This window comes from Henckelia pumila, chromosome 2 (genome assembly GCF_033568475.1).
Source record: "Henckelia pumila isolate YLH828 chromosome 2, ASM3356847v2, whole genome shotgun sequence".
Taxonomy (NCBI): domain Eukaryota; kingdom Viridiplantae; phylum Streptophyta; class Magnoliopsida; order Lamiales; family Gesneriaceae; genus Henckelia; species Henckelia pumila.
The window spans coordinates 97420392-97563916 of record NC_133121.1 but is presented as its reverse complement, the minus strand read 5'-3'; the positions used below and the strand labels follow the sequence as shown (position 1 = coordinate 97563916).

At 34.7% G+C, this 143525-nt stretch overlaps 16 protein-coding genes, 1 non-coding gene and 1 pseudogene across 26 annotated transcripts; 10 read left to right on the top strand and 8 right to left on the bottom strand.

Moving 5' to 3' along the window:
• The first annotated feature begins 6033 nt into the window (after window positions 1-6033).
• Window positions 6034-6997, top strand: LOC140884474 (uncharacterized). Its single transcript, XM_073291248.1, has one exon. The coding sequence runs from the start codon at window positions 6055-6057 to the stop codon at window positions 6907-6909; it is 855 nt and encodes a 284-aa protein (XP_073147349.1). The 5' UTR covers window positions 6034-6054; the 3' UTR covers window positions 6910-6997.
• A 17340-nt stretch (window positions 6998-24337) lies between these two features.
• On the bottom strand, window positions 24338-25223 carry LOC140885330 (uncharacterized). The gene has a single exon (XM_073292299.1). It carries the CDS (start codon window positions 25129-25131, stop codon window positions 24403-24405), a length of 729 nt encoding a protein of 242 aa, XP_073148400.1. The 5' UTR covers window positions 25132-25223; the 3' UTR covers window positions 24338-24402.
• Window positions 25224-28545: 3322 nt separating this feature from the next.
• LOC140877986 (uncharacterized) lies at window positions 28546-29400 on the top strand. Its single transcript, XM_073281592.1, has 3 exons — window positions 28546-28698; window positions 28822-29007; window positions 29170-29400. The coding sequence occupies exons 1-3, from the start codon at window positions 28546-28548 to the stop codon at window positions 29398-29400; spliced, it is 570 nt and encodes a 189-aa protein (XP_073137693.1).
• A 3984-nt stretch (window positions 29401-33384) lies between these two features.
• LOC140883580 (protein NUCLEAR FUSION DEFECTIVE 6, mitochondrial-like) lies at window positions 33385-35934 on the top strand. Of its 5 annotated transcripts, XM_073290113.1 has the most exons (4): window positions 33385-33630; window positions 33735-33859; window positions 35417-35456; window positions 35659-35934. In XM_073290113.1, the coding sequence occupies exons 1-3, from the start codon at window positions 33479-33481 to the stop codon at window positions 35422-35424; spliced, it is 285 nt and encodes a 94-aa protein (XP_073146214.1). In that variant the 5' UTR covers window positions 33385-33478; the 3' UTR covers window positions 35425-35456; window positions 35659-35934. The 5 variants fall into 5 exon arrangements, with proteins under 5 accessions (XP_073146214.1, XP_073146212.1, XP_073146213.1 ...); XM_073290111.1 differs by lacking the exon at window positions 35417-35456 and having other exon boundaries at window positions 35659-35933; XM_073290112.1 differs by lacking the exon at window positions 35659-35934 and having other exon boundaries at window positions 35417-35652.
• A 437-nt stretch (window positions 35935-36371) lies between these two features.
• Window positions 36372-38947, bottom strand: LOC140883776 (uncharacterized protein At4g28440-like). Its single transcript, XM_073290358.1, has 2 exons — window positions 38521-38947; window positions 36372-36726 (listed from the first exon to the last, which is right to left on the bottom strand). Exons 1-2 carry the CDS (start codon window positions 38795-38797, stop codon window positions 36530-36532), a joined length of 474 nt encoding a protein of 157 aa, XP_073146459.1. The 5' UTR covers window positions 38798-38947; the 3' UTR covers window positions 36372-36529.
• A 541-nt stretch (window positions 38948-39488) lies between these two features.
• LOC140877985 (uncharacterized) lies at window positions 39489-42225 on the top strand. Its single transcript, XM_073281590.1, has 3 exons — window positions 39489-40506; window positions 40616-41263; window positions 41690-42225. The coding sequence occupies exons 1-3, from the start codon at window positions 39489-39491 to the stop codon at window positions 42223-42225; spliced, it is 2202 nt and encodes a 733-aa protein (XP_073137691.1).
• Window positions 42226-52348: 10123 nt separating this feature from the next.
• On the top strand, window positions 52349-52738 carry LOC140877984 (ethylene-responsive transcription factor 8-like). The gene has a single exon (XM_073281589.1). The coding sequence runs from the start codon at window positions 52349-52351 to the stop codon at window positions 52736-52738; it is 390 nt and encodes a 129-aa protein (XP_073137690.1).
• Window positions 52739-57355: 4617 nt separating this feature from the next.
• LOC140877983 (uncharacterized mitochondrial protein AtMg00310-like) lies at window positions 57356-59082 on the bottom strand. The gene is made up of 4 exons (XM_073281588.1): window positions 58837-59082; window positions 58702-58770; window positions 57678-57787; window positions 57356-57359 (listed from the first exon to the last, which is right to left on the bottom strand). The coding sequence occupies exons 1-4, from the start codon at window positions 59080-59082 to the stop codon at window positions 57356-57358; spliced, it is 429 nt and encodes a 142-aa protein (XP_073137689.1).
• Window positions 59083-68619: 9537 nt separating this feature from the next.
• On the top strand, window positions 68620-69006 carry LOC140877982 (ethylene-responsive transcription factor 4-like). The gene has a single exon (XM_073281586.1). It carries the CDS (start codon window positions 68620-68622, stop codon window positions 69004-69006), a length of 387 nt encoding a protein of 128 aa, XP_073137687.1.
• Window positions 69007-73184: 4178 nt separating this feature from the next.
• On the top strand, window positions 73185-79200 carry LOC140880326 (protein FRIGIDA-ESSENTIAL 1-like). 2 transcript variants are annotated; one of them, XM_073284672.1, is made up of 7 exons: window positions 73185-73516; window positions 76648-76827; window positions 76988-77204; window positions 77343-77536; window positions 77633-77894; window positions 77985-78792; window positions 78893-79200. In XM_073284672.1, the coding sequence occupies exons 1-7, from the start codon at window positions 73267-73269 to the stop codon at window positions 78920-78922; spliced, it is 1941 nt and encodes a 646-aa protein (XP_073140773.1). In that variant the 5' UTR covers window positions 73185-73266; the 3' UTR covers window positions 78923-79200. The 2 variants fall into 2 exon arrangements, with proteins under 2 accessions (XP_073140773.1, XP_073140772.1); XM_073284671.1 differs by having other exon boundaries at window positions 77633-78792.
• Window positions 79201-82437: 3237 nt separating this feature from the next.
• LOC140885628 (5S ribosomal RNA) lies at window positions 82438-82559 on the top strand (annotated as a pseudogene).
• A 1566-nt stretch (window positions 82560-84125) lies between these two features.
• On the top strand, window positions 84126-85114 carry LOC140880327 (auxin-repressed 12.5 kDa protein). The gene is made up of 3 exons (XM_073284673.1): window positions 84126-84308; window positions 84388-84616; window positions 84866-85114. Exons 1-3 carry the CDS (start codon window positions 84200-84202, stop codon window positions 84900-84902), a joined length of 375 nt encoding a protein of 124 aa, XP_073140774.1. The 5' UTR covers window positions 84126-84199; the 3' UTR covers window positions 84903-85114.
• Window positions 85115-87826: 2712 nt separating this feature from the next.
• On the bottom strand, window positions 87827-95408 carry LOC140885307 (uncharacterized). 3 transcript variants are annotated; one of them, XM_073292272.1, is made up of 9 exons: window positions 95276-95408; window positions 95116-95156; window positions 94845-94942; window positions 94062-94171; window positions 93492-93991; window positions 93216-93264; window positions 93041-93143; window positions 92312-92569; window positions 87827-87991 (listed from the first exon to the last, which is right to left on the bottom strand). In XM_073292272.1, exons 2-8 carry the CDS (start codon window positions 95139-95141, stop codon window positions 92454-92456), a joined length of 1002 nt encoding a protein of 333 aa, XP_073148373.1. In that variant the 5' UTR covers window positions 95142-95156; window positions 95276-95408; the 3' UTR covers window positions 87827-87991; window positions 92312-92453. The 3 variants fall into 3 exon arrangements, with proteins under 3 accessions (XP_073148373.1, XP_073148375.1, XP_073148374.1); XM_073292274.1 differs by having other exon boundaries at window positions 93492-93958; XM_073292273.1 differs by lacking the exon at window positions 87827-87991 and adding an exon at window positions 90689-90739.
• A 23781-nt stretch (window positions 95409-119189) lies between these two features.
• On the bottom strand, window positions 119190-119262 carry TRNAF-GAA (transfer RNA phenylalanine (anticodon GAA)). Its single transcript has one exon. It is a non-coding gene; the product is annotated as a tRNA-Phe (tRNA).
• Window positions 119263-119443: 181 nt separating this feature from the next.
• LOC140882335 (uncharacterized) lies at window positions 119444-122427 on the top strand. Its single transcript, XM_073288281.1, has one exon. The coding sequence runs from the start codon at window positions 119446-119448 to the stop codon at window positions 122185-122187; it is 2742 nt and encodes a 913-aa protein (XP_073144382.1). The 5' UTR covers window positions 119444-119445; the 3' UTR covers window positions 122188-122427.
• Window positions 122428-122866: 439 nt separating this feature from the next.
• On the bottom strand, window positions 122867-124866 carry LOC140883800 (pentatricopeptide repeat-containing protein At2g20710, mitochondrial-like). The gene is made up of 2 exons (XM_073290387.1): window positions 124566-124866; window positions 122867-124293 (listed from the first exon to the last, which is right to left on the bottom strand). Exons 1-2 carry the CDS (start codon window positions 124827-124829, stop codon window positions 123130-123132), a joined length of 1428 nt encoding a protein of 475 aa, XP_073146488.1. The 5' UTR covers window positions 124830-124866; the 3' UTR covers window positions 122867-123129.
• A 444-nt stretch (window positions 124867-125310) lies between these two features.
• On the bottom strand, window positions 125311-129120 carry LOC140881690 (monothiol glutaredoxin-S17). Its single transcript, XM_073287197.1, has 3 exons — window positions 128837-129120; window positions 127108-127182; window positions 125311-126717 (listed from the first exon to the last, which is right to left on the bottom strand). Exons 1-3 carry the CDS (start codon window positions 129017-129019, stop codon window positions 125491-125493), a joined length of 1485 nt encoding a protein of 494 aa, XP_073143298.1. The 5' UTR covers window positions 129020-129120; the 3' UTR covers window positions 125311-125490.
• Window positions 129121-130168: 1048 nt separating this feature from the next.
• On the bottom strand, window positions 130169-135450 carry LOC140883591 (uncharacterized). 3 transcript variants are annotated; one of them, XM_073290130.1, is made up of 5 exons: window positions 134911-135450; window positions 133691-134606; window positions 132788-133312; window positions 131773-132255; window positions 130169-131138 (listed from the first exon to the last, which is right to left on the bottom strand). In XM_073290130.1, exons 1-5 carry the CDS (start codon window positions 135354-135356, stop codon window positions 130881-130883), a joined length of 2628 nt encoding a protein of 875 aa, XP_073146231.1. In that variant the 5' UTR covers window positions 135357-135450; the 3' UTR covers window positions 130169-130880. The 3 variants fall into 3 exon arrangements, with proteins under 3 accessions (XP_073146231.1, XP_073146229.1, XP_073146230.1); XM_073290128.1 differs by having other exon boundaries at window positions 130169-131198; window positions 131806-132255; XM_073290129.1 differs by lacking the exon at window positions 132788-133312 and having other exon boundaries at window positions 130169-131198; window positions 131806-132255.
• Between the last annotated feature and the right edge of the window lie 8075 nt (window positions 135451-143525).

The following is a 143525-nucleotide window of genomic DNA, read 5'->3' as shown; positions in this document are numbered from 1 at the left end:
AATGGGTGCAATTAATTTTGATATCTTATAGGTATATGATACATGCGACTTATTTTATTTTAATTCTTGTGATTTGCAATTGATTAGTTATGCAGATATTTTATTGACAAACTGGATGCTTGTTACTTATGACGGAACACTTATATCTCGAAGATCTATGAAGGATATGAGGCATGCACTTCTTAACTAAATTCAACAAATTTGCTCAAGTGATAATCCGACCGAGTTTTCACCGAAATCATTGCTCACATCAACTTTTGAGAAATTGGTGTACAAGATCGTAATGCAACGACTTAGAGATTTCAAGTGATGTTCGCAACAGGGAGAGTTAATCCAAACTACACTCTTTTTCCCTTGTCCATGATTTTTTCCAAGTGGTTTTTCATGACAAGGTTTTTAACGAGGCAGTTGAGCAACGAGGGATGTTGTACTCTTTTTCCTTTGCTAGGCTTTTATCCCATTGGGTTTTTTCTAGTAAGGTTTTAACGAGGCACATCCGTCGAATGACATCCAAGGGGGAGTGTTACAATATTATGGATGTCAAAGATTTGAGTGATCGAAGAAAATCATAATCAAATCTTCGGAAGATGGTAATGAATCAAGATAACATCACTTCCTTGTAATATCATAGTTACCATACCCGAGAATTTCTTGTACATATAAATAGGTCACTCATGTAATACTTTTGATATATTGAATTACTTGTTTCTTTGCCTTATTGGTTAGTTTATTGCTTTCTTTTATAACATATATAAATATATATAGACATTTATAAATATATAGTGAGAGCTACAGTTGAGTTCAACCTACTAGAAGATAATGAGGAGGGAATGACATCAACATACATTAGAATAGAAATTTATATTTTCATAGCTGTACTGATAATCGAATCAGCAAACTTTTATAAACGGTTCAATCGTTCAAATCGATTTAACAAGACAATGGACCGGAATACTGTTATATTATATAAATAAAAATATAATATAGTAGTTGATATATTTTGATTTTAAAAACCTTAAAGTTGTGTATATATGGTATATATATTTATCAAAGTTTAAAATGTAAATATCAATATATAGATAATCAAAATATCAAATATAATTTGTTATATTTCGTGATTAAAAAATAAATCAAAGTAATATCAAAACAAAGTTCAAAATAAAATAATCATATATATATATATATATAAACAAAAATAAAATTATTAAATTTTAAATTTAGAAAATAGAAAAGGATATAAGAAATAATCAAAAATTTTATATATATTTTTAAAAAACATGTGAACCAATGGTTTGGAATCAATTTCGGCTGGTTTAATCGTAAAATGGTTTTGGATTTTGTCCAGACCACACATCCGGTTCGCGGTCGAACCAACTGAGCCAATCTGATTTTAAAAACATGGATTGAAACATCCACAGTTCATTACAACAATAATTTTTAAAATTCACATATTCGTGTTAATTGGTATATACCATTGGATGGAACATTGGGATAATAATTTAAGTCAGGCTTAATTCATACTAGTACCGAATTACACGCGTTGCATGCTTATACAGTGCATTTTTACATACACATTTGAGTTCATGTACAATATGTTTTTTATTAAATAATTTTAGAAAATAAAAAAATAAATCATTGCAAACAAAAATTTGTATAAAAAAATTAAAAACAAAGAGGCAACTTCAACGTACCAGCTTAGTGTGGCCTTACATTTAATATAATACAAGAGATTATGATATTATTGGATGATTAGTAAATAATAAGTGATAAATAACGATAGACGATAAGATCAAAATATAATATATAATCATAAATAGTATTATGTTTGATATGATTTTTGTGGATGTAGATGAGATAAATTAAATTTCTTTCCACCTTATGCACAAACTACACTTTCCAACATAGTACAATAACAAAATCCTACCCAACATTTATTAGAGCTGGATTTGTTTGTTAACTTTTGGGAAGGGCAAATAACATTTTTGGAAACAAAATGAGGGTTTAAAATATTAATAATGGTCAATGGATTTTCACAACCCTACTCAATAATTTAACAAAATAACATTTGTTTGACAATGAATTTGACACATGCGTGCAAAGTGAAAACGTCGCTCTAAAAAAATATAATTGAAAGAAGAAAAAGTATTAATTGATGGTTATCTCTATATCTTGAAAAATAGAGAAAAAATTTTGTAATTTGAAAGTGGCCAGTCACACCAAATAAACCAATCGACCATTCAGTTTATAGGATGATCTCTAGCTTAATAAAATAGAGTGGGTCTTTATCTGCTGATATATATGCACATCATCTAATTGATAATGACGTCACAAATAATTAAAGATATGCTGTGAAATTATATATGCACATCATCTAATTAATAATAACGTCAAATAATTAAAGTAATGCTGTGAAATTATGAATGTTTTGAGGATTAACGTTATTCGATGGCAACAAGATTTTTGCTAATTCCATTCAAAAATAATATATATACCTCCAAATTGCTTCAAGGATTTCATATGTTTAAAACATTTTTGGGTTCTTCAAAAAAAAAAAAACATTTTTGGGAGAATAAACCTTCAAGTTTTCCCATTTCTTCAAATAATGACGTAACTAGGATTTTAGAAATAGAACAACAAAAATGGTTTGCAATATTTTCCAATGATGGCTTCAATTTTTTTCCCCCAATGCTCAAAATATAATATTATATTACTAAAAAAAATCCAACGCGCGGTAAATATAGCATGTTTGTTTATTAAAACAATACTAATAAAGAACCTACAAACTTAAACATAATCATAAGTTACATTTTTGCCATTTTCTCCCCGCATGGCTATTCGTTCTTTATGACCTTTAAACGATTTTAGTATATTAAAATTGAAGATTATTTCCATTCCGAAAAAACCAAATTAATTTTTGAAATTTACTTCTATTCTTAAATTGTACTCAAAAGGAAAAGAAAAAACATGCCCTATTCGAATAAAGATGTCTGTTTGAGTCATTGAGCGAGTTAGTCAAATAAAAAACAAAACTTATAAAATATGGACTGATTGGACTCTTTCTGGACACACTTTTAAAACATTTGTAACGTTTTATAGGTGAAAACAAATTTGAAGACTGTGTTTGGACAATATTTTTGTAAGAAGTTGAAGTATTTTTTTTAAAAAAACATTCTCCCAATATAATTTTTAAAGAATAATTGAGAAGTTTTATTTTGATATTTCAAATAAAAAAACGTGGCTGGAATGATTAATAAATTGCAAACAATAAAAATCTGAGAAACAAGAAATTGCAATTAAAATATTTTTATAAAATAGTTGTCCAAACATCTTCTTAATTATTTTTAATTATAAAATCAAGAATCAAGACTACAAATCTTACCCTTTTATACACACAAGGGTGATTGTGTGAGTCTATATATATATATATATGTATATATATATATACATATATATAGATATTTATAAATATATAGTGAGAAGCTAGAGTTGAGTTCAACCTACTAGGAGATAATGAGGAGGGAATGACATCAACATACATTAGAATAGAAATTTATATTTTTATAGATGTACTTAGGGGTGCAAACGAACCGAACTTGTTCGTGAGCTTTACGAGCCCGCTCGATAAATATTTGATTCGTATTCGAACTTATCGAACTCGAGTCGAATTTGAACATGTTCGAACTTTTTTTCGAGCCGAGCTCGAGCCGAAATTACTCTGTTCGATAGTTCACGAATAGTTCGCGAGCCTTAATATTTAATTAATATAATATAATTATATAATAATATATATACATTTCAAACTTTCGAACCATAATATCCGAATAGTTCACGAATAGGTTCGAATATTTCGAACCGAACTCGAACTCGAACTTCATTTCGAGCCGAACTCGAGCCAAAATATTTGAAATTATCGAACTTCGAATCGAGCTCGAACTTGAATATACTCTTATCGAGCCGAATTCGAACCTTAAAATTTTACCATTATTCGGCTCGATTCGGTTCGTTTGCACCCCTAGGCCTGTACTGATAATCGAATCAGCAAACTTTTATAAACGGTTCAATCATTCAAATCGGTTTAACAAAACGGTGGACCGGAATACTGTTATATTATATAAATAAAAATATTATATAGTAGTTGATATATTTTGATTTTAAAAACCTTAAAGTTGTGTATATATAAGTTATATATATTTATCAAAGTTTAAAATGTAAATATCAATATATAGATAATCAAAATATCAAATATAATTAATTATATTTCATGATTAAAATATAAATCAAAGTAATCTCAATTATTATGAAAACAAAGTTCAAAATCAAATAATCATATATACTAGTCGCGTCTGCACATGTGTTGCGCATGTGATTAAAATATAAATATTATTTATTGTGTGTGTGTGTGTGTATATATATATATATATATATATATATATATATATATATACACATTGTATTTTTGTTTCAAATCAATTTAAATTTAAAAATAAAATCAAGGCACACAAATAGAGAAAATCATGAACAAATGAAGTTTAAAATATAGATAAAGATTGAGATTGAGATTGAGATATAGATAGAGATAGAAATAGATATGTAGATTTTGTTCCTTTTTTAAGGATATTTTAGATATTTTGTCTTGGGTTTCACCCAATTAATTTTAATTCGGTTAGTAAGTAGTAAGATAGTAAGATAGTAAGATATAAACAAAAATACAATTATTAAATTTTAAATTTAGGAAATAAATTTTTTTGGAAAGGGATGTAAGAAATAATCAAAATTTATATATATATATATATATATATATTTTTAAAAAACATGTGAACCACCGGTTTGGAATCGATTTCGGCCGGTTTAACCGTAAAATGGTTTTGGATTTTGTCCAGACCACACATCTGGCCGGTTCGCGGTCGAACCAACTAAGCCAATCCGATTTTAAAAACATGGATTGAAACATCCATAGTTCATTACAATAATAATTTTTAAAATTCACATATTCGTGTTAATTGGTATATAACATTGGATGGAATGCTTATACAGTGCGTTTTTGCATACACGTTTGAGGTCATGTACAATATGTTTTTTATTAAATAATTTTAGAAAATAAAAAAATAAATTATTGCAAACAAAAATTTGTATAAAAAAATTAAAAACAAAGAGGCAACTTCAACGTACCAGTTTGGTGTGGCCTCACACTTAATATAATAAAAGAGATTATGATATTATTGGATGATTAGTAAATAATAAGTGATAAATAACTATAAACGATAAGATCAAAATATAATATATAATGATAAATAGTATTATGTTTGATATGCTTTTTGTGGATGCGGATGAGATAAATTAAAATTCTTTCCACCTTATATATGCACAAACTACACCTTCCAACATAGTACAATAACAAAATCCTACCCAACATTTATTAGAGCTGGATTTGTTTGTCAACTTTTGGGAAGGGCAAATAACATTTTTGGGAACAAAATGAGTGTTTAAAATATTAATAATGGTCAATGGATTTTCACAACCCTACACAATTATTTAACAAAATAACATTTGTTTGACCATGAATTTGAATCTAATAAACCTTCTTAATTCTATCTTTTACCACACCCAAACAAAACATAATGCTAGCATCCAATTAAACGAGATCGAAACCATATGTGTGAAAATGGATTAATTTGTAATATAATCTTGATTGTAAATGGCCATAATATATTTTCCTATAAAATGTTGTACTAGTAATCACCTTTAATTATAGTCGGTCGGTTCATCTACATAAATCAAACATTATATGAGAAACGCAAATTTAGGCAATAATCATTTATTCACATGAGCTGGATTATACATATATTATATACATTCAAATCTATAATAATGATCCAACGGAAGTCTATGGGCCAAAATTAAAATCGTCATTTAAAAGCCATAAATCTCGAATTATTTAATTGTTTTCGGAAAATGCCAATTATTTGAATTTTCGTAATCTCGTAATAATAATGGTCTCTATAAAAACACACACCGGTTCGCAAAATTAACACACGACTCCAAAATAATCCTTCAATGGCTTCTTCCTCTCCGGCCATGAAATTCTCACTCCTCCTCCTCTTCTCTCTGTTATCCTACCCACAAACTCAGGCGAGAGACAGCCAATTATTCAACAAAGTCTACCCCTCCTCCGCCTCCGCCTCCGCATCCGCCACAACCGCTGTTCCCAACCAAGATCCACCTCTGAATAACAACGTCCAACAAGAACAAGAATCCGAATCCGAACCCGAACCCGAACCCAGTTTCTTCCCCCAGGAAAAAGAAAATGGCTACGGCCTTTACGGCCGTGAGTCCCGCCAACAACTCCCTCGTCCCTCCACCGGCGCCGCCGCAGAATCCGGAGACCGCCCCAATTACAGGCAACTCCCAAGAAACTACAACCCCGTGGCATATCTCACAGAAACAGAAGAAGACGACGACGACAAAGACGACGAGGTTTCCTACACCACCACCCTTGAAAACTATTACAACGACGCCCGGAAGAAAAGCAAGCAAAACCAGCTAGAAGATGAAGAGACAAGCGAACCAGAACAGGACAGGTCAATATATAACAACTATCAGTACAGCGGCGGAAGCAGCTTCAACAGCGAGCCACAAGGAGACGCCGGTCGTAACAGCCGTGGGAACGACGGCGGCGAGGAAAGCGGATTCCGGCCACAAGGAATGAGCGACACGAGATACCTGGAAAATGGAAAGTATTTCTACGATATCAAAACCGAAAAGTACAGCAGAAACCATCCCTATGCAGTGTTGAACAATGATGAGAGGAAGTATTATAATTATGGTGCAAATAATGAGAACTCCATGAGTGATGAATCATATGATCAGAACCAGTATGAGTTCCAAAACGAAGGCAATAATATGCCTTGAATTGAATTCCCTCTGAACAAAATTAATTAAACTTTGATTCTATATATGTTTGATTAATATATAACAGTATATCGTGCATGATTACAGATTTCTTTATGTTTATTTGGCCTTCTCTTTTTCTTTTTCTTTTTCTTTTTCTTCTGTTTTTTTTTTGTTCATTGCAGTTTCTCGTGGTCAAGTGAATATTCGGAAAATGTGGTTTTGCTCTTGTAATATCAGTGAAGAATATTATTATATATATGTTGAATAAACTGTCTATAAATAATATATATCCGTTGATATATTGCTTAAATGAGTTCTTTTATGGTGCCCAACTCATATGCCCAACTCCATGCCCACCATGTACAATATGTGAGTTGACCAACACAATTGATGAGTTGACTTATCACATATTGTACATGGTGGGCATGGAGTTGGGCATATAGAGTTGGGCACCATAAAAGAACTCTTGCTTAAATAACACAAAATAATTTCGTGAGATGGTTTCTAATTTTGGAAGGGTCGAGCATCCCAAAGTGATCTGGACGGATCAGATCATATCAGCAGATCAAATCATTTAATTTGCAGTGCGATCTAGTTAATCCAGATCATGTTGGGACAGCTATCCTCAAGGTAGCATGTACTGGTCCCTAATTTTGTGATATGAGTGATCTGGACGGATCAGATCATATCAGCAGATCAAATCATTTAATCTGCAGTGCGATCTAGTCAATCCAGATCATGTTGGGGCAACTATCCTCAAGGTAGCATGTACTAGTCCCTAATTTTGTGATATGAATTTTTTTTACTTGACTGATCAATTTTTTTTTTTTAAAGTAACATTAAAATTAAAACATTACAAATACACTAGCATTAGTTTTCAAAAAAAGATAATTTTATCAATATCATTTATTAAAATATTTCTAGATGGATCCGTGAGATCGTTTGACACCATACCAATATGTTAAATAAAGGTGTTAGCAATTATAGAAATAGAAATTACGTTTCACGCATTATAATGTAAGATAAGATGGTGTTTGGCTGAGCTCAAAAACTCTTAAATTTTGTTTTTTGTAGAAAAAAATTCAAATAATTTATAAGCTGACAAAATAAGATTTTGACTTCTTTTAAAAATTGTAGATACTCGAATGTTCTAATCTCTTGCATCCTTTTTAGTATTAATTTAGCCCAAATTTATTTTTATGAAAATACATTTGAGATGTGAAGTTTAGGGATGACAATGGGTCGGGTTTAACATCAAACCCGTCTCGACGGGGCGGGTCTCGGGTTTGGCCAAACCCGCCCTGCCATAATATATATATGTATATATACATTTATATATATAAATATAAAATATATATTTAATATTAATAATATATAATTATATTTTTATACTAAATAATTAATATTTTATCAATAATTTGAGTGTGTAATATTATTGGATTGAAATGAATTTATTTATTATGTTATGTTTAGTATAAAAATATATAATTATAATATTTTTTGCTAATAATTATTAATTAATTACAAGTTGATAAATTTTAACTTGTGAGAATATTTTTTTGTCTTAAATATTATCAATATATATTTGAAATCTAATTTAATGAATTTTTTTTAAGTTTTAAACTTTTTAATTTAAAAATATTTAATTTTAGCGGGTCCAATGGGTCTAACCCGTATTGGACCCGCCGGGTTCGCGGGGCGGGGCGGGTCCAAAGGGAGGCGTGGCGATTCCGAGTTTAGCCAAACCCGCCTCGTTGCCATCCCTAGTGAAGTTACTTTGTTCCAGATGAATATATATTCCTAGTTTATCATAATTAGAATATATATCTTTCTATATTATAAAAGTTGAGGCTTCTTAGTAGTTCGACTTAATGACACCAAATAATTTTTACAAAAATACACATGTCATAAGTCATAACTATCACATCTTATCCACTTTCAAAAGTTCGAAAGTTCATATATTATCTTTCACAAATCAAAGATTCATCTATTATTTAAGAAAATTATATCTTTACTTTTTTTATTATTTTACATGCAACGCGTGTGCTCCGTCGCTAGTATATATAAACAGTCAAGACATGGAAGCACCATTGCATGCCTAAAATAAGTCGACAGAAACGCGATATACTGAACGATGTTTGGAATGACAAGGGCAGAAGCGTGTTAAGGGAGACCACGACTCTTACTTTAAAGATCGCTTCCCATCGTGAGTTATTGGCCAGCTGCGCACACTACTGTAAAATTACTATTCGAGGGTAAAAGTTTTCCCTGAAGTTGGACTGTTGTTTAGTGTTTTTCATCTCTATCGAGATTCAAGATTCTTGAAAATCACCTATTTTTTGTGCTAAGCAACTTCGAAAGTTGACGAGTAAATTTAGGTGTTGCGGGCCGAATTGATATTTTATCGTATGCGCACGGATAAATCATAAATGACCTAAGAAGAAGATCCATCTTTTGGTTTTTATCCCACGGATGAACAAATGGAATTACTTTTTAATTTTGTCATGTATTCCACACATCGCATTAGATAGATATCATATTTATTAAATAGAATGCACTTTTAAGACAATGTTAGTCCATTCTTTTCTGGGGTAGTTAATAAGCAAAATAACCATGGTGAGTTCACCTCAATATCCAAAAAAATAAGCCGACTACATATATAAAAACATATGAGATGAGATAAGGGTTTTCTTAAAAAAAATCACAAGATTATTCCTCAAAATTTCCCTTCTCCTCCACCTCATGTGATGTATTTTTAATATAGTAGATAATATTATGATTACTGTTATTCCATTAAAATGGCTATATGAGAACCGAGGCCCAAAGCACGAGTATCACATGGTCCGAAACTAAACAAGAGGATATTCCACCATTTTAGGCCATTCCTTTTAACTAAACCTAAACTCGATGATGATGATGATGATGATGATGATGATGATGATGATGATGATGATGAATTAAATTAAATTAAATTAAATTAAATTAAATTAAATTAAATTAAATTAAAATTTACAAGAAATTAAAGTGAGGGGCATGATTTAAATAAACAACCAAATATATAAAATTTAATCAATTGATGTACACAAAAAAAGTTTCATTTTTTAAAAAGGAGTCTGATCCAAAAGTATTTTGTTCTTTTTTTGTGAAATTTTGTTTTTAAAGTAAATAACTAGATACCGCTTTTGGTGTATTAGTTCATTATAGTATATGGGCAAGTCTCATATGAGTGGGGGTGAGAAAAAATACCGAATTTTCGGTATAACGAGGTTTTCGTACCGAAAAAATACCGAATTTTCAGTATAGTATCGAAAATTTCGATACGGTATGGTAACCATACCGAATTTTTCGGTTAACGGTATGAAATTTACAAATTTCCGTATATACTGATATACCGATATACCAAAATATTAATTATAATTTTTTTTAAAATGTTAGAATAATATGATAGTAGTTAGGATAATGGGGATAGTGGACCAAAATGACCAAATAAAAAATTTATTTTTTTGGGCCAACATTACTAAACATGTTATAAGAATGATAAATGATAAATTTAGAAATTCATTAAAATGATCAAATATATTTTTTCTATGGTGTTTATATATTATAATATAGTAAAGATATCCGTGAAACGGGTAATTCCGATCCATACATGCAATACCAACTAATAATTTTGAAATAAAAAGATAATATTTTTTATAAGTCAAATCAGGTCGAAAATACATTTTAGAAAATTGATCCGTTAAACAATATTATACAAGTTTTTGTGTAATTAGATGTTGCAAACACTATCTAAGACTTCGATACGGAGTTAATTTATCTTGCTAGAGGTTACTAACCTTTACTTAAGGGTTCGTTTGAAGTTGGTGATAAGATAAATAATATATTGTAATAAAAAATAAATAAGAAATGATATTAATATAAGATTTGATTTGATTGATAGATTATAATTTGTTTGATTTGATTGATTATATTTTATATAAAAATAATAAATTACTATTTTATCCATTTAATAATTAATAAAAATATGAATAATATTATTTATAAAGGATAATATAGTAATTTAAATTCAATGATTTGGTTGATGTAAGATAAATAATTAATGATTTGATTGATTTGAGATAAATAATTGAAAAATGAATAAATAATATGACAAAAAAACGTGAGACTAGATAAGATAATTTATACCTAGATTACTAATATGCAACTTCAAACGGACCCTTAGGGAAATACATAATCTGACCCGTTTAAAGTCGAATTTTTAACAATAGCCTTTCTTACTAGATATTTTTAAAAATTTTCTTGCATATTTTAAAATCACAATATACCTTTTCTTTCTTTCTTTTTTTTTTTTTTTTTATCATTTTTTTCCTCTCAATTTCTACGAGATTACTCCATTTATTTGTTTTTTTTTTTGTCAATTTCAATTTATTGTTCTAAGAAATAAATTAACTCAATTATTTATAATTTATTTGATACACGGACTTTTTTCCCTCAGTCATAAACAATACGCTAGTTTGCTAAACACAAAAATTTTCGCTTAAGATCGAGTAGACCTATATCCCGAATATAGGACTATGAGACCGTCTCATAAAAAACTCATTCTCTGATAAATTAGTTAATTCAAGGCCAAAATTAATGATAGCGGTATTCTCCTAAAAATCATTTAGGAAAATCCCTTTATCTCAACACTCAATAGTAAAAAATGGCTTTAATTTATTTTCTATTTAAAAGGAACAATTATATGATCGAATCAAATATTTTGTTGTAAAACAACAAAATATTATGAAAGTTTGTGGTAGTAGAAGAAAGAAGCGAGAGAATACAAGAATTTTTTGCACAATTCGTTCATCAGAAAAGTCCTTATTAAGCAACCTTACCTTATTTACTGTATCGAGCAATTTTTTTTTTTTTTTTTTTGAAAAACAAACTGATAAATTAAATAACATAGGTTACAAACTGAATAATCGACGACGTCGAAATAACACGACTGACTAGATCAGTCAAAGAACCGGTACTCCTAGCCAAAGTATGAGCAGCCTAGTTCGAAGATCTTTTAGCAAAAATAAAAGAAACCGATTGAATATCCTTAGCTAGGACCTTACAATCTTCAATAATCAATCCAACTGGCGAAGAATCCGGAGCTCTAGACTTTAAGGCTTTAACTATCAAAAGAGCATCCAACAACTTGTTAGAGTATTCTTTGATGGTTTCTCTCTCTTTCATTTTCAGCATTTCAAACTCTCTAATCAAATTGAGTACTTGCAACCCACATTTGGTGGGACAGGATGGGCCGGCCCACTTTTTAGACGGGTTGGAAAAATACTAACCCAACCCACCTATTTTAGGTGGCGGGACGGACCAATTCGACGGACTCACGTGTAAATTAGCGGGTTTTGACGGATCAACCAACAATCCACCATTAGGCGGGACGGGCTGACCCATCTTTTAGACGGGTTGAGAAATTGTCAACCCAACCCAAGCCAACCCAAGCCATCAATTTTGTATGACGGGACGGGTCAACCCGATGAACTTAGCTCATTTTGACACATCACGAGACGACATATTGCTGAAAGAAAAAATAAATAAATAGACGATAGATTAATAAACCTCGATAAGAACTTCTTTGGGGGGAAAGGGAAATATTAGTGCTCCACTGCATTTAATTTTTCCCCCGAAAACCAAAATCCCCCGTTAAAAAGTTGCGATTTTCTCGCAAAATGTGTAAATTTGAAAAAAAAAAAAATTTGTCACAAAAAGAACCGAAAAACTGATCACTACTATATCTTAATTTGTCGATCCTATCTTTACTTAAATCGTAGTACTAACCTTATCTTTAATTTTGATATTCATATAATTATCAGGACTCCTAATCCTACTACGCATCAAATTGCTTCTAGAATCCAAATGAACAACCGACTACGCGCCATACGTACACAATTGTATAAATACTTCTCCAATACAATTAATTTACAAGCAAAAGCAAAATCTATTTTTCTCCAAAAACCAAAAAAAATTCTTGTTCTAATAATTTCATCTTCTTGGTCGAATAATGGATATCGACACTGCCCGATTAGAGATAGTCTTGGTCGACCCAAAAGTCGTCGTCTCCGACGTGGTGACCACACGTGAAGCCCAATTTCATGTGGACATTGAATTTTCTTGCGACCTGGTGATGTGCGAGTGCTACGACAATGTCTCCCTGGGACATATCGTGCGACCAAGATTCATGACAAAATCAGTCCGTATGGATATCAAGCAACTCATGGACCCCGAATACTCGCACCGAATGATCGCCCGGGAGTTGGGAGAATGGCCTCTGGACGATCGCAACCGTTGCAAGTTGAGCAAATTCGCATTCAAAATCGCTAAAGATCTGATGAGGTTTATGCCTCCGCAACACAATGTTTTGGTGATTCCTTTCTGTGTGTCGGTGGAATGCAACAGACACGTCGACGAGAATATTGCAATGGAATGGATGGATGTCAATCCAATGTTAGAGGAAGAACCTGCTGATTTTGATGAGGTGTTTCCAGCTTCAGATTCCGCCGATTTTCAGATGGTTCCGGCTTCAGATTCTTCCGTTGATGAATATTTGAATTGTAGATGTTGGCTCACCAATGTGTTGATATGCATGGACCAAGAGGATACACCAGAATGTCTAGGGAATTGCTGCAGGTGATCAAGACTCATTGGTTTGTTGGTAACTGCTTATAACCGACGGATAAGCAGTGTACCAGCTGGAATAATGTAGCAACTTCGGTTGGCTCAAGATATATAGCTATTTTTGAGACATATATATAGATAGACTCGGTTGTATTGATACACTCTACTTTTCTGGAATTGAGTTGTAAAACTGCATTCTCTGTATCTCTGTAAACTTGTTCTTGGTTATAGAAGAAAGATCTCTATGAAGGTCAAGGAGTGGATGTAGGATTTATCCGAACCACTATAAACTCTTGGTGTTGATTGTGTTATTCTCTTGGTGTTTATTATTCTTGCATGTGTGATCAAATATCGAGTGTGATTCTTGTAAACAAAGAGTGATTGTGTGCCGTGATTCACAACAAACTGGTATCAGAGCCTCGGTTACGATCATCAATGGGTTCAACAAAGTTTGATATAGAGAAATTCACCGGAAAAAACGATTTCGGATTGTGGCGCTTGAAAATGAGAGCCCTACTGGTTCAACAAGGCACGGATGAGGCACTTCTTGGGGAAGAAAGGATGGCAGATTCTCTAAAAGAACCAGAGAAGAAAACCATTTTGGCGAAAGTCCACAGTGCACTTATCTTGAGTCTTGGAGATAGAGTTCTGAGGGAAGTTTCGAAGGAGACAAGTGCTGCTGCGATTTGGATCAAACTGGAGAGTTTGTACATGACAAAGTCCTTGGCAAATCGTCTCTTCTTGAAACAGAAACTATATACCTTCAAGATGCCAATCGGAAAGGAAATCGAAGATCATGTAGATGACTTTAACAAGATCATCTTAGATCTGGAGAATATTGATATCAAAATCGAGGATGAAGATCAGGCACTTCTCTTGTTACGATCTCTTCCAGACTCTTATGAACAATTAAGGGATACAATGATATATGGAAGAGAGGCTCTAACACTTGAAGAGGTACATGCTGCGCTAATGTCGAAAGAACTCAATAAGAAATCAGAGTTGGTGAATGGAAATTCAACAGAGGGCCTATTTGTAAGGGGCCGCACTGAAAAGAGAGATTACAAGAACAAGGATAGGCCTCGGTTCAGGTCTAAGTCAAGAACCAAAAGGAAGTGTTTTCTTTGTCACAAAGAGGGACACTTCAAGAGGGAATGTCCAGAACTCAAGAGAAAGAACAAGGACAAAGAAGTAGAATCTGGAGATGTTGCACTTGCAACAGATGGTTATGAAAGTGCAGATGTTCTTTCAGTTACAACAGAGAAATCTGAGAAAGAATGGATTCTAGATTCAGGATGTTCTTTCCATATGAGCCCAAATAAACACTGGTTTTGTGATCTCATTAAAGGAGATGGTGGACAGGTTCTCATGGGAAACAATGTGGCTTGCAAAGTAGAAGGTGTAGGGTCAATCAAGCTCAAACTTGTAGATGGTACAGTGAAAGTCCTTACTAATGTAAGGTTTGTTCCAGGACTAAAGAGAAATTTAATCTCTTTAGGGATGCTTGATCAACAAGGATACACTTTCAAAGCCAAAGATGGACTGCTCACTATATCGAAAGGCGCTTTGGTGTTCATGAAAGGATTAAGGCATAATGGATTATACACTTTGCAAGGCACAACTCACCAAAATTCTAATGCTCTCTCAGTTTCACCTACTGATGACAGAACTAGACTCTGGCACTTGAGGCTAGGACATATAAGTGAAAGAGGATTGAGTATGTAAGCAAGGAATTTTTGGAAATGATCAAATCAGTAAACTTGAGTTTTGCGAGCACTGTGTACTGGGAAAACAAACAAGACTCAAGTTTAATAAAGCAATCCATAGAACTAAGGGAACACTTGATTATATCCACTCAGATGTTTGGGGACCATCAAGAACTGCCACACATGGTGGATCTAGATATTTCATAATATTCATAGACGATTACTCTCGAAGGGTGTGGCTATACTTGATGAAACACAAGAATGAGGCCCTAAGTAAATTCATAGAATGGAAATCCTTGGTTGAGAATCAAACCAGCAGGAGAATCAAGCGTCTTAGAACTGATAATGGACTGGAATTCTTGGATCATGAGTTTACTGATCTGTGCAAGAAGAATGGGATTGCCAGGCAACTCACGGTGAGGCATACTCCTCAACAGAATGGTCTTGCAGAGCGAATGAATCGAACCTTACTAGAGAGAGTAAGATGCATGCTATCATGTGCTAAACTTCCTGCATCTTTCTGGGGAGAAGCTGTAAACACCGCATGCTATCTAGTTAATAGATCCCCCTCAACAGCACTCAACTTTAGAACTCCTATGGAAGCATGGTCAGGAGAATTGGCTAGATATGAACACCTAAGGATATTTGGATGCACTGCATACATGCATGTTTCGAGTGGAAAGTTGGAACCAAGAGCTAAGAAGGGAATCTTCTTAGGTTATCCTGAAGGAACCAAAGGTTATAGGATTTGGATCCAAGAGAATGGTGCTGGAAAATGCATCATCAGCAGGGATGTTACATTCAATGAGGACAGTATCTTACAAACTGTGGAGACTTCAGATGTAAATGAAACTAAAGCTGAACAGAGTCATGAAGTTCAAGTTGAGGTGGAGCCTAGTGAGCAAACCACTGACACATCAGATAACTTGGAAAGTTATAAATTGGCTCGAGACAGAGCTAGAAGGGAAATAAAACCACCAAACAGGTTTGGTTATGCAGATTTAATTTCCTATGCTTTAAGTGCAGCAGAAATGTTAAATGATGAAGAACCCCAGTCCTATAAAGAAGCAATATCTTGTAAGGAAAGGGATTATTGGCAATCTGCTATGCATGATGAGTTGGATTCATTGTATAAGAATGAAACATGGGATCTGGTGGAGCTTCCTAAAGGTAAAAGGACAGTGGGGTGCAAGTGGATTTACAAGAAAAAGGAAGGTATTCCAGGAGTAGAAAAAGCAAGGTACAAGGCAAGGTTGGTAGCAAAGGGGTTTACTCAAAAGGAAGGAGTGGATTTTAATGAAATATTCTCCCCAGTTGTGAAACATACCTCCATAAGAATATTGTTGTCCATAACAACTAATCAAGACTTAGAACTTGAGCAAATGGATGTAAAAACAGCTTTTTTACATGGCCATCTTAAGGAAACAATATTCATGAAACAACCGGAAGGATTTGTCATTGCTGGGAAAGAACACATGGTGTGTCAACTTAAGAAATCTCTTTATGGCCTCAAGCAATCTCCGAGGCAGTGGTATAAAAGATTTGATAGCTTCATGTTAGAGAATGAATTCAACAGGAGCAGCTTTGACACATGTGTTTACTTCAAAAAAATATCAGAAAATTGCATGATCTACTTGTTATTATATGTAGATGACATGCTTATTGCTTGTAAAGAAAGGGATAAAATCATGGAGCTTAAGGGTCTGTTGCAAAGAGAATTTGACATGAAGGATCTTGGCCCTGCTAAAAGAGTTCTGGGAATGGACATACTCAGGGACAGACACAAAGGAATAATGTATATCTCACAGCAAGATTACATTAGAAAAGTTATTAAGAAGTTTAGAATGGAGGATTCCAAACCAGTAAGGACTCCACTGGCTCCTCATTTTAGATTGTCTACTGAACAATGCCCAAAGAAAGAGCAGGGATACATGAACAAGGTCCCATACTCTAGTGCAACTGGCAGCCTTATGTATGCCATGGTGTGTACTCGTCCTGATTTAGCTCATGCTACCAGCTTGGTTAGTAGATTTATGGCAAAGCCAGGAGCAGAACATTGGAATGATGTGAAGTGGATTCTAAGGTATATGAAAGGAGCAGCATCATTAGGATTGGTGTTTGGAACTGATAGAGAAATGGGTGATACACTGGTGGGGTTCGTGGATGCAGACTTTGCAGGTGATCTTGATAAAAGGAGATCAACCACTGGATACATCTTCACTTATGGTGGAAATACAATCAGTTGGAAAGCAACATTAGAACCTATTGTTGCTCTATCAACCACAGAATCAGAGTATGTTGCTGCAACTGAGGCAGTAAAAGAAGCCATTTGGCTGCAAGGGATCCTAAGTGAACTGCTAAATAAAAATGTGGAAGCCACTGTATTTAGTGACAGCCAAAGTGCTTTGCATCTAACCAAAAACCCGATGCACCACGAGAGGACTAAACACATTGATATAAGGATGCATTTTATTAGAAATATGGTGGAGCAGGGGAAAGTGAGGATGGAAAAGATCTCAACTTTGGACAATCCCGCAGACATGCTGACAAAAGCACTTCCTGGTGTCAAGTTTAAGTACTGTTTAGACTTGGTTAACATTGGGAATTTGGATGCTTTCACAAAGTAAAGGGCTTTGATGGACCTGAGAGATCATCGGTGAACCAAGGTGGAGATTTGTAGATGTTGGCTCACCAATGTGTTGATATGCATGGACCAAGAGGATACACCAGAATGTCTAGGGAATTGCTGCAGGTGATCAAGACTCATTGGTTTGTTGGTAACTGCTTATAACCGACGGATAAGCAGTGTACCAGCTGGAATAATGTAGCAACTTCGGTTGGCTCAAGATATATAGGGTGACAGACTATTTTTGAGACATATATATAGATAGACTCGGTTGTATTGATACACTCTACTTTTCTGGAATTGAGTTGTAAAACTGCATTCTCTGTATCTCTGTAAACTTGTTCTTGGTTATAGAAGAAAGATCTCTATGAAGGTCAAGGAGTGGATGTAGGATTTATCCGAACCACTATAAACTCTTGGTGTTGATTGTGTTCTTCTCTTGGTGTTTATTATTCTTGCATGTGTGATCAAATATCGAGTGTGATTCTTGTAAACAAAGAGTGATTGTGTGCCGTGATTCACAACATGAATATCAAGACTACTACCTGCGAAGACGAAGAGGAGAGTTGTTCCATTTGTCTCGATGATTTCTACGCGGGATGTCAAGTTTTATCGATGCCATGTTCGCATATTTTTCACCAAGATTGCATCAAGAAGTGGCTCAAATCTAGCCATTACTGTCCTATGTGCCGTTTCCAGATGCCTTGTTAATTAATAGTAGTTTCTAGCAAGTTCAGATATAAAGGAGTACCCAATCTTTGTACAATATAAACATTAATGTTTTTTCATATCTGCATTTTTTTTAATGGAAATTAACTTGCAGAAAATTTTCGTTTATTTTTTTTATGTTGTATAATTCGTGTATGAGTCAGTCGTGTAGAAGATTGAAATTGCAAATTCATGTGATAAACTTTGGCTATAATTGTTTGAATGAATATTGGCAATTAATTATGTGGAACAATAGCACTTATCTAAAATATTGCCATCTTTGTAAATACGTACTACTAAATACTATAGTTTCCCTTTAAGAGTCTCAATCTTATACCATATTATTTATTATATAATTGCCAATAAGAATTTACTCTGCTTTGAATTGTCAAGTAAAGTCTAATTAAATTTACCATATTATTTATTATATAATGAGTAATTCTAGATGTACACCTCGGTGTACACCTTGGTTTACACCCTTTCTTATTAATTATAAAATTTTTCTTGATCAACTAGATATTTATTTCTTATCATGGGTAATTAATGAGGGAAATTAGGAAAATTTTAAATAAGGGTATAAACCAAGGTGTACACTACAAGGTGTACGTCTAGTATTTTTCTTATATAATTGCCAATAAGAATTTACTCTGCTTTGAATTGTCAAAAGTCTAATAAAATTTACCATCAAAAGAATCTCATGAATTGATAAACCAGATCTACATCGTCTCGATATGAGTTTGAACTCTTCATTAATAGAAGAACATCACAATTCACATATATATTAATTAAGAACACAAATATATATGAAAGACAATGATCAAATCTTACTTCATAATATTATTATTGCAAAAGGGCACATCAAACTAATGCCTATATGGCTTAAACGCATCTCCATTATTTTTTGGGTTTTAGTAAATTAAGTTTCCAAAATATTAATTTTTAATTTTAGATAATTTTAATATAATTGCTGATGTAATATATAATGTAACATTGGATTACGAATTGTGAGAAAAAACATAAAATTATCCATACTCATATTTATCGATGACATGTTCGCATATTTTTCACCAAGATTGCATCACGAAGTGGCTCAAATCTAGCCATTACTGTCCTATGTGCCGTTTCCAGATGCCAACCGATTATTAGTTATAGCAAGTTCAAATATTAAGGAGAGGAGTACCTGATCCAATCTGCTCAGTATGATCTTTGTACAATATAAACAATGTTTTTTCATATATAATTTTTTTTAATAATGGAAATTAATAGCCATAATACTGATATTTTTTATTTATTTTTAATTTCTCATGCTGAAATTTTTATTATATATATATATATATATGAAAAACTGCAATTTTGGTATATGTTTTTCAATTTGCGATTTCGGTCCTTTATGTTTTCATATTTCAGTTTTAGTCTTGAATGTTCTGAATTTTGGCAATTTTAGTCATTTTTCTTCGAAAATGCTTACGTGACACTGAACACGTAAGCTCCACATCACCACTGCATTGGTGCCACATCAGCGTCACGTCGGAAAAAAGACTAAAATTTCCAAAAAAAAAATTAAAGATAGCGGAATAAAATTGAAATCTGAAAATATAGAGGACCAAAATAGCAAACTGACAAACATACATGACCAAAAATCAATTTTCCCTATATATATTCAAAATATAAAACAAAAACATATTTTTTTTGAAGAGAAATATAAGTATATAACCATAACACACACCAGGGAATTAAGTTGTAGAAAATGCATGCATCTAATTGGCCAAAAAAATTGAGGTTAATATATATATATTCAATACCTAGATAAAAATACACATGATAATGTAGCTTCAAGCATCTTTATATATACTATGTAAGGAGAGACAATTTGTAAGTCATGAAAAAACGTCTCGTTAATTAACAAGAATCATTCTGAAAAAATTTAGAAGCAAATGTATATATTGAAAATAGTATTGCAAAGTCATCCTACAAGTTATTTTGAGACAAGAAAAGGAACCAAGAGGATAACGTCATCGGTCTTCTTCAGCAGAAGCAAATTGAAATAACAGTGATAGAAAAGGTGATACCTGTAACACATGCATATTGTAATCTTCAGCCTTTTTACCACAACCGTAAGCAATTTGATCTTAAAATCAACTTGCTAATGACAAACTTCACATGATGTTGAACAAGTACTACTACACACCTAAATCTTAGAAAACTCACACAAGTATTTCTTTGATATCAACAATACTGTAAAATTTATGAGCAAAACTGCAATTTTGGTCTTGTATGTTTGTCACTTTGCGATTTTGGTCATATATGTTTTCATATTTCAGTTTTAGTCCTGCATGTTCCTAATTTTGGCAATTTCAATCATTTTTTTTCGAAAATGTTTACGTGGCAATATACACGTCAGCTTCACATAAGCACTGCAATTGTGCCACATCAGCGTCACATCGGAAAAAAGACTAAAATTGCCACAAAAATAAAAATAGCAGACTAAAACTGAAACATGAAAACCTAGATGACTAAAATCTCAAAGTGACAAACTTAAAAGACCGAAAAAGCAATTTTTCCTAAAATTTATGAGCAAAACTTTATACTTGCCATATAAACAACATCAGACTACTGTCATGAGTTCAAATATACCTTAAAAATCATTAGTTCAAAAAAACTGAAGTAGCCATTACTTTAAGAGACGGTGATTTAAGACATTTCAGTACTCATATTTTACACATCAAAATCACAAATTTAGTGTTTGCTTTAGTTAAAATATAAATAATCATAACAGAGTCCTCATTCAATGGACAAAACTATTGTTGTAAAATAAATTAAAGAACAAATGAATCACATGGGGAGAACGATAAATAAATATATAACATAAGAAATTCTCATTTTATTTTTTTCTTGGTCTGCAAGAAGAACTGAAGAAGGGAAATAAACCCAAGGTATTTGGGCAGCGGATGATTATCTATATTGATCATGCATGACTTTAAGGTTTGTTCTCAAATACGGTATTTACTTTGATGTTTGATATATGGAATATTAATCTTAGTTGAAGCTAATTAAGTATACTTGTGGTATTTGGGCAGCGGATGATTATCCATATTGAGAGCGATATTGCTTCAATTATTGACTCAAATTTTTATGATTGATAAATATTATAATTTGAGGAATAGGAGTATGTCTATTATGGTCATTTTTGTACGTTTTAGATGCGAAATGTTTAATTTGATCATCATCATTTATAAGGATTGGTTTAGAGATATTTATTTTATTTAAACTTCATTAATTAATTTCTTTCAAATATTACATTGTCAAAGTTTTTGCGAATCTAATGAATTTCATAGCCAAAATATCGAAAATCTTGTTAATAAAAGTGTTTTGAGATTACAATAAATAAGTATCTTATTAATTGATATGTATGTTTTTGGTTCGTGTTAAAAAAAATTCTAGCCTAGGCAGAGTTAAAATCGTGACTCGGCCATTGGTTACCTTGCTAGTACGTTCGTATATATATCTTCCTTCTCTAGGGTTAATGTATCTTCCTCCGCTGGCGCAAGTGCTCGAAAATTCATCCACTAAAGCGTGTTAATTAATCGGGATCCATCAGATTCAGAAACAACACACAAATCAGAAGACAGAGATCGATACTGATGAGCTAGCAAAGAACCCTACAAAGAAGAAGGGATCGGAAGCCGCCTCTCACTGGGAAATCATAGGAGATAAATTCTTTAACAGAATCTTAAATACATAGAGGATTGCTAATCTTAGAAACACAACTAGTTATAGTGTATGTTCTTGCACGCACCGCACCGAGCAAATCGCAGAATCTTCGTTGCTCTCATGAATATTTTTAGGAACACAAAAACTCAATGAACAGAAATCAAAAGCCAATCTATTATCCATTGAATGCGTGACGTAAAACGAAAAATATAATGAAATTCTATTTAGACTGGTATAGATAAACTATACAAGTGGAAGAAAATAAATAAAACTGTACATGATCAAGAATTTTCTCAGTAATTATTATATAACACATCCATATATATATTTTCCGTTTGATCAATCCGAATTCGATTAAGTATAATCATATAAACCGATACAATATTGTGAAAAATTATTATATGGTTCAAATCCATCTGCCGAACAATTTTTGATGTCATTATAGTTATTCTACTCAATACATATACAATGTTCCAGAAGCCTAGCAAAACTTAACACATGAATTCACATCATCATTGTCTTGAAAAATATGTTCGTGCACAACATCAAAAGGGATTTGGAGATGCACAACACGATGGCCGCCAGAGGAGAGGATTATATCCTTGGCGGTGTCGACAGCGAACCTCGTCAATTCATCACGCACCTCGTAAGAGGTGGGGAAATCTTCCAACATTCCGTCCAGTTCTTCACGCGCTTCTTCCCAGTTGTGGAGATCTCGCAACTCCACACGAATCGGTACGTCGACGGTCGGCTCGACGTGGTGGTCCAGGAACTCGGAATGGCCAGAACGAACGTCTCTGTACATATAAACGTACACGAGATTGCAAGAGAAAGTGAAGTTGATGGTGTGAAACTTGTGATCCAGTGCCTCCTCTGTTCTTGAAACCGGAGATTCGTGAAATTCTAATCCCTGGTGACATTCTTCTTCCATCTTCATCATCGTTTGGAAACTTGAAAGGGTTTTTGCACAGGAATATTGAAACATGGTTTTCTTCAAAGAATTGGGTTTCTGCTTAATGTGTTATATATATATATATATATATATATATATATATTCCTTGTATAGATTCTTTCAGATTTTATAGATTTTCTTGATGGAGAAATATCCGAAATAACTGAAGATTATATTTGTATATGTCGCTGAGGGATTCTTGAATTTCATTGTTATCTTGCGTTTCAAGTCTCGAAAATATTCTTTTGATAAAATATATTTAATTTATTTATTATTTTGTTTCATATGTTATCCAATGAAATTTTTTAAAATCGTTTTAGTATGGGAAATCAAAAGGAAATACAAAAATATGAGTATGGATAATTTTATGTTTTTTCTCACGATTCGTAATCCAATGTTACATTATATATTACATCAGCAATTATATTAAAATTATCTAAAATTAAAAATTAATATTTTGGAAACTTAATTTACTAAAACCCAAAAAATAATGGAGATGCGTTTAAGCCATATAGGCATTAGTTTGATGTGCCCTTTTGCAATAATAATATTATGAAGTAAGATTTGATCATTGTCTTTCATATATTTGTACGTGTTCTGCACGTTAATATATATGTGAATTGTGATGTTCTTCTATTAATAAAGAGTTCAGACTCATATCGAGACGATGTAGATAGTTCAGACTCATATCGAGACGATGTAGATCTGGTTTGTCAATTCATGAGATTCTTTTGATGGTAAATTTAATTAGACTTTACTTGACAATTCAAAGCAGAGTAAATTCTTATTGACAATTATATAATAAATAATATGTTAAGATTGAGACTCTTAAAGGGAAACTATAGTATTTAGTAGTACGTATTTACAAAGATGGCAATATTTTAGATAAGTGCTATTGTTCCACATAATTAATTGCCAATATTCATTCAAACAATTATAGCCAAAGTTTATCACATGAATTTGCAATGTCAATCTTCTACACGACTGACTCATACACGAATTATACAACATAAAAAAAATAAACGAAAATTTTCTGCAAGTTAATTTCCATTAAAAAAAATGCAGATATGAAAAAACATTAATGTTTATATTGTACAAAGATTGGGTACTCCTTAATATCTGAACTTGCTAGAAACTACTATTAATTAACAAGGCATCTGGAAACGGCACATAGGACAGTAATGGCTAGATTTGAGCCACTTCTTGATGCAATCTTGGTGAAAAATATGCGAACATGGCATCGATAAAACTTGACATCCAGCGTAGAAATCTTCTAGACAGATGGAACAACTCTCCTCTTCGTCTTCGCAGGTAGTAGTCTTGATATTCAAATATTCATCAACGGAAGAATCTGAAGCCGGAACCATCTGAAAATCGGCGGAATCTGAAGCTGGAAACACCTCATCAAAATCAGCAGGTTCTTCCTCTAACATTGGATTGACATCCATCCATTCCATTGCAATATTCTCGTCGACGTGTCTGTTGCATTCCACCGACACACAGAAAGGAATCACCAAAACATTGTGTTGCGGAGGCATAAACCTCATCAGATCTTTAGCGATTTTGAATGCGAATTTGCTCAACTTGCAACGGTTGCGATCGTCCAGAGGCCATTCTCCCAACTCCCGGGCGATCATTCGGTGCGAGTATTCGGGGTCCATGAGTTGCTTGATATCCATACGGACTGATTTTGTCATGAATCTTGGTCGCACGATATGTCCCAGGGAGACATTGTCGTAGCACTCGCACATCACCAGGTCGCAAGAAAATTCGATGTCCACATGAAATTGGGCTTCACGTGTGGTCACCACGTCGGAGACGACGACTTTTGGGTCGACCAAGACTATCTCTAATCGGGCAGTGTCGATATCCATTATTCGACCAAGAAGATGAAATTATTAGAACAAGAATTTTTTTTGGTTTTTGGAGAAAAATAGATTTTGCTTTTGCTTGTAAATTAATTGTATTGGAGAAGTATTTATACAATTGTGTATGTATGGCGCGTAGTCGGTTGTTCATTTGGATTATATATAGAAGCAATTTGATGCGTAGTAGGATTAGGAGTCCTGATATGAATATCAAATTTAAAGATAAGGTTAGTACGACAATTAAAAGATATGGTAGCGAGTTTTTCGGTTCTTTTTGTGACAAAATAATTTTAAAATTAATACATTTGGCGAGAAAATCGTAACTTTTTAACGGGGATTTTGGTTTTCGGGGGAAAAATTAAATAGCCCATGTGGTTTTTTTATTTTATTTATTTCATCTTGTCGATAAAATACAAAATGGAAACTTTTTTGAATTTATAATAAGTGATATCTTATCTATGATTTTAACCGTTAAATATTATTTTCTGTTAAAAAAATTATAAGTCAAATAGAATCCTACCACTGATTGTGATCGGTTCGAAGAATATGTGATGGGATTGCGATTAATTTAAATTTTATGATGACTGGACAATGCACGAATTGGGAAAGCCATTGTTTGGAGGCGGGAGGGGATAATTCGGTATCCGCTGGGTAGGTGGAAACATATGATTGATTCAAATTATGTGGACCTCACATATGTGAGACCCACATAATTGGACCAATGAAAAACTTCTACTTATCTCATTGAAGTAAAACCTATGGAATAAGATCGAAGCTTCTGATAGTGTGATTGGACCCATTTTTCGAATTTCCAATTATATCCCTCGTTCCACAGGCCACCACGCATATCCTCCGCCTAATCCATTTTTTATTCACTAATTTACAAAATACAAACAATTATTATTTGAATGTACATTAATCATCGCATTTTTCTTGTCCCATCACTTTGTTATTCGATTGATTGATGCATTGGAGCATTAATTTTTATTTATTTTTTTCTTTCAGCAAATCTATTAGGGGTGGAATAGGGTCGGGACACGTTCCGTAAATCCTATACTCAACTTCCGTCCCGAAAAAAATGGGAAAACTTTTTTTCTCCCGATCTCGTATCCGATACATTTCGGGACCCGACTATTCGGGATACCGAATGTTCAAGATCCCGTCGGGTAGGGAGAGAAAATCCCGAATTTTTTTTCATGTTCAAGATTTCGTTCAAAAAATAAAAAAAAATGTGATAATTTTATTAAATATACTATTTAGAAACTTATAGTTATAAATAAAAATAAATATTCAACTTAAAACATATAATATTAAAATATTTCGGATAATGTTTCAATGTTTTGTTAAGAGAAAAAATGTGTCGGATAATTATTAATAAAATATTCGGATACAATTACTAAATAAATTTTGTTAAATAGATTGTCAAATTAATCTCTTGAATCTTGTTCTACATATTTTTTATAATTATATAATTATAAATATGAATTAATTAAATTATTAATTTAATTTTTTTAAAAAAAATACTCAAAAATAAAATGGCATTCCGTGATTTTATAATTTTATCGTTCCAACAATAAAAATTATGCGAATTAAGTCCACAATTAAGTGTTATATGAGTTGAAACCTAATAATATTTAGCTTATTATATTAATAAAGTTATTAATAAAATATATTATTATATTATTTCGGGACTGGTCGGGAATCCCGTCGGGATAAAGTTTTAATCCTGATCCCGCTTTCGATATTAATCGGAATGGGAAAAATCCCGAAAGTTCGGGTCGGGGAAATTTCGGGTTGAGATTTTTTCGGGACGAGAATGAGATGTGATTCGGGAAGGGTCGGGATTTCGAGAATTTTTGCCACCCCTAAAATCTATAGTTTATTTTCACTTTGATTCCATCATATAATTGTTCCTTTTAAATAGAAAATAAATTCAAGCGAATTTACTATTGAGATCAAGGGATTTTCGTAAATGACGTTTAGGAAAATACCATTATCATTCATTTTGGCCTGGAGTTAACTATAATTTTTTGAAGGATGAATTTCTTGTGAGTCGTGATATATATAGGTCGAACTAAGTGAACATTTTTTGTGTTTATCAAACTAACATAATATTGTTTATGTTAATTTCTAAATATATCTTTAGATCATTTTCTTTATCTTTTTATGACTGATAAGAAAAATAGTTAATTCTAAAACTTTTATTGTGATGCTGGCTCTGGTTAGCATGAACCGACAGCGTCCTCCAAATAATTTAGGACATAGTACGTAGTTCAACTACCACTGTCGCGCCAATGAGTTCTTAGCCCAACGGCTAAGGGTGAGGACCTGAGACCAATTAGTCTTAGGTTCGATTTTCGCTGATTGTAGGTAGTTTTTTAATTTATTTAGGTAGATTTAAGTAGTTTTTTTGCCCGAAAAAAGCAAATCTCGAGTCAATGCTCAAATCTCGTCGGTTGTGCGGACAGTTTATTACATTTTTGTAATTGATTACTTGTACTCTAAAAAAAACTACCACTGTCTCTGAACGTAACATTAGATTTGTTTTTCTTTTTCCTTTTCGAGAATGTATCTTAATTTACATATTTTGTTAATACTAAGTTTTAAATTTTAAAAGCGTTATGACTTATGTGCGAATTCACCTCGTGTACATTTGCATATGACACTCACCTCATCAAGTGTAAAAATTATATTATAAATCTAAAAAAAGTGAGTGTCAAATACATAAAATGTAAGAGAGGTAGATGCAAATTAGCTCATTTTAAAATACAAATTTTTGTAACACAATAAATATATATTAAATATTTTGATCTTAGAAATAAATTTTGGCATCTTTATATGCACACCGGCAATAAAATTGATCAAAAAAATTTCTTTATTATTATTATTTTTGGCATTATCTAAATATTAATAAGTTAGATTTTAAAAGTCATCAGTTCACTAGATAATTTTTTTTAAAAAAAATAACGAAACAATTAATTACTAAAAAATTTTCCTGCTTATTTTTTTTTAACAATTTAAACCGTGATATGTCATGGCTAATTAAATTAGAGTAAGTTTCTGTAAAGATGTGAAATTGGTCAATCAGACCCATATTTTCATTGAAAAATAATATTTTTGAGAGTCATTAATCACATCAAAGAAGAGAAATTTCTCAAAGATTTTCTATTGTGATTTACTGACGGAGTTTTTATGGGGAAATTCTATGTCACTGGAGTGGCGTGTAAACCCATCATTGGTTAAAATCAGTGGGCTCCACATGCTCTGCCACGCTACCCCAGGGCATTGCCCTTTTGGGATGGCATAGAACTTCCCGTTTTTATAATCGAATAATTCACCGATATTAAAAGTCACTAGACAACGTATTCAAGAATGTACGTGTAGTAGGCCCCCAACCCTTTACTATGTCATCAATAGGTGATGAATGAACGAAGAACACATAAAGTAAAATATAAGGATACCACAAAATTCCAATATTTGCCAATTAGTCTACTAAAAAAGCCATGGGATATCTCCGATGGCTTTCTTGATCATTCTATGATTTCCCCCATTGAAGCCTGTCTCATGGAGGAGGTACGCTGTTACATGTCTCTGTAACATATATTTTGACTCCATGCTTTTTTTCATTCTCTCGAAACAGATCAAATTTTGGTGTGGTTTTCGTATATATATTTGCAATTGGCTCTTACTTTACAGAGGGATGGGATACCAAACGGGTGGCCCCTTGGTCTTGGAAACATCATGAACTCTACAATAAGAGTGGCACATACTGCCCGGCCACCGCCACCGCCACGAGATCCGCCGCCGCCTTATGCCTCTGCCGTTCAGTACCGCTCCTCCAGTTTCTCTTCGTTGTCAACGACCTCTAATCTTGACACTGAGGTATATCTCATAGATATACTTGCCTAGTGATCTTTGTTACTCTTGTTACATGTACAATGAACAAACGCGATTACAAAAATGACGCGTAACTATGTACGTGTGACTTTCATTATACGTACATAGCATTACTTATGGTACTCCTCGATCTGTTTGTAATTGCAGTCCACGGCATCTTTTTTTCCGGACCAAAGTGTGTCTCTTGGCTGGCTATTCGGGATTAGGGACAAAGGAGGAGACGAACGACGACGTTGTGTTACTGTTATCGACATGTCAAATGTTAGAGGGTCCGATTTGGGCACACACGACGGCCATGAAAATTCTCGAGGACTCTGTGTTCCTCTTCTACTTCTAGTTGGGAGATTGAGTCGAAGAGGAAGCATTTCTGGAAATTAATTATATATATATATATATATATATAAATATTGCACAAAATTCTGTACTGATGATTCTTTTTTCAATCATAATAATTGTGCATGTGGCGGAGAATTTTCCAAGTGCTGTCGTGTTTTTTGTTGCATAGTTATGAAATTATTTGCTGAATTTCATTTCCATATGAAAATTTGAGTGAAATTATAAATATGTCATCGACTATCTAATGGAAATTGAAATGGCACAAAATATATTTCATTCGTGTAGATTTAGCTGGCATGCAGTAGCTAGTATATATTCCATTGGATAAAAATATATGGAAAAATTGCAAATTTAGTCCAGTATGTTTGTCATTTTGATTTTGGTCCTTTATGTTTTCACATTTCAGTTTTAGTCCTGTATGTTTCGATTTTTGGCAATTTCGGTCCTTTTTCTTTGAAAATGCTGACGTGGCACCGTACACGTCAGCTCCACATCAGCATTGAATTGGTGTCACGCCAGCGCCACATCGAAAAAAAGACTAAAATTGCCAAACAAATAAAGATAGCAGACTAAAACTGAAATGTGTAAATATAGAGGATCGAAATCGCAAAATGACAAACATACAGAACAAAAAAAGCAATTTTCCCAAAATATATATCAATTTTAGTCTTTATAGATAGTTAACAGTTTCACCACACCGTAGGTAATTAATGTTGGATAATGTGTGATTATTTAATTTAAGAGAAATAATGATAAAATCATTTTAAAAATCTATACGCTATAATAAAGTTGAGGTATGTATTTGTCACTAATATGGTCAATGATGAAATTCTCATTCTATTCACATCAATCTTATGATTATAATATTACATCTTGTGAAAAAGTAAAAATTTATGATAAAAATTAAAAAGTTCAAAACTCAAAATATATCAAACTCTACACTTTATAATATTTTTTTCTCAACTCAATTGTGTTTTTCTACACAAATGGAGAGACCTATTTATAGATCTCATTTGAAGATTAGTCCAAATATTAATACATCATCATTTACATCATCACACACTAATTTTTCACATTTTACAACTCAATATTCAACATTCAACATTCAAATTTAAATAATAAAAAATCGAGTATGTGTTGAATAAAAATTCGTGATAATCATGTGATGCATATAATGATAATCATTATTAAATAATTATGTATATCATATCATATTATTATAAGTTCGGTGTCATAGACATCCTTTTATATAATAATATGGGATTATACGAATATGATTAGTATATAATACATAATAATATGTATCATATCACGTTATTATAAGATCAGTGTCATAGACAACTTTTTATATAATAACATGAAATTATATATTAATATAGTTAGTATATATACATAATAAATATATATCATATCACGTTATTATAAGATCAGTATCATAGAGAACCTTTTATATAATAACATGAAATTATATATTAATACAGTTAGTATATATACATATATAATAAATATATATCATATCACGTTATTATAAGGTCGGTGTCATAGATAACCTTTTATATAATAACATGAAATTATATATTAATATATATATACATAAAAAATATATATAAACAATAAAATAAATATACTTACTTGTTGAATATTTTTGTCTTCTCTTTGTGTTTTGGAGGGTCAAAAATTATAGAGAACCTTCGAGCGATCTTGCTGATAACGTGTTGTGAAAAAGTAAAAATTTATGGTAAAAAGTAAAAACTCCAAACTCAAAATATATCAAACTCTACACTTTATAATATTTTTCTCTCAACTCAATTGTGTTTTATACACAAATGGAGAGACCTATTTATATATCTCAGTTGGAGATTAGTCCAAATATTAATACATCATCATCTACATCATCACACACAAATTTTCCACATTTTACAACTCAATATTCAACATTCAACTTTAAATAATAATAATAATAATAATAATAATAATAATAATAACATATTTTCAACACATCTATCTTTGTATAGATTACAAAAATATAATTATTATACGTTTTTCATCGTCTCATTTACTAGTCAATCGATGTCTACTTACAACTTACGAGCATTCTTCTTGAAAAGTGTACTAGAGACTAGAGTCTAGATATGATAATTAACATGTAAATTATGGGAACGGATCCCCTGCTGTGGGGATACCACAGCTGGGGATGCTGCATGTGGTTTTCTTCTTATTAAAATTAAAACAAAATTAAGGAATGATGTGGTTTATATCTTACCAAAATGAAGTAATTTAATCAATTTTAGTGTATATTTAACGTTTTCATGCAAGAAGCAATAATATTTGACGATTAATAAAAGTGCAAATTGCTCAAAAATCTTCAATCCAAACATGTTTTGCTCTGCACTTCCTAGCCATTTTTTTGTACCACATTTTTTGTTAATTTGTACCACATATTGTATGGTTTTGCACCACATCTTGTATTGTTTTGTACCACATTTTATGACTAGGGACCCCAAAACAAAACATGTTTGCATTTGGGGATTTTTTAGCAAATTGCCCTTAATAAAAATGTTTATATTATTTCAAAAAAACATTTATATTATATATATAATATATAATAATATTTTGATTTTATTTAATAATTAAATGAAGTAAAAATTAGGATCTCAATTTAAGATTGTCAAATTTGAACTCAATTCATCAATCCGATACGAGTCGACCTGAAAATTATCAGGTAAGGGTTGTGGGTTTTTTTTTGGTTCGGGTCAAATTCGGGTTAACTCGACAGCTAACTCAAAAAAATTAATCTAGTTTGGGTTATGTTCGGGTCAATCCGGTTGACCCGAGGTGACTCGAAACATTATATTATTATTATTTTTATATAAAGTAAGAAATATTTGTTACATTTTATATGTTGTATGTTTGAAGAAAAAAAATTATTATATATTGATATAATATATTTTTGTCATTTAATGTTTATTTTATATAATTTTTATGTTTTAAAATTATTATTTATTTTTTGTTGTAAATATAATTTAAATTTTCTACAACTAGACTTTCAAATTGAAATTACATATATATAAACTTAGATTTAGTTATTATGTGTTTAAATTAAATATTACTAGTGTTATTGTGTGTTTTGAATTTTTTTATTTAATTTTTTTAGAAAAAATTTTAAAAATAAAAAAAATTTGGTTGGTTCGGTTGATCGAGTTAGTCGGATTAGCTGGATTCAGATTCGGATTAGCCATTTTCGGGTTAATTCAGGTCGTGTCGGATTGAAAAATTTTAAAATAATATTTTTTTCCATACGACTCGAACCCACCCGAATTGACAATGTTATCCCGATTCATTTGTCGTTCACATTTGATTCATCAAAATGGTTAAATAATAATTGTTGATGTGTTGATTCTCGTCTGACATGTAATTTTACGATTGTATGTAGGGAAATTGATTTTTTGTCTATTAATTTTTTTTTATTTTTTTGATTTTAATCGATTAACTTTTTAAAGTTTGTTTTATTATACTAACTTTTAATTTTTGGTTATTTTGGTCTAATTGATATGTGATAGTTTGACAAGTCAGCATTTTCCAAAGCTATATCGTCATTTTTCGATTTCACATTAGCATTTTTCGATGTCACATCAGCAATTAAATCAAATAATAAAAATTAAAAGCCAACGCAACAAAACCAACATTTGAAAAATTAATGGGAAAAAATAGACAACTATTAAATGAAAAACTTATATATATATATATATATATATATATATATATATACACACGTTCGTTTTAGATGTTGTGCATAAAACTTAAAATCTGATTCCATAAATATTAAATAATACAAACAAAATAAATTAATTGATCTCAAAAAATTTTAATTCGTGTAATTGATTAAATATATACTTAAAATTGTTTGAATTGCTTTAATTTTAATAAGAAGGAAACCACAGCAGGAAATCCGTTCCCGTAAATTATATTAAAATATGTTTTTAAGGGTCTTTTTATTAAATGGAAAGTGATCATTTACGGGGAAAATCTGAGACTTTATGCCTGCAGAAAACTAAAAACCCAACAAAGCCCTATTTACCCATTTTGAGCATCATCTCCGATTACCGCACTGTCACCCGCCATGGCAACCGTCGCCGCCAGGTCTGTCTTGCGATTGGCCACCGCATCCTCTCGAAGTGCCGTCATTAGAAGATCCGCCGGAGTAAAACCCAAGGCTGCTCCCTCGCCATTCGGAATATCATCTCGAACACCGCTTACTGCTCGCATTTTCAGGTTTTAGATGCTCGCTTTATCTACTTTAGCGATTTAATGTGTGATAGACCTAATTCGTGGTTACGATCACAATTATTCAATATTTCAATCGGTATTTGAGCTAGGACCCCTGTGGAGTTGAGTGGCATTAGCTTGGTGTCAATGTTACCGTACCACACTGCAACAGCCTCTGCACTGCTTAACTCCATGCTTTCTGTTGCTCCTCGTGGACAAGCTTGGACTCTCGAAGGTAAATATCGTCTTTCCCGTGTGCACATTAATTTGGTTTCGGTGTTTCAATATTCTTTTCCTTAGCAAGCAATTACCTTGATGCTATTATGTGGTTCCATTATCTTATTTGGCGATGTGGAGGGAAATTGGCACTTGTACCAACTGTGGAAGTTTAAACTATACATTCTACTTAATGGACATAACCTGAAAATAGTGTCTGTTCGATTAACTTTTTCCTGAGTCCACGTAACTACGAAGTTCGTGTCTTTCTTTCTTGACATGATACAATAACTACGAAGTTCGTGTGTTTCTTTCTTGACATTAAACAGAACTGAACTATATATTTCAGCCCTTTTGCATCACTCTTTCAAAATATAGGAAGTTTTTTTTATTCTAGGAAAAGAGAGGACTCGATATGAAGGTCCCGAGAAAGAGGTGAACTGATCTCATTTCTTGTTCTGTTTGGATGATACACCACGTTGGCATGTTGTATAAAAAAATTATTGCTATGAAGCCTCCAAAGATGTATATGCCAAAGAAAAATTCCCTTCAATGACATTGTCCTTGCTGAATGCATGAGGCACTTTACCACTTAAAGTTCTGTACATAGCTGGACACCCTTAGCCTTTCAGATCTCTAGATTGAGATGGAGCTACAAGTCTACAACACATCATCTTAATGGCCAACCCAGATAACTCAATTAAACTGACAAAGATTCTCCAAATTAGATGGTGGGGTGGACACATGTACTTGCACCTCCTAGTTTATAGACTCGTAGTGGTTCTGGAAATTCAATCGTTACTTTGTATGATAGATTGCATGTATGTGAAAAGTCTGTCATCACATTTACTCTTACTCTCATATCTTTGAGAAGTTTCAAAGTAATCCTCGGAATCTTATCAAATGTTCCAAATACTTTGTGGAAAAAGTGTTTGGCAAATCAAATATTATTAATGATTTATTATGGAACAGCTTTAGAGATTGATGATGAATTGAATCGACAAATTGCCCATTTGATAACTGGATGACATGAGACTCCATAACTTGAAACTTCTGTTTGTTTCTGGATTTTATTTTATTTTTTTTATGATTGAACTTCATATGCTTATACTGGACCATACAAGGGAACCTCAATGTCTGTGGGAAGATGAAATTAATCTGTCACCTGCATTTCTTGCTGACTCAGTCATTTATAGACCATGCTAATGTGTGGGATTCATCAGATTGCAAAGATGATGTATGATGAATGATGGATGGTCAAAGCGGGAGTTTTATTTACTTGAGCACACTAGGAGAATTCCTGATTTTAGAGTCAACGAGCTCGGCACAGAAAAAATTTTCTTTGTTTTTGTTTTTTTGTTCTTATGTTGGATGATCGAACTTGATCTAAAGAGCAAGTTAATTATTCGCAGTGAAATGGGACTTTTGATATTTGTAACATGTCCATTACTTTCTCAACTTTGTTTTGTAACATGTCCATTGCTATCTCAACTTTGTTTCTTGGGATGCCCAGTTCTGTAATTCCCAGCAATAGTTTTCCCTGTGACCTTTTATTTTGTGCTATTTTTCTGTTTAGGGTTGTGATTTCCGCTCATTGGCTGACATTGGACCTGAAGGTTTTCAACTTTCTGCCTGTTTTTTTTTTTTTGAGAAAAAAAATTTTATAGCTGAAATTTGTATTTTCAATTCGTAAGACTCGACTGGCAAAGTTTAGGGGATCAGGGGGCCTTGTTATCTTTGCTTCTTGCTCACCTTTTAGCTGTGTGGGGCTACACCTGCTATTCTCTTCATAAAACACACTGTTTTCCTGCATTGTAGATGGATGATGTTAGAATGTGGTGAGACTGGTGTTGGAGATCCATGGATGTCAATGTTGCATGAAATGCTGGAAACGAGTGAATCTAGGATAACTATTGATCGATCGATCGAACCGAGTGTCACCCACAGTTATGGTGACTATATTACCTTCCATAAAATTAAGACACCTACTTGTGATCGAATGCAAGTTTTCTGGTTATTCCCATTCTGAGGTTGTATAAAACTTTAAACTCAGTTGGAAGAAACACACCCTTTACAAGCTGATGTTCTCTGAGTTACAACATTTCACATCAAGGTTTTCAGTAAGTTTCTCATGTAGGGTAGAACACGAATTTGAGTCGAGCTTGAAAAATATAAATAAATATCTAAACATGAGTTCGAGTTCAATGGATGAAAATATCTAAAGTCTTGTAGAATTAATTGGTAAATATTGGCTTTATGATGACATTTAGGGAGGAATGGTATATCAAATTATTTTTAAGAAATTATTACGCAAATTAGAATATCGAGTTCAACTTGAAATGATTACCAGTGGGTTCTTACTGTGTACGAGTCCAGTAATAGCTTGAGTTCATATTTCCCAAATCCAGATGATGTCGAATTGCTCGATGCATGTTCACATTTTTTTTATTTTATTTTTTAATTAAAATAAAACATCATTATTGGCATTATATTTTTAATATCCCTTATCAAACATTTAGGCTCTTGACAAGTAGTACAAGACGATCTTCTTGGCACGCCCGCTATGAAGCCAAAGTTATACATATGTTAATTACCCTTGCACGGAAAAGAAATAAAGACAGATGAACATGTATACCAAAAGCCCGATTAATCACATGATAAATTGAACTCCGATAGCATCAACGTGGAGTCACTTTCCAGATTCTTCGACGTTAACCAATTCGTACTCGACCAAGGAAAGATTATTGTCCTCTTTGACCACAAATTTTGCAGGCTCCGTAGCTTCAACAAGACCCCATTTATCGACGGCTAGCCTCATGGACCCCTTGAACATGTCAATCTTTGCATTCCGTAGTATCACAGTATTACCTGGCTGCATCAGCTCAACTGCAAGAAAATTGCAAATTATCACCAACAAAAATGGATGCATAATTCACAAAAAAGGTTATATTCTTACACTGGAAGTCATTTCAAAAAACACTATATAGTCAAGAACTAAATTATCATTCTGAGTTGATCAACACAAAGCACAACAACAATGCAAGAAAAAAGAAGGAAGGGACAAACATCAACAACTGCAATCTGAACTAGAATCAGAAAGTCTGACAATTTGTTTAGATCACCACAAAGATTATACAGTAAGAATATGAAAATAACCTCTTCCAAAATCGTGAACAAAATAACAAAATTAAATATGGAACTGGAAGGACAAAACAAGTGGTAATCTACTAGTAGAGACAGAAAGTTTAAGTGTCCAACCAATCAGGAAAGCTTCATTAAAACGCAAATGGCATTTGTCGCACACCTGAAGCATCAAAAAGATTTACTGTAGAGACTTAAATGCCCAAGAACTATCTCTTCTCAGTGTTCTCACTACTTTCCAGATGAGAAGAGCTGAAGAGATTAATGGAACAATGGTTTGCAAGGTATTAGATCTGGTGTCGTGCTATTACAGTACCATCTTGGACACAATCACTATGCCACAATGCTACTTGTAAACAGGGCGTAATAGAATTCATTACACAGTCCAAAAAAGGGATATAATGGTCAAATAACACTTTTGAGTACATAAATTAGTTTGGTAAATTATCATAACATCAGTATTTGGCAAAATTTACACCTTCCAACTGGACTCGAATATCATATGAAATATAGCACAAGACAATACATTATTATGATAGAAATGTATTGATGTATCCATGAACATTTCTACCATCATCGTAAAACTAAAGCACAACCAGGAAAGTTCAAATGTTACGAGTTCCATATAGTATGCAGGAGGCTGGGGGGTTATGTAAAAGTTACAGCTGTCTGCTTTCCCCATGTCGTCAGACTGAAACAAAGTATCGTCGAATCAACAACTTCCAAAAAAATTGAATAAAATTTGGATGAATAATAATTTTAAAAGGCATGAAAAATGAGGCAACTGCTGCTGCATGCTCACTGATTTACCTCAAAGGCGACATGAACTCATTACCTCAAAACGCTAACGTGAAGTTGAAAACCAACAAGTACAGCAGATAAAACCTCAAGTTACAGGTTCCCAGTAACAGATAAAAATATCTATAAACAATAACAATTGAACACATCAATTCTTCCAGTACCAAATATTAGGGTTGTCTCCCTAACTGTAACGGCATTTTCCCACACCAAATTTCATTTTATGCATACAGGCCTTTCAAGCAAACAGGCTCCCAACTGCTGCCAATTTGACAAATATTCTCACCATTCCGAAATAATTAACCAACACCTTTAGCATCAACAGAAAACAAAATTTGAAATACTTTGTCAATTCCACTGAATAATTCTTTATTTCAACGGGCGCACCAGCCATTGCATATGTATCTAGATATCATCACGAATCGGAATCATAACTAACAAACCAGCACAACACACTATGGCAATTGCAATGTTGTGTCTAATATTCCAACTCTATGCAGGCCAAGAATTGGGAAACACCCTTTCTATGTCTCAAAAGCGACTGATGAATCCAAACAACCTTTCAAGCTTAAGACTTAAACATCAGAAGTTAAATGGTAATAGCTTCCAACCAAAACATGCCAAACAATGGACACAACGTATTATCATTTCCAAATTACCAGCAATCGCATATAGTACTCAATTGTGTCTATCGAATAACAATGTGTGCGCGCGTGCGAGATAGAATCAAGGATGGCGTACCTTGATTGTCACGAGCAGTGAAGAGTATAGCGCCGGTTTCATCCCCGACGAGGCATTCGGCGATTTTGAGACTCTGGTGTCGGCCTCCAGGGAGAGCCGGATTGCGCGACGCCCTATTAACAACGGTTTTTGAGCTGATCACCTTAACAATTATGGTGTGGCCAGATGTCTCTGGTTTCAAAGAATCGATTTTAACAAACACCGGCGGCCGCAGTTGAGGCTTCTGCGCCGAGGCCGCCGCATCACCCTGTTGCTTCGTTGCTTTCGGAGGGGCCATGAGATCTGGGATGAGCAGAAATGGGGAAATGGAAACGACGATTTGATTCGAAATCGTACGAATGTCAAGAAATCTAAGCCCTAATTTGCTGTTAGTGCCATCCAAATTCCGATGTTTGCCAATACTGGAGTGGATGCACCATTATTTACCTTAATTGTAATACCTTTTTTCCCACGTGTTTAAATTCAAAGTTTAAAATTAACAGATTTTTTTTATATATATAATTTAAAACTTAGGTTAATTAATTCGCAAAATAATTACGAATACGATATAGAGATCCATTATGCAATCACACATAAACAAACTTATTTGAATATTGATGATATTGAATATTGATGATGGTGGATCCATGGATGTATTCATTTGATCATTGTCGGAGATTCCAACATTGTTTTGGCACGAAAGTTGAGATTCAAGAGGGAGATTTTAATACAAAACTCTTTCATAATTATGCCTCTTCTCGCAGGAGGAAAAACTCTATCCTGGAACTCAAAGACGATCATGGGAACACTTGTGTTTGGGGACATGGTTTACAAGAGCTCATTTTGTCTTATTTTCAAAACTTGTTTACTTCTTCAGGAAATATGGATGCTAATATCTTAGCACATGTTCCTCGAAGAATTGACGAAAACCAGAATCAGTTTCTTTGCAGGCCATATGAAAAAAGGAGATCGAGCAAGCCCTTAGTGCCATGCACCGCGACAAATCCCCTGGCCCGGATGGTTTAAACCCAGGCTTCTATCAGTCTTTCTGGGATGTTACTGGCCCAAAAGTGACTTCAGCGTGTTTGGCTTTTCTTAATCAAGGATTTATGCCAGCTAAAATCAATGAGACTTCTTTAATTCTCATTACTAAAAAAAAGAAGCCAGACACTTTATCGGATGTTCGCCCTATTTCGTTATGCAATGTTTTATATAAGATTGTGTCTAAGATGGTGGCCAATCGGCTGAAAGTCGTTCTAAACTCGGTTATCTCTCACTCACATAGTGCTTTTACCCCGGGTAGAGGCATTACTGATAATGTCCTCATTGCATTCGAGATAAGCCATTATATGAAGAGAAAGCGTCAAGGAAAATCTGGCAATGCAGCATTGAAAATTGACATGTCAAAGGCGTATGATCGTGTAGAGTGGGCTTTCTTGCAGAATATGATGCTTAAGCTTGGGGATTTTCAGAGTAAATGGGTTGACTTTGTTATGCTATGCATCTCCTCTGTTTCTTACATGGTGGTTCATAATGGTCAGGATTTCGGCCCGATTGTCCCACAGCGGGGTCTTCGTCAAGGTGATCCTTTATCGCCTTATCTTTTCTTAATTTGTGCGGAAGGCCTTTCTTCTCTGTTGCAGGCAGAAACTCGAAGAGGTGCTATTCATGGGGTGAAGGTGGCTCGTCGAGCTCTGCCTATCTCACACCTCTTTTTCGCAGATGATAGCTTCTTGTTTTTTAAGGCAACTGAAGAGGAAGCCGCCAACATTAAAAGTTGTCTTGACCAGTATGAGTTTGCTTCGGGGCAGAAGGTTAATTTTCTTAAATCTTCTATTTCGTTTAGTGAGAATGTGCCAAATGAAAGGAAGAACTTGATTTGTGAAACCCTTGGGGTGAGATATACCACCAATCATGGAGCCTATCTTGGCCTCCCTTCTCTTATTGGCCGTAAAAAATCCGAGGTGTTTGCTTTTGTAAAAGAGAAGACGTGGAGTCGTATGCAAGGTTGGAAAAACAAATTTCTATCTCGATCTTATTAAATCAGTTGTGCAAGCTCTTCCAACTTATGTTATGAGTGTATTTCTCTTGCCCTTGATGTTATGTGCCGATTTAGAACGTATGATGAATTCTTTTTGGTGGGGTGGAGCCGATAACAACAGGGGCGGCTTGCGATGGCTTAGATGGGATAAGCTTACACTCCACAAAGCTGATGGCGGTTTGGGTTTCCGAAATATACACCACTATAATTTGGCTCTCTTGGCTAAACAAAGCTGGAAGCTTGTAGCTAATCCACATTCGTTGGCATCTCAAGTTTTGAAAGCAATGTACTATCCTAATTCTACTTTCATGGATGCAAAAATGGGATCTAACCCGAGCTATGTTTGGAGGAGCATCATGGCAACCCAAGATCTTATCAGAAGAGGTGCTAGAATTCGTATTGGATCAGGTAATCTTACTCACATCTGGAATACACCCTGGCTGCCGGATTTAGAGAATCCATTTGTTGTAACAGATTGCCCTATAGATTTGAAACTTGCTAATGTGAATTCTCTCCGTGAAGCGGGTTATGGTAGTTGGGATTTAGATCTTCTGGATGATCTATTTATCGAGAGAGACAAGCATTTGATCTCAGCTATTCCCTTAAGTAGAAGAGAATGTGAGGATAAGTGGATCTGGGGACCTGATCGTAATGGTTCTTATTCTGTGAAGAGTGGTTATAAGATTCTGCAATTGAGCAGTGGGTTGACTCCTCAAGCTTCAGGTTTTAATTGGCTTTATATTTGGTGATTGAATATTCCGACAAAATTTAAGAATTTTATTTGGAGAGCTCTCTCTAATTGTCTTCCAACAAGAGTTACTCTTCAGAGAAGAAGAGTTGATATCGGAGATTGGTGTCTAATCTGTAAAAATGAGCCGGGATCAGATTTTCACGCACTTGTTCTCTGTCCTGTTGCTCGTGGGGTTTGGAACTTGTCTTCCATTGGTAGTTTTGTGGGTTCAGTATCTTCGTTCAGGGCTTGGTGGCAGGTTTTAGAGACTAATCGGTCCAAATCTGATATTGAGAAAGCAGCGATTGTACTGTGGTCAATTTGAAATAATCGTAACGATGCGGTTTGGAATGGGAAGCAGAACTCGTCGATAAATATTTTTCATTCAGCCATGAAAACTTTTTCCTTATGGTTCCAAGCCAACCAGAAGAGAATTTTCAACAGTCCACCAAGAACCCAGCAGAGCGATAGTAAATGGATTAAGCCACCGAGACAGTTTCTCAAATGCAATGTAGATGCAGCCATTTTCAACTCTCCTCCTCGGATGAGATTCGGGTGTATTATCAGGGATAGCGTGGGAGAGGCTGTTGCTGCTGTGCATGGATGTTTTCCAGGTGTGTTCGACCCCAGAACAGCAGAAGCATTGAGTATCCGGGAAGCGCTTTCTTGGCTCAAAGATCTTTCTTATTCGAATATAATGGTGGAATCAGATGCTCTTACATTGATTGAAGCGTTGAAGAAACGGAGTCCGGATGATTCTTATGTGGGTTTGATTATTGAAGACTGTAGATTCCTAGCTTTGGAATTGAACTCTTGTTCTTTTATTTTTGTTCGTAGATCAGCGAACCAGACGGCACATACTCTAGCCAAAGCAGCTGGTTCTTTGTCTGGTCGGAAAGGTCGAGTTATTCCTTCGCCTTCCCTTGTTTCAGTTGTGGTTGTTCAGGATCTTTAATATCAATCTTCTTATTTCAAAAAAAAAAAAGAGTTATTATAACATCGTAATAATATCTTCTTCGCTTCTCTCTCTCTCTCTATATATATATATATATATATATTCTTCGAAATAACATATGATATGCATTGTATAGATTTAATTTGGATAAAATAAAATTTCAAACTATCGGGACAAAAAATACTAAGGTAGTGTTTCATGTTTGAGAGAGCTTTTAAAAAACACTTATCACCTTTTTTTTCAAAAAATTGAAAAAGCTGAAAAGTGTTTCCTAGAACCTCTCACAAACACTACATAAGTTGATAAAATATGTACAAAAACATATTTTTAGACATCAAAATTTATTTTGGTGATTACAAGTCATAACATTCGATTTTCACGATTAAGGGAGTGTTTTAGAGAGCTTTTATTTATTTAAAAGTGATTCTAGTCGAGATTATTTTGAAGTTGATGAGAAACTAAAGTAGAAAATGCTTGGAAATAGAAGTTGAAAGCTAATACAAGCTAAAATTTAGGGTGTGGAGAATAATTGCTTCCAAGCTTAATTTTTTTAACTAAATGACAATCATATTCTTATTTGATTATTTAATTTTTTATACTCACACTATAAAAATGAGTTTATATATTATTTTACATTATGAATTTTGTATCAAAAATATTTCATTTTTTATAAGATGAATACTTGAAAAAATATATAAGAATAATAAAAAAAATATAAAAAAAGGAAAAAATTGTATAAATATACAGTATATGTACAAAATTTATGAAAATGCAATATATATATATATATGTATATATATATATATATATTTAAATAGATTCTTGTAATAATAATGTAAAATTTTAAAAAATATTTTTTTAAAAAATGCTTGTAATAATAATGTAAAATTTTAAAAAAAATTTAAAAAATACTTGTAATAATAATGTAAAATTTAAAAAATATTTAAAAATAATAATAAAAGCACATGTAATATGATAAGTTTATTAAGGGTATATATGTCAACTTGTAATTTTATATCTTACACAAAAAAACAAGAAGTAAAAAAAAAAAAAAAAAATTAGCTCCTTGCTTTTGGATAAAAGTTGTAGAATCTAAAACAGAATTTGACATTCGCAAACACTCAAAAGTACTTCTGTGCAATTAAAAACTAAGAAGCACTTTGTAAAAATGCCGGAAAAAAAAAATGAGAATAAAAGTCTTCAAGAAAGCCTTTTAACTATTCAGGCCCAGCCCAAAATCTCTTTAACTAAACTTCTATACAAAGTACCATATTTGATATTACGCGTACAATATTACGCTTTAATTGATAATATTCAACAAATGATATTTTAAAAAAAGATAATATTCAACAATTAAAAAAAATCTAATTCTTAATATTTTCACAATTTATTTTGTTGTGTATTTATGCTGTAAGGACGTGCAGCTATAATATTCTATATTATATATGATCCAAAATTTATATTTTACAAAATCTATTCAATATCAAAAAATCCTTATGCATAAAAAAAATTCATATATATGCACGCATTATGCACTGTGATTGCTAGTATACTCCAATGTGTGCATAATGTGTGCTTAATACTATATATATTATGCATACATAATACTATATATGCATATATTATGCACACTATTGTGCATAGTAATATATATGCACATATTGCCCACAGGGGCATAGGCGAGTTGGTAAGGCCTGAGGTGACGTGGGAAGAAATTCCCCAGCGTTGCGGGTTCGATCCTCGTGTGGAGCATATTTCCTGCTGAAATATTGTGGGGAGTATGCTCTGGGGATTGGGCCATGTGCTCCCTCCTTCAGGTCCCTGCCGCTCGTGCACATCCCTCGATTTACCCTCCGCATGAGCCAATGGGCCTCTGACTCATGTGGAATGGGGTCCCCTTCGGGATCAACCCTTTTACAATATATATGCACATATTATGCACACAATAATACTATATATACATAATACTATCAACTTTTCAAATAAAATATTTTTGTGTGAAAATAATTTAACTTTTTTTGTATACGATGTTATATGATATCAAGTATATTTGGTTTGGAATTTTAAATTTTATAAATAGATCACGAACTTGATAGAAGAGACTTTTATAAGATTTTTGAGACTTCAATAAAACTAGTACCCGGACACACGCGATGCGTGTCTTTTATTGTCTATTTTTTTTAATTGAAAATAAAAAAATTATAATTATAAATAGTGAAATAAAAGAAATGACATTTTTGTAAATAAATATCCATAAAATAACAAAAATATATAATGAATGTGACATTTTTGTAATTACATAGCCATCAAAAGACAAAAAAACATGAGGGATACCATACCAACGTACCAAAACCCCCCTCATGTTTAATATAGTACTAGCGGCAACACACATAAATATTATGTATTGTGTGTATATTATATTATATAAAATTTATTTTAAAGTGTTTGATTTTAATATGATATGTATTTTTTGTAATTGACATTTTTATGAGTTTTTTTTTTTTCAATTTGAGATTGGGCATACGAAAAGACCAACTAAGGTGATCTTGCTTAATATATAAGTATAAAGAGTTTCTTTCAAGTGCCCACCTATCATGCCCACTATCATGTCCACCAATGATGTGGCACTATTCTATTGGACCACATCTTTATCACATCCAATAGAATAGTGTCACATCATTGGTGGGCATGGTAGTGGGCATGATAGGTGGACAGTTGAAAGAAACTCTAAGTATAGATATATAGAGATAGAGAAGAGATTGAGATAATTATTTAAATTGGAATATTTTAGTAATTTTTAAAATTTACGTTCTTTTATAATACTTTTTTAAGTATATTACTATTAATATACACACACATCGTCGTTTTTCCTATTTTTTTTTAACTAAAATGGTTTGATTTCTATTTATTTTAATTACAATTACTTTACGAGCACATTCACTTAGTTTGACATTCCATTTTGATTTATGAGATTAATTTAAAACTTCAAGTTTAATTGAGTCGCTATAATGTGTGTTTTTTTTCAAAAATTTTTTTTAATAAAACCAGTTTCGTCAAGCCTTATATATCCAACCACCGAATCGCTATTCTTCATATATCGTTTTGTTGTGACGCATCTTGTTGGTTAAATTTTGTTACTAATCACTAAAAAAACACGTGCATCATTGACGATTTTTAGAAAACCGTCATAAAAAATTGCAACGGCTTTTACTATAAATGTCCAAAAATATGTGGACGTAGCAAATTGAGATTGGTGTACTGAAACCGTCTCAAATATTTGTGACACTTACAATATAATCGTCGCAAAGTTTTGTTACGGTTTGCTTTGAACCGTCCCAATTAAATTTGTGACGGTTTGAGCATAATTGTCACGACTTTTAATACGACAGAAAAATTGTCAAGCTTTTAGGAAGCTGGAAAAGTAATTAAGAATCCGCTAATTAGTGCGGATTTTAAGTAAAAGACTCGTTAAATTAGCGATGGTTTTGTTGTTTTGTCACAAAACCATCGCTAAACTTGTTATAAATTAAAACCAAGGTTCTAAAAAGCGTGAAGCTCGTCGAAGCGTGGAGGTCAAGTTTCAAGCTTTTCAAGCTTAAGCGAGCTTAGAACGAGTTTAAGCGTGAAAAAATGTTTTCAATTTTTACTATAATTTTAATTATTTTAAGACAAACATTAAATAAAATGTTATATTAACCATAAATATATAATTTAATAGATAATCCAAGTTCAAAACTATAAATATACATATTTATAAAAATGTTTTTATTTTAAAAAATAAATGAAATCTTTCGTTCTAAAAAGCGGTCGCTTAATCGAGTTTAAGCGTGTTAAAGCTTAAGCGAGATTAAGCGTCGCTTAAGCGAGCTTTTTAGAACATTGATTAAAACACGTACAACCATTTTTCCAAAACCCTAGCCGCAAAATCCAGGCTGCTCCGTTACCAGTCCAAGCTACACAGGTACTTATAGACGAATGTGTGTGTGTGTGAGAGAGAGTTATTACAAATCTACACATGTGCATAAATGTGTGTGTGTATATGTGTTGATAGTGTTTATCAGTGTAATCCGCAAGAATATTTTGAAAATTAATGTTGTAGTGTTTTTGCCACCAAATCTGAAACCCTTGTTGTTCTGCCGTCGTCAATGACGAAGCTAGGATTTCAGTTCCATTCGGGTTAAAAAATTTTAGCGAGAAATCCAAATATCATGGAAATTAAAAACACCGATTTTTGCAGAAAAAGCAGTAAAATTTTATACTAAAAAAACCAGAAAATCGCATCTAAATTAATTATAAAAAGATTAAATATTTCTCAGTCTATATACAAATTTCATCATTTTTTGATCGATATATACCTTATAAAAGTGGGAGCATTATAATGTCAAAAAACTTTAGAAGATAAAGAGTGGAGAATATCGCACTAAGACAAGGGCAGACATGAAGAACAACCTATTTTTTGTTTTATTTTGTTTTTTTGGACTAGTTTTGAGAACTAAAAGGTGGGCTACTTTTTTTTTTTTTTTTTTAATTAGGCTACCCGGGCCAGTATAACATTAGCCCAAAAAATAACACTTAAAATTTATTTTTAAATTTTTGGGCCATATAAAAAATTTTAAAAAAATTTGGGCCACCCATTACCTGCCTCCATCCTTGGCCGTCGCTGTCACCGTCCTCTCTGTTTCTTCCATTGTCTCGACGCTTGTCGTTGTTAGGGACGCAAACGAGTCGAGTATCATACTACTCGAGCTCGACTTGTATTTGTCTACTCGAGCTCGACTTGTATTTATCTACTCGAGCTCGATCGAGTAACTAATTTCATACTTGAACTCGACTCGTGTATATTTCGAGTTACTCGAGCTCGAAAAATAAATAAATAAATATATAAATAAATAAATATGAATAAATAAATAATATATATATAATATTATATGCATTATATTATATATATTTATATTATATTATATTATATATATATATATTATCGAGTAGCTCGCGCTACTCGCGAGCTACTCGAACACACATATTTAATACTCGAGCTCGAGCTCGATTTATATATGTTCGAGCTACTCAAGCTTGAGTCGAGTTTTGATCGAGCTACTCACGAGTAGCTTGACTCGTTTGCACCCCTAGTCGTTGCCAACAATCACCATTAATGTACAATATATATATACACACACATAATTATATGTATATATTTGCATATATACACATATATATTAATTAATGAATTTGCAAATATATATATATTAGTATAATTATTATATGCAGTGATTTATATATTTAGTAAATTCATTAATTAATATATATGTGTATATGATTAGTGCAAATAGTTGTTTACATATCTTTAATTTATTTTCTTAATATGTAATTAAGTTATCTATTAAATTAAATATTTATGATTATAAAGATATTGCGTGTGTGTGTATATTATGATAACGGTTTATTCATAAAATTTACATTTAATTGTTTGTTTGTATAGGATTTATTTACGTAATGGTGGATAGTAACAGAAATTTGATGTATAACTGATTAAAAAATTGTTTCATAACAGTTGAGTTTTTTGCGAGTGTAAAATCATTTGTAGAGTTTACGAAAATGCATGCTAGTGTTTGTCAGATGAAGAACTGTGTTGTCCGCGCAACTGTAATAAATGTAGAAATAGATAATACTTAGATGAGAATGCAGTTAAAGTGCACCTAGGGAGACATGGATTTATGCTAGGATATTTTCGTTAGATCTATCATGGTAAAGAATGCATTTGTCCTTTGCTTCGTTATGTTAGGTTTTTTGAGTCTCCTTCTTTCCACAATTTCTTCAGGCTTCTCAAGAACTCGTCGATATTCGTGTTTGTACGAACATGAATTAGGTGTGGAGTTCACACCAAGTGAAAATAAAAGCATCCGAAAATGATAGTTATTCGGATTGAATTATTGTTATATGTACGTATTATTAATTAATGTGAAAACTCATTTAATATAATTTTATTAACACTTCATGACTCTATATGTATATGTACATGTGCGCGCGCGCGTGTTCATGCATACTTGTCTTTATATTATTGCAGAGACAATGCTGATAATGCACATGCATGAGCACTTTGAGGATCCTATAGACATCATTAGGGCTGACAAAAAATATCGAAATGCCTTCATACCGCCTTTATCGTACCGAAAAAAAATCGAAAATATCGAAAATTTCGGTATACCATAAATTTCGGTACGGTATGATACCATACCGAAATTTTCGGTATCGGTAACGGTATAAGATTTTTGAATTTTCGGTATATCGAAAACCGATATTTTTTTAAAAAAAATAGTATAAAAAATTGGTATACACGATATCATACCGATATCGTACCGAATTTCGATATTCGGTACGGTATCGGTATCAAAAATTTCGGTATCGAAATTTCTGATACGGTATGTGGTATTCGGTACGGTATGCGGTATACCGTACCGAACCACCCCTAGACATCGTAGACCCTGACGATCGATCCATAAAGATTGATATGTTACTCAAGTAAGTTTAACTTTTTATTTTTGCACCAAACCACCTTATGATATTTTGAAAATACACATTTCTCCCATGTAAAATTTTAATAGATATCTCAACCCTTAACATTTTTTTTATAGTTGTACGTTTGACCCTTGTCATTACAAGTTTGTTAAATACGCACAGTTTTTGCGCATAAATAACTATTGTTTTAATAATATTAAGATTATAATATGAAAATGACCTTATATTATTGTAATAATTTCTATATCTACTCAAATACATCACACATCAGAATACACATTTTTTTTTCACAAATACACGTGATGTATTTGAGTAAATATGAAAATACTATAATAAAAGAAAGACATTTTTCGTACTTTAGACCTAATATTATACTATAAACTTAATAATACTATATAGACCTAATATTGATAATTAACCCAATATTGTCTTAGGCATCGTAACAACGCGTGTTTAATAACTCAATGTGACAAAGGTTAAGCGTGCAACTATTGCAAAAAGATAAGAGCAAGGGTGCTTATTAAAATTTCAAATGGGGGAATTGTGTATTTTTAATATTTCACAGGGAGGTTTGGTGAGATAAACTCTTTATTTTGTTATTGATTGTTAAACTCCATTAATTAATCATGTTATAAATCAACTTAAATATGTTGTTGAATTAATGTTGCAGGACGTTGTAGCCAACAAGTCACAATATATCTGCTTTCATTACTTCACATATCACTTTGAGAATTTGTGAGGAGGATTAATGTTCTTGGAAGCATGCTACTCCGGCGCAACGACAGTGGTACTGATTAGATCAGTTTGTGGTAGGTGTATTATTTAATTACACAAATAACAAAATTTAAAATATTTTTCATGTCTAATTTATTAGCCTTCATTTTCAAATGCAGGTGACCTACAAGTGGGGTCTTGCTTATGACTCCAGAGTGAAGAAAGCATGGATCGCAAGACTATATCGACCCAGTATCACAAGACGGTGTATTCATGGAGAACGACATATTGGAAACAGAAGTGCCTGCCTGGCGCATGATGCGTACGTTGACGATCGTTTGCAGATCACATACATTCGATGATATGAATTTGTATTATTAATTTTCTACAAACACGTGATTATACGATATTCTTATTTTTTAAAAAAAAATTTGGTCTTTATATAGCGTGCGGAGCTGGGTACAGAGTTCAATACATATGATCTGCTTTGCAAGACTCACACAAATAAAACAGGTGAATTTGTTGACGAAGGATCTAGACTTGTTGACATATTAATTTTTTAAAATCATATATGTGTATGTTTATATTTTTTTTATTGAATTAAAACCATTAACAATCCTGTTGTGCATATCATGCACGTGCGTAAATTGTGAATATTTTGTGCTTTTATTACATAAATTATTTAATTAAGAAAAATATTGTGCATGTTATGCATGTGTGTTTAAGCGTCTATTACATAAATTATTTAAAATAAAATTAATCTTGTGCACTAAAAATCCTTTTGTACATATATGTGCGTTAAATTAAAGCGGACATTATATGCACAAAGGATTTCTAGTACTTAATATTTTTTGAGGTTAAGAAATCCTTTGTGCATATTTTGTGCGTTTAATTAAAACGCACAAAATATGCACAAAGGATTTCTAGTACTTAATATTTTTTGGATGTTAAACGCACATAATATGCACAAAGGATTTCTAATAATTAATTTTTTTAGGTTAAACGCACATAATATGCACAACAATATTTCTAGTAATTTTTTTTGGAGGTTAAATGCACGTAATATGCACAAATGATTTCTATTAACTATAATATTTAAACGCGCATAATATTATAAGAAATATTTTTATATAAAATTATTCAACACCGAAAATTTCGTATTTGAAATTAAAATTAAAATTTTTGCGCACGATATTATTCTTATAATTTTAATGAAGTTCCCAACAAATTTAAACTTAATTATCTCATACATGTATGTCAAGTTAAATATTTTTTATGAAAATTATTTTTTTAATCCTGTAGGTTTGTCACTTTGCGATTTTGGTCCTCTATTTATTCATGTTTTTGTTTTAGTCCGCTATCTTTATTTTTTGGCAAGTTTAGTTCTTTTTTCGATGTGACGCTGATGTGACGTCATTGCAGTGCTGATGTAGAGCTGACGTGTATAGTTTCACGTAATCATTTTCAAAGAAAAAGAACCGAAATTGCCAAAAATCGAAACATACAAAACTAAAACTGAAATATGAAAACATAGAGGACCAAAATCGCAAAGTGACAAACATACATGACCAAAATTGCATTTTTTCCATTTTTTTAGAATCAAGTTAAATATATTAATATATTATTGATTATTAAAATAAAATATATTTTAGAAAATATAATACATTATATATATATATATTATATATATATATATATATATATATATATATATATATATATATATTACGTACGTGTTCGTATTAAATTTTTTTTTTGCTCAACAAATAAATATTATATTCTTTTGGATAGATTAATTTATTGCGTACGATGTTACGAACACCTTTTTCATTGTAAAGTTTCAAATCTTAATGATTAGCACATAAAGAACATTCAAGTGAAAGTTGAAATTATTCATTTTGATGGTTAATATTTTTTATGCTAAATTTGAAATTTCTGAAAACAATTATCCAAACCAAGAATTTAGGTTTAGTTTTTTTAAGATTTCATTAACTATTTAATAAAATCCATAATCTGGTTTAATTTGTTCAGTTTTTTTTTAAAAAAAATTCGAAAACTGTAGATCTCGCACTCTCTATATCTTATAAATTTTCTTATAATTAAATAATAAGCGCACGATGCTCTTATTTGTGGAATTACTAACTAAAATTTTTGTTACTTTAATATAAAAGTTTATAAATTAAATTAACCTTACGGATGATCACAAAATTTACTTATCATTAACCTAATATATTAGGGCTCACTTGTGAGTAGTTATTTCATTGTATATATGTACATTTTTTTAAACGACCGATTTTTACATTCACATTAAACATATTTATGTAAATGTAAAATAACTAAATAGATCAGTTGAGTCGCGACAAAAATCCACTTTCACAAGTTATAATTCCTATTTGATCACGTAATCAGAATAAACATTAATCGTTATGCAATGAATACCGAAAGCATAAACGACAAAATTTTATTTTTGAAATCAAGTATACACGACAAAATTAATGTTTGATCAGCCTGATTAGTAATATATATTGAAAATAAAAACGACAAATTTTTTAACAACATGCATGAATTTTTTCTTCTTTTTTTTTTTTCAAAAAATAAAAGCAAGGAACCTATCTGATCATGAATCTATTCCCAATTACAATAATTAATAAAAAAAATTCATGAAACTGCAAAAAATTTAAAATAGAAAGAAAAAGAAAAGTAAAAGTAAAATTAAAAAAAAAAAAAGAAAATAAAACATAATATAACCCCCATCCACAAGCATAATTTTATTTTACAATAAATTAAAGCAAAGCAAAGGTGGGCAAACAAAATCTATGAGTCACGTGTCTCCTCTGTTGCCTCTATATATCCCCCCTCCCCCGAGCTTCATTTCACAGTATCCCGAAGATCTATGGCGCCGCCGAGAGGTGAGAAGAAAGCCAGCAATGCCGGAGATGAAATGCGCTACCGTGGTGTGAGAAAGCGGCCGTCGGGGAGGTATGGGGCGGAGATTACAGATCCAACGACGAAGCGTCGCGTCTGGCTTGGGACATTCGAGACGGGAGAGGAGGCCGCCAGAGCATACGACGACGCCGCCGCCCGCAGGTTCCGTGGCTGGAGGGCTAAGACTAATTTCCCTCCTCTGGAACCCAGCCGAAGCACCACCGCGGAGTCGTCCTCCAATGGTAGAAAAACGGCTTCTCTGGTGGCACCGGGCCTCCTCTCGGCAGCCCGAAGCGATTCCCTTTCCAAGAAGGATTCATCAAACTCCTCCCCACCGCCGCTGCCTTCTCCGGTTTGAAGATCAATAGACCGGAATCCTGCACAGATATATATCGAACTTTCGGAAACTCTATGAATGAATATTGTCCAAATATATATCGAACTTTCGGAAACTTTATGCCAACAACGTGAGACATCTCAACAATTACAGGGTGCCGTTTATTACATGCATGGATTTATACACCTAATATTTGCAGGGACTGCTACATATTTGTGCTAATTTTTTTAGAGCAAATATCGTGTCATTTACAATTGTGAATGTCATTAAATGCAAAGCAAATTAGGTACCACCATGCTCATACGTAGAGGTATATATCTCCACAATATTCTCGGTGTATGTTGTTAGTAATTAATTTTATGGACGTCCCAAAATGTTCACATAAATATCTTACAAAATATAATGTCAAATACCCAAATCATTCATCCTTTCACACACGTTAATTTTCGAGTCTTAAAAAACGTAATGCATTAAATTCGTCTATGATATTCACAAAGCATCTTATGGTTGCCTTGAGGTTTCCAAAAAGAGACACACACACACACACACATATATATATATATAGAGTTCTTTTATGGTGCTCAACTCTATATGCCCAACTTCATGCCCACCATGTATAATATGTGATAAGTCAACTCATCAATTGTGTTGGTCAACTTACATATTGTACATGGTGGGCATGGAGTTTGGCATATGAGTTGAGCACCATAAAAGAACTCTATATATATATATATATATATATATATATATATATATATATATATTATTGAGTATTTATGAAAAAATAACAATTAACATTTTCAGACTAATAATACGTACTGGTATTTTGAAGTGGGTTTAATAAATTAGAAATTCGTGAATATTAATTTCTTTTTTTTTACGGGTAAAAGCTTGTGATTTTATTAATCATAAAACAAATCATTTCATACAAGTTTTAGTGTTTTACCAACCAACAAGGGAAATTTCCAAGATCACAAAACAAAGTGGAAGTGGAAGGAAAATTAAAATGAGCAATAGAATGTGCTACCACATTGGCCGAGCAAAGAATATATGTCAGCTTAGAATCAGGGTTATATTCCAGAAAGGATCTAATATCTGAAGCTGCGTCATTGTAACTAAGGTTTTCTACCGAGCAAGTGGCTGCTTGCATTGGTAGTAGAGAATCAGAAGAGATTTGATGGACCAATAAACCTCTAGCTTTCACCAGACGAATTCCTTCTCGAATTGCTTCCAGTTCAGCATATGTAACAGAGGGAGGCATTTCAATATTTTTTCCAAAAGCTATCACAGGCTGCCCCTCATGATTTTGTACTACTCTTCTTATTGCATAGTGGCCAGAATTATCATTACAAGCCACATCCATATCCAATCTCAAGGTATTCAACTTAGGAGGAATCCATCTGCTCGAAGATTTAGTAATATTCATGAAAGTTTTATGGATGAACAATGATCGAGCTGTTGGGAATTCGTCGATCGATCCGCCGCCGTTCTCGTACGGGTTTCACCAGCAAAAATACACAACACAACAGGGAAACCAAAACCAACAACAAAGGCGTTAACGTGAGGAACAATAAAGGGATTCCGGGACTCAGACGCTACGACTCTCCAATCCACCGGCAATCCACGGCGAAGGCCACAAAGGCTCTCCCAACCCAACTCATGCCTACTGCCTTCAACCCCACTACACGCTCAAACTCCATCCCAGCAGCTGCCTCACAAAGAAGCATCACACAGAAACGAGGCGAGAGAGGGCAGCAACACTAAGCCCGGCCGCCTCACTCTCTCGCCCCATCTATCCTCTCACTCCCATGGTTTATTCTTTACTCACCTCACCTCACGCACAGAGAAGAGGAGGCGCACACAGCAGCCCTCACTCTTCACGCACACACTCAGATGGAAGCTTTTACTTCGTTCGGCAGCCTCACACAGAGGCATGAAGAAGGAACGCTCACACACAACAACCTTCACACACAGAGGCAGAAACCCAGGTAGATGGATCGCTCAAGCAGAGAGGGAGGCGCACACTAAAGGAGGCTTAGGGAAGGGAGATAATAAGGTTTGGGTAGTGGGCTGGGAATATAAAAGGGTGGTTGGGCCAAAGCCCAACAATCTTCACCTTTTGGCCCAACATCGGTTCACTAGTTCGAGAGTCACCTAGCCATCATCATCGCCCCACACAGACAACACAAAGTTAGTCTTTTAAACCAATATGCAACAAACACAAAGTAAGCTACAACACTACAACGAAAAACAGAACAAATCTGTCAAAAATCAAAGTTTAAAATTTTTTTAAACATTTTCAGAAACAAGACTCTAACCAAGTAAACGCTTCACCTCGATTGAAGCCCAGTCAAGTTCTGAAAAATATCAGACATAACTATTTTTCACACAGAAAAATAGAAAAAACATGCTAGCAAATTTCACACAGAAAAATGCACATAGCAGGTCTCACAAAGAGATACAAGCACAAAGCTAACACATTTTCACACAGAAAACATGCACATGGTCACAAAGACACGGGCGAATCACAAAGAAACGCGAAAACATGGAAACACGACAGTAACCAATCACACAAAAATAAATCCTAGGATTCTACCAGCAACAAATGCACATAAATCCTAGGCCAACAACACATGCACAAATCATAGGCTTCTACCAGCAATACATGCACACTCCTAGGATTCTACCAACACATAATCTCAACACATAAATCCGCGGCCAGCGGTTACGCTACTAAAGCGATAAAAAATGGTTCCAGCCAATTTACCAGAGCGAAACTCTACGTAAGAGTTTCAGTTCCAACAAACCAGAGACGACAGCACGTTGGACAGCACCTAGCATCTAGCGACGGCGTCGACATCGGCATCGGCATCCAGCGGCTCCGGCGACACTCTGCAGCGGCGGCGGACAGGCGGCAGCACTCACGACGGCGGCGACCAGCAGCTCCAGCAACTGCTCCGACAACGGCTCTCCACCTGGATTTCGACGACGGATCTCCACCTTGCTCTGATACTACTGTTGGGAATTCGTCCATCAATCCGCCGCCGTTCTCGTACGGGTTTCACCTGCAAAAATACACAACAGAGAAACCAAAACCAACAACAAAGGCGTTAACGTGAGGAACAATAAAGGGATTCCGGGGCTCAGACGCTACAACTCTCCAATCCAACGGCAATCCACGGCGAAGGCCACAAAGGCTCTCCCAACCCAACTCACGCCTACTGCCTTCAACCCCACTACACGCTCAAACTCCCTCTTAGCAGCTGCCTCACAAAGAAGCATCACACAGAAACGAGGCGAGAGAGGGCAGCAACACTAAGCCCGGCCACCTCACTCTCTCGCCCTATCTATCCTCTCACTCCCATGGTTTATTCTTCACTCACCCCGCCTCACGCACAGAGAAGAGGAGGCGCACACAGCAGCCCTCACTCTTCATGCACACACTCAGATGGAAGCTTTTACTTCGTTCGGCAGCCTCACACAGAGGCATGAAGAAGGAACGCTCACACACAACAACCTTCACACACAGAGGCAGAAACCCAGGTAGATGGATCGCTCAAGCAGAGAGGGAGGCGCACACTAAAGGAGGCGGGATTAATCAGATTAGGGAAGGGAGATAATAAGGTTTGGGTAGTGGGCTTTGGGTAGTGGGCTGGGAATATAAAAGGGTGGTTGGGCCAAAGCCCAACAATCTCCACCTTTTGGCCCAACATCGGTTCACTAGTTCGAGAGTCACCTAGCCATCATCATCGCCCCACACAGACAACACAAAGTTAGTCTTTTAAACCAATATGCAACAAACACAAAGTAAGCTACAACACTACAACGAAAAACAGAACAAATCTGTCAAAAATCAAAGTTTAAAAATTTTTTAAACATTTTCAGAAACAAGACTCTAACCAAGTAAACGCTCCACCTCGATTGAAGCCCAATCAAGTTCTGAAAAAATATCAGACATAACTATTTTTCACACAGAAAAATAGAAAAAACATGCTAGCAAATTTCACACAGAAAAATGCACATAGCAGGTCTCACAAAGAGATACAAGCACAAAGCTAACACATTTTCACACAGAAAACATGCACATGGTCACAAAGACACGGGCGAATCACAAAGAAACGCGAAAACATGGAAACACGACAGTAACCAATCACACAAAAATAAATCCTAGGATTCTACCAGCAACAAATGCACATAAATCCTAGGCCAGCAACACATGCACAAATCCTAGGCTTCTACCAGCAATACATGCACACTCCTAGGATTCTACCAACACATAATCTCAACACATAAATCCGCGGCCAGTGGTTACGCTACTAAAGCGATAAAAAACGGTTTCAGCCAATTTACCAGAGCGAAACTCTACGTAAGAGTTTCAGTTCCAACAAACCAGAGACGACAGCACGTTGGACAGCACCTAGCATCTAGCGACGGCGTCGACATCGGCATCCAGCGGCTCCGGCGACACTCGGCGGCGGCGGCGGACAGGCGGCAGCACTCACGACGGCGGCGACCAGGAGCTCCAGCAACTGCTCCGGCGACGGCTCTCCACCTGGATTTCGACGACGGATCTCCACCTTGCTCTGATACTACTGTTGGGAATTCGTCCATCGATCCGCCGCCGTTCTCGTACGGGTTTCACCTGCAAAAATACACAACAGAGAAACCAAAACCAACAACAAAGGTGTTAACGTGAGGAACAATAAAGGGATTCCGGGGCTCAGACGCTACGACTCTCCAATCCACCGGCAATCCACGGCGAAGGCCACAAAGGCTCTCCCAACCCAACTCACGCCTACTGCCTTCAACCCCACTACACGCTCAAACTCCCTCCCAGCAGCTGCCTCACAAAGAAGCATCACACAGAAACGAGGCGAGAGAGGGCAGCAACACTAAGCCCGGCCGCCTCACTCTCTCGCCCCATCTATCCTCTCACTCCCACGGCTTCCTCTTCACTCACCTCGCCTCACGCACAAAGAAGAGGAGGCGCACACAGTAGCCCTCACTCTTCACGCACACACTCAGATGCTCACACAGAGGCATGAAGAAGAAATGCTCACACACAACAACCTTCACACACAGAGGCAGAAACCCAGGTAGATGGATCGTTCAAGCAGAGAGGGAGGCGCACACTAAAGGAGGCAGGGCTAATCAGATTAAGGAAGGGGGATAATAAGGTTTGGGCAATGGGCTTTGGGTAGTGGGCTGGGAATATAAAAGGGTGGTTGGGCCAAAGCCCAACACGACCAATTTGAAATTCTTGAAGTTGTGATACACACCAATATGTAGAGATGGAGTTCAGCTTAACCTCCTTGTTATGAACAAATTTATTTCTCTCATTCCAAACGGCCCAACACCTCATAGAAAATAATTCAAACGACTTACGATCAATTGTCTCTTTCATGTAAAGAAGGATATCTTGAGCTTCCAGATTTTTAGCCTTCTTAAGGAATGTCCAATATACCATTTTTTTCCAACAACATTTGACTCCGGGGCACCAAAATAACGCATGCACAGTTGAATCACTATTCGAAGCACATAAAGGCAAACTTCTATTACAAGGACGTGATGGGCCAGAATATTACAAGAAGTGGGTAGAATATTATGCAGTACTATCCACCAAAAGATACGAATTTTAGGAGGAATAGATAAGCTCCAGATGAATTTCCACCAGTTTTAAGTATCAAATGTAGAGCAGTGGCTGTGAGAGTCAAAGAAACCAGTATCTACTCTATATCTTTCACGAATAGAATAAAGGTCTTAGGATCAAAAGTCCAAAATCTCGAATCTTCCTGATTTGAAGTAGACAGTGGGGTGGCTAGAATTTTTTGCGCTGTAAATTGGTCAAACGAGGCTTGAACCAGAGGTTTGTTCCAAGTCCCTTCAACCATAAGTGAGCTAACAATATTCAAATTTTCTAGCCCCCTTGAATTAAGAATAGGAGATCGTAGCTCAGAAATCCATCTATCTTGGAATGTTTTCACCTTGTCGCCCTTGCCAACACGCCAACGAATCCCTTTATCCACAAGTTCTCGGCTCCATAACAAAGATCTCTATATATAAGATGGATTGCTCACAATTTTAGATGACATGATATTCTGGTGTTTAAAATAGCGTGCCTTAAGAACTCGGGCCACCAAGGAAGATGGTGCATCTACAATTCTCCATATTTGCTTTGCAAGGAGTGCTTTATTGAAAAATACCAGATTTCTAAAGCCCATTCCACCCCTGCTTTTAGGCTTACTAAGTTCACTCCAAGATTTCCAATGCATTTTCTTTCTTCCAGCTTCTAAACCTGACCAGAGATTCGCACATTCTCTTTCTATTGATGTACACACCGAGATAGGAATCTTGAAGCACGACATAACATATTGCAACACATATTTAATAAGTGTCTCCTTGCCTCCTACAGAATAAGTTTTATTTTCCCAGCCTTGCACTCTTTTTGCCACTTGCTCAATAAGATAACGAAACTGGAGTTTCTTACTTTGAGCAAGTTGATATTATGAAACGGGCCTTACGAATTCAACCGGACGTGGCTCAATAATATCGTAATCCGTAGCTGGGTTATTTACATGACTCGTCCATCGGCCCAAAGAAATTAAAATTAAAAGTTTTACGCACGAAATTATTCGTATAATTTTAATGAAGTTCCCAACAAATTTAAACTTAATTATCTCATCCATGTATCTGAAGTTAAATATGGATTTATTTAACTAAATAATATCCGTTTGACCATGATTTGGAAATATAACATTCTCAATTTTTTTTTTGTTTTCTTTTTTTATATTTACTTCTTTTTCTTTCTATTTTAAATTTTTGCAGTTTCATGAATGTTTTATTAATTATTGTAATTGGCAATAGATTCATCAGATAAGTAATTCCTTGATTTTTTTTATAAAAAAAAGAAGGAAAAAGTCATGCATGTTGTTAAAAAATTTGTCGTTTTTTATTTTCAATACATATTATTAATCAGGTTGATCAAATGTAAATTTTGTCGTTTATACTTGTTTTGAAAAATAAAATTTTATCGTTTATATTTTCGGTATTCATTGCATAACGATTAATGTTTATTCTGATAACGTGATCAAATAGGAATTATAACTTTTAATTGAAAGTGGATTTTGTCGTGACTCGACTGATCTAATTAGTTATTTTGAATTTATATAAATATGCATGTTTAATGTGAATGGTTTAAAATTTAAATGTAAAAATTTGTCGTTTAAAAAATGTACATATATACAATGAAATAACTACTCACAAGTGAGCCTTAATATATTAGGTTCATGATAAGTAGATTTGTGATCATCCGATCCTTAGGGTTAATTTAATTTATAAATTTTTATTAAAGTAACAAAAATTTTAGTTAGTAATTCCTCAAATAAGAGCATTGTGCGCATATTATTTAATTATAAGCAAATTTATAAGATAATATAGAGAGAGTTTTCGATTTTTTTTAAAAAAAAACCTGAACAAAACCAGATTTATCGATTTTATTAAATAGTTAATGAAATCCTAAAAAAACTAAACCTAAATTTTTGGTTTGGATAATTGTTTTCAGACATTTCAAATTTAGCATAAAAATATTAAGCCTAAAAATGAATAATTTCAACTTTCACTTGAATGTTCGTTCTGTATTAATCATTAAGATTTGAAACTTTACAATTAAAAAATGTTCGGAATTAACCTCGTACGTATAATAAATTAAGGGTAATTTATAAATTCATACACAAACCTATTTTCATCTTACATTTTAATACATAACCCATTAAAACTTATTTTCTACTCCCTGGAGAGAGAAAATTTTGTTTAAAAATACCAATTCTACCCTTATCTATTAAAAATCTTAATAAATCACTAAAAAAAAAAAAGGTGAGAGAATGGATACTAAAAACAAAACAAATCCAAATAGTATTTATATAAAAATTAAAATTAAAATCAAAGAACATAAACCATATCATATACATGCTTATGTTGATACAGGAGCAAGTATGTGTCTAGCAAGTAAACACATACTCCCAACTCATTATTGGAAGAAATACGACAAATGATTAAAAGTTCGAATAGGAGATGGATCAATAATCATGCTTAATACAGTAGCAGAAAAATTAAAAATAGAAATAAAAGAAACAAAATTTGTAATACCCATTATATATCAAATAGAATCAGGAATGTACATTATAATAGGAAATATCTTTTTAAGAGAATATTTTTCTTTTACACAATTTGAAGATCACATAAATTTAAACAAATGATCATCAATGATTTACATTCCCAAAATACGAACAACATTTCGCGTAGGAAATGAAGGATTTACAAAGAATTTCCATAAACGAAATATAAATCCAATAGAACTAAAAATAGAAAATATTTTAACGATTAATCCTGAAAAAAAATCATGAGGAAATTTCATGATATTTGTTCTGAAAATCCTCATGACAAAATTAAGAAACGAAAACAATTCATTGCTTCAATAAAACTCAAAGACCCTAATATCACAATCCGTGAAGCACCAAGAAGATATAACATGGATGATGTAAAAATATTTGAAAAAGAAGTTCAAGAATTATTAAAACTTAAGATAATCATCCCTATTAATTGTCCACACTCTTCACCAGCCTTTTATGTCAGTAAGAAAGATACTGATAAGAAAAGAATGGTAATTGATTATCGAAAAATGAATAAAGCAACAATTATGGATGGATATTATATCCCAAATAAGAATGATTTACTAACTTATATAGGAGAAATGAAATATTTTTCCAGTTTAGATTGTAAATCAGGATTCTAGCAAATTCAACTAGAACCACAAACACAATTACTTACAGCATTCAGTTGTCCAAAAGGGCAGTATCAATGGACTGTATTACCTTTCGGACTTAAACAAGCACCAGGTATCTTTCAAAAATATATGGATTAATCTTTTAAATCATATATAGATTTTTGTTGTGTTTATATAGATGACATATTAATTTATTCAAAAACACTAGATTAACATTATAAAGACCTCATGACAGAATTTGATATTTGTCATAAAGATGGAATTATACTTTCTGAAAAGAAAGCACAATTGTTTAAAACAAAAATAAATTATTTAGGATTACAAATAGAAGATGAAAAACATTGTTTACAACAGCATATACTTAAGAAAATTCACGATTTTTCTAGTGAAATCAAGGATAAAGATCAATTAAGAAGATTTTTAGGATTATTAACTTATTCTGGAAATTACATTAAGAAACTTGCAGAAATCAAAAAACCTCTTCAGGTAAAATTTAAACAAGACTACAAGTGGAAATGATATAAAGAAGATACTAATTATATAGACACTATTAAAAAGAAAATAATTAGTAATCTTCCTGAGTTATATTTTCCTTCCAATAAAGATATAATAATAATTAAAACAGACGCTTCAGATGAATACTGGGGAGAATGTTTAAAAGATTATACTGGAGCAAGAAATTTAGAAGAACTTACTAAAACAGCTACTAGAAATTATGAAGAATTATGCAATTATACATCAGGAACTTTTCAAGGTGCACAATTAAATTATCATTCAAATGAAAAGGAATTATTAGCTTTAATATTCACAATTAGGACTTATGAAATTTATCTTATTCCTAAACCATTTTTAGTAAGAACAGATAATATGAATTTAACATATTTCAAGACAAGAAAAATATCAAGAAATGCAGGAAAAAATGCAGCAAGGCTAATTAGATGGCAATTGAAATTGAACCATTATCAGTTCGAGATCCAATATGTCAAAGAAACAGATAATTCATTACCCGACACATTAACCAGAGAACTTCATCCAAATTATAATATCCGTAGTAACGGAATAACAAAAGAGATCCTAAGTAATCCAGAAAATGATCATGAGTCATCCGAACATGCCTTAGAAAGCATGGGGAATATAAATTGATGAAATGAGAATTATATTCAGAGACAAGAATTATTTTTTGACTTTCAGTCATCCGAACATGCCTCAAAAAGCATGGGGAATATAAATTGATGAAAATGAGATTTATATTTAGAAACATGAATTACTCTATGAGTAAAGACAATCAATCTCATTTATGAAGATTGATTCAATTCTTGCAAAAGAATTTCATAAATGCAATGATACGCATAATAAAACTATCTGAATTACTCACGAAAAGAGTTAAATTTCTAACTATATATATATATATATGTGTGTGTGTGTGTGTTTTATTGTGCATGATGGAGTAATTAAATCAATTAGAAGAACAATTGATTGACATAGATGAAGAAATTCAGATTCTTCAACAAAGAAAAAAGAATATAAAAGGAAAAATTCAGAGGATTAAAGAAAAGATGACAACATCATCATCATCGCCAAAAACTCCAATCAAGTTAGCAACTCCATTTAACAAAATAATGGAGATGAATGAAAAACAGTCAGTGGTCACAGCCAACACTGATAGCCAAAAAAAAAGAAAAGAAGAAAGAACCGGTGGTCACAGTCAACACCGAGAAAAATGAAAAAAAAAAAGAAAGGACGTTTAAAAGCGCCCTTGAAGCAAGAGAAAGAAAGATGGTCAATCTGCGACCACAAAAACCATTTTTTGAAAAAAAACAAATTTTCCAGAAAAACTCAAGACTGAATTCTTTGAAACACTAAACTATTTGAGAATAGTCAAACCATCTGCAGAATCTTGGCTACAAACATGTGACACACAGAGCATATCAAGAGCAAGAACACTGCAAGGTGCTCCAGCGCATGAAGTCGCAAGATTCTTTTCAAATGGATTATTAAGTGGATTGGAAGTCAGTCTCAACAATCAAGAAATAGAACTATTTCCATATCAGTTGAGAAATAGTATCATCCAGTTCAAGAAAGCAGTTTTTAAGGACGATCCAGTATTAACATTGAGTATTCATTCAACCCTTCCAGATTGGGATGATAACAAATTCTATCAACCAATGGTATATATTCAATGTCGAAAACAAAAAGACAAGTTTTTATTCGAAGGATCAAATGAAGAGAAACCAGTAATGGATATCTCAACACTTCCTGATATAAGAATAAAGACATTGATTGACATGATCTCAAAGACAGGAAAGATTGATGGAAACTCAAAGGTTAAAATAAATTTTGCAACCAGTAAAATTTTATTAACCACTGGACACAAGGAGACAATCCAAAAGAAAGAACAAGCCATGTTAGCTTAATTCGAAGCTCCAATCTATGAAGCAAGAGTTGACATGACCCGAGAAACCCAACAAATGTTATGTCAAAGACTAAGAACAATGATTTCCACTCACAAATGTGGACATTGTCAACCCATTCAGACAGAATAAGCAGCTGTCAAAGAGGACAAACCAGCTGTCAAAGAAGACAAACCAATAAAAAAATAGTTCGAATGTACCAGTGATTCAGAAAGTGACACAATGTAAAAACAAATGAAATCGTGGACCACACCACATGTTAAAGGCATCCACTCAGATGTAAAATGAGCTGTTTTCTATAATGCAGTGTCGGGTGGTCACCCTCTTTTCTTTTATTTTTAATTATGTATGCGTTTCTCCACGCCTATAAAAGAAGATATTTTGTGCTGTAAATGGATAAGTGAAGTTTGAGTATCTCTCTCTTCTTAAGTTTCTTACAATCTGGTTCATACAAGACGTATGAAAACTATCAGAAACTAAGAAACATAAAATCAGAAACAAAAAATAAGCCTTATGACTAATAACTAAACAAGCAGGGCGTAAGGAGGATAAGGTTGGAAACCAACCATTGAAGATTCATGGTTAGAGCAAACCTGAAAATCCATAGAGCAAGTACCAGTTGATCAAGTGATCGTTAAGGGAAAGCAAGGATTTGGCCTCTGCTCAAAACCAAGATTCATTCAAACAAGGTAACCTTTCTAAATCTTCTGCAGCCCTTAATTCAAAGAAATATTCAAAATACGTTAATCATGTCATCATCCTTCGTAAGAAATGGAAGATTGATAATAAAAAACTGGTTTGAAATAGAAGATGATCATGAATATGATACATTTCATGAATATCGTTTAAATACTTCTGATTTAACCATATTCGAATCAATTTATCAACTAAAATTTGTAATTAAAACCTATGAATGGAACCAAACTAATCTGAAAACATTTATCTGTTATAAATGAATCAGATCTGTAAAGCCATGAATGAGAAAATTCATAAGAATTTGAAGAATTCAGCAACCTGGTATCAGAGAGGTTAAATAAAGCAGATTATTAATGCCTGGATTAACTTTAGATATTGAGATTAAAAATTTATTTGATAAAATAATCTTACTAAAAGATTTACGTCAAATAGATCAATTATGGAATAAAATAAAAGATCTCCAAACCTTTTATTTCAAAAATCATAAAAAAAAACATTTTTCAAGCAACTGGAAAATGATAATTCAAATTTCTGAAAACGATGAAATTGAAGACATAACAATATGTTATGAATAAGAACAAACTTTGTTATCGAAATCCGATCAACAAAAACAAAATAATAAAAGTAACAATTCTTACTAAATGGAAAATGTATGAAAATACAAAAATGAATATCTTTAATTTATATTCTCAAAATATAAATTTTGATATAGAAAATTGTGAAAACAATTTGAAACATCTTAAAAATTGTCAATCTTCAATTGATAGTTTCGAAGATTTTCAGAATTTATTAGAACATATAGATTCAACAAAAAGGCTTTTAATAGCCTTAAAAAAATTAAGAAGTTCTATCATCTGTTAAAATGAAAAAAGTAACAATTTCAAATCAAAATAGTCAGATTGATGAATCTGAAGAGAACCAAGAGTATAATTTGAATATTATATTTAATCAGAATAAGTTTGCTGAGATACAGAAAACAGGGTTTTCTAATTCAAAAACAAATCTAATAGACCAACCAGGAATATTAAGCAAGATTTCAAATTTTATTAATCCCAGAAAAAATTTAATTTATTATTCGATTCGTACAAAAGAACGATCTTGTAAAATAAATAACGAATCAAGGTCTAATACTCTGAAGTTATTAACAACTCAAGATATTGATACCATCATGGCAAAAGCCAGTGAAAAAGAACGATCTGAACTGAAATATGTTCACATTGGAGGAATCTAAATAATAGTATCAGCTCACTACCGAGAAAAAATAGATACACCAATTGAAATCACAGTTCGTGACAAAAGGATACGTAATTTTGAGAATTCTATCCTTGGAAAAATTGAAGGAAACTTATGTTACAAAAAGATGAAATTTTGTATTTATCCACAATACAATATATCTCTTTTTGATAAAAACATAAATGACGTTTTAACATTAGATTATTACTTTTATAGAAATAATCTTATGTTAACAGGAAACCATCCGATCAATATAAACTATGTTGTCGGTTTAGCAATAAGTAATAATTCTCAAACAGGAATAATTTCAACAAAACCAACTATTTCTGTTGAAAGAATGTTTGAAAATATTACAAGAATTGAACACCCTCGAAAAGCATTTATTGAAGAAATAAATCCCTATAAAAGATGGAGTTCAGATGACCTCCAAATCACAAAACAGTCTGTACCAAGAAGATCATTATCATTTGCTAGAAATGATGAAGATATTCTTGAAAAGATTGGAACCATGAATCAAAATATTCTTAAAATTAAACAAGCTATTGTTAATGAATCAACCTCATCACAATGAAGTCCTTAATAAAATTAGAAAAAGATCTAGAAGATTTAGAAAATAACATCAATAAGATCAATCTATCAATACAAGAATTAGAGAAGAATTTTAAAGAATATATTGATTTAGCAACGACTAGATTAATAATTGAACAGGAAAGACATAGTAATGAAATATTAAACTATCTTAAAGAAGTTCTTTCAATAGATAAAGGAAAAAGGAAAATGGAAGAAGAACCACCATTCAAAATTGAATCATGGTATAGAAATCCCCTTAGTTATGACAAACATAAGTATGTAGATGTTTAGTGAAACAGACTCATCTGATTTTGAACAAATAGGAGTAAATACAAAAAGAATTATATCATTCACATCAGGAATCAGAACAATACAGAGATATGGATATTTCAGAATCAGAATCTGAAGATGATTCTAGACCACGATTAAATCTACGAACGAATATAGAAGGTAGTGGTGGAAGAGATGATGAAGAATTTAAATATAACAGAGACCAATACTCTGGATCTTATAAAGATGTTAGAGACATTCTTAGAGAATAAAAAACATCAGGATTTGTGAAACAAAATATTTTAGATTTAGGTTGTTCAACAACTAAAGAAAAAAAATCAAAGATAGATCATTGGAAAAATGAACTATCAGTACAAATTCAATTAACACCATTATTAGAAAAAAGTGAGAATATTCAAGTTTTAACTCATGGGATGATAAAAATGACATTGGTAGGAGCAGTAAGAACTTGGGCTGAAAACCTAGTAATTACTAATCTACCACAAGGAATGACAGGACATCGATATTTCGAATTATTTGTTGATGCCTTGTACCAAGAATTTTTAGGAGTTTCTAATAATGATGCTAATCTGGTAGCTAAGAACATAGAACAAAATAAAGCAATTTTTATTCTAGATAATATTAAACTATGCAATTTATGTTATCTAGAAGAATTTATATGTGATTATGAAAAAACTATTATCAGTTAATAGATGCTGATAAAAAAGAACATTATAAATTAAGTATTTTTAATAAAATACCTAATATACAAATAAATAGTAAAGATGAATTCTTAACTAGCGCTTATGCCAAAACACTAGGAGGAGCTATTAAATTCATTAAAGATGTTATAACAAAGAAATGCCATGACGTAACATTAAATAAAATAATATCCAGATCTTACAAACAAAACAATAAACTTTGTTGTGATAAAATGGAATTCACAATAAAAAAATACGGTTGCAAAACAAACATATCACACAAACATTTAAAACGACAGAAACTGAATAAATTTAATAAACCTTATAAATCTTTTAATAGAAAATTTATTCCCTATAAGAAAAAGAAATTTAAAAGGAATTTTTTCAGAAAACCTTATAAAAGAAAATTTTATAAAAAATTTGATAGCAAAAAACCACCTTGCCCAAAGGGTAAAGGAAAGAATTGCACATGTTGGTTGTGCAACGAAGAAGGACATTATGCGAATGAATGTCCAAAATAAAACGAAAAGAAAAATAAAGTTAAACTTCTTGAAGAAATATATACTATTAGATTCTATCCAGTAGAAACAATTGAATTTTCATCGAAAGATGAAAATATTTATTATCTTGATGAATCAAGTGAATCAGATTTTGAATCTGATTCCATATTTGATAATTCAAGAAATAAAAATGATTAAAATAACGAAAAGGGCATTTTTGGAAAATACAACTCTAGGTACTAAACTCAAACTTTTGTTTAGCTTGGGTACCTATTTCCAAGTTGCCCATAAATTAATCTATCCAAAAGAATATAATATTTATTTGTTGAGAAAAATTAATACGCACACGTGCGTAATATATATAATATATTATATTTTTTAAAATATATTTTATTTTAATAATCAATAATATATTAATATATTTAACTTGACTCTAACAAAAAAAATAATATATTTAACTGAAAGAGTTTAAAAAATGACATTTGTCAACAAATTTTTTTGATTTATGACCTTCCTTCAAAAAAAGATTTGCAAAATGACCTTCAAATACAAAGAAAATGCAAAAACAAAACAAGAGAAAAAATTGAGAAGGTTATATTTCCAAATCATGGTCAAATGAAGGTTATTTAGTTAAATAAATCCCATAATATAATATAAAAATTTAGCCCCCACCCACAATCATAATTTTATTTTGCAATGAATTAAAAGCAAAAGTGGTCAAACAAAATCTATGAGTCACATGTCTCCTCCGTTGCCTCTATATATTCCCCTCCCCGCCGAGAGGTGGGAAGAAATCCGAGATGAAATGCGCTACCGTGGTGTGAGAAAGCGGCCGTCGGGGAGGTATGGGGCGGAGATTACAGATCCAAGGACGAAGCGCCGCGTCTGGCTTGGGACATTCGAGACGCTAGAGGAGGCCACCGGAGCATACGCCGCCACCGCCGCCGCCCGCAGGTTCCATGGCTGGAGGGCTAAGACTAATTTCCCTCCTCCGAAACCCAGCCAAAGAACCACTGCGGAGTCGTCCTCCAATGGTAGAAAAGCAGCTTCTCCGGTGGTTCCAGGCCTCAGTCTCGGTAGCCCGAAGCGATTCCCTTTCCAAGATGGATTCATCAAGATCGTGTGAACCCTTACTACAAGGCCCCACTTCAATTTCCTATGCCCTCATCTCCAACCCTTCTAGCCCTCTTAAACCTCATCCAATACACCATTTAAAATCTAAATAAACTAGCCTGGGCATCCCTTTAAGCATAATTCAATCCGAAAATTCAGAGATGAGCTCAAACTCTTCAAGTACCAAGCTGAAAATTTCGAACCATGCAAGAACCTTCAAGAATCAATCAACACACAAGACATAACTTATTTCAACCCTAAGAATACTTGTAAATTTTGAAATTTAGGCATGAACCCTACTGATTTTTGTGAAAAATTCGAAATCCAAGCTCAAAAGTTCACCAAACTCGAAATACATGAAGGAAATCAAAGCATACACATAATATCTTTATTTGGTGGCCAAAGAACATGTTTATACTTGCCTTAGGTCTAACCAAACCAAGAAATGGGGCTGGAAATTCAAAGGAATGGATGCCTAGACTTCTTGGGCGCGATCTTTGGCCTATGGGGAGGTGTGACGGCGGCGGCGGCTGCTACCGTGGAGGAGGAGGTGGCCGACGGTTTTTGTTGAAGAAGGGGAGAGGGTGGCGGCTAAGGAGGGAGAAATGGAGGGGAAGTGTTTCCAATCTGATGTGTTCTAAGGTTTGGGAATAAAATGTGGGAATTAAATTTTGTGTGTGTGTGTAAAGTGCTACTTTAAATGACTTAAAAAAGTGCTATTAGGTGTATTAAAACTCTTACACTTCTCACCAAAACTCTTAAATTTCCTATGTTTGAAAAGTTAAGAATTTGAAGGAAATGATTGAATTTCATTGGCCCGGGTTATAAAATGCTAATTTGAAAAGTTCTGAAATAAACTCTAAAATATCATAAAAAAAATTACGGTCACCCGAAAAGTCTTAAAACCGAATTTTATTTATCTATTTTCCTCAGTTTCTCATAAATCTCAAATCTTGCGAAACTAAAAATTATCGCCAAAATCCACCGTCTCCTCATGCCGGACCAGGAATCACTGACCTCAAGAACTCAAGATTAATTAGTTTAAATAATTAAGCAAAACAAACATTTAAAGGAATTTAAAAAAATTAAATCTCTAAAATTAAAATTATAAATATTTAGGCAAAAATAAACATGTAATCCAAATTATGAAATTTTTTACGCTACAATATCTCCATAATATTCTCAAGTGTATGTTGTTAGTAATTTCATGGACATCGCGCAGGATATTCACAAAAATATCTTATAAAATATAATGTCAAATACCCAAATCATTCATCCCCTCACACGTTTTCGGGTCTTGAAAAATGTAATGCATTAAATGCGTCTACGATATTCACAAAGTATCTTATGGTTGCCTCGAGGTGTTCAAAAAGAGGCACACATAATATCAATTTATACACACTGATATACCTCAATAAAGTGATCTCCTTGGATGAGCTAATTAGCTACACTAACAAAACTCCTCCAATAAGTGATGAGTTATTGCTGACCTGAAATCACGAACAAGAGTGTTAAAGGGGGCCGGAAGATGTTCCGGCGTATCCCCTTCGACGCTCAAGTCAGATGCTAGGATAGCGAAATTTAGAGAGTGGTGTGTGCGCACAAGTGAAGATTCAGATCCCAATAATGAAAGTAAACCTGGTATTTATAGGAGAGGCCTCCGGATCTCACGCTTACCTTCCTTATCAGAAATCCGAGAATCCCGAAATTACGATCCCAAATATATAGACGAAGATCTCGTCTAAATCTAACTTGACAACGGAAATATTGATATGTACATTTTATCCGAGCCGACCTGTCATCATTAAGATTTTACATTGCTGCTCTACCTGGGGTCATATGGAAAGGGGTGAGTGAATTATTACTGAACCCTTGAACTCACCCCAAACACTGATCCTAACATCTTAGCTAGCTCACTAAGGTTGTCGAACCCATTTACTAAGCTAACTCCCTACTAATATTGGGGCTGAGCTGAGCTCCCAAACTCCCGAGCTGAGCTCCAGACCCGAGCTGGAAATCATGGTAGGGGAGCTTGGCCGAGCTCCGAGTTCCCGAGCTGGAAATCATGGTAGGGGAGCTTGGCCGAGCTCCGAGCTCCCGAGCTCCGAGCTCCCGAGCTGAGCTCCCGATGGGTGTTAGGGATGTTCTTCTTATCTTAGGGTCATCGACGAGCTAAGGTGATTTCCTCCTCCGAGTATCACACGCACACATATATATATATATATATATATATATATATATATATATATATTATTGAGTATCTATAAAAAAATAACAATTATAATTTTCAGACTAATAATACGTACTAGTATTTTGAAGTGAGTTTAATAAATTTACAATTCGTGAATATTTCATAAGTGGAAGATATATAAAAAGTAAAAACCAAGTTGATAATATGAAACAGGCCTTAATTACGAATTCACCCGGGCTCAATAATATCGTAATCCGTAGCTGGGGTATTTACATGACTCATCCATCGACCCAAAGATGATGAACTCCGTCTTGGTTGGGCTTTAACACATTTTGATCTTTATAATAACATTTTTTCTCCATTTAAAAATCTTTAATCATTTTTCACATTACATAAAACAAAGAAATATAATATTTAGTCATGATAAAAGGTAAACCCAAGACTCTAGTGGATGAATCATCTGCATTGCAATGAGCGGTTGAATCAAGTGAACTTTATGTAAGATTCACACGATCTAACCGCAATGTTATACATAACGTCAGATTCAAGGTTTTTATTAACTATTAATAAAATTTAAGCTTAGGTGATAATTTTTTTTTCCAAAACAAAAAATTCTTGATTTCTCATGTCACATGTTACTGATCATTCGTGTTACAATATAAATATATATGAAAGTATTTGTTAAATTTTTTGGTTAAGAATTTTTAATTTTGTCACACACACACATATATGTACGTACGTACGTACGTGTCAGTGTGTGTTGCATACTATCCATGAGTACGGCAACATGAAATACAGTGATGTAAAAATTAATATGGTCTCTTTAATTAGTGTAGCTATTATCATAAAATAAATTATATCTATATTCTATGTTAAAAACACAGTCTAAAATCTGTTTGTACATAAGTTTTATCCATGTACGAAGAATCATGCATTGATAATCGATTTAGCGGGATGAGTCATACTGTAACACACTGCAATTATTATCAGGTGTATCCTAATATCATTTTGACAAGTTACAAAATTATCAACTCAATACAATCTAATTATCTTATATGGTCAGGTGAGCTTATCCCGTTTTGACAGCTGTATGCTCGACACAAGTTCAAATTAATGAACAAAATATATTTTACTAATAATTAAATATGGTTAAAAATTATAACAAAAATAATATTATAATTATAATTATAATTATAATAAAGAGAAAAATACCATGCACACTTAATGCACGTGCACCGAATGCTGGTTATTTTATAGTGTAAGATAAGAAATGGTGTGGGACCCTTTTGATGAAGCCTTCTCGATTTATTAACATAAACAACTATATTTTTGCGTCCAAAAAAGAACTCCCATTTTCTAAATTTATAATTTTTAATTTTTAATTAATTAATATTGTTTTTTAAATAAAAATATGGTTATTAAATATTTTAAAATTTATATAGAATAATTCACTATCTTTTTTTTATTTCAATATAATCTGTTCTAAGTTATTTCTAACCTATGTATTTCATTGATAATTTTCTCCCTTCCACTTTGACTTGGATTGTAAAACAGATTAAATTTATATTGATCTTCATCTTATGCTCACGTTGTATCGTACTTGAATCGCTATTATTATAAATAAAGTATATATGGATTTATTGAACTAACTTTTAAGAGAAAATTATCTTTATTGGTTTAGGTCAAAACTGAAATGATTTTGAATGAAAGCTTAATATTATATAAATATAAAATAAAAATACAGTTTTCACGAAGTGTTCGAATTGATGAAGTTGACTTGATTAATGATCATAACTTCGATTTTTTTTTTCGGACGGAACTATTGCACAAGATTTGCCCAAACTTGATTTGCTTGCGAGCTATTGTTTTGGTTCGGAATTTGCTAACGGCTGCGGTTATCGTGTCATTAAAAAAAAAATTAAAGAAAAAAAAATATATACACAAATTAATTAATAATATGTATTTCCGAAGAACTATTTAATGTGAAGTCCCTGTAAATCTCTCATCCAACAAAGGTTACAGCGGCAGTCTTACAAGTCACCACAGGCGCTGATTCCCAGAGACACCTTCTGCACTCTAGCAATGCCCTTCTCTTCTGCCGCGGTGTCGCCGTCCCAGACTCAGCCCTCGCCAGCCAGAGGTGACGAAGGCCAAGAGGAGATCGAATACGAGTCCGAGTACGAGGAAATAGAAGAAGAAATCGAAGTAGAAGAGGAGGTCGAAGTCGAAGAAGAGGAGGAGGAACAAGTCGGGGAAGGAAACGAAGAAGACGGGGATGAGTCTGAAATTGGCGAAGACTTAACCCCCGTGAGGGAAGAAAATAACCTAGACGGTTTGTTTTCACATTCTTGTTTTTACGATGATTCATTGTTTTGGATATCGTAATCGTGATTCATTTTTTTTTTTTTTTTACAATTTTAATTCTGGGCATCATTGATTTTTCATGGGCAATGTAGCACGAATGCGTTTTTATGGAGATGCATGCTGTTTTACCTCCATTATACGCACGCCTCATCTCATCTGTTTTAAGTGATCACACATCTCTCAAAGTTGTTCTTTGTTGAATTACCGAATGTGTTTGTAAATTTGATTTTTTTCCCTGTATTTTTATTGATCTGTGTGGCTGTTCTGTAAATGCAGCCTTGTCTCAAATTGAGTGTCTGTAGTTATATTCATGCTATGAAATTGAGGAATTATGTAATGTGCGTGTGTTTATCCATGGGTTTTCAGAGTTCTTGAAGTGATTCAGATATTTAATGTCTTAATGAGTATCAACAGTTCAAAGTTTGCCATAACCACTTGAGATTCCTTATGAGGAGTCGCTTTACTCTGTATATTATGATATTTTTCTATAGCTTTTCAATCTTTTCATCTTACAATGAGTTTTCCCCCTGTAAGACGATATAGATAATTTTGAATATATAAAGTTGATTACTTGCTATACACGCTACCCGTGACATCGACTGTTTGGAATTTTTTGCTTAAATTTCCATGCTAAAATCAAGCCACTCTGTAGTCATTTTATGCCAAACCGAGGAATCGTAATTAAGTTTAGCTATTACTTTGAATTATTAAAAATCAATACATCTTGACAACGAATCGCAATTGCTTCTTAGAAATACTCTATTGTTGTTAATTATGAGATCCTCCTCACTGGTTGCGTAAGATGATGGATTTTGGCTAGGGATTCTGTAATATTTATGTGGCTTGACGTGACACGTGTATGTTAATCACATATATTGTAACCAATCTTTTGTTTTTCCTCGACACTGTTTATGTAATTCCCTTTTACGATCATATCTGGAAAAATATTTAATGAGGTCAAATGTAAACAGTGGAAATGAAAAGTGGCCACAATCTTCATAATATTTTCTTTAGCATCTCCAATTAATCGTTGTTAACATGCCTAGACACACTCAGTAATTTATGTGTGCTAAAAGCATGCCAAGGCACAAGCTGTGGCTGAGGCACTGCCTGCTCACAAGTCAAGGCTTAGCACTTTAACGAACTTGGTTGTGAAACCCGTTTAGGTGTTTACTGGTGAGCCTTAAAGGGTCAAATCCTGGTTTAGTAAGCCTTCAAAATCACAGTCCTATGTGTGATTTTTTCCTTAGAAAATTAGATTTTAAGATATTTTGTCCTGTACCTCTTTAATATGACACGTCTCTTGTTTCCGACTTTCCGGGCTCTAGGACAACTATGTGCTTTAGTGCCCCTCGTGGCTTTTAACAACCGTGCCTAATATTACCAGCATAGAAAATTTTGTGTTAACTGATTGTTGTACTTTTTTTTGGTCATTAATGAACTTTTCATTCGATTGGCAAAAAAATGAGTTTGTGCTACAAAATCAACGGGCTAGTTCCTCTTACTATCGGTAACCTCTGAACTAAATGAACTCTCATGTAGTTCTTGCAACATGTCAGGATTTTATTTTTTTTATGACCATTATTTTGTATATACAAAAGACGGGGATAAATATGGGTTTGACCTTTCACGTGACATGGAATCATTCGGAGTATCTGAATAACTGAATATAGAAATTTTTTTGTGCTCCTTTAGTCCTTTTAGTTCTTTATATTGTCCACGAGTAGGAAATCTATATTGATATTCAATCTGTGAAAGTACTTCAGGCCAAGAAAAGGCAATGAAGGACTCATAAGTACATGGAAGGCATGGAATCAGTCTTAAATCAAAATCATGTTTCTATTTCTGGGGAATGATATATAGATTAGGTCGGAGCCTACTATATTACTGCTTTCATGTATACCTTGGAGCAATCAAGGTTAGTATAATAAATTAGTACCAACGAGTTAATATAGTATCTTAGTTTACCAACATTAGATATAAAAATCTCAATAGAGTGACTCCTTCTATTTCGTCGATGATGTTGTAAATAGTATTAGACATGGATTGCCTTGGAAATTTGTTGAATGTTATGAATACAGATTCGTTAAATATTGTGCTGAGTGAAGGATTACATGTTAAATTTACGGAGGCCATTATTTGTGCCTCATTGTGATTAGAGTGTGCCTGAAAACTACGATGACTTCCATTTTTATTCAGCTGTAACATAGACTTGAAAATATGAAGCTCCTAATCTTTCAGCCTTAACTTGTACCTTGTAACCAGACAGGTTCTGTAAGTTTTTGTTTTCAATTAATATTATTCTCCATGTGGAGTAAGTTTCGTTCCAAATCAAATGAGGATTTAACGTTATTGACTCTTTTTTGCTCTCTCTATATACAATTGAAAAGTTTTATAATTACAGCAACAAGTCATTGATGTGTGAATTACTCAATTTAATATTTAGTAAATAAAAGTATGTTATGGTAATTTCATTTATTTTTTTAAATGTGGTTATACATTCTCAGGTATGAATTTATCCTTTTTAAATTTTTTTATAATGAATAGCGGGTGGTCTTTATTCTAACAATTTTGTTCTCTTTTCTGCCTTCATTGTTCTGATTGCATCACTTATGATATTTGCTTGAATAAAGTGGCTCTAATATCCAAAAAAATGAATATTGTTTTGGGTTGAATTCTTATATTATGCCATTAAGTGCTACCTCCCTTAATTTATTTATGAACTACTCGATGTAGTAATTCGTGAAATGAGTCAGATGCACAACCATTGTTACTAGAACATCCCTAACAGTGTTCTTTTTCCATCTATAAGTTACCCTATAGGAAAATTCCTCAATGAAGCTAATAAATTCAGATTTGGACACTTATCTTCACACAGAAGGTAATTTTTGCCGAACGACGATGACCTTGGTTATCCTAGACAGTGTTGGAAAGTATATCGCCCAAGTCATATTTCTCTACATCATTCGAAAACAGTCATATTTTCATTCATGAACACCATAAATAAATGGGAAACCTTTCTACATGGTTTGATGACTTCCAAATCTATTCATTTCAACCTTAAGGCTAAATCCGTGAATTTTGTTTCCTTCCTTGTAGATACTGATGAAGATATGGATCTTGAGCAAGATGAAGAACACTTAAACTCTGGTCCTTCGACTATGAGAATGTCCATGGTAAATCCACATGTTGATATCTCTACAAACCAGGAATTTTGTGGTGATTTCTTATCTTCCGAGCGAAGAGAAGGGGGGCAAAGCGAAGAATTGTGTACCAACGGTGAGCAATTTGAGTTGATTGTATTCTGCGATATCAAGATTGACTCCAGGAAATTAAAAAAAATTATGTTTTAACATTCCTCCGCACTAATTTATTAGTCATCGTTAAGGTCAACCTCATGAATCACTAGTCTCAACTAATAATTATGATGTTTTTGCAGAAAAAATAACCTTTACAGGCACTGACGCCAAGGCTTCTTTAGATGGAAAGATGGAAGTGAGTGACATAAACAACAAAACATTTTGGAGCAAGGGCAATGTCACATTACCAATCACAGATGCTTGTAGCCAGAAGGATAGTGGTGTTGGTTCTGCTGTAACAAAGAGTCTTCATACTGATGTAGAAGCTGTGAAGGCCATGGAAGAAATGCCATCAAGGTTAAAGTGTTACTTTTACCTGATCGTCACAAAGTTGATGTTGGATGAGATAGATGTTTGTGTGTGCCTGTATTACAAGCATAAGTAGTTTATTTTAGTCTTCACTGTGAGCCTTATGTTCTAATAATGGTTTCTCAGGATGCGTGCTCCACCGATAACTCCAAGAGATTCATCTTATGGTCCTGAATTTGATGTTGGTAATAAAAGACAAAAAATTGTGTGTGAATTTCATGCCAAAGGGTGGTGCATTAGAGGAAAATCCTGTAAGTTCCTTCACATAAAGGAAGGCTCAGATGCTGCAGGGCAGAAAAGTGAGTTTTTGGACTTTAAAGGTAAGATATATTTATTTTGGTATTTGATATTGAATATTGTCATGGAAATATCTTGCATTTGATTTCACCAGACTATGGTTTTTTTTGCTGTGACAGCTTCTTCCAGTGTGCATATGCTACCACCACAAAGTAGAGATAACCCCGTAAACTGTCAGATTGAGAAATCGGTCATCCATAAACCTGATATGTTGGATGGTGCTCATGAACAGGCTGGTAATGTACCTGCTGGACAAAACTCATGCTCAGGTGATTTCAGCCGCTATACTTCCCCTCCGGTCAAATGTCATTCAATTGATGTGAATAGGGCTCTCCATGGAAATTTCTCTGGTGTATTATGCGATACTTATAACAAGTCAAGGTTTTTTTCTTCTGGAACTGAAGAAGCTGTTAGCAAGAAAAATGAACTCGTGCCTGATGCTCATAGGTTAAACTTACCATTTTATTCCAGACCATCGGTGCCTTTCGGTTCATCCTCTTGGACCACTAATGCCCTTGGGACTTGGAATACTCCAGAGAGCAATCACGAGTATCGTGCTTCCATATCCTCTTCCTTTAGGAAAAGCCCCTCTCCATTGTCTGGTTCTAATTCAGGAAGCAATAACCTCACAAATACACAGCCAACTAAGTATAAAACCAAAATTTCCCCTGATGGTTGGGAACCTTCTGTTCCATTTCGCCCGTCACATGTTATTACCCAGAATTTATTTCTGAAAGAAAATCCTTATGATTCCATTCTTGACGGTGTCGAGCAGACAGGTGCCAAAGATTTGCCATTTGAATTTTCTTACTCTGACCCAGGAGTATCTGTTAATAATGCTCATTTTCCATCCAATAAATTGCAAAAAGATAAGCTTTTGGAAGCTACTCATGTCGAAGATACCAGAAAATCTAGCAGATTGAGCTCTAGTCGAGATAATGGACTGAAACTGGATGAACCAATACACCAGAAGGAACAGCAAATGAATGGATGTGGCCAAAAATATGAGAATGGTATTGATATCAAGAGAGATGAAAACACACTGAATGAATCAAAAGCTCTGAAATATTTCCATGCCGCGCTTGTGGAGTATGTGAAAGAACTGGTTAAACCAAGTTGGCGAGAGGGGCTTATGAGCAAGGATGCTCATAAAATTATAGTCAAGAGGGCAGTTGAAAAGGTTCTGAGCACAGTACAACCCGACCAAATTCCTAACACAGCTGAATCAATCAAGTCATATCTTTCTATATCCCAGGTCAAACTTTCAAAGCTTGTCGAGGTTAGTGTCACGTTCTTGGTATCATTTATTTTTTAAAGACTGATATTGGCAGTAGTTTAATCTGTCTTTTGTGTTTAACATTTGGCCATTATTATTGCAGGGATATATTGAAAAATATGGGAAATCTTGACTCTGCAGAGTTGTTGGTCTTTGTACAAATTCACATGCACCTTCAAACGAAGGATTTGAACCTTTTCACATCCCCGATATGCTCTCTTATCTCTTAGACCATTGATGGGGAAAGTTTGTTAAAAATCTTGTACCGAAGATAGAACTTGAATCTGCTCTATAGATGTCGTATCTCTAACTCTAGTTTACAGAGTAATTTTTGGATGATTAAAATGGATTGATATATTATAGCTTGGGAAAAAAATTGTGTAGCTCTAAGCTGCAATAATATCTTGATCTCTGCAGTTGATTCTGATTGATTTGATGCGTGTTTATAACATGACTGATCACATCCACATCTGTATATTGTGAATTTTACTTTATTTCATGTTTTGTGTTGTCAAGTGATAGTACATTATGGACAATATTAGCTATTTTTTGGACCTACATGTGTTTACATGCGAATCTAATATTCTACTGAACTAGAATTTATGAAAAATATTGGAGGAAAAAAGGTTTCTGTTATGACCTCACGACACAATCCCTTTGAAAGAGAGAAGAATTTGTTGAAGAGACCTTTAATTGAGTGAGATACTTATTTGGTATGTTTGCTTTCTCTAGAATAACTTGAGATTCACTGCTGTGACTGACCTGTCTGTCACAATGCACACACACTGAAAGAGCTGGTGTCTGATATTCTGATTTGGAAAATGTGCCACTACAGAGGTGCTATTGTACAAAATTAAGTCATCCTTCAAATATTAACGAGTCAACTCAATTTTTAATTAGGAATACAACTGAATATATGAATGCCTAACCTTGCAACTGTGCTGGCCATGTTTGTTATTGAATGGCCAGACTCATTGAACTTGGAGGCTGGAGACAGAGATCAAAAGGAGGCTATTTAAGCCACCATTCTAAATGGATAGTGTACTTGGATTGGAGAAAAGATATAAGAATGACAGTTTAAATCCTGTTGAAACCTCATTCATTTCCTGTTAGAAAAACTTAAGCTGGAGTATGCAGCTGATATGAACTTATATCAAAATATGTTGAAAACAAATCAACATGTTAAAAGTTGGAACATCCATTATTACGTGGGATGAAGCTGGCTATTTGTTGTCCTATTCTTTCCTGGGTGCGGTCGGTCAATGGTGCAACATTTGACTTGAACATCTTCGGCCAAAATTTTGCATTAAGGTGCTTTCATTTGACCATTTAAATTCACCAAGTAGTTTTCTACATCTTCTGAGATTTAACTGACCGTACCTGATCGTCTCCAGTGGCCTTTCACTGGTGACAATATATCTTCTACATGCATCTTGCTTGGAACTTGAGGTTTGATTGGATTGCATTTTGTAGGAGCTGACCATTAGGAAACAACTTATTTTCCAACCATGGAGTCAAGCCAAGTTCCGGTTCTTGTTCAAGCCAAGTTTCGATGGCGAATTCTTGTCTTGAACATGTGCAAACCATGAGCGATTCAGTTCAGGCACTGTCTGCAGTCATGTCCAGGTACATTTTCTTTGGCCTTCTGGTATTCTTTTACTGATAATCTTTCTAGCTTTTCTTGAGCTTTTATATGCTAAAGATTGAATGCTGCTGTGTTTATTTGGTTTTCTATAGAGTTAAAATGTTGTTGGTCTTGGGGATAAATATTTTTTCAGGTGCATTCATCTTTTTTTTTTAGTCGAAAAATAGGAACTTTGTATTGAACTCAACTTCAAGTGTTGGTGTGCACCTTTGAACTCATTTGATTTGTGAGCAAATTTAATTTGTCTTTTTGGATGCTTCTCGCAACGTGTTTGCTTTTTTTGAAAGGGACAAAAGCAAGTAATGTTTTTTATTTTTTGGAAAAATGATTTATGCATGGCAGATTATGTAGGATTTCGTTTGGCAAATATTAAGAAAACCGAGAGCGTATTTGGTGGAGTATATGTTATAATTCTAGAGCTTTTTTTGGGTCAATATTATCAAGTCACATCAAATTTTACGAGTGTCGTAATAATTAGAAGTAAGAGATTAAAAATATAGCATATTGTCATATCGGATCAAAAACATTATAATTCTAGATTTTTTTTTGAAGTTATAAAACTTGAATTAAATAATATAGTTGTTTTCTTAGCTTATTTATAATATGATAATGATGATGTTGTGGACCTTTGCGTTTCCGGGGTAACTAAGGATTGTCCGATCGGTTAGGATTCATGTCTCGAGATCGAGATTCAATAACGTGGACGATAGTTGCCTACAACATGCTTCTTTGATTCTTTTTCGTTTTTCTTTCGTTTTGGCACCATTTATCTGTATACCCATGCTCACGAGTTACACAATGCTCTTAGTTCGTTTAATATGGTTGTGCAGAGGTGGCCACTGGCCGATCATTACATTTTTTTTAGTGATCGTAATCTATAAACTATTCTTAGGCGTTGAATCATCTAATAAGGACGTTGACTTGCACACTAGAGCTGTTTGTATTCTTGTTACCATGTTTTATCAGCATAGATATATTAGAATATCTGTAAACATGAATATGAGCTGATATGATCTGTCGTCCTAAATTTTCGAATTGGTTGCCACAGATCGAGTAGATAATTTATAGACTATGGTCATGGTTTATCAATAATCTTCATGATCCAACTTACCATTGTAGCCCTGTCTAATGAGCACTGCACCTTTGGCTTGTTTTTCCAACTGCTCAAGGGTCACAAAATGACTGTAGTTGTAATTTGAGCATAAGCTTGCGTGTTGTTGTAGTTGTAGTTGGGGATCCAACACTCGTAAACATGTCAAAAACCAACACGTTAAGAGACAACAATCATCCTGACATGTATTTAAATGCATAACATATAGAGCCCTAATTGAAACCATAGTGCAAATGTGGCCGTTTGACCAAGTGAATTTCTTGCTCATCTTGTTGCTATGCTAGGGATGTAAACGAAACGAGACAAGCCGAGCCGAGCCGAGCCGAGCCATATGAGGCTCAAGCTCGGCTCGTTTAAGATTTATGTAGACTCGAGTTCGATTTGAGCTTTTATCATGAGGTTCGAGCTTGGTTCATTTTGAAATTACTAAGATCATGAATATCTTGAGCTCGATTCGTTAAACTTTCGAGCTCGTTAAGCATACATATAATAGAGCTCAAGTTCAAGCTTAATTCGAACTTGTTAAAGATAAAATCGAATCTGAACTTACAATATAATGTATCTTTATGAAGGAAGAGTCTATGCTACCACATGGACACTGCCCATGTGGAGATACAACGACCATTTTTTTTTGCATTTCAGATGTTCATGCGAACATCTGAAATGGAAAAAAAAAAAACAATTGTCGGATGTAATAAATGTGCAGTGGTCATGTGCTAGCATAGACTTTCTCCTTTATGAACTAATGTTAAACTAACATGAACATCTGAAATGCAAAAAAAAAAAAAAAAACAATTGTTGGATGTAGCACATATGCACTGACCATGTGCTAGCATAGACTTTCTCCTTTATGAACTAATGTTAAACTAACATGTTCGCTAATAGTAAACAAGAGTGCGATCGTACTAGCATTAATGCACCGGATCCCACCAGAACTTTAAAGTTAATCGTGCTTAGCTTAGGCGAGAGCAGTACTAGGATGAGTGACCATGAGAAGTCCTCGTGTTGCACCCTTTTTTTATTTCTCTTGCCCTTAAGAGGGTATTTGAGTTGGTGGGGGCCAGTGGTCACACATTTGATTCTCTTTATCAACAGTTTCTTAGACTAGTTTGTCGTATAGAGCTTATCAAGTGCGGTGTACTTGACTAGCGTGATTTGCGAGCTATTGCGTTAGTTTGGGGGTTTACCCATCGCAAGTCTATAAATGAGCATATTCGCAAGCTGACGAGCCGAATATTTGTAAGCTCGATCTCGACTCGATAAGATTAATGAATAATCTCAAATGAGCTTTTTGTCATTTTGAATAGCTCTCAGACAGGTAGATTCATTTGCATTCTTACACGAGAGTGTTGCATATTCCTCCACAATCATCAAGGAAATTAATCTCAACTTGTATGCTCGGATAATATTTATGACCTGTGCTAAAATAATATTTATGCTAAATGACCATTATCAAGTCGATAGCAATTAGCAAGACACCTAATACTCGAGTAATCTAATAACGCTACCACAATTTCCATGCTGATAACAATGACTCAATAAGGTGATATATATATATATATATATATATATATATATATATATATATATATATATATATATATATATATATATTCACTTTGATAATAAACACACGATACCAAAATAAGGTAAGCAACTACAATTCATCAACACATTACGCTAGAGAAAAATACATGTCATATATTATCTGATTGTAACATTGTTATCAATTTTTGTTCCATGTTACACGAGCTAATGGGGTCATGACTCATGAACTTGTGCACTTCCTTATCGCACTCTTAACACCCCTCCACTAGCCATAAAATTTATTTCCCATTATTTACATATTATGTTAATCCAAACAAATCAAGAGATGAATATGCTTTAAGGGATTTGAAATCCATCCGTTTGAACACAATTTTTTTTATCAACCTTAATTATGGATTTGGTAAAATTTGAGAATATTTAGAAAATAAAATAAAATAATATATTAAAAAAATGAAATCAGACCTTACACTCAGGATAATACTCTAAATATTTATCGATGAGATTTATCAATCTATTTGAGATCCGTTGATTTTTCAATGTCTACTATTAAATATTCAAAAAAATCAAACTATCTTACAAATCTAAATATATGTTTTGTCTATGTCTTCTTTAGGGACAGTGTTCGAAGGGCAATCCAACGATCTCGAAATTTGATATGCAAAAAGGCCGGGGACCGTTGGATCTGGCTAACATAAACTTTCCCGTTAGTAAAGATGTTATCATAAAAAATCTGCTGTTTTACATGAAATTTCCTGATAAAAACTGAGCAGATGGGTCAAAGTTTCCTTCAATTTGTACCGTAATGAAAAGGACAAATCCAATAAGAAACTGACACGATTCACAGCGACACTCTAGACTAGGGACGGTACTCGGTCTTCATCCTTATCCGCCCCAACTTCCTCTATTTCCACCTCTCTTTTTCCTTCGTCCACTCCTGCATCCTCAAGTTTAACTCCATTTAAGTACTGGAAATAGAAATACCAGAATTGGATATATCAAATTCAAATGTTTTTTTAATTATTTTGAATACTGTTGGAGATATTTCAGCAACAAATCTTTCTATATAGTAAACTCCATAGTCACTGAGAGAGAGCAGAGAAAAAACAATGGTGTTGCTCGATCACCTCTGGGACGACGTCGTAGCCGGGCCTCAGCCCGAGCGTGGTCTCAAACATCTCAAGAAAGTCTTCACCACTAAGCCCTTGAACATCAAAGGTAAGCCCGGCCCGTGGCCCACTTTCTTTCTGTGTGTATTGTTATGGTATGTATGTTTATTTTTTTGGTGATCATTCAGATGGTGGTGGAGGAGAGGGCAGCAGCAAGTTTGCGAGATCTATTTCGATGCCCGCCAGCCCTGTGACGCCGGTGACACCAGGGACGCCGACTGCTCCGTCACCCACGGCGGCGCGGAAGGATAACGTGTGGCGGAGTGTCTTCCACCCCGGCAGCAATCTTGCCACCAAGACAGTCGGGGCTGATTACTTTGACAGGCCGCAGCCCAACTCCCCCACCGTCTATGACTGGTATATTATTGTATTCGTCGTTTATAAAAATAAGATCATAAACTTTAAATTCACTTGAATACAATATATTTGATGTTAATTAGAATAATAATTGAAGATTTCAAATCTATTATACTCTTTTTGTTTACAAATATGTGAAATATTTGATGATATATAGTTTTATTGTCAAGTAATCCATCAAGTGATCTATGGAATTAAGAATTTTATCCATTATTTTGGGATCTGATTGTGGATCAACAATTTTTACAGGCTTTACAGTGGTGACACAAAGAACAAATATCGTTAATTATTTGAGGAGGCAAGCAAAGATGGAGGGTCATTTTGTACATACTGTGCGTGATGTGTGTGTAATTATAATAATGGGTATGCTTATCTATGTAATCTTGTGAGTTTTTCATCATCCTTTTGTCGAGTATAACGATGGACGGTCCAGATTAACCGGTTTGCCTTATTTGTATGAAAAATATATAAAATTCCAAGTGGGGATCTCGCTTTCAATGCCTCAGATGCATCATTATGTTTATCCTTTCAATTATTATTTATATATTATATTAAAAAAGAATCATTATCCTTTAGTCATTCACTTGATGCATTTGTTTGTGAATAGTAGTGATATGATTTTGTAAGGGATGTAAAATATTTGTTAAATTAATAGATTAAATGAATTAGTCTACATCTTATTACTTATTTTAGACTGACTTGGCTACAAATGTGCATTATTTTATAAATGTTAATGAGACACTTTTATACAAACAAACTTCTCAACTAATGCTAATATTATAAATTATTATGAACTAATTAGAGTGTGCTTATTAACATCCAATCCCATGTCTTCACACACGGATGCCTATAAAGAAAGTGTAAGGATAATTTGTGTTTTTATATAATATTTTCTTTTACTTTATACCTCAAACAACTTCGCTTTTGGTCCTAAGGCTCCAAAACCAATAACAAATTTAACGGATGCCACATCTAGTCAATGCATCTATATAAATGTGATTAACACAAATCTAAGTTCCCTTTTCTTTTCTTTTTTTCATTTTTTTTCCTCACTTGGACTCTGAAAAGATGAACTTTGATTCTGCACATTAATCAGAGTATATTTTGACTCTCATTTTGGCGGAAAATCTACTTAGAAACCAATAAGAGTTTCAGTGGTACAACGAAAGCAGAACTCATCAGCTTGACTTTGCATGCAGCTCTTGAGGCCACATATCTTTAACTGAGGAAATGATATTAGTCTCGAATGATTTTGTCAAAGCAGGCCCCAAGCTAGTAATAGAGGACAACGTATAGCAATTGACTACAGAGACGGTGGCAGTGGAACTTTTAGTTTTCATCCAGATTATGTTCACTGATATCATAAATATGCAAACTATTCCATTCACCTTCTCTGATTCTATGCGACTCATAAAAGAATAAACATAGTTAAAAGTAACAGAAAAACAGGATTGACATACAAAATGTTTTGAAAAGCCAGAAAAAAAACAAGCAGTACACTGCATGGATGCACCAAGTACCTAATCAGAATCAACAACCTAGTCTAGAGAATGCATGAGATGGAAAGTGCTATAAGCAAATGTATGAACACACAAGAGTGCAACTCATGCACGTATGTTACACCATGAAGTTTGACCAAATGCATACACTGGCTTCACTAAGAGAAACAAGTAGTTACTTGAATACTTCCCACGTGAATCCTAGAACATTGAGCATACAAGATTGGCATGGGCCGCATGGCACTGGGAAGTTGATCGTTAAAAAACAGAATAATTTACAAATCCAAGAATAAGATAATAGCAACTTAATACATCAAAACACTCAGTCTACCTCAGACAGGTAGATGACGGTGCATGTCTTCTTGGTCTCTATCAGTTAATGTCCCAATCATAAATCTACTGACAAGAGATCCGTAAAAAGAAACAAATCCACACTTCCGTATCAGGACTCATTGGGATGTTTAGAAACTTGAGGAATTACTCTTTAATGGCGGCAAGAACCGCGGAGATAACAAAAAATAAGGACTAAATAACTTTGACAAAGTAGTATTGGAACGTGAGAAAAATAGAACGGAGCAACATAACTGCAAACAGGAAAGTTTTTTCATTTCTTACTCTACCACAGAAGTTCAGAAAGTTAAAAACGACCATAAAAGTGTGAGGGCAAGAAGATTGGGTGGCATTCCACAATCTGATCTCATCCTTACTATCACAAAGCGTAGAGAACCAATATGTGACATCACATGTCCAGCATATCCAACAATATTGAAAAGTGATTTCATTTTCTGAACAAATCAATCATAAGGTGCGAGGACGGTAGTATATTATAGTTAGTTGCAGTCCAACGGAATAAAATGGAAGCCAATCGTGAACCCTACCTTTCAGTTGTTCGTTTTATTTCATCTTCTAACATACTTACCGAGACTTATCTAGCTAGTCTACTGCTAGAAGAATATCAATAAGAAAGAACTTCTAAATTGGGATCTCAGTTAAAAAAATAGGAAAAAGAATCGTGTCAAACACGAGGAGCCCAGGGCCTACAACATGATGACAGATCAACATTTACAACGCCAAAAAAATTGTCAATCATAAGATCTCCGATTTATCTTTGCTGAATAAGAAAGTAGAAAGCAAACAACTTTTCAGATTATAGCATAAATAACAGCTAATTGAGTGAGCTTTAAGAGGACACGACAAAATTATGGGTGAATGTTCGAAATTTTTTGAAAAACTTCAGCATGTTGACTACATCATATATTAGCAAACATTCTTTTCTTAGGAAGATTCGAGATTGTGAAAAGTAGAAGCTGTGTGAATCAAATCTATGCGAGTAAATGTAAATGACCCTTACTTGAGAAATTGCAGGTAATCTGATAGGATTAAAGCTCAAGCCATGATGTCTACAGTCTTGAGTTTGCAGTATAAATTCATAAATTGACAACCATACATGCATGTCTGTATAGGCATCCGTGTGTGCTCCAGCACCTCGGGGCCATGGCAAAAAATCCTCTGACCATGCAATATTGTCCAAGAAAACATCTACATACTATTTACTCAACCAATGAAGAGTTTCAAAGGACTGATATATGCAAAATATGAGAACAAATTGTCAATGAAATATTTTCTGAATATTTAATTGGTTTACAATTATCATTTTTCTCTCATACAATATATCCCTGCAATGACAAAAGCTGTTGGCTAAATTAAAGAAGTAAATGGTAAAGCTTGCCTTCCTGCTGAAATATGCCTTAAAAATGAACTTTATGGCGAAACGCCAAAAGAATAGCTAATGCAATCTGAAGCTTCTTCATTTGCGAAAGAGGATTCATCATTCTTACCCAAAAGTTTCCCCGTTATGCATTATCTCCTCTTTGAACTGAAACAATAAAGGTAAAAGTAGCTAAGCAGATGTAACAAATTAATCTTTTGCCACAAAATGAATACAGTCTAGAGAAAATCTAATGTGGTCAGAGAAAGCATAAATGAAGTCTAAATATGTAATTACTAATTGCTTGCATGCATACATACATACGATGAATGACTATTCGCCTGCATGAACTCTTAGATATGATATGCATTCAATGTTCAGGTTCGAAAAGGCCATATAATGAAGGTTGCAATTCTTTTTCCACATTTTAGAGGCCGTTTCTCTTTTGGTCACACGCCTCTCGCTAGCATAATGTATTTTCCAATGTAAATAATAATGTTACCTATTGACCTATTTTGATTTTAAAAAAACTGGACAAAAGGTGATATGATACCAATTTGTCTTGACATGAGTTCAAATAATTTTTTACTTTTGGATAAATATTTGACACTGCTAAGATGCATGGAATGCAAAGTGCAGAGCACCTTAAACCACGGGACTAAAGTTAACAATTCTATACGTGCTAGTTGTTTTTCCTTTTTTCATCTTTTATTTCCAAGAACATGGTTTTTGCTAAAAATATGTGGCAATATAATTATAATTCGGTAAATTCGGTTGTTTTGAATTCTCATCCCCTCTGACTCCAACACCTTCAAGTTGAATCTACTTGAGCAGCAATTTTCATTGTTATCCTGTATGGTTGCTATTTGACTCAACAATCAAAATTTAACATTAACAAGGACAAAATTTACAGTGAGTTCATTGACAATAATTCCTTCATTTTTATAACTATAAGTCTATAATATGTTTTAATAAATTTGTGGTGTCACATCTGTCATGTATCAAGTACTCAATCCTAAAATGATTATAGAGCTAAGGTCACAAGTTTAATTCTAGTTGATTATGAAGTAATTTTGTTAGTGTGAGTGGTGATTGCTCTTCCGTATTTCGTGACTGCATAATGTGGCGCTTGTATTGCAGGTTATTTGGGCAAATAACCGGGTAAATTTTTTTTTTTCCTCAAAAGAAATGATATCAATCTGTTAAAACAACATTATATAATGAGTTGCATTACGTGTTTTCGTCAAATGAAGGTCATTTTTAAAAAAGATTTTGTGATGGCCTATAGTTGCAAATGGGTGTTGCTACTTGCCTTACCTTCTAAACATTAAATTATACAATTGCTATTAAGTCATAGCTTTTAAAGTTTTAATATGGCAGCTATAACTCAGTCTACGTTTAGGTTTACAAAATTTAGCCACAATTTATACCCTATTGCAGGTTTTGGATTTGAACATTTTCATTTCAAAAGTAGATAACAAAAGGCAGAGATGAAACTCCAACTAGACCTCATGAATCATAAACTGAATATTATTTCGTTTAAGAAAGTTACCTACCACATATAGTAATGTGTTGAAAAGAGAAGAAAAGTAATGAATTAACTAAAAAAACCGTAGGTTTTTATTTGAAAGAATAGATTTCATATGAGCAATGATTTGAAAAGAGATGACCTTGAAACCTCTTGATTTAATTTAGCCAAACAACTACGATGTATTTGGAATTATGAATATGAAATCAATGATTTCAAACCACTCGGTCCAAATGCACCCTTAGGTTATCTCTTACAAGAAGAAAAATGCCATACAAAATGAATTCTTTTATAGAACCCACAACCTATATACGGTGCATACTCTATACAAGATAGATATATTGGTATTACGTTAATATTGGAGATCAAGTTCGAGCATATATATCAGCTATGTGCAATTTGGAACAAAAAAACTAACAATCAAATACATTGTAAAGATATATGGAATTTATAGCACAGGTGTGAAAGGGCAACAAATTACTTTAGTCACAGTGGCGTCATGAAGAAGGAGATAATCCACCTCTAAATGATTGGTCCTCTCATTGAATATTAGATTACTCATGATATAGATGGTTGCCTCATTATCACAATACAGGGAAACAGGAGATGAACATTCTTGATTTGTTTCATTTGATTAGGTCTTCGGTCATATGTTAGACAAAGAACAACAACTAAGGAGAGATCTAATATGTTGATGAACCAAAGAAAAAGACGCATACATAAGGTTTACAGAAGAAGATTGAAGACCCAAAAAGAGGGAAGGGAAAGTTTCGATGCATGGGGGGAAAAGTAGGGGAAAGAGAGAGTTTGGTAGGAAATAACTTGTTAATTTGAAAGATACCTTGAGAGAGAAGGTACATGAGGGATCACTGTTTTGTTCCTCAAATCACAAGTTATGTACACATACCTTATTTTTGTTATTACCATTGTGGTCGTATCATACTAATTCACATGTTGTATAAGCATAGCCCTATTATTTTACTATCCTAGACTTGAAACCAAAATTTACTTTTTGTTACTCCAAGTTATCACCAGGTTTCCACAAACCTAAGAAGTATAGCCTAAAGTAATCTTGTATCCACTCATAAGTCATAACCAGCATCATTAAAGTCCAGTGAAGTTTCAACACACAATTTCCATCAAGTACAAACTTAGGCTATTGAAAAACTTGACTAAACTAGGTGACAATTAGATATATAAATTCTCTGAAAAGTTGATGTTGGGATTCTTATCCTCAAATGTCTTTCCACCCAGAAAACTGATTGGATCCCTGTGCTCTCAAGTTTCATCATAGTAATCTAGTCCTTTGTAAATGATCAAGTGCTTACATCATCTGAGAAAATAAGAGACAATAGCAATCTTGGAATGGAATAAACTAGCTCACCAACCTGTAGGAAGCATTTAGAGATGTAAATTTCTTACTTAAGAAGCTACAATGTTAAGATTGGAATTGTAATGGTAGAGGCTAAAGGGTGAGTCAATTCAAGATTTTTATACCGCTTGTTGTAGAGTTGCAATAACTCCATGTTCTTGATATAATTGAAGAATGTAAAAGAAGTAAAATTTTTTGCAAGCAAAAACATGTGGCATGTAAACTACACAGATATTTATAGATGTTCCAAAACTAAATATTTTTACTCTTCTTTTCTTCCGTTTGGTAAGTAAGCAACTAAATGATCTTTCTGTTACAATTGACACCACCTAGGAATTACACGATCAAATCTATAAGCTAATAACTCGAAAGATTTGCTTAGTGTGATTTCAAGTGGACATGGCTATACAATCACTCAAGCAACTTAATGTTTGTCTCTAACCTAGGTTAAGCACTGAAAGATTGTTAATTGTTTTCTCAACCTTTTGGTAAAGCTAAAGGTTTGGTCCTTGTAAACATATTTCATGAGATTATTGGGAATTTATTCCCATTTCGTGAGTTATTTGTTCTCCTCCATTTATAGTTGTGCTTTTACAAAGTTGATAATGATTAGTTTCGAATCTTTATGTTAGGTTTTTGCATTGTTTTCCGTACATTATGGTGTATTAGGCGCAATTCGTGCTAAATAATGTTAAGATTAAATTTCTATGCAATATGTCATTGTTATACTGCCAATGAGATCCTATCGTTGGGGTATTACTCTCAATTCAGATCCAACGGTCATTACTTGTCCAAATACATGGAGTCTATGCTTGACCCCAAATAAAAAAAAATTTGAAACAATGGAAGCCATTGGATCTACCCAGTGGGTAATGCCCTCACGGCAGCTTGAACTAAACCCGGTTATCCTAACTTGACAAAGAGTCAGACATTTACTTGGTCATATAAAATCTTTCTTAATGAAGCATATAGACTTGGTCGACTTTTCCCTCTTTCATACCCAACACTTCACATTCTCTTGTTAACTTTACAATAGCAGCTATTGAAATCTATGATGACACTTGCATGGAAATCTAATACCTTAACGTTGTTGTTCCTATTACTATGGCACTAATTGACATAACGACGAACATACGATTAATATATTGATGGGTGATATAGGTATAAAATTCAGCTACCAATTAAATTGTGGTTACCTCGTTCAAATGCTATGACTGTCTCCACTTTTAAATGATCCAAGTCAATCTGGCAATACAGCCACATAGTTGCATTCAATCAATAAACTCTGCACTGCAGGTGTGCTTCTGTGTCAAAATTTTACCATTCTTCTAGATGCTCAAGTTTGTGAACAAATTACTATAACATGTACTTGTTCTTTTTTTCCCTTGTTACTATAAATGCACTGCATTAATCCAAACTGGCGTGTTTAGTTTTTGAATGCTAAACTCAAGCCCCTCTTAGTTTAATTATAAGATAACTTAGTCGAATTCCAGCCAAATATATAATGCAATTATATTTTAGCACTACAAAGGTAAATGAAATCACGAAGTTTCGGTTAAAAGATGAGTAAGATATTGTTGATTCTTACTGATGTCCATTTATTTTTTCGCACACCACTATACGACAGACAAGTACTTCTCCATGTAAAGACTTCAAGCTTTCTCTACGTCAAAAGATGTCCCTTCACATGATGCTGGAGAGAATATTGGCCACCCATTAAGTTTCATGTTTCAGATTAGGTTTTTGGATTCAGGAGCAGGATCAGAAGTTGCAGAGTTGGAACTTGTTGAAGAGTCCAATTCCAGGCAGCAGCAGCGGCCTTTTGTAACGCCATGACCAACAAATTCTAATCCATATTAGAAGAAAATTTATATCAATTTCCTAGAGCAATCATAGTGCGATAATAATGTGTGACAAACACGTAAAAAGTATATATAGCTGTACAATGCCTACGGCACATCCTTACTGTAAAAAATGCACTGTTTATTCTGTTTAACTTTGACATTCTTCTCAAGAATCATAAGTATTCTATGACAACCATGAGGCTATAACCAAATTCCTTTGCAACATGTTGAAAGGCAACACGTAGTTCATTTTTTTAAAAAAGGAAACAAATTAATTCAGACAGCATCGGGACTTCTAAAATCTTTATTTGTGCTTCAAGAATTCACCAAGAAGTTTTACGTGAGTCAAAAGTACGAAAGGCTTTAAAACGTAAAAACTAAACGACCATATAATACATGTGAATCGAAATAAAAACCAATATACTGGCCATTAGGAAATATACAGGAGGAACATAGATCAGTAATAAACAAACCAGAAACAGAAGGTTCAGCATTAGATAGTATAAGATTTGATTCTCCATGATGTATTGGCTGTGCAGCGATAGATCCTGGAAAATTTGTGGCAAATCCACCATTCTGCAAGACAAGTACCATCATATTTTTGTTTCTACAATCTTACATCAATGATTGCATTTATGTAGAACATACTCCAAAATTATAACACTGAGGCTTCTGAGGAACGATCTCCAGCGGATAGCTGCAGCATAGGATGTCAGAGTCAGGAACATATCAGCATACTGCTACTGCCGGATGTCAAATAAAAGATTACCTTGACTTCTAGGCAGAAAAACTAAGAACAAGCCAGTGTAAACAGAGATGAAAAATAAGTATGAACATCAGTTCCAAATAAATCAGTAGCATGGCCCTAGTTCATTGACAAAAAACCATACAAATCCGGGGTCAGGTGTTAAACTCAAAAATGACCTGTACTTGCTAGAAGATGGAAGCATTTGAGCAAATTGATCAACATTGAGAAGCTGCGAATTAAAATCCAGGCCCCTTTCAGGAAACATAAGCTGCTCTTGCTCATGTATATTTGCTGCTATCAAGTTTGTTAAAAAGTCCCCATTCTGTATGTCAAAGTCTTTCTGTATGTCAAAGTTTAAAGTAGGAGGTGATCCTAAACAGTATGGGTTCAATTCTGGCCACTGCATTGTTATTGGACGAGCACTTAGCAGAAAATCCATAATATCTGGCCTTGGCATTGTCATTGGAGGAGTATTTTGGTGAAGATTCACCATATCTGGACTTGGCATTGCTGTTAAATGGACGGTTTGTGACTGATTAGGAAGTCCTAGCATTCCCATTGCCGCACTGATATTCTGAGACATATAATTCATATCTGGCCTTGCCATTTCCGGAAGAATATTTTGTGACCAATTTCCTGCATTCTGAGTAGCCTCGTGATTAACCGGAAAGGAGTCCTAAAGCACAATCGAGTGAGCATAAAACAATCGATTCACTGAAATTTTGACAAAGTATATTTGTTAAAACCTTGGATGCATAGCCTTCAATTGTCGTTGGATGCTTTGAAAGTATATCAGAGTATACATCCCAAAATAAGGACCACCATTCTGCCAGAAATCCTTCCTCTGAATTGATAGCTAAAAAAACCAGGAAGAATTGAAGATTTACTCAGTATTCAATGCCATTAACAGAAGTTATGTGGCAGCATAAAATTAAAAATGACTCCACACCACCAAAATATGTCATGAAACAAATCGTGAGATAAGTAACAGATATACATCTCAATACATTAGTTTTTAAAGCACAACCTGTTGAAAGAATTTTGAAGCGGTGATCAGAAATAGAATGAAAAATCCATTTAAAATAACTCAATATCACCGAAATACGCCATTAAGCAAATCGTGCAAGAAAATATTAGCAATGGTCCTCGATTAATTATTTTGCACAAGTGAAATCCATTTTCAGAAACCACATGGCAGGCTGCATTCACTGAAAATGACTCGAAATGCATTAGAAAAATTAGCAGTCCTAATCATTCTCGATTATTTCAAAATTTTCCAAGGAAAAATTTCTACAATTGAATCTAACCTTTAAATCATCAACAACAAATGAAAATTCCATAAAACCCCACACGTCAATGAAGAAACTTCCCGAAAAAGAATCAATAAATGAAGAATGCTGCAGTATGTCATCTTCTAGCATAAATAGAATCAGTAGACATCAAACGTTGACCAAAAAGAAAAACCGAAAACTTCTAATGTAGAACTTAAAAAATAGTAGAAAAAGTGGGTTAAAAATGGGTGTATATACCAACAGGCCTGAGACAGATATTTGCCTCTTCGGCGAAGATAACAGCAGCATCATGCATGTTATTCTTGATCATGTAATCATGAATGTATTTGTCAAGCCTACAAAATCAAAAACAAAGCATAAACATCAACAAGCCCTAAATCCATTATATCTCAAAATAAAAAAAAAATAAAAAGCTATCATTTTTTTTTTAGAAAAAACAAAAAGCTCCAGGAAATCAATAATTTCTTGAAGACGAAGTAACGAAATCTTAAACACGAACGAAACTCACATTTTCTGAGCATCCCATGCCTCCATGACGACAAAATCAAACTTCACAGAAACAATAGCGAAACAAAACCCAAAAAAAAAAAAGCAAAATGAAAACGATAAACTGATGATTCCTCGGGAAAAAAAAAATGGGAATGAGAAATCGGAACAAAAATAAAAACCTGTAGGATTATTCAGCAGCAATCGAAGCGATGTAGGTCAGAGAGCGAGGAAAAGGGAGTGGGCGGGCACGGAGGCGAGGCTGTGGCGAAGGAAGTTGCCATGCAAAATAAAACTGGGGAACCAACTTTAAACAGTACTCCTCACTCATTAATTAAACTTAACTACCCCCAACAAATGTACACATCCATTTTAACCGTAAAAATCACCCCCCGATTTACAGAGATTAAAAAAAAAAAAAACAGTCTTTTTATGGTTTTGAAATTGCTTTCTCTGCTTTATGACTCCAGAGGAACAGCAAAATGAGATTTTTTGTTGCTGAAAAATCTTTTTCTTGTTTTTTTAAAATATTCAAATTACTGACTCCAGTGTGTTTGATTCCATGGAATTTGGTGGGATTTGGATTTTCAAATCTCATTTTGAGCGTTTGGTATAATGAAATTTTAAAATGGGATTGGTGTTAGGTGGGGTTTGATGGGATTTGATATAACTAAATGAAATCTTGGGAAAAATGAAAAGATTTCATGGGATTTAATGGGATTTGGGTTATACACACAAAATAAATTTTTTTTTTCTTTTCAAACCAACTAAAAATATCATGTCCTCAAAAAACAATACATTTAATTCATAAATATTTTATCATACAATTTAAAAAATTATTTCGAAACCATTTTAAAATATTTGTATATTTTAAAAATTATGTAGATTTTTTTTAACAATGAACTTCAATTATTTTTAATGCTAAAAACTTAATTTATCATTATTTGATGACTTTATCTCAATTTTCTTTTGATGAAATTTTTTTCATTATCAAAAAATTTATTTACGAAAAATAAATATTTTTTTAATATCTATAAATTATTTTATTAAATACCATGTAAAAAAAAAATATATGTGACTATTAAATATTATTAATAAGAAAGATATTTTTTAAAAAAAAATAAGTAAAACAAAAATTTTTAAATTTAAAATTAGATTAATTTTATGTATCAAATCCAATTCCTAAATAACATTAGCCAAACACTAAAATGGAATTCCAAATCCACGAATTCCAATTTCAATTCCAAATTCAATTTCAAATCCAATTCCAATTCCAATTCCATTTTTTACTATTCCAAACACAGTGTCAGTCTCGCACCCAGCAAATCTTTTGTCCTCTCGTAGGTGTGGGATGGTCTACACCTCTTAAACAAAATGTTTTGATCCTAAACGTGGATATTTATCGAGAGATTGTTAGTGTCAGTGACGTTGAGATTTTACACTAAGGCATCGTTTGGTTTGAGTGATAGGAATCCATAGATAAATAATATAATATAAATTAAAAATAAAAAAAAATAGTTAATACATTATTTGATTTGATGATAGATTATAATTTATTTGATTTTACTGATGTAATATTATTAATTAATAAATAGATAAATAATATGACGAAAATAAGACGAAATTAATTGAGATAAGTTATACATAGATTAATAATACATCAAACCAAACAATGCTGAGTATTATCCAAATCATGCATCCGATGATCAATATTTATACACATAAGCATAATTAATGAGATATTGTTGATGTGACAAATCATTCGACATTAGATTTATGATTATGGTAAAACAACATAAGATAGGTTGAACTTTAGGCGTAAACCAAGGTTAGTCAATATCAACATTGTCCCTTATGCAAATATAATAAAATTGAAACATAAACTAAATAGCAGAAATCACGATCATTATTCACGAACCCACAACTGGTTTTGTTCATTTTATTCAATTGTTTTTATTTGATATGGTTTTGGATGGGTGGATGATATTGTCGTGACACAGTAAATGAAAGAAATCATCTCAGATTTTAAAAAAAATTTCACAAAAATTTTATATCATACACATATTAATTATAACAGAAATTCATGTAATCATCGAAAAATAAAAAGGATAATTTTATGCACTAAATTCGCTTATGAGTTTTGTGGCTAACTAATAAAGTCTTTATTATATTTATTCTCTAAATGGTGAAACTAAAAATCACAAATCAGAAAGTTTCAAAATATATATTTTTATTAATAGTTCACAAGTTTTAGTGCATTAGACACAAATTTCGAAATTCATACTTTGAACAGATAATAAACATAATAGAATCGTTTAAAATACTAGAGTGAATTGTCCTAAAATCCCTAATACCTTTTCTAACATTATTATAACTCCCTAGGCAAAAGATTCTTTACTATAACTCCCTAAGACCACCAAACTTGAATATTTTAATATTTAATTCTTGTGCTGGATTTATGCTAATCTATGCTTGAAATCTATAGGTTCTATGCTTAACTTGTAAAGGTTTTATGCTTGAATCTGGAGATTTTGTGCTCATTTGCAGTATAAAAAATTATGCGAAAAATTGGTATCAAAGCCTTAGGTTAATTATTCAGACATAATATTATTCGTTAATTCATGCTTTTCTTTGTTGAGGAGAAGATTTTACAAAAAGATGACTTCAAACGAAGGTTTGAATCAAGAGGATTTTATTCATACGAAATCCTATAAACAAGTTAATCTATTCACAATAGATTACTTACAACAGGTTGCGACTAATGCTCTCAAATTTGAAGAGATAAAGAAAAATGATTTCTAACTCTAAATTTTTAGAGATTACCCCATATTCCTCTAAACTCTCCGGAGATCTTAGAGAAATTCAAAAGACGGTACAATATTACAGCAATCAGTTGTATGAAATACCTCGGCAAATTGAAGAAATCCTTAAGAAACAAGAAGAAATTCTTGGAACTCTAAAGGATCTTCAAAATAAAATCCTAAACCTAGAACATACTTCTGGTTCTAGAAAAGAAAATACAGGAGAAAGGTTACCACTCTCGTTTGGTACCGAACCTTTGTTACATCAGAAAGGTAAAACCAAAATGGTTCAAAAACCTTTAACTAATGATGAAATGATGATTAATCTTATAAAAGCAGTATCAGAGAAAAACACTATCTGATGACTACTTTAGAAAGATTAAATCTCGAGGATCTACAAGATCTTGCGGATTCTTTTGCGAATCTCAAAGTTGTAGATCTAAAAATGAATTCCCCTGAGGGTGAACAACCCATGGGAAATCCCCCAAGATATGTGGTAAAAACATAAGAACCACATAGTGAGTTCCATGTGGGAGAAAATTCACATCCAGCAGGAACCAGATCAAGGAGTAAAATACCACTACATCAAACTCCTTATGAAAAAACTGTTTTAGACCCGATACATCCTTATGGGGTTATGTTAAACCTTGATGTTTTGGACTTAAAAAACAGAAAAGATCTTATAGATGATTGGACGTCAGGTATGAGAATTGCAGCAGAGACATTAGATCTCAATAAAGAAGGATTCATTAAACTTCTAGAAATGAGTCTAATGGGATCTGTCAAGATCGCATGGGAGATGACTATGCCAGATACGAAGGAATCAATCTTAGTAGGAGAATCCCTCAGCGAGATTGGAGAAAGAATGGCCACCCTATTTAAAGCACAATTCATAGGGGTAGACTATTTCAATAATCAAGATACAGAGAAAAAGAGAAGATATACTCAAGCTATGTATAGCCTCGAGTTACATGATATCTGTTTAGTTGATGAATACATTATTTTATTCACTAAATACAGATGGAATTCGGGAGTCGAGGAAAATGTATCTATTCAGCTATTTTTCGCAAAAATGCCAAGTCCCTGGAGAGAAATGCTGATTAAAGAATACGTTCCAGGTAATTTTGATGCATTGGCAAGACGCGCGTCCTTTTTGAAAGGAAAATTGGCAGAATTGTGCCATATGACAGCATTACAAAAGAACTACAAGAAAATAAGGGGTATAGATAAGCGTACACCTTTGTGTTGTAGAGAAAATGATCTTTCAACGATCATTGGAAACAGAACACAGGGATTTAAAATAAAGAAATTCAGAAATAATCCTTATAATAAAAGAATGAAGAGTTCTTGGAAACCAAAAATATTTTGGTCCAAACAAAAAGCCAGATCCTATAGATCAGGTAGAAGAAGTGGACCTACAAGAACGTCCTCAGCAACAGGCTCATCACAAAGCAGGGAAAGAATACCATCAAGAAGAACTTTCAGAAGAACTCATACAAGGGTAAGTGAAAGTTTCAAGGATTGCAACTGCTGGACATGTGGAGCAAAAGAACATATATCTACAAATTGTCCAGAAAACGAGAAAAAAAGAGTCAAACTCTTTGAAGCAACACCAGATATGGATGATGCAGTTTTCTTTCAAGATCTAGTCCAAGTATATCAATTTGAGGATATCCCCTCAGATGAAAGCATATACAAAGAAGAGATATTATTTAGTCAAGAATTTTCTGAGGATGAATCTGAATCAGAATCAGAGTAAAGAGGAGGTGTTTTGACATGAAACACATGAAAGCTTGGCTGGGTTCTTTAGTCAAACCACAATATCTCATAATATGGTTCAAAGGATTATGAGAGAAAATCCAACACTACAGAAGTACCAAGGATTTTCGGCAGGACAAGTTGAAAGAGTTTTAGGAAACCTAGGGCTAAGACAAAGAAGACATAATTTGATTTATAAGGTATCCAGAAGGGAAATGGCGATTCCTATGGAATTAACCAGTAATCAAATTGAGATGCAGTTGATTTCCTTTGAAGAAATTCGAGAGGAATTACAGAAATTAAAAGCAGAAGTAGCAAAGACAATGTCTTGGATTCATATTGGAGCAATCCAGATTATGATCAAAGCTACTTTTAAAGAAGGAATAGATTCATCCATAGATATCGTAGTATGCGATAAAAGAATGGGGAATATACAAGATGCGGTTCTAGGAACTATCTCAGGAAATTTGTGCGCAGGAAAAATTGTGGGAGTTATTTATCCAAGAATAGCCTACAATTTAGCTGATAGAGATTTTAGTCGAGCCTTGACATTGCATCAAAACTTCAAGAAAAAAAGACTAATTAAGAAAGGTAATAGGTCATATTCTATTACATATCAAATTTCATATGCTCTTTCTAATACTCACCATTCTGAATTATTTATTAGAAATGAGTTCATTGAAATTCCAGAGATATTTGGGAAAGTTGCTCATGCAATATACCCGGAAAGAATCGAGTTTCCTTTAATTCAGGAAACAGACATTCAAATTCAAGACAGACATGTTCTATACAGAGACCTTAAAATAGAACCCCGAAGGTTATCTTTCCAAGGAGACCGAATGACAAGTAGGAGATGAGACAAATCTCCTATTCAAGAAATTCCACCAGAAGAAAAGGAGTTTTCTATAATAGAAAAACTTAGATCTCCAGAAGGATGGAAAGAAGTGAAAATATTATTCGAAATTACAAGTCATCGGAATCAGTTCCTGTAAGGCCCGGGATTATTTAATTTTAATCCAAGAATATGTAATTTGGGAATATTTAGAGTTTAGAATTAAATTCTAATATTCTTAAATTGAAAAGGGTTGAAATTGAATTAAATCGCTTTTTCGGGGACTGAATTGCAAATAGCCAAAAGTTCAGGGACTAAACTGCAAATATGCTTATATTTATCATCTTTTCCACTTGCTTCATATGCAATTCACGTGTGTTATCAGCAAAAGAAAAGAAAAGAGGCAGAACATCAGCTGAACCCTTGTCCCAAGCCATTTTTATCCGCAAAAGCTCCGATATCTTGCGTTTCGGTTGTCAGAAATTCGAAAGAAATATATATCTGCGATCACAGCTCCGAGACCTTCGATTTGGTACATGTTTTATTCACATATCTCAGATTTTATTTTTATGTGAAAGATGGAAAATTATGATTTTATCATATATGCGTATATCAGCTGTATCGATCGTGTATTCGCAGACGGTTCGACAAAAGACTGTCGTTCGGATTTTATATGAATTTGGGAAGAATAATTCGAACACTATCATGTTTGATTGATACTGATTTTTATGGTAATGAGATGATATGTTAGAGATTATAAGTTATCTGGATTGTTGGATTGATTTGGATATTGTTTGGATTGCCGGTTTTAGCCGTTATGCCGCCGATTTGCAAATTGTCAAGATTTTTCTCTTATTGATTGAACAAAGCATGATTAGAGTTGGAATTTGATATGGTTAGATTGTATCTACTATTTTTCAGATTTGATCAAAGTGTTCCGAACTCGAGATTGTCGATTCGAATCGAGAACGATTTAGAAGGTTTGAAGTTCTTTAATTGAAATTTTGTTATGCTTTGGAACAGATTTTGATAGATGGTTTTACTATGATGTTTTCATACTTGAAGTACTGTCAGACACGACATCGAAAGGTATAAATGACAGCAAATCCAGATGGGATAGAACGCTTGAAATAGCTTTCATTTCAAGTATTCCCATGTCAATCACATACTTGTTTCTTTATATTTCTTATGTGATTATTTGTTTGTATTGCTTTGTTTGCTTATATGCTTAGTTGTTCAAGATGTGTTTTATAGATTTTAATGCATACAGCTTATGTTGCATTCATCTTGAACTCCAGCCTTAATAGCACAGAGGGCAGCCATCGCCTAGAGTGCAGATGACGTTTGGAGAGCTGTAGTGAGTGGCATGGAATGTAGATTTATTTCTAGAGTCAGCTTGACTCATGGCACAGAATATGGATTTATGTTCAGAGCCAGAAGACTCACTATAGTTGTACCAAAGTCAGAGGACTAAAATACTTGATGCCGCCTCGAATGGGAGTGTCGGTGGTTTGATAGTTATTTTATTCCTCGGGATCCCAAAGAACTAAGTTTTATTGATATCAGCTTGATAGCCTTCCTTTGCCATTTGCATTGCATTCACGTTTATTATCTCGCGTTTAAAGTTGTTTATATTGGGATTTTATTCTCACCGGAGTTATCCGGCTATTGCTTTGTTTTGTATGTGTGCATGGCAATAGGTGGGGCAGGAGCTAGTCAGAAAAGACAAGGATAGCTCGAGATAAAGGCATAGCAAGTGAGGACACGGGCTTAAGTAGCACGACTTGTACTTTATGTTGTTGAACCATGCTAGAAGTGATACAAGAACTTTGTATATTATGGCTTGAATACATGCTAGTTATTATTTATTATGTTTAGAAGCTTGTAAGACGTTATAAGATAGCATGTATTTGATTTTGTAGCATGTATAAAAGATTATGACTTGTTTATCCATTCTTTGGCAGCAGATTTTTGACAGCATATTCCCCGATCGAGCGAGACCCTGCCTTTTAAAATTTTTTTTTTTTTAGCTCTTGGTTCTTTAATTCTTTTAAGTACTTGTTTAATTGTTAATTACAATAAATTGCCCTAAGATAAGATTAGCAACCCGGGTCCCCACAATAGGTGGTATCAAAGCATAAGTTTCTGGATTTAGATAGAAGTTGATGAGCGGGGTAGTTTGAGTCTGTCTGATTGTTTAATATTGCATGAGAGTACATGTTATATCTGATTATGTGCATTATCTGCTAGCATGCTTAATTATGTGATTGCATGATTATGTGCTTTTATTGCTACTGCATGCTATATATATGCAATTGTATTCCAGAATATCCTTAGTCAGAACCTGAATTCTCATGAGAATGCATGAGAATGCTTATCAGAGAAGGATGGAATAAATTTCTGCATATTATATTGTTTATGCACTAATCTGTTTGACAATCAGATATGCCTCCCCGTAAAGCACCGGTCATTAGACAGCCATTAGTGGTTCCTCCAGCTGAACCAGTACAAGTACCACCGCCAATTGTTGAAACTCAGAATGCACAAGGTAGTACATCTACTGACCCATTGGATCCTACTGCTACTCCAATGGAGACTTTGTTAAAGCGATTTCAGTCATTCAAACCGCCAAAACTGAAAGGAACAGAAAACTCAGTTGATTGTGAAAATTGGCTTGAAGATATAGAACAACTATTTGAATCACTTGACTATACAGATGATCGTCGTATCCGACTGGTAATACATCAACTTCATGAAGTTGCCAAAAGTTGGTGGATTACTACCAAACGGGCATTGGAACAACGAGGTACGAATATCACCTGGACTGTATTTAAAACTGAGTTCTATCAACGTTTCTTTCCAGTCTCCTACAGGAAGGATAAGGGTGCTGAATTTGCCAATCTAAGGCAAGGTAATTTGAATATCGAGGAATATGTGGCCAAATTTTCAAGTCTTTTGAAGTTTGCACCACATATAGCAGCTACTGATGAAGCAATGGCGGATCAGTTTATCAATGGCCTTAATCCAGAGGTGTTTACCTTGGTGAACAGTGGACGACCAAATACTTTTGCTGATGCCTTGAACAAAGCTAAGGGAGCCGAAGCAAGTATTTTGCGACAAAGAGGAACACCGTTCATTCCACAGCCATTTCCCCAGCCTGTATCAGCTTTCATTCCACAGAAGCCGCCACAGTTTCAGCAAACATCTCCCAGATTTGAGGGAGGAAGCAGTGGCAGAAAGGATTCTAGATTCAGGCCAAAGGGAAAGCAATTTAAGAAGCCAGGTAGTAGTTCTTCAAGTTCTAGTGGACAGAGACAGTTTGGGGCAGGTCAGAGAACTGGTGAATCAGGAGCATTCTGTTTTAAGTGTGGTGGAAAACATTCAAGTGATCAGTGCAAGAGTGTGACAGGTAATTGCAATATTTGTCGTCAACCTGGTCACTATGCCAAGATATGTCCTCAAAGAGCTATAGGTGAAAGTTCTTCTCGACCAATACCTCAGGCCGAAAGGCAATCAGTGCATTCATTTCAGCCTCAGCAACCTCAGCAACAGACCAGAGGAGGAGGAAGCCAGACTGTGACTCAACCTCCTAGACAACAGGCTCGAGTTTTTGCACTTACTGAGGAACAGGCACAGGCGGCACCTGACGATGTCATAGCAGGTAACTGCTTTATTTATGGTTATCCTGCCTATGTTTTGATAGATACAGGTGCATCTCATACATTCATCTCTGAAAAATTTGTTATGATGCATTCTTTATCTTCTGAGCCATTGTCTACTGTTGTTTCTATTTCATCACCGTTGGGTGAAGGTATTATATCTGTTCGAATGATTCGAAATTGTGCGTTGCAATATGACGGGAATGTGATTAATATAGATTGTATAGTACTTGGATTATCAGATTTCGATTGTATTGTTGGTATCGACATGTTAACCAAGTACAGGGCAACTGTAGATTGTTTCCAGAAAATGGTTCGATTTAGACCAGAAATGGCATCTGAATGGAAATTCTACGATAAGGGTTCTCGAGCCAAGATTCCTTTGATATCTGTGTTATCTATGACCCGTTTATTGCAGAGAGGGGCGGAAGGATTTCTGATTTATGCAGTCGATGTATTGAAATCCAGTCCAGCAGTAACAGATATTCCAGTTGTGCATGAATTTGCTGATGTATTTCCTGATGAAATTCCTGGTTTACCTCCAGTACGAAATATAGATTTCAGTATTGATCTAATGCCAGGTACGCAACCAATATCCAAGGCTCCTTACAGAATGACACCTATTGAATTAAAGGAGTTGAAGGATCAATTGGAAGATTTGTTAGCCAAGGGGTACATTAGACCGAGTGTTTCACCTTGGGGTGCTCCGGTACTGTTTGTACGAAAGAAAGATGGTTCCATGCGCTTATGCATTGATTATCGTCAATTGAACAAGGTAACCATCAAGAATAAATATCCACTGCCTAGAATAGATGATTTGTTTGATCAGCTACAGGGTTCAGCTATCTATTCGAAGATTGATTTGCGATCTGGATATCATCAACTGAGAGTACGAGATGAAGATATTCCTAAAACTACTTTTAGAACAAGGTATGGACATTATGAATTTATCGTCATGCCTTTTGGTTTAACCAATGCTCCTGCAGTATTTATGGGATTGATGAATCGGGTATTTCAAAAATATTTGGATGACTTTGTCATTATTTTTATCGATGATATCTTGATCTATTCCAAGAATGTACATGAGCATGCTGAACATCTCCGACTCATTTTACAGACTTTGAGAAATGAGAAATTATATGCTAAGTTATCGAAATGTGAATTTTGGTTGCAGAAAGTTGTGTTTCTTGGGCATATTATTTCAGGTGATGGGATTTCAGTGGATTCAAGCAAGGTCGAGGCTGTATTGAATTGGCCTAGACCTACATCAGTACCAGAAATACGGAGTTTTATGGGCTTGGCAGGTTATTATAGACGTTTTATCAGAGATTTTTCCAGCATTGCGAAGCCTATTACGCAACTGACTCAGAAAAATAAGCCGTATGTCTGGACTGAAGCCTGTGAAACTAGTTTCTTGGAGTTGAAGAAAAGGCTTACAAGTGCACCTGTCTTGACGATTCCATCAGGTACAGGTGATTTTGTTGTATATTGTGATGCTTCTCACAAGGGTCTGGGTTGTGTGCTTATGCAGAGAGGTCATGTTATCGCTTATGCTTCGAGACAGTTAAAGCCACACGAGACTCGATATCCTATCCATGATCTGGAGCTTGCCGCTATTGTCTTTGCATTGAAGATATGACGACATTATCTTTATGGTGAGAAGTTTGAAATCTTTTCAGATCACAAAAGTTTGAAATATCTATTTTCGCAATCAGAATTGAATATGAGACAGCGTAGATGGCTTGATTTATTGAAAGATTTCGATTGCGAGATTAAATATTATCCAGGAAAATCTAATGCAGCTGCGGACGCCTTAAGTAGAAAGGTATGTTCTTTATCCTTGTCTACGATAGGTGTATCTCAAATGGTGGAAGATTGTTGTCTTTCTGGATTAATATTTGCAACAGATATGCAACCTATCTGTGTTTGTGCTATACGAGCTGAGCCAGAACTTTTGATACGAATCAAAGAAGCACAGAAAGAGGATCAGAATACTCAGAATTCGATTGCTATGGTCAGATCTGGACATCAATTTGAATATCAGGTCAGTGCTGATAATGTGTTATATGTGAATAACAGACTTGTTGTTCCAGATGTTTCAGCTTTGAAACAACAAATCTTGAAAGAGGCTCACAGTAGTCGATTCAGTATTCATCCTGGTGGCAGAAAAATGTATAATGATTTGAAAATGCAGTATTGGTGGAAACAAATGAAGTCAGATGTGACTGAATTTGTAGCCAGATGTTTGAATTGCCAACAGGTAAAAGCAGAAAGAAAGAAACCAGGTGGTCTATTGCAGAGTCTATTAGTTCCAGAATGGAAATGGGATCACATTTCCATGGATTTCGTTACACAGCTACCACGTTCATCCAGAGGGTGCGATGCCATTTCCATTCTGGAACTGATAGACTCTGCAATAGACCACCTGGTTTCTTTCTTTCTGCTTTTACCTGTTGGCAATTCAAACATCTGTCTACAAATTCAGTCACATCTGACTTCATTCGTTACACAGCTACCACGTTCATCCAGAGGGTGCGATGCCATTTGGGTGATTATTGATCGTTTGACGAAATCAGCATGTTTTATTCCGTACAGAATGACGTACAGACATGATCAGATGGAAGAAATATACGTCAGAGAAGTGGTAAGATTACATGGTGTGCCTAAATCTATTGTTTCAGATCGAGACCCTAGATTTACATCACACTTTTGGCATAGCTTGCAACAAGCTCTTGGTACTCAATTGCATCTGAGTACAGCTTATCATCCTCAAACAGACGGACAGTCAGAGCGGACTATCCAGAAACTTGAGGATATGTTGAGAGCTGTAGTACTAGATTTTGGTACTAGTTGGCAAGATTCATTACCACTTGCAAAATTCTCTTATAATAACAGCTATCAGACGAGCATTGAGATGGCTCCTTTTGAAGCATTGTACGGAAAGAAATGCAGATCACCGTTGTACTGGGATGATATCTCAGATGTTCCTGATGTTGGGCCTGATATGATCCGAGAAATGACAGAGAAAGTAAAGCTTATTCAGAAAAGAATGAAAACAGCTCAGGATAGACAAGCAAAGTATGCAAATATCAAACGACGACCTCTATCTTTTGATCAGGGAGACAGAGTTTTCTTGAAGATTTCTCCGTTTAGAGGTACGGTCAGATTTGGAAAGAGAGGAATGTTATCTCCACGTTTTATCGGTCCATATGAGATTATCGAGAAGATAGGCGATCTTGCTTATCAACTTGCTCTTCCTCCATCTTTGTCTGGTATTCATGACGTATTCCATGTCTCTATGCTGCGGAAGTATCAGCCTGATCCTTCCCATATTCTTCAGCCTAATGAAGCTGAACTTGACGAGACTCTTAGTTATTTTGAGCAGCCTATTCAGATTCTTGATCGCAAAGACAAACAGCTCAGAAACAAAATAATTCAGCTAGTCAAAGTTCAGTGGAGTCGACATGGCATCGAAGAAGCGACTTGGGAGACTGAGTCAGACATGAGACAGAGATTTCCAGAGTTGTTTCATTGATGTGAGTTCTTATTTTGTTTTATGCTATTTCATTATCTTATGTGTATACAGATTGTCTATACAGCTTGCTTGTGATTTCGAGGACGAACTCATGTCTTAGTGGGGGAGAAATGTAAGGCCCGAGATTATTTAATTTTAATCCAAGAATATGTAATTTGGGAATATTTAGAGTTTAGAATTAAATTCTAATATTCTTAAATTGAAAAGGGTTGAAATTGAATTAAATCGCTTTTTCGGGGACTGAATTGCAAATAGCCAAAAGTTCAGGGACTAAACTGCAAATATGCTTATATTTATCATCTTTTCCACTTGCTTCATATGCAATTAACGTGTGTTATCAGCAAAAGAAAATAAAAGAGGCAGAACATCAGCTGAACCCTTGTCCCAAGCCATTTTTATCCGCAAAAGCTCCGATATCTTGCGTTTCGGTTGTCAGAAATTCGAAAGAAATATATATCTGCGATCACAGCTCCGAGACCTTCGATTTGGTACATGTTTTATTCACATATCTCAGATTTTATTTTTATGTGAAAGATGGAAAATTATGATTTTATCATATATGCGTATATCAGCTGTATCGATCGTGTATTCGCAGACGGTTCGACAAAAGACTGTCGTTCGGATTTTATATGAATTTGTGAAGAATAATTCGAACACTATCATGTTTGATTGATACTGATTTTTATGGTAATGAGATGATATGTTAGAGATTATAAGTTATCTGGATTGTTGGATTGATTTGGATATTGTTTGGATTGCCGGTTTTAGCCGTTATGCCGCCGATTTGCAAATTGTCAAGATTTTGCTCTTATTGATTGAACAAAGCATGATTAGAGTTGGAATTTGATATGGTTAGATTGTATCTACTATTTTTCAGATTTGATCAAAGTGTTCCGAACTCGAGATTGTCGATTCGAATCGAGAACGATTTAGAAGGTTTGAAGTTCTTTAATTGAAATTTTGTTATGCTTTGGAACAGATTTTGATAGATGGTTTTACTATGATGTTTTCAGACTTGAAGTACTGTCAGACACGACATCGAAAGGTATAAATGACAGCAAATCCAGATGGGATAGAACGCTTGAAATAGCTTTCATTTCAAGTATTCCCATGTCAATCACATACTTGTTTCTTTATATTTCTTATGTGATTATTTGTTTGTATTGCTTTGTTTGCTTATATTCTTAGTTGTTCAAGATGTGTTTTATAGCTTTTAATGCATACAGCTTATGTTGCATTCATCTTGAACTCCAGCCTTAATAGCACAGAGGGCAGCCATCGCCTAGAGTGCAGATGACATTTGGAGAGCTGTAGTGAGTGGCATGAAATGTAGATTTATTTCTAGAGTCAGCTTGACTCATGGCACAGAATATGGATTTATGTTCAGAGCCAGAAGACTCACTATAGTTGTACCAAAGTCAGAGGACTAAAATACTTGATGCCGCCTCGAATGGGAGTGTCGGTGGTTTGATAGTTATTTTATTCCTCGGGATCCCAAAGAACTAAGTTTTATTGATATCAGCTTGATAGCCTTCCTTTGCCATTTGCATTGCATTCACGTTTATTATCTCGCGTTTAAAGTTGTTTATACTGGGATTTTATTCTCACCGGAGTTATCCGGCTATTGCTTTGTTTTGTATGTGTGCATGGCAATAGGTGGGGCAGGAGCTAGTCAGAAAAGACAAGGATAGCTCGAGATAGAGGCATAGCAAGTGAGGACACGGGCTTAAGTAGCACGACTTGTACTTTATGTTGTTGAACCATGCTAGAAGTGATACAAGAACTTTGTATATTATGGCTTGAATACATGCTAGTTATTATTTATTATGTTTAGAAGCTTGTAAGACGTTATAAGATAGCATGTATTTGATTTTGTAGCATGTATAAAAGATTATGACTTGTTTATCCATTCTTTGGCAGCAGATTTTTGACAGCATATTCCCCGATCGAGCGAGACCCTGCCTTTTAAAAAAAAATTTTTTTTTAGCTCTTGGTTCTTTAATTCTTTTAAGTACTTGTTTAATTGTTAATTACAATAAATTGCCCTAAGATAAGATTAGCAACCCGGGTCCCCACAGTTCCCTTGTAATTCGATTTACTATTTGGAACAACAAGAAAAAGGAACTTACCAAGGAGTGATAAATATTGGAGAATTGAAAGTTCAAATATGTGGAATTCCAGGAAAATAAATGGATCAGCTCATTCTTGGCCTAGAATTTCCGGAGGACCATAAACCATGGAAACGCCTTGAAAAAAGAATAGAGTTTATGGCAAAAGAGAAGACTTGGAGGATTCAATAAAAATTCTATGAGATGGAAAATCAAGAGAATTGGATAAGGGACAAGCCCTTAAACAGATTCGAAAACTCTGTTTACAAACAGAGGAAGAAGCAACTATTGAAATTAGTAAGTCATGAACATGATTTACTAGGACGCATCAAAGAAGTAGAAAGAAGTAACCATACTCTACCTTCTGAAGCCATAGGAAAACTAAAGGTGAAAAGTCTTAATCGGATTACTGAGTTGCAACACAGTCTGTTAAAAATGGCAGGGCCATTTAGTAGTCCCTTTAAAAAATGACAACAAGTCCTTTCTCCATATACATTCCAATAGGAATGTTGTATGAACAATATAAGGCTGAATACTTTGCAGCTTATATTGACTCGGAAGCAAGAATTTGTACAGCAAAAAGAGGAGTCTTCCCTGAAGAATGTGAAGAAGAATTGACAAAAATTGCTGGACGGGATTTTTTTAGAAGAATTTTAATTCTTTGCAAAGGAATAAAACAAGCAGAAATCCTCATGGGAGGAGCAGGTCAAACACCTTGGTACAAGGTAAAGACACCACCAATCTATTTCCATGATACAGGAGCTGATATCCTGTTAGGAAATAACTTCTTACAAATGTTTAAGAAGTACACACAAGACAATGAGTCAAGAAGACTTATGTTTACTACAATTTGTGATCATAAAATTATCGTTCAAAGACTCAAAGTTGCTTTTTATCGACAATTGCCGATAATATTTCGCAGCCAGCGTGGTGATAAAGGACAACTTTTTCATCCAAAAATGAAAGATCCAAGAAGGTTTGGAGAAACCATGTTGAAAATAACAACAGAACAAGAAATCCAAACAGAGGATATGGAGCTTCTCAAGGTGACTCTAAATCACAGAAATATAAAGTTAGAAAATAAGGTGTCCCTTGAAGATGTCAAAAAGAGGCTCAAAGAAAGTTACAACGAGCATCCTTTGGCATGGTGGGATAGAAATCAACTCAAAGATAGTCTTACTCTAAAGGAAGGCAAAGAGTATGAATTCGTCAGATATAAGCCTATCCCGATAAACATAACAGATCAAAGGGATATGAGAATAATTATCAAGGAACATTTGAACCTTGGTCTAATCAAAGAAGGAGTTTCACCATATAGCAGCCCAGGATTTCTGGTCAGAAATCATGGTGAAATAAAAAGAGGGAAACCCAGGTTAGTTATTAACTACCAAGGTATTAATAAAATCCTGGAGTTTGATGGGTACTTCATACCAAGTAGAGAACACCTAATTAACTGTGTACGAAATGCTAGAGTGTTCTCAAAATTTTATTGTAAGTCTGGATTTTACCAGATTCGAATGGAAGAAGGCAGTAAGAAATTCACAGCCTTCTCTACTCCACAAGAACACTATATTTGGGAAGTTATGCCTATGAGATTGGCTAATTTTTAAAGATTATTTCAACTTTATGTTTGTTTATATTGATGATATTCTTATAGCATCAAAAAATATAGACGAACACGTTAAACACTTAGAGATTTTCTCTAAAATTTGTAAACAAGAAGGACTGGTCTTATCTGAAAAGAAAGCAGTCATAACAACAAGAAAAATTGAATTCCTTGGTATTGAGATTGATGAAACTGGAATAATTCTACAACCCCATATTGTGGAAAAGGTAAAGAATTTTCCAGATAAACTCAAAGACATAAAACAACTCCAGAGTTTTCTTGGAGTAGTTAATTTCGCAGGGATGTTCATTAACAACCTAGCAATGTACAAAAAGGTGTTCAGTCCTTTGTTAAAAAAAGATGCTAGGTTTATATGGACCAAAGACCATACTCAAGGGGTAAACCAATTAAAGGAGATATGTAAGAATCTTCCAAAAATGGCTATACCCGAAGATGAAGATGATCTGGTTTTATTTACGGATGCTAGTGACGATTGGTGGGCAGCAGTCCTTACCAAGATCACTCCGGATGGAGAAATACCATGCAGATACTGTAGCGGTCTTTTTTCAGAATCAGAGGCCATCAGATGACATATCAACGAAAAGAAATTTTATGCAGTTAAAAGGGCTTTCGAAAAATGACCATTATTTTTACTTGCTAAAAAATTCACGCTAAAGGTTGATAATACCCAGGTAAAAGCTTTCTTAAAAAATAAGATTGAATCTAAACCTGAGAAATCTAGGTTATTAAGATGGCAAGCATTATGTCAAAATTATATTTTTGATATTGTTATTATTAAATCTCATGAAAATATTCTTGCAGATTTCTTAACAAGAGATGGAAGGCAGTGACGTGGATTCCATCATGAAAATGCATAGGCATCTCAGGGAACACCTTGGGTTGCTTCAAACCGAGTTCAACCAGTTAGCCATTAATGCTGAAATGGCCGGCAGGTTACAACAAGCTGATCGGATCAAAGTATCTAATCGAATTACAGGATGTATGCAAGCTCAAACACAACTATGGGCTGCTATTCAAGGGTCAATTGTGAAGGCCATAGAGAAACCATTGGTTTCTCATAAACAAGATATGCTAAAACCATTGGTTTTACAAAAACAAGAAATACAACCACCGGTTGGAAAACAAGATGTTGAGGAAGCTAAAACTCAAGAAACAAGTGTTAATCTATCATCAGCTTTTGATGATCTAGATGAAGCAACAATTGATGAGGATTCCTCATCAAGTCAACCCTCCGCCTCTAGGGTAAAAGAGGAAGAGATCAATCTTAGGTCTAACACTGACAAGGGCAAATCTAAGATCGATACTAATCCAGATATTATTTTTCCATTTCAGGTTTATCAACAGAGGTGGGAGAAATTAAGTACAAGAAGTGAAATTAACCCTAACACTTGCAGGGTTGATGTTGCAGGGATATATCCAAGGGTATGGCTAAAAAACAATGTCAATCCTAAGGATGTAAAGCTTTGGTATGAATTTGGAGCCTTGGCCTCAGTTTATACAACGTCACCAAGCTTCCCGGAGATATCACAGTTACCCAAATGGATTCAGGAAGCAGTCCAAGAAACATGGGCAAATAACGACCATTTGTCCAGAGGAGATGTGCTTGAATTATATTTCTTTAGTGCAGCTCCAGAACCAACAGGGAAAGGATCACACGAACCCTTTCATTTCATCAAGCTAAGGAGACCTGACATGAATAATCAAAGATTCATTAAGGACCCTATTCCTGAGGAAATACCATTAGTGTCCACTTTTGGAGAAAAGGAAATCTCAACCAGAAGGGCATGGGGTATTTGGGTTTGTCTCACCGAGATGGACAAGGTCAAGTTTTCGTTCAAATTTTATCAGAATTCTGTGAATGGATCATTCCTGTTAAACACAATGACAGGAAAAACTACGGCTTTTGCGGAAGAACTCTTCGAAAAGAAGAGAAACTTTTTATGGAACAACAAGCTGCCGGGGAGTAAAGAGAATCGCCGAAAATTTTGCAACATGGCTCATATCGAAAGATGGTCAGAGAACATCTGCCCAGAGTGTCCCAACCAGAAGGAGCTAGAATTCGGAAAAAACTTCAGACCCCGAACGGATCGAAAAGATTTTTCCAAGACAAGCAAAGGTGGACAAGGACCACCAAAGATGCGTTTTCACAAGGGCCTACTTCAAAAGCAAAAGATGCCCCGACAACAATAAAGCAGGCATGTGAGGAGAATAAAGCCAAAAAAAAGTGCCAGGCATGTGATTCCTCCACTAGTAAAAGATGTCATCAATAATGACATAAAAAATACAAGACAACTGCCTCCTATACTAGTAAAAGATGCCATCAATAATGACATAAAGAAATAGAAGATAGCTGTAAGATTCCCTGAAGTTTTTCGGTGAAACGAGTGGAACCTCAGCTATAAATACAAGCGTTCAAGGAAGCTGAAGATATCGATCATTCCCTTCAGTTTTCTTACAAATAAATTGTTGTAATATTTCTCTCTCTATTGTATTAAGTTTTTTTTATGTATTACAAGAACAAGGCTACTATGAGTAGCTAAACAAGTTGTCTTCTCCTCTTCAAAGGAGTTGATTTATGTAATAATATCATGTCTGAATAATTTCTTTAAAGCCTCTTGTTCTTTCATGCTCATATTTTATAATTAAATTTATATACCATATGCCTTAAGGTAGAAAACGAATTAAGGCTGTGTTGGGTGTCGTTGAAGGAACTTGTGCAGAAACCATCTGTTACGACTGCGTGGTTGGAGTGTGAGGAGCACTTCGTAAAACTCGGCAGGTATGACCCGACGACATTTTGGTCAAAGAGGTATTTAAATTTATTTCATCTTACGGAAGCATGTTGGACCCTAATTCGGAGTATATCGGCTGGAAACCTTGCGTAACTGATAGTCTTGCATAGCCGAGACTGATTCGATAGGTTAACAATGCCACGTACAAAGGATTAGTTGCTAAATAATATTTAATTCAAAAATGGAAACCACTAGGGAGTTGAAATAAAGAAAATTGTGGTTAGGGAGTTAAGATAAAGTTTGAAGGGTTGGTAGGGATTTTTAAATCATTTACCCAAAATATTATCTAAGGATTTAAAATAGAAAACTCACTTACAGAAGGTTGCTAAATCTAGGGGTAGGTTTTCGGTATACCGTACCAAAAATACAGTATGAAAAAAATTTATACCGGATTCGATACCAAAATTCTGAAATTTCGGTATGGAAAAAAATCAATACTGATACCGAACAGATACCGAAAAAAATTTGGTATACCGAAAAAATGTCTGTATATCGAAAAAATTTCGGTACGATTTCCCGATAATTCGGTCTTTTAGTACGGTATCCCAGCCTTAGTTAAATCGATTTCGGTTGTCCTTGTAAATGTTATGCAATCGCTCAACTGAACTTCTCAACTGATCTTTTCTCATTCGAATTTTGGGTGTTTTGATGCAGAGAATTGTGTAACAGTACTATCTCAGAAATATGAGTGTTATTTATAGACAAAAATTTGAATGTTAGGCTCCCATTTAATGTCACTATTTATCATGATTTCAAGTTAATGAATAAATTACAACTTTGAAGCAGCAGTTGTTGTAGCTCAACTGAATGGTCTGCTGAACTTAACTCAACTGAATTTGAACCTCAACTGAAATTTCGGCAACTGAATTTGAATGTTGGACCTCAACTGAATTTTAGGTTCTCTCAATCAGATTATCGGTCTTGCACCCAGCAAATATATATTTTGTGCGATCATAAGTGAGATGGTTTGCACTGTCTACGTCTTAATCAAAATGTTTTTGATGGTGACAATCGATATTTATGGAGATATATAGTTAGAGTGTCCGTCCGTTTGTTGTATGCAAGATGGTCAACACCGCCGGACAATTTGATCCCACATAGTGCTAATGCAACATCTCAGAAATCTTTCCTAGAAATTCAATAACATATACAGAATCAAGCAAGCTCCAAGAACTAACGAATCAGAGACTGCTAATAACTTACATGTTGTAGTTTCAATAGAAATTGGTTATGAAATATGATTTTATATAGTTACCTTTTATTATTATTGAAGAATTTATGGCGCATGTTATTTAGTTTAGGATTATCATCGAGAGCATATTCACATTACACTTTTAAACTTCAAAATTATAACAATATGTGTGCAATATTAGATAATACAAAAACTCCCGTATAATTTTGTGATACGAATTTCCTACTTGATCCGTGAAAATAATATTTTTTACGTTGAAAATATTATTTTTCACTCTATATGGATCGCATTCGTCTCATGAACATAAATCCATGAGACCTTACCCCATAGATAAAAACATAGAAAAAGTTTCAAAGATTTTGATGGTGGAGTAAACAAATTTTAATTTATTTTTTCTTCCTTTTGTATTGTCATGGTTTGACCTCTACCAAAGTTGGTGCGACTTTGTTTTGGTTTTTTGGCATTTGAATTAAATGAGAAGCTTTTGCGGAGGGAGCGATGGGCTTTTTAACCCAAAAATATAAAAATAAAAAATAAAACCTTTTTTTTTTCAACTAAAAATGGAACCATTAGCTCATGTCGTCAATGCCTGGTTTCTTCATGATAATGGGAGTATGGGACAAATCACACGTTTTTTTTGGCTACTTTTTTTTTAAAAAAATAAAATTTATTTATTTTCAAACGTTTTTTTAAAAATAAAAAAAGAATCTTAAATTTGAAGATAATAATAGTAAAAATATCCACGGGTGGGAAAGAAGTATGTCAGAAGTATTTAATGAATAAAGATAATGACAATCAAGAAGATGTAATAAATCTGAATTTACAAATATAATTTGCTTTAAGCTGATATAATGTTTAGTAGGTGGTTGCACTATGCGACAGACAATTTTTAAAATTCTCCACAAATTCGACACCTTTTTATGTATGTGTAAGCTCTACAATCCGTTTCATGAATCCTGGTTCTTGGTGAAAATGTAGTTGGAAAGCAAGGCAAATTTATTGAAAAAAATAATTAAATCTTTCTTAACTGGCTTTATGTTATATAATTTACGTTGTTTTTAATTATAGCTAAACCAAAAAAATGTGATTGTGTTTAATCTAGAGGTCTTGGATTCAAATCTCACAAGTCGTGTGTGTATTGAAAAAAAACAAAATCTTCATATGTTTACAATCAATTCAAGAAAAAAAAATAAAATCACATTTAGAGCCCGTTTGAATTTTGTAGAGATTTTTTTAAAATAAGTGCTTTTAAAAGCTACAATTTTTTGTTTTTAAAAAAGCTCTAATTTTGACTCAAAAAGTGCTTATTTTAAGCACTTTTTTGGTCAACCAAACATCTTGTTAACTAAAAAACACTTAAAAAAAGTGCTTTTTTGACATGACTTTTGAAACCAAACGGGGCTTAGATAGTGTTTGAGAGAGCTTCTAGAAAACACTTCTCAACTTTCCGTTAACAAAATTTCACAAAATTTCAAATTTTTGTTAACGAAAAAGCTGAGAAGTGCTTCTGAGAAGCTCTCTCAAACACTACCTTAGTTTACTTACTAAAAAGTTTTAGAATTCATCAAAATGCCAAGAAAATCACTAGTAGGGATTTGTTAATAAATCAGTGACAAAGTCGTAAGCGGGCTATTGAAATGTATGGCTTTTGGAAAAAATAACTACAGGGCCTAGAATGCATTGGGCCGTAAATACCATATAATTGGGGCCAAATACCAAAGCCCGCTAATTCAAAAGGATCGAGCCCACAGCTGAAAGGCATGGTACCTATAAATCAAATAATACCAGTTTATTATTATTTCGCTCAAAAAAAATATACCACTTTATTGTCTTTCTTTATTTTTTTTTTTTGGTTGAGATATTGATTTGTGATCAAATAAATCCTAGAAATACTACATGCTTCGTGTGTATGAAGAAATATTATGATATCATGATGATATCTAGCATTTCCAAACTATTTTAATTAGTTGAAAAAAACTTCAAAAAATATACTAACATAATTTTATATATTTGAAACAATTAAAATACATACCAATATGTTATAGTTGGATATGTATCAACTATCAAGAGAATATACACAAATATTGCACGATATCTTAATCAAGACAACTCAAGGCCAAACCAAATACTCTATAGAAACCCTTGGCAGCTCTTCTTGAAATTGTTTGTCCTTCAGGGCATTCTTCTTGCAACTCTGAGGCGAACGTCCCACGTTGGACTTGTCGGCAGAACTTTTCGTGGCGGCGGCAGTCGAGGGATCGAACGATGTCGACATAAGTGTGTCTAAGTTTTCATGGCGGAGAAGCTCGGACAAGAGGAGGACAATGGAAGCCATTTTTGCAAAGACAAGAATGATCTTTAAGTAGCCGGTTGGGATTTGGAACAAAAATCTAGTAATTTTATAAGCATGCATGAGTGATGAGTGGGTGGACATCAAATTCTTGTGGGCTTCCTTATTTTTTTTTGGTTCACCTGTTTTGAGAAACTCGTACTTGGGATAAAGTTATTTTAATAGTTAACTTTGGGGAAAACATTGGGTGCAAAAAGTTGTTGGCTCCGGTGGATGTTGATGGTTTTGGACATCATGTGGTATTGAGTTTTGTTTTCTATGTTGTTGATCATCTTTTTTTCACACCGATCTTTAGGCATTATTTTCTTTATATATTTACAAAATAAATTCAAAAGTTGTGCTCCTACCAAGAACAATTTGTTTATTACTTTATGGATTATGTTACATGTAAAAAAAATTACATATTGAGTTACAAATTGCATTTGAAATTACAAAATTATCATAAATGCCACTACAAAAAATTCGGTGTTTAGCGACGTTTTAAAGGGTCTTAAATCGTCGCTAAATTTAAAACAGCGACGAATTAGCGATGAATATTTAATTCGTCATTATTTTCTTCGCCGTGGGTTATAACGACTAATTTAAAAAAAGAAATATCGCTATTAGCGACGCTAACAATTTTTAAAAATTCGTCGCTAAATAGCGTTTTTTCTTATAGTGTGCACTTTGGAAAAAAAAATTTCAAGTAAAGTACTGTAACGATAATTTTGTAATTTCAAAATACACTTTGTAATTCAATTTGTAATTTTGGTTATACGTATAACATTCTTCTTACTTTATTTATTGAAAGAGTCAATGATAATTTAGGGAAAAACAATTAGAAAAAGAGATATGACCTAAACAAGTCAAATTACCTACAACATAGAAACCATCACCAATGGTTAAATTTTGAAATTGTGGGTCTTAAAAAGTATATTAAACCATGATGATTTTTTTTTCAGTATCAAAAACATATACTCTAGTTTTTATTTTGTGAAAAAGCATATAATAGTACGGGCTAATTGCATTCACACCCCCTGTGAAAAGTATAAAAGGCATAAAACCCCATGTGTAAAATTAATAGCATGTTAGACCCTATGTTTTAAAAAAATTAGCATAAAAACCCCAATGAGAGGGTATAAATGTGTCCGATTTTGTATAACATAGGGGTGAAATGTGCTATATTTTTAAAAAATGAGAGATGCATTAGCTTATTAATATTTCTTAGGGGGTTTTATGCCTTTTAGACTTTTCACATGGGTGAATGCAATTAGCCCTGATAGTACTAGTATTCTTTGTTGAAAGATATGGGAGTAGAGTCTTAATGGGCTTTAGAAAAATCAATCTTAATGGGTGGTCTGCTTAAATAAAAGTGAGTGTACAGTCTTAACGAGCTTTCAAAATATTTAATGGGCTTTAATAAAGTCCAATTATTATTATAACAAAAAGAGGTTTAATAAAAATGCGGTGAGCGTGGATCGAACACGCGACCTTCAGATCTTCAGTCTGACGCTCTCCCAACTGAGCTATCCCCGCAAGTTGAAATGCTTTTGTAACTTTATTAAATTTAACAAAGAATAAATGTAGCAAATTGTGCCTCAAAACGTGACGCTTGGAAATGCGACTTCAAAAATACCGTAGAATCGTGTTTGAATGTAGAGTCGCATAATAAGCGGTGAAACGAAGGGGATTCATTCCTCTCGCAAAACCCCATGAATCATGATGTCTACGAGGTGCAAGCTTCCATTCTTTGTTCCCATCCTTTTACTCGTTGCATTCTCCATCACCGCCGCTGTTCCGCCGCCTGCCGGGATTTCGTACTCCCAATACTGCGGAGACACTGTTCCGGAGTCATCTTTGCTGCCCGCCCCGAATGATCCACTCTACCCGAGAACTCTTGCTCTGCGCCAAGCTTACGTTGATTACAGGGGAAACGGCACCAGGGGCGATCTTGAAATTCCCCGGTCTCTCTTGTTTGTGACCCGCAGGGCCTACAGGACCCAGAACAATGCCGTTCTCAAAATCGAAGCGTTCTTGAGTCTGACCGGTGTTCGAGGTCGGGGCCATCTTCGTGGCAATCGCACTCGTCGTGGGTTGCGGCTCATTCATTACCGGCCGCCTCGGATTCCGGTGTCGTCAGGAGATTCCTGGAATGTTGCCGGTTTTACCTTAAATGGGTTTTGGGATTGGAGCGCTGGAAAACTCTGTATGATTGGCTCAGGTTCTCGACGGTTGGGGACAGATCATGCTGTTTTAAAGCTTGATTACTTGAATTCTTCGAGTATTTTCAATAGCTTTGTTAATGGCACATTGGAATTATTCCATGTAAACGGTGACCGCTTTAATAATCAGTTGTTGACGATTTTGGGTGTGAATTTGAGAACATATAGATATGAGTTGGTTGATAAAGAAATTGCAAACAAGGGATTTGATTCATTAGATGATACTACTGATGTTTCTTTAGGAGTTGAGGATTTGGGCGAACGGTTATGCGTATTCATTAGAAGATCTGGTTCAGTTGAACTGAAATATGAGGATGATTGTGAAAGCGTGAATTGTAAGTTTCTTGGGGGAGGAAATAATAATTATACGCCAAGTACGTTGAGCTTTAACGAAATTGAGTGCTCAGAGGATGGGAGTGTAAGATTCTTGCTGAATTTTGGGGATTTCGGGCATAATGGCTATCGGTTGCCATTTGAACCGAATATGAGTTTAGTTAGTGAAGGAAAATGGGATGCTAAGAAAAAAAGACTCAACATGGTAGGCTGTCGCATTTTTCGTGATGGGTACGAGGATTTTGTAGGTGAGTGTTTGATAAGGCTGAGTTTGAGATTTCCAGCTACGTGGACATTGAAAAAGAGAAGCTCCTTAGTGGGGATACTGTGGAGTAGTAGAAGTTTGAACGAGTCAGGGTACTTTGGCAGAGTGACACTATCTGGCCAAAGGAATATGAATCCTATGGCTGTGCATTTGAGATATGAATATACAGATATCGAGAATGCGAAGAGATCTTGTGCTAATAAGACGATTAATAATGGTTTGCAAGGGGAGTTCCCTGATGGATTATCATCTGACCTGAGGTTTGATATGATTGGTGGCAATCGGAAAGTGAAGGATTTATGGGGTTACTCATCCCCTCTTTATGTGGAAGATAGGCGTTATCAAGCATCTGTATTTGATTTGGAAGTGAAGTCTCCAAGGCAGATGAAACAAAATTATACTGGTGCACTCAATGTCAGCTATGTGCTGACCCTTTATAACCCTTTCAATTTTAACCTCAGCAGTGAGTATTTGTTGATTAAGTCATTCGAGATTTCGGCTGAGGGGTTATATGACACTAAAAGTGGGCATCTTTGCATGGTTGGTTGTCTGCATGTTATTGAGTCATCTAATTTAAAACCACGGCATAACTACTCATTGGACTGTGAAATTCTGCTCAATATTCAATATCCACCTCTCCATTCAAAAAATGGAGCTATTGCAAAGGGAACCATTGAAAGCATGCGGAAAAAGTCTGATCGTCTTTATTTTGAACCTTTTGAGATTTTTTCTCGCTCCATTTACTCTGGTCAAGCTGAAGAATCACTGTGGATAACGGATCTGGAAATCACCGTGCTTCTGCTTTCAACCACGCTATCATGTTTATATGTCTGTCTGCAACTATTGCATGTTAAAAGGCACCCAGATGTGCTGCCCTTTATTTCTACCTTGATGCTCGCTGTGCTAACTCTAGCACACATGGTTCCGCTACTTTTGAATTTTGAAGCTTTCTTGGTTAGGCGCAATGATATGGATGATTACTTTCGTACTGATGGATGGCTCGAAATGAATGAGGTATTAGTGAGGGTAATAACCATGATAGCTTTCTTATTGGAATGTCGTCTGCTCCAATTGACCTGGTCCGCAAAATCTGGAAATGAAAGCCAGAAAAACCTCTGGATGTACGACAAGAAAGTTCTATATGCATCTCTACCTATATACATCGGTGGTGGGTTGATTGCTTGGTTTGTCCATGTGTCAAAACAGTCTTATCCGAGACCATCACTCGGGATCCATCGACTTGGATATAAACAAGAATCTTTATGGGGTGACCTCAAATCATATGGTGGTCTGATCTTGGACGGGTTTTTACTCCCACAAATTCTCTTCAATCTTTTCTGCGATGCGAAAGAGAGGGCACTTGCCCCTACCTTTTATGCGGGAATCACAGCGGTTCGATCAGCGCCACATCTGTATGACATTTACAGGTCGTATAGTTCTACTTTTTCATTGAATTATATCTATGCAAACCCAAGAATGGACTACTATTCCACCACTTGGGATATTATCATACCTGTTGGAGGTCTTTTGTTTGTCCTTCTGGTTTACTTGCAGCAGAGATATGGTGGCAAATGTTTTCTTCCCAAGATATGCAGGCGGACATCTACATATGAAAAATTACCCGTAGCTAGTGCTGAATAACCTTTCATCGACAATTCGATGCAAGTGTTATGATCTACCATGAAATCATTAGTATTCTCACGTATCTTTGAAACTTGTTCACACTGTTCAGTAACGGGAATGTATTACTTTTTGTATGCTTGTAACCGGATAGATTCCCCCAGCTTGCGATGATCTCTGTGGCACCTTGTTCATATTGTCGTTAACCTCGATATACTTCAAATGCAAGTTTTGTGTAATTCTTGCACCATTTTGTTCGTAATGCGCGCTAAGAAGTAAGAAGTGAGATTTGTTATTTATCAAATTTAAATTAATCGTTACTCATAATACGAAGATTGGATTTTTTTTCCATCATGATTTTGTTTGTGTTACAACTTATACCGTATGCTAGGAAAAGGCAACTTGTTCCACAAGCGCAGAGGTATGAGGTCATGACAATTTAAGCAACTCTGTCGATTTAATTGGGATCTTCATCATTTACCCAAAAGTTCAACTTAACTAAAATGTATTACATTCACTTGAAACATAATGATTATAATTTGTCACATCATTATTATAATGTATTACATTCACTTGAAATATAATGATTATAATTTGTCACATCATTATTATAACATCAATTATATTTATATATTGAAATATAGACCATTTAATACAGAATTTGAGTACTGCCTGAAAGATAACATCTCGTTAACCACAAAATACGTGATTTAATTCGTCATTTTCCATTTTCTCCGGCATCTTTATACTTAAGTCAGTACAACTTTCTTAATCGAAACCCAAGCCAAGCACTGCTTGGTTCGACTCAAAAGAATAGTTCTTTCTTCTCTCTTTTCTTTTATTGAAATATAAGCCTCAAATCGTTTCTTAGGTTTTAAGTTCAAAACTTCAGATTTTTAATATTAAAAATCAGAGAGTAAACCCTTCTCATGAATGCAAGCATCTGCAATGGCAAACAAATATTCATACTTGACATTCCTGAACAGACTGTAACTGTCCATCCTTGATAAAATCAGACAACTTATCGAAAATGGACATCAATGAAATCCCCTCCCTTTTTATCAACTTTGTGAACTCTTCTTCCTTTTCCAGATACGCCCGGGTTTCCAAAAAATCCAAGCAAGTTGTCAACTGATTTTCGAATTTTGGAGGGCATATTGAGACTGCTTTTTTCAATGCTTCCACGGATTTAGGCACTTGATTTTTTCTAAGATATCCACCAGCCAAAAGGACCCATGTCATCATCAAAGGACTACCCCCTCCTGATATTCCTTTGGTAATAAGGTCTTCAGCCTTCTTCAAAAGACCATCTGCACAATAAGAATCGATCAAGACATTGGGGACTCGGAAATCAATTTCCAATCCACTCGATTCCCACTCCCCAAAAATCCTTTCAGCTCCTTCAACATCATTAAACTTCACCAATGCACGGATCATGCTAAGGTAAACCTTATTGCCAATCCTGTTACTCAGCTTGAATTCGTTCCAGAGTCGGTAAAGCTCATCCTTGTTTCCAATATCAGCATATAGGTTGAGGAGGATGGTGAAAACAAATGTCTTATCTCTAGGGGATTTTAATTGTCCCTCCAATTTAGTCAGCAATGGCAAAGCTCTATCACTTAAGCCCATTGTCAAGTAACCCTGTATTGCAGAGACATATGTCTTCCAATGGGGGACGGCCCGTGAATCAGATTCCATAGTGGAAATAATTTTATCCATTCCAATAGAGTCAGAAGCCCAAGCACAGGCATTTAAGCAGATAGATTGGGTGTACGGATCATGGGGAATGCCTTTTGCTTCCATTTCCGTGAGCAGATCATGGATTTTTTTCATGTCGCCTACTCGATAATATAAGTTCATCATAATGTTGTACCATATCGGTTTACTAGCATAACCTAAATCTCTAGCTTTCTGCATAATTGCCTCAGCTTTATCCACAGATTTAACCAACATATAGCAGTTCAGAAGGGCAAGATAGACAGAAAAGCTTCTCTTATTTTCTGGGATCTTATTGAAGTAATCTTCAGCTCTTTCTAGGCCAAAAACTTTGAATATCAGTTTCAGTCGTACAGCAGTATCATAAAAAGACATGGTAAAGCGTCTTTCATTAGTCATCCAGAGAGACACCTGAAAACCAGAAAATGCACTCAAGGGAATAAAAAACCTTTCTTGTTGCCTCTGTGTTATTCTTCAGTAGACTTTATGACCAATTTGTAGAACTCTTCCTCATCCTATTTATGGTTTGCATTTATCTTACTGTGATTGCCCTTGTGCAGAAAACCTTAGATGCCCCGAACATACATATATATTTAGGGTAGAAAAAAAACATCCGTTTTAAAGACATGATAACTCGTTCGATTTCTAAATAAGAGCGGAGAAAAGTTGAGAAATAGACAAACCTCAAGAGCGTGTTTGAATCTTTTGTAAAACCGCAACTCCTCGACGATTCTTTGAAGCTCCTGTTTGTCCACATGGTTCCCTCCATTCACCCAACCGTCGAGCACCGGTGTCACCGACACATTTGGGTCGCCGAGCTGTGAAATTTTCCGGTACAGAGATTTAGAATCCGACGCATTTTTCGAGCTAAAGAGCTGCCTTTGGATTCTATGGATCAAAGAAGCCGCGCGCGAATTCGGGGAAGTGGAAATGGTGAAGAACCGCATCGATGGAGACGAGGGCTTTCGGAAGTGAAACTGCAAAGAATCGAAGAGAGCGAAACTTAAATCGGTGATTGATTACTGATTCTACACATTTGGGCTTTCACTGGGCATACTGGCCCATGGATTTGGGCCTACTTTTTCTGGCCTGCAGAATCCAATCAAGAATCAAATACTTCTATCTATCTATTGTTGGAAAAAATGAAGATTGAAGAACGTCTAAGTTCACTTGTTAAAATGATCAAACTGGTTTTCTATACAATTCGAGACTTCAGGTATTATTAAATAGTGAAGATAAAATGATAGAAATGAATTATTAATTCGATAGGTTTTAATAGTATCGCCGACAACTCATCATCTTTGATTCCAATTTCAAGGGTTCCAACAATAGCTGATTTCGAACAGAATCAGAATAAATTCAATTTTAATTTTTTAAAATCAAAGTTAACAATTAACCCTTTAATCATTTCTATAACACCAACGGGCAGAATACTCTTAACCATGTTTTTATTATTAAAATAATATATAAAGGAAATGTTAAAAATGGTCAAACTACATATGAAAAACATGTCTACAGCTTAAAACCCTGATAGAAAAATCACAAAACACACAAAGGTAGGAACGATATGTAACTTTGATGAAGACAAACGTCCATGACTCGTAGTGCTTACTCGGACAACGTATCCTTGAGTTCACCATTTTTATGCATCTCCATCACAATATCACAACCTCCAATCAACTCTCCTTTATAGTACAACTGCGGAAAAGTTGGCCAGTTTGAGAATGACTTCAATCCTTGCCTCACTTCCTCGTCACTAAGAATGTCGAAGGATCCAAAATCCACTCCCTCTTCCTTGAGTGCATTCACGACCTTGGAGCTGAAGCCGCATCTTGGAGCATCTGGGGTACCTTTCATAAAGAGTACGACAGGCGAAGAATTTATAAGCTGTTTCAGACGATCTTCGAGCGTCTCTCCGAATGGGACCCCTTTTTCGGCTAGAAGCTTCTTTAGCTCTCCGCTCTGTTGCATTTCCAACAATATGTCTGATCCGCCGATAAGTTCACCTTTTATGTATAGCTGAGGATAACTGGACCAATTGGAATATATTTTGAGCCCTTGACGAACTTCATCATCTGTAAGAATGTCGAAACTCTCAAACTTGATCTTCTCCTGCCTGAGGATATCTACTACTTTCCGGCTAAAACCACATCGCGGTTCATCAGGTTTTCCCTTAATAAACAACATGACTGAATCTGAATCAATAAGGGTCTGCAAACGGGAAGTTGTAGCTGCACTCAGACCTGAAGGGTCCATGGTGCCCCCTTTTCCTACATCAGGTCCAGTGGGTACATCGTTGTCCAATAACTGAATTCCGTGATCTCTAAAAACATCTCCGAGTTCACCGCTTTCGTGCATGGCAATGGCAATATCACATCCCCCAAGTAGTTCCCCCTTGCAATAAAGCTGAGGAAATGTTGGCCAATTTGCAAATTTCTTCAGTCCCTCGCGAACTCCATTATCAGTTAAAATATCAAAGCTCCCAAATTTGACCTTCTCCTTTTTCAAAATATCAATCACTTTTTGACTAAAACCACACTGAGGGGCCTCAGGGTTTCCTTTCATGAAAAGCATGATGGGGTGAGAATTAACAAGCTCCTGAAGCTTCTTCTTCAGCCCATCACTTGTACCAGAATGCGATTGCCTACCGTTGTCAGAAGCATGGGTTTCTTTAGCCAAATCCTTGACTGATTCAAGAATAGCAGGCCCAGCAGCCATGCCAAGGCTAGCAGGAGCTGCAGGTTCTCCAGGAACGATTGAGCCTGCAACTTTTGCAACCTTGTTGGCCAAACTCGACGGGTCGGCACCTTCTAATGTATCAACTGCTTTGCCACCCTATAATGACAAGAAAAAGTATATATCACTTAAAAAGGCATTAAATTCAAGTATGAGGCCTACACATTTGTCACCATAGGGAAAAAGTGTGTCAAACTAGATAATGCACATTACCAGGAGTGGGTTGTCACCATAGGGAAAAAGAGTGTCAAACTAGATAAAGGTTCATGAATTATAGAAAATGCAATGTCCGTCATGAATAAAAAATTGTGCAGCAGTAAACTGATCGAGATGGTAATAACTGAGGACTGAACACATTTTCCAGAATATTATATCTGAATTCTCAAGAACTTCTAGGAATAGTTGCTCTGATTGTAATAACATCTAAATTTGTCTATGGCAACTGACTAGCACACAGAAAGGATAATAAAAACACCCCATTCTTTTTACCTTAAAGAACACAAAATATGGGACAGCAGAAACAGAATACGCCTCAGAAATTTCAGGTTGTTCTTCAGCCTCAACCTGTAACACCAGAAAAAAAATTATGCCAGCAATGGGCACGTTAGCCGGCAGTTCAAGAAAAATTATAAATTCAACAAAGATTGAAACATGCTAAAAAAAGGCAAAATAATGAAAGAAAACAGGACAACAACAAAAGGAGTGCCGACAGTTCAAGAAAAATTATAAATTCAACAAAGATTGAAACATGCTAAAAAAGGCAAAATAATGGAAGAAAACAGGACAACAACAAAAGGAGAGATATCAGAATTGTAGCCTCATTTCCAACTTAAACATTCAAAAGGAATGAGGAAGTTTATTTTAAACCAACTCAAATTACACATAAAAATTTGAAGATACTCAACTCCTCCAACATATGTAAGATATATACAAAATTACAAATCAATAGTAGCGAAACAAGTGTACCAAAAATTATAGTTGACTAATTAAGTATTTTATAAGATGTCACTGGAACGATCCTTTTTGTTTGAAAGCATGAGTATTTTCACACAGTACTGACCAATGGCGGAGCCAGAAATCCTAAACTACCCGGGCTAAAATTTTAAACTCTAGAATTGTTTAAACTTTTGAATCGGACCACCCGAGCTACTATCAAATTAATCTAAAATTTTCCCAAAATCAATATATATAAAATTTTAAAAAATTTTTGGGCCACCCGGGCTACAGCCCGGGTGCCGCTATATGTGGCTCCGCCACTGGTACTGACACTGACACTGACTCACCCCCACTTTTTCACAGTTTGGATGGCGGCCCACCATCAAATAGTAAACTCATGTACAATATAAGGAAAGAAGACAACAACGAGTATCCCTCTACCTCCCCTTTGGCCTACCATTCCATACCCCATCTACAATTTGCAATATCACCTTCTCCAACACCACAACCACCAGAACATCCACCAACACCCAGCTGTTGTAATCTACAAAGGCAATGTATGAGTGATCCAATGAATGATTTCATGCACGTTTTCCTAAAACAATTTTACAACATACAAGAGTTCACAACATATTTGATCCAATTATCCAAAGCATATGAACCGAAAGAGATGCACCAGCAAACAATATAGGTACTGGGCAAGCATGACCAATGCGATGATGGACAACATGGAGGCTTTTGCATCAGTAGGCAAGGCAAAGGATATTACAAACATCTTCTAGTGATTTTCTTGGTCACTTTTCAAAGCTACAGGAATCTGTTAATTAACTCTCACCGTTCAGATATAGCTTAAACTAAGAAAAAAAGGTAGTTCTGTAGAAACAGAAGACATAGGATTTTGATGTTTTTTTTCTTTCCACCCCCTACAACTCCAGAATTTTCACCTAATTAAGTCCAATAGAATATATTTGCCTCAGACTTTGGACGAAAACTTGTTTTACAAACACGCGTTCACCATGCTGCATAAATCCTTTTCCTTTTTTTTTTGGGTGCAATTCTTCAACTTGGACTCGAAACTAATGTAAATCGAGTAAAGTCGATTTCACACGTCTCAGCACAATGAAAGAATGTGATAAGCTAACAACTGCCAGGAAGCGCTTTAATTTAAATATAAACGTGCAGGAAAGAGAGAACTTTTAGGGTGAAACTTAATTTCAAATATATTCACGGTTAATGATCGGAAAAAAACTGCAACTATATACAACATTAATGCATCGTGTACCCTGAGAAAGTGAGCGAGGGGGAAATCCGTGGAGAGATGAGAGAAGACTTGATCCATGTGTTTGGAGGCATCGCACCACGAAGCCCAAAAGTGTAGAATCACCGGACTTCCATCGCCGATGGCGCTGTCAAGTTCAGCCTTCGATTTGACCTCTTTCACTGCTCCTCCGCCGCCGGCCGCCATTCTTTTTCGAGAAGATGCTCTATCTGCTTCGCTTAAACGCCAAGCGCACTCGAAGGAGGCAATTCAATTGCCGTAGGATTCAGGCGCTTCCTTAAAATTCCCTAAGTCGCTTTTACAGATTCCTAGGCAATCGTTATTGGGCTCATTGAGATTCATAGCGGCCCTTAAAGAAACATAACTAGCCCAAAAATAGTATGAAATGATACGACTCAAAATGGGCCTTCCAAGACAATGAGCTTCTTTTCAGCCCATTTCTAGTTTTAAATTCAAGTGTAATCCATAGTTTGTTTTGAATTCATAGTGAGGAAGAAGTGTGATCTTCTTGCAGTGATTCATAGTTTTAAATTCAAGTTTCCTGCTTTCAGTTCATGGATTAATGCATGTAATTAGATTTTGACGAAAGGATTTGCTTCGAAAGAAGAAATTTTACATTTAAGAAAACATTTGGACAATGTACTTCAAATTATATTTGGCGATGTTCTAAAAAGTACAATCTAGGACTTAATAGAATAGAATTGTCATATTAATCGGCTAGGCGACTCAAAATCTGTCTAAAATAATGTATAAGTTTATTTTATTTTTAAAAAAATTAATTTTTTTAAAAATTATTTGACATATTTGTCCATCAATTTGTATCGGAGGAAAAAAAGAATTATCATTTATTTACATTTTTAATCCGATACAGACGAATTTTTTGAAAAATACAGAGATGAACAAAAAAAATTATATATTTAGGCTAAAAAAACCGCCTATGTGATGAAGCGGTGTGTGGCTGCGACCTACTAGGAGCTATAGTTGAATATATGGTTTCAAATATCTCAATACAAATTAATACAAAAGTACATCTTTTTGAATCAAATATATTAGAAAGCAAAATGATTCTGAAATTCTTTAGCTGGTCACGCCAACTTCATGTTTCCTTGATTGAAGAACAATATCCAAGCTCAAAATATGTGTTATGTGCATACTACCTATTTCTCGGGCTTCACTCACAACCAATAACGTGTACGTATCCATGCTACCGTGTGAATATAAAGTCCCTTCCCATCATGCCACAATTTCCACATCAAATCGATTCAATCTCTGTAATTCCAAGTAAAATGGTGTCACTAAAATGGCCTCGTGTTGTTGATCTTCTAATTCTACTAGCATGCTTGACAATTTGCTCTTCGCTCGCGGTACCAACTTCATCCTCTCCCTCTCCCCCTCCCCATAATGACCCCAAACTCCACACCCGTGTGGGTGCTGTTAACCCGAATGGGGGTGGGGGTGGCCACGGCGGATATGATTTCCCTCCTGATGGTTTCCTCCAACCATATCCATACCCGTGGGACTCGACGCCTTGCCGTTGTGAACCAATCTACTGTGGTAATCCTGGTAACTGTCATGGATTTATAATGCATTTTGCTCATACCAAACAAGCTACTGGTGCTTCCAAGATTAATATTATGCAAGATGATGCCGCTGCTATGGCCCCTGAATCAGCCTAAATACAACTTAAATTCAGTAGGGATCGATTAGCCCGATTCCAGTGTACTTTTTGTATCTGAAGATGAATGGTGTGACGTAATATTAAAGCTTTACATGCTTAATCCATAAGTTTATCAATAAGACATCAAGATCTTTTTTCTCAATAAAACCTTCTACAATGTGCTAACTGATTTCATATTTCAAGTTTCAACTATAGAGTACATGCAAGTTAGACTTGACACATATCCAATGCATACAAACTGCTTCGCAGTTGATCATGCATGTTTCACAATAAACACGTCCGCATATCATGACAAACAAAAAATGGCATACCACGTAAATTTCCTGAAGACAAGAAATGAGGCGGTATCGAAGCCCAACAAAAGAATATTTACTTGATGTATGCAACTGTACACCCATAATTCATGGGATTTTCCTGTTCAAATTTGGCAACTCGGGGGTGGTTTCGTAGTAGTTCAAGCACAAGCTCCTTCAAAACTCCTGTGCCCATTCCATGTATGATGAAGAGAACGGAATTAACACCGCTAGCATTGAGGGCCATGTCAACATTGAGCTTAGCTTCCTCAGCTCGCATGCCACGTAAGTCCAAGGTATTCTTCGATGTCTGCACGACAGGGCTATATGTTTCCTCAACTTTAATGTTTTCCGAAAGAAGACTCAGACTCCGTAATCTTCTTTTCTGCTGACCCTGTGATATAAATTACAAGATATTAAAGTTAAAACCACCCCGCTGCACAAAATGAGCTAGAGAGGGGGGGCTAGCTAAGGTGTTGCTCCTCCCTCTTAAATTTTTTAAAACGCTGTATTTGGTAATGTTCTTCGAATTTTTCATTCTCTCAAAATAAAAACTAACTTACATCTCATCCCCCGAGACAATTTTTCAAAAACCATTTGATCTCATTTTCATATTTCATTTTCAACTTTTAATCATTTTTGTAGAATATCCGATTATCATATAATCTTTTGGGGATAGTTAGAAAAATGAACTTGGCCAAACTTTTTTTTAAAAAAACTGACATTTTGTAGTGTATTTGAAACACTTCGAATACACTTGGTGAAGGTTAGTTTTCAAAAAAATAGTTTGACCAAGGTCATTTATTAAAATATTTCCTGTTTTTTTTTTTCCGTCACATAAATTTTTCAAGATTTAGTTGCGCGCCCTTCTACAATTCTTCAAACAGATGTTTTAGCAATTTTATTCCTCGAGACTAATACTAGTTTGAGTATGCTGCATGATGATAAGCGCAAGAAATTGATATTACGTATAGACCATATATTACACTTTTTATCCGAACCTGTCTTTTTGAGCGTGGAGTTGAAGACAGTGCCCCATCAGCATCTTTAAGAGCACTTATACTGCCCAAGTTTGCACGGGCTCTGATTTTTCCATATTGTACAAGAACCGTGTCATCATTAGCTGGTGCTTCAACAACGGTAGCCAACTTGATTCCTAAACCCTTTACACGGACTTGCTCTCCAATTTCTGGGATATGGAAACTTGTTCTATCAGCAGGAAAGTTTTCAGAAATTTGATAAGCTTGAATAATGGATGCTATGGAGGATTCTGATTTCTTCAAAAGTGAATTGGATTGATCAGGAGTTGTAGTTGTCAAGTCGTTTTCAAATTGTTGTACTACACTATCAATCCTTGTCTTCACGATTTTCAGTTCCTTTCGAATCTGTTGAGTTTCCTTGGCTTTGAGAGCTGCTTCACGCTGGTCAAGATCATCTGCTTCTTCAAGAATCTGCACACAGGGGAAGAAGGAAAAGACGCACGGATCAAGAGATATGAACACATTGTTGTTGTAACACAAAGGAAAACTTTTCTAGGAATATTTGATGAGAACCTGATTCAGTTATCATGCAAACAAAAACATATGATAAATCAAACGGGAATTTGAGCCAAATGGCAACTATAAGTAGTGGAACAAGCAATAAATTGCAAACACATCGTAATCTAATGCTTAGTTACTTCTAGAGACCTTCATTATTTTGATGTCATACTGAGGAGTAAGTAAATAACAATCCGTAGAATTAATAAACAAATCCAAGCTCATTCTCATACTAACAGAAAAAGATTGAACTTTGTCAAAAGAACATAAATATTACAATCTTAAAGAAAATACGTAGGCAGACAAATATAACAAATATAAGCACATTGGGACTCATAACCGAAGGACCTAAATCGACCCCCAACAACTTTTGCCTGTCCAAACTATATGTAAAAGTGGAATTCATCTAGAAAATATTGCTCCCTGACCAATATTAGAGCCATACCTCATTGTAAAGTTTCATGATGTCTGAATGAAGAGAAGATGCTTTTTTAGCCTGCGTTTCTAGTGTATTTCTTTCTTCTGTCAATGACTGAAAAAGCAAACTATTTCGTTTCTGCATCTTTTCAGGTTTTAACTTCTTTATCCATGATTGTGCCCCCAAAATGATTTTCTCATCAAAGCCTATTGTTTTTGCAATACTTAAGGCATTTGATTCACCCATGCTTCCCCACAGAATGCGATAGGTAGGCTGCAGAGATTCCAAAGAAAATTCCATTGCTGCATTCTCAAAACGAGCATCCTTCTCTTTTAAACGAGTTAAATCTGCATAGTGGGTTGTCACGACAGCTAAATTAACTCGACCCTTGAGATATTGCAGTATGCTGGCTGAAAGAGCCACACCCTCAGAAGGATCAGTTCCACTTCCAATTTCATCGAGAAGGACTAGAGTTTTTTCAGAAGCCACTTCCAAAATTTTACAAATCCGTGATATGTGCCCACTGAAGGTCGAAAGGCTTTGTTCTAGAGACTTTAATCGAAGATAAAAGTTTTTAGATCAGTAAGAGATGTTATCCATAAATCCATAATAAATGTTAGAAATGAAATAGTGTAATTCTAAAATCAGATTCGATATTAAATGATCATTTATGTTCGATGTGATTTTCTTGGTAGGAAATATTTCCTTTCCAATTTATTCATTTCTTTTTTCACCTTGACATAGTTGTGATGATTATGAATCGGGAGAAACTAATAAGAGCAGCTTTGTGACTGAACCATGTCAATTTTATGTTGTTTTCAGTTCTCTTTTCACTATCAAGTAATCACTTAAAAGTACTACAAGACAAAAAGGCATCAATGGAGCATCTTAATTAACAAGCAAAATGTGGGAATGAGTGAGAACAACTACCTGATGATCACCAATATCTGCCAGAACAAGATCAAACCAAGGTAGCAAAGGATTGTTTTGAGCAGGAAGGTACATTCCAGCTTTTGACATTATCGAAGCCAACCCCAGAGTTTTCATAGAAGCTGTTTTACCACCGGTATTCGGTCCCGAGATAACCACCACCTTTTTTCCAGGTTTGATTTTTATATCAATAGGCACCGGAAAACTCAATGCACCAGAAACTATGTCAGAGTTTTCTGCGAAAGTGTCCTGTCCTGAAGAGGGTAAAGATTTTTTCAATGACGACTCGAGCAGCAAAGGATGTTGTACACCTTCCAAATCTACTGATAGCGAATAATGCTTGGAATCTTCGCAACTGTCTGAACTGAAATTTGGACAGACCCCACTCATCCATCCAGCATGAGAAGCTCTAGCAAAAACAAGATCTAATTCCAATACTCTATCTAACAAAAACTTTATCTTTCTACTTGATTGAGAAATTTCAGCGCTAAGCAAGCTCAATATGGCTTGCTCCTCCATCTTCTCAGAATTTGATAGCCTCACCTCGAGATTATTCAATTCAACCGCTTCCCTGGGTTCCATAAAGTAAGTTGCTCCAGAACTGCTTGAGTCCAAAACTACCCCTTTAGGCAGCAAATGTCTGTGCTTGGTTTTGATAGCAACACACATTCTTGACCTACGAGTAGTCACCAGCGGTCTATCATTTCCACCAGACTGAAATATTTGAGTTGCGATACGCCTCATCATTGATCCTAGATTCTCCATGTTCCTTTTCCTTTCAGACCTAATGATTTCTAATTCTTCACTGGCTTGGTCAAGGATTACTGAAAAGTCGCAATTTATACAAAATCCTATCTTCTGCTCCAGTTCAATAAGAAAATCACAATTTTGAAGAATTTCAAGCAATGGAGATAACCTGTTCCAACGCAAAAGACAAACATAACTCGGTGAACAACTTACTGCTGGCAAACAGGATCAGTTATGCTACACCTTATGCATCAATTAAAAAAACAAGAGTATTTGTTTCGCAAATCTTTTAGATTTTTCCAAAGAATCCGTTGAGTATTTTACAATACATGCTGCCCCTACCAATGAATGCAAAAGAGAGAAACATATTCGCAGAGGCATCCAATAATGAAAAATTAGAACCGATGAAGCTTAAAGAAAATGTAATAAAAAAACTCTTAAAGCAGAAGCCCAAATTACAAATATTTACATACCTATTAGGGGAATCAAATCTGGACGAAATCTCCTCCAACTGTTCGAGCAACGACCTCGCCGATCTTAATGTCCTGCCCACAGAACAAAGCTCGCCGATAGAGAGCATTTCACCGGCAACCGATGCATCGATGACTGCCGACACATCTTGCACTCCAGAAAAATCCAACGGCCCGGAGAGTGCCACCGCCGCAGAGGTCTGGGCCAGAAGACGCTTGCTTTCGAATGGATTTTTTCCTAAAGGTATGTCGGCGGAATTGGCCGCATGGAGGCCCATGGGAGTGGACGTGAACGCGGAGAGCTGCTTGCAAACGGAAGGCCATTCGAGTATTTTGAGGGTCTCGGCTTGAAGGGAGTCAGCGAGTTTGAGTGGCTGAGACTGGGAGGCGGCGGAGAGACGCGGCGGAGGGAGTGTGTTGAAGATGATGAAGCTGTGGGGGATTTTCATGGAAGGAGAATTTCATCTGTTTCAGCTTCGTGTCTGCAAAACAGATGCCGTTATCCGTTAGAGGAGCGGTTTTTTTACTTCCAAGTGATGCCTCTAACCCGGCCACTCAAATTAATTAAAGAAAAATTGTTTTTTAAAATGGTATATTTTGTGATTTTAGTTTTTTATATTTTTAAATTTTAGTTTTAGTTTTTTATATTTATTTTTTTGGAAATTTAGTTTTTTTTTTTCTGATGTGATATTGATGTGGCACAAATGCAGTGCTAATGTAGAGCTGACGTGTATAGTGCTCCGTAAGCATTTTCGAATAAAAAAAGACTGAAATTACCAAAAATCAAAACATACAAGACTAAAACTGAAATATGAAAACATAGAGGACCGAAATCGCAAAGTGACAAACAAAAAGGACGAGAATTACAATTTTTCCATTAATTAATTCAAACAAAGGTTGGTTTTATGTATACTATTACTTGTGATACCGTCTCACGAGTTATTATAGATGGATATTATATATGACATAAATGTAATGTTTATATTTTCAAATCATTTTCATATAAATAATTTTTAAGATTAATGACTAAAAATCCGAAAATATTATATTTTTGTAAAACTCTTATACGTGATATCAAAATAAAAACGTTAAAAATATTTTTTTTGTAATATTATTTTATATTAAATAAGGATGTAATCATTTAAGAATTCAATTTTGTAGATAATAGAATCTTTGTTCGATATATAAGTATAGATGTTAGCAACTTTTTTTGTAGATATTCTTTATATTTGTATTTATCTCATATATGATTCTTTTCTTATTCATTGGCTAGTTTTTGTGCATATCGCATTGTTACGATATAACTTTATTTTGTAAAATCTTTACATCTTTATAGGATCTTGTATGTACTCTATTTATTCAAGAAGTGATATCAATAAAATTATTATATTCTATATGGTATCAGTCAAGCCTTTTGGCTCACGCCGCCCCTCCTTGTCGTCTAGATCCATGGTCATCGCTACCCCAACCACGTTTTCCTCTTTAATCACCATAAATGCTCTTGCTCAACCTCCTCTCAAACTCACTTCCTCAAACTACTCGGCCTGGCATCTTTGGTTCCACTTTCTTTTGTTCGGCTATAATCTCATGGGGTTTGTTGATGACACCCATCCCTGGCCGTCGCCCACTCTCACTCAAAATGCTTTCTCTGTCTCGAATCCAACCAACTCTCTTTGGATCCGACAAGACCAATTTCTCCTAAATGCTATCACCAATTCTCTCACGCCTACCCTCATCCCTTTCATTCCCCCAGTCGACCACCTCTCGTGATGTGTGGCCTATTTTGGCCAAAACCTATGATGCTCCGAGCCGTGGTCGCATTCTACAGCTTAAGAACCAGCTTGCTAATCCTGTCAAGGGATCCAAATCAATCACCGATTTCATGCATGGCATTAAAGCCACCATCAATGCACTAGCCCTCATGAATATCTCCTACGACACCGAAGATTTTACTCTTAAGGTTCTCAATGGCCTTGATGTGGAGTATAAAAAATCTCTAACGCCATCCAAGTCCGCGACTTGCCAATCTCGTTCTACGAGCTTCATGAGAAGCTCTTAACTTTGAGCAACTACTTATCCTCCGGGAACCTGCTCCCTCTGGCCCCGCAACTGCATTCTCAACGTCCTGGTTCACCAGGCCTCCGGCTGCTGCTGTACCTCCCAGCCAACATCGCTTCCTCGGGATCTATTCGTAATCGTGAACCTCGTGTGTGAGGACCCGAATTCTAATCATCTAAACATAAATGAATCATGCAATCAACGATCGAGAGGTAAAAGATAAACAACAATTTTTTTTAGGGGAAGGGACGCGCGGGCGCGCAAAGCGCCCTGTCCGGGGGTGCAGGCCACGCGGGCGCGCCTTTCGGACTGCGCGGGCACGCTGCTCTTGCTGTTTCTGCTTCGAAAATAACTCCAAAAGTAATCTAATACCCGAAAAAACTCTGACATGATCCAACTAACATCTTTCAACAACAAAATATCCGGATGCACACAAAAGAGTCGAAAACAAAAAGTTTGATACAAGATAGTTCTAAAGTTATCCGAATACACATAATATAGAACATGCACCAGTTCTAGTTACAATCCAAAACAAGAGTTTGAAATAATCAACTCCTAAAACAACTCCAAGTCCTCACTCTATCCACTCGACCATCTAGCCATGCGATCTCTGACTTGGTCTTGCCCCATCTGTTGCCAAGCACACATACAAAACCAGACAACAGCCGGATAATCCGGTGATAATGATATTCCCAGTATAAACAACAGACATGCAGTATCAAATCAAATATCGATCCATGATATACATATCAACAAGGAAAGTCAACAAAAACTGAAAGATGCATGACTTTAAAATCTCAGGATTATCAAAATCTGATAATCAAAGGAAAAACTATTCTTCATCTCTTCTATTGGGATTCCGAGGATAAATTATCACAACAATCTCACCGACTCTCCCCTCGGGGTGGACGATGTATATTTCAATCCTATGGACTCCGGAGCGACTATAGAGAGTTAAGTCGATCATTGTAGTAATTCGCCTACCAATGCCCTCAACTATAATCTCCAGAACGTCTAACTCAAAATGAACGAATCAAAGGCTCAATATGAATGCATATCCAACATAAACATTAAATCAATTAATTCAAGCAATTCACGTAGACATGCAATATGTGATTTTCTCAAGACACTCAGAATCAAGTCTGATTCGAGTATTCGTCTCATTCCAACCGATGTTGTCTTATACCTTCTCGATGCTTCACAATCTTCAAATCTGTAAAGCAATAAAATCTCATTCAAACTCAATCAACTTCCTAAATTGCTAATAAAAAAATCGATACTGACTTCGATCTTCAAACGATACGAATTCTGTCAACTCCGAACTCCACGACCTTCAAATCAATCTAGAAACAAGTAATAAAGGCCTGGAATTAACAATCCAACTCAACTGAAAAAGGTTCAACAATTCAAACGAATCAAAATCCCAAAACTCAAACCGGCGGCATAACAACTATTTTCTGATCAAACCGGAAACACATAAAACAGTATAATATCGAAACCAACTCAAATCAATACCAAATCATCAATAGAGGCTCAAACCCATCAAATCTCAAAACTCAAAATTTCGAATTATGCCTAAAAAATCATAACAATTCCAAACGACGTCCTTTTTCTGATTCGACTGAGAATAAACGAGAAGAACTAGCTCAAGAATATCATAATAAAAAAGAATCGAATTCCAACTACAACCAAAAAATAAAATATATCTGATCGAAGAAAAAATTACGATAGAATGAAGCCTTTGATGTCGTGATCGCTAAACTGCCTTCAGAATTAAATTCTAACGGACGGATTGACCGGAAACCGAAGAAGAAAAGCCTGAAGATCACGTTCCTAAGCTTCCTGGAGGATAAAGGCGATGGAGAAGATGAAGGAGAAAGGGAAATGAGACTAATTCAAACCATTCAATCCAAGATAATATATAAAACTCCAATTTTGCACTTTAGTCCCTGAAATTTCCAAAAATTGCAAAATAGTCCCTGATAAAAATCAAATCGATCCTCTAATTATATAATTTCTGATTATATCAAATAAACTAAATTAAGATAATTTCAGGGCGTGACAATTCTCCCCCTCTAAGAATAGATTTCGTCCTCGAAATCAAATAAGATCAATCTCATAAGATACGAATAAAGAACCAGAAACAGAAATAAGAACTCACGTTATCAGAATAACTCTGGAAATCACTGTCTCATGTCAGATTCTGTCTCCCAAGTCTCTTTCTCGACTCCGTTATGGCTCCACTGAACTTTCACCAAAGGAATCGACTTGGTTCTGAGCTGCTTCTCCTTTCGGTCAAGAATCTGAATCGGTCGCTCAAAGTAGCTCAGAGTCTTGTCAAGCTCAGCCTCGTCAGGCTGAAGAATATGAGAAGGATCTGGATGATATTTCCGCAACATCGAGACTTGGAAAACATCGTGAATACTAGATAAAGAAGGAGGAAGTGCTAATCTATAGGCAAGATCGCCTATCTTCTCTAGAATCTTGTACGGACCGATGAATCTCGGTGACAACTTTCCTCGCTTCCCGAATCAAACAGTGCCTCTAAAAGAAGAAATCTTAAGAAAAACTCGGTCTCCCTGATCAAAGTCCAGAGGTCTGCGTATGATATTCGCATACTTCGCATGTCTGTCTTGTGCCATCTTCATTCTTATTTGAATAATCTTTACCTGCTCATCCATGTCACGAATCATATCTGGTCCCAAATCAGGCGACTCAGGAATCTCATCTCAGTACAACGGAGATCTGCACTTCTTCCCATACAAAGCTTCAAAGGGTGCCATACTGATACTCGTCTGAAAGCTGTTGTTGTACAAAAACTCGACAAGAGGCAAGGAATCCTGCCAGCTAGTGCCAAAATCAAGCACTACTGCTCGTAGCATATCCTCCTGAGTCTGAATCATCCTCTCTGACTGACCATCGGTCTGTGGATGATAAGCTGTACTCAAGTGCAAACGAGTACCAAGAGCCTCCTGAAAACTGTGCCAGAAGTGAGAAGTAAACCGAGGATCTCGGTCAGAAACAATCGACTTCGGCATTTCGTGCAATCTCATCTCCTTAACATACAACTCGGCGATCTGATCATGACGATAAGTCATTCGGTACGAAATAAAACAGGCAGACTTCATCAATCGGTCAATCACTACCCAGATAGCATCGCAACCTCGGACTGAACGTAGTAGCTTTGTGATGAAATCCATCAATATGTGATCCCATTTCCACTCTGGTACGGATAAACTGTGCAACAGACCACCTGGCCGCTTCCTCTCTGCTGTTACCTGCTGGCAGTTCAAACATCGGGATACAAATCTCGTGACATCACCCTTCAATTGTTTCCACCAAAACTGAGTCTTCAAATCGTTATACATATTTCGTCCACCTGGATGAACACTGAACCGACTGCAATGTGCCTTTCGAAGAATACGATGCCTCATCTCAGAAATATCAGGCACAACAATACGGTTATTCACAAACAAAACATTATCCCTGACCTGAAACTCAGACTGATGTCCAGATCTGACTTTCTCTACAGAACTATGAATGCTCGGATCAGACTTCTGTGCTTCTTTGATCAACACTAATAACTCTGGCTCGGCTTGGATAGTAAAAACTCTGATAGTCCTCTTATATGTTTCAAACTCCAGACCAAAAGTGCAACAGTCGTTGATCAACTGAGAAACACCAATAGTATAAAAAGATAAGGAACAATTCTTTCGGCTTAATGCATCAGCGATTGCATTCGACTTCCCCGAATAATACTTGATTTCACAGTCGAAATCATTCAAAAAATCTAACCATCTTCTCCGTCTCATATTCACTTATGACTGCAAAAACAAATATTTCAAGCTTTTATGGTCTGAAAAGATTTCGAAGGTCTCACCGTACAGGTAGTGACGTCAGATTTTCAAGACAAAAACATTCACTTCCAACTCAAGATCATGAACCGGATAATGAGTCTCGTGCGGTTTCAGCTGCCTCGATGCATACGCTATCACATGCTTATGCTGCATAAGAACACATCCCAAACCTCGGTGAGAAGCATCATAATAAACAGTAAAACCTCCAGTACCTGAGGGAATAGAAAGAATTGGAGCACTAGTCAATCTCCTCTTCAAATCAACGAAACTAGTCTCACAAGCCTCAGTCCAGACAAAATGCGCATACTTCTGATTTAGCTGAGTAATCGGCTTTGCAATAGATGAGAAACCCTCGATGAATCGACAATAATAACCCGCTAAACCCATAAAGCTTCGGATCTCAAGCACAGATGTCGGACTAGGCCAATTCATGAAAGCTTTGATCTTGCTGGGATCGACTGAAATCTCATCTCCTGAAATAATGTGGCCGAGAAATACGACTCGGTCCAACCAAAACTCACACTTAGACAGCTTGACAAACGACTGTTCAACCCGCAAAATATGCAAAACGGTCCTCAAGTGCTCTGCATGGTCAGTACGGTTCTTCGAATAGATAAGGATATCATCAATGAATAAAATAACAAACTCATCCAAATAACGCTGAAAGATGCGGTTCATCAAACCCATAAAAACTGCTGGAGCATTAGTCAAACCGAATGACATGACTATAAACTCGAAATGTCCATACCTCGTTCTGAAAGCAGTCTTAGGTACATATTCTTCACGAACCCTCAACTGATGATAACCCGACCTCAGATCGATCTTAGAACAGACAGAAGAATCCTGTATCTGATCAAAAAGGTCATCTATTCAAGGTAATGGATACCTGTTCTTTACCGTCACTTGATTCAATTGGCGGTAATCAATACAGAGTCGCATAGATCCATATTTTTTCCACACAAATAGAACATGATCACCCCAAGGCAATACACTAGGTCTGATGTATCCCTTGGAAATCAAATCTTCCAACTGCTCTTTCAACTCCTTCAGTTCCACAGGAGCCATACGGTAAGGGGCTTCAGAAATGTGTTGCATACCTGATGTCAACTCAATGCTGAATTCGACCTCACGAATATGCGGCAATCTTGGAATCTCGTCCGGAAAAACATCAGCAAACTCTCTAACCACTGGTATATCAATCAACTCAGGGCTAGACTTCAGAACATCAATCGCATAAATCAAGAATCCCTCGGCTCCTTTCTGTAACAAATGAGTCATAGACAAAAAAAATATTAAAGGAATTCTGGATCGAGAACCCTTACCAAAGAATTTCCACTCCTCTGCCATCTCAGGTTGAAATCTGACCACATTCTTGTAATTCTTGCAATATTAATAAAAGCCACAATTTACCATTTTATCGTTCGAATCTTACTACAACACATCCCTCAAATTAATTTTTTCTGATGTCTGGACCTCCCCTGTTATCTCAATGGATGACTATAAATATTATGAATTTTCGTTGACCACTACACTAAATATATATGGCTCTATCATTTAAAACTCAAGTCTGATGTATCTCTGTCTTTACGAGCTTTGCTCCCCTGGTTCAAAACAAATTTCAAACTAAAATTATAACTATGTACACGGATAATGGTGGGGAGTTTCTCGCTCTTTGGTTTTTTCTCTCATCTCATGGAATCTCTCATCTCACCACTCCCCATAAAACGACCCTACACTCTATACTTAATTAAATAATAAAAGGAAATACGAATTTTAAAAAACTTTTGACATGACTTGTTTGTAAGTAGACAAGCCAACCTGTCTCAAGCAACCATACGAGCATAAAAGACAAGAAGAAGACGTAGAATAAAAGAAGGTTTCATACTACGACAATCATCCATAAAGAAAAATAAAGACAACCCACACGGTTGCAATAATATCAATAACAACTTTAAACCATAAACTCCGAGCACAGGAAAAACACATCCTAACTATCACCAAAAGTACTTAGTTTAAAAAATTCATTATTACATCATTACTAATGCGGAAAAACATGAAATAGCATCGGTCATAGGGCCTCACTCCGCCGGAGACCTCCCCTCAAGGACCCTGACCCTCGGTCCCTACAAACTCCTCCTCACCTAGCAATGAAACAAGCATAGTGAGTCTAATGACCTAGCAAGTATAAACAGTGTAATAACAAGGGTTTAAAATAACTGCAGTAATACTCAAAATACTATACATAATATACTTGAAACATAAGCTGTAAAGCGCATGCTACAAAAGAATGAGACAACATGTATATGATGAACACACGCCAACTCACGCTATGAAACTCTTGCACCTTCTTAACTTAACTGAAACTCATGCATGACTGAAAACTGAATGCAATAAGACGAGTCAAACTGATACTGAAACTGTAACTGTAAACTTAGATCCTTGAATTGTGACCCTCTGTTTTGATCGATCAATGGCTGCAGTGCACTATGCCAGCAAGACGCCGAGATTCCTCCCGACGCGACTTACCCCTTTATCTGTCATTTGGTAGGGATCCCGAGATTTCTCCCGATCTCACACTACCCGTCTATTTTGGTAAGGATCCCGGGATGTCTCCCGATCTCGATCTACCCGTCTATGTCAAGTGAGTGGGGCATCACCCACCCATCAATACCCTGTCCCGTCACAATCAAATCACTTCGTTCA

Bases quoted from the DNA above. Each gene is read 5' to 3' on its own strand.
- LOC140884474 (XM_073291248.1), top strand. From the start codon at position 6,055: ATGGCTTCTTCCTCTCCGGCCATGAAATTCTCACTCCTCCTCCTCTTC.
- LOC140885330 (XM_073292299.1), bottom strand. From the start codon at position 25,131: ATGGATATCGACACTGCCCGATTAGAGATAGTCTTGGTCGACCCAAAA.
- LOC140877986 (XM_073281592.1), top strand. From the start codon at position 28,546: ATGAATGAACGAAGAACACATAAAGTAAAATATAAGGATACCACAAAA. The intron at 28,699-28,821 runs GTACGCTGTTAC...CTTACTTTACAG, and splicing joins AAGCCTGTCTCATGGAGGAG to AGGGATGGGATACCAAACGG. The intron at 29,008-29,169 runs GTATATCTCATA...TTGTAATTGCAG, and splicing joins CCTCTAATCTTGACACTGAG to TCCACGGCATCTTTTTTTCC.
- LOC140883580 (XM_073290109.1), top strand. From the start codon at position 33,479: ATGGCAACCGTCGCCGCCAGGTCTGTCTTGCGATTGGCCACCGCATCC. The intron at 33,631-33,734 runs GTTTTAGATGCT...TATTTGAGCTAG, and splicing joins CTTACTGCTCGCATTTTCAG to GACCCCTGTGGAGTTGAGTG. The intron at 33,860-35,036 runs GTAAATATCGTC...AGTCATTTATAG, and splicing joins ACAAGCTTGGACTCTCGAAG to ACCATGCTAATGTGTGGGAT.
- LOC140883776 (XM_073290358.1), bottom strand. From the start codon at position 38,797: ATGGCCCCTCCGAAAGCAACGAAGCAACAGGGTGATGCGGCGGCCTCG. The intron at 36,727-38,520 runs GTACGCCATCCT...ATTTTCTTGCAG, and splicing joins CACTGCTCGTGACAATCAAG to TTGAGCTGATGCAGCCAGGT.
- LOC140877985 (XM_073281590.1), top strand. From the start codon at position 39,489: ATGCACCGCGACAAATCCCCTGGCCCGGATGGTTTAAACCCAGGCTTC. The intron at 40,507-40,615 runs GTTGGAAAAACA...GTGCCGATTTAG, and splicing joins GACGTGGAGTCGTATGCAAG to AACGTATGATGAATTCTTTT. The intron at 41,264-41,689 runs GTTTTAATTGGC...TATGGTTCCAAG, and splicing joins GTTGACTCCTCAAGCTTCAG to CCAACCAGAAGAGAATTTTC.
- LOC140877984 (XM_073281589.1), top strand. From the start codon at position 52,349: ATGGCGCCGCCGAGAGGTGAGAAGAAAGCCAGCAATGCCGGAGATGAA.
- LOC140877983 (XM_073281588.1), bottom strand. From the start codon at position 59,082: ATGTCGTGCTTCAAGATTCCTATCTCGGTGTGTACATCAATAGAAAGA. The intron at 58,771-58,836 runs GCACGCTATTTT...TCTTATATATAG, and splicing joins TGGTGGCCCGAGTTCTTAAG to AGATCTTTGTTATGGAGCCG. The intron at 57,788-58,701 runs GTGAAAACATTC...CTGTGTGTGAAG, and splicing joins GTGTTGGCAAGGGCGACAAG to GTTGTTGTGTGTGAGCATTT.
- LOC140877982 (XM_073281586.1), top strand. From the start codon at position 68,620: ATGTCTCCTCCGTTGCCTCTATATATTCCCCTCCCCGCCGAGAGGTGG.
- LOC140880326 (XM_073284671.1), top strand. From the start codon at position 73,267: ATGCCCTTCTCTTCTGCCGCGGTGTCGCCGTCCCAGACTCAGCCCTCG. The intron at 76,828-76,987 runs GTGAGCAATTTG...ATGTTTTTGCAG, and splicing joins CGAAGAATTGTGTACCAACG to AAAAAATAACCTTTACAGGC. The intron at 78,793-78,892 runs GTTAGTGTCACG...TTATTATTGCAG, and splicing joins AACTTTCAAAGCTTGTCGAG to GGATATATTGAAAAATATGG.
- LOC140880327 (XM_073284673.1), top strand. From the start codon at position 84,200: ATGGTGTTGCTCGATCACCTCTGGGACGACGTCGTAGCCGGGCCTCAG. The intron at 84,309-84,387 runs GTAAGCCCGGCC...GTGATCATTCAG, and splicing joins TAAGCCCTTGAACATCAAAG to ATGGTGGTGGAGGAGAGGGC. The intron at 84,617-84,865 runs GTATATTATTGT...CAATTTTTACAG, and splicing joins TCCCCCACCGTCTATGACTG to GCTTTACAGTGGTGACACAA.
- LOC140885307 (XM_073292272.1), bottom strand. From the start codon at position 95,141: ATGGAGGCATGGGATGCTCAGAAAAT. The intron at 94,172-94,844 runs GTATATACACCC...TGGTTTTTTTAG, and splicing joins TATCTGTCTCAGGCCTGTTG to CTATCAATTCAGAGGAAGGA. The intron at 93,265-93,491 runs GTCATTTTTGAG...CCTATGCTGCAG, and splicing joins CCATCTTCTAGCAAGTACAG to CTATCCGCTGGAGATCGTTC.
- LOC140882335 (XM_073288281.1), top strand. From the start codon at position 119,446: ATGATGTCTACGAGGTGCAAGCTTCCATTCTTTGTTCCCATCCTTTTA.
- LOC140883800 (XM_073290387.1), bottom strand. From the start codon at position 124,829: ATGCGGTTCTTCACCATTTCCACTTCCCCGAATTCGCGCGCGGCTTCT. The intron at 124,294-124,565 runs GTTTGTCTATTT...TCTGGTTTTCAG, and splicing joins GATTCAAACACGCTCTTGAG to GTGTCTCTCTGGATGACTAA.
- LOC140881690 (XM_073287197.1), bottom strand. From the start codon at position 129,019: ATGGCGGCCGGCGGCGGAGGAGCAGTGAAAGAGGTCAAATCGAAGGCT. The intron at 127,183-128,836 runs GTACACGATGCA...CTGGTGTTACAG, and splicing joins CCCTCGCTCACTTTCTCAGG to GTTGAGGCTGAAGAACAACC. The intron at 126,718-127,107 runs GTAAAAAGAATG...TTGTCATTATAG, and splicing joins CATATTTTGTGTTCTTTAAG to GGTGGCAAAGCAGTTGATAC.
- LOC140883591 (XM_073290128.1), bottom strand. From the start codon at position 135,356: ATGAAAATCCCCCACAGCTTCATCATCTTCAACACACTCCCTCCGCCG. The intron at 134,607-134,910 runs GTATGTAAATAT...GCGTTGGAACAG, and splicing joins AGATTTGATTCCCCTAATAG to GTTATCTCCATTGCTTGAAA. The intron at 131,199-131,805 runs GTTCGGATAAAA...TTTATATCACAG, and splicing joins CTCCACGCTCAAAAAGACAG to GGTCAGCAGAAAAGAAGATT.